A 106,402-nucleotide genomic window follows, 5' to 3' on the forward strand; every position below is an offset into this window, starting at 1 on the left:
CCCAAGAGGAGCGTAGGAGCCCGGGGCTGGGCAGTTGGTCTCAACATTTAAGATGAGAGTGACCAGCCTCACTCATCCCTGAGTGGCATTACATTAGCAGTGGCATTACATGAGCAGTCAGCCCCAATCACCCCTTGGATATAAACTTTCACTAGCTCAATCCGACTCGAGCGCAATAATTACCCACTAAACCACCAGGTGCCAAAATTTGGTTATATGGTCACCATCCAGCGTATTTCCACATTAGCTAAAAAACAGTGGTTCTTATGGAACAAGTTTCTCCACTTTCATATGCATGATACATTTTATGTGATGGCTGCACAAACAGAGGGTCTGCTGTAACGAACTGAGATTTATTAAGTAAAATTACCATTGATCGTTGGATTTCATTTATTTTCAGATTTAAGGTTGTAGCATTCCTCCCAATTTGTTCATTGTATAGAGGTTTACTGTATTTAGGTATAGCAAAACTGGTTTACTTAAATATCTTAATTTGTGAAAGGAGGTTTGAAGCTATTCCTAAGCTAAGAAGTTCCAATATTCAGGACAACCGCAAACCTGCACCATTACTAATTGTAATGGTATAGTATTGCCCATACATATTCAGTACTGCAGATTTTTACTTCTGGTGATCTTGTGTGTATTAATAATGACTATAAATTTTCTGATTTGCTTTCTTTATACCAATTTAATATGGATATGATAATATATGCCACTTGTGTTAATCATATTTCCTCATTAATACTTGTGGCTTTCATGTAAGATTCATAATTATTATTGCAAAAGTTTTGAAGGTCTTGGTAACAACTATTGGAAATGAAGTTTTTGGCATATGTTGAAAACATAAACAAATAAATATATTTAATTTATAAAGAATGTACCTGAACTACACTATGTTTCAACTTTATGCCTCTTCTAAGAATGTGTAATTGGTACAATATGAACATTTTCTGAACTCAGTGTCCTCTGACATAATGTGCAGCACATGTTTATTGATTTTATGCAAGTGCAATGCACCTGCTGAATCTTTAACATGTTGCTTAGCCTCTAAATGTATTATACATATGGCAATAGTTTACCATTTATTGTCTTCATGTTTATAATGGCCAAGCATTATGGTCTGAGCTGAAAAAAATATTTGACTCAGTGCTTTTACAGCAAAGTTTACCTCGTGATGTTCCTGGCTCAGTGGATGAACTGTTTTACTTCCCCCCCCCCCCTATACTGGATAATTTGTGTTCTTCTGAAATGATTTATTTTCTCTGTTTTCAATTGTATATGTACCATTACATTACTTTGGTTTCTATACATTTAGATTAGATCCTTTATTTACTACTGTTCAGATTACAGTACTTTCTTCTCTGTATTAACAGATATTTGTATACTCTGGTCTCATGAACTAATGCAGTGTAACTGGAACTTTTAATCATGTTGTACTGTGATTAGCGTAGTTTACTTTGTGGTAATGGATTCATTATTTTGCTTGGATTTCATATCATCTTTACATTGTAAATGTCATAATGTTCATTTGAAAGTTTTCTTGGGAAACTTTTCTAAATATTGATACTCATGTTTTTATACTACCATTTTTCCAGTATCTTTTTGTTGATTAAGATTAAGATAAATAAAGCTAATTCATATATATACTTATAGTAAATGTTATTTTCCTTTTATGTAAGCTGAATCATACATTGATCATAATACATTTCCTGGAATTTGGAAGGTATTTTAGTTTCATTTACCTCATCAGCTGAACTGTTTATTGCTATTTGTTTTGATTGGGCTTTTGTGTATGAATTATCATTTCATAAAATTTGTAGCTTAATATTAAAAGTGAAAAGTGCTGTACTGTACTGTAATAGCCTAGTCAAATGGAAGACAACAGCCAGAGAGGGAAATCCATTTCCTACTCTTATACAGTCTTGATAAAGATATACAGTATTGTCTAGCCATGGTCAGATGGATTGGAAGTGAACCAATTCCTTAGAGGCATACAAATGTGTTAACCATCACGCAGTTCCAGGGGTAAGCACAGTAACCGGATGGCTTGTGGTTTTCCTAGAATTGCATTTTGCCGCATCCCCATACTATGCCGTACTGGTGTACTGAGTACCACTGAGGAGTACTGTAGCACCAACCATATGCAAAGAAAAGATATATTTGTTTCTACATAATATTTTGTAATGGTAATTGCAGAATTTCCACGAATTTAATGTGTATGAAAATCACCTACAGGAGACGTACTTCTATCTATCTACAGTATCTGTTGCCAGATGCCTTTATCCTGTAAAGAGTGGCCACAAACAAGTCATCTCTGTGTCACCCTGTCCCCTGCCATTTCACTGCCCTGCTCCCAGCTCACACCCTCTTTTCTCATATACCTTTCCACTCCATCTCCCCATCTCATCCTTGGCCTCCCCCCTCCCTCTCCCTCCATCTACCTCACTCACATGCACTCTTCTCGTCAGTCTGTCACTCTCCATCCTCTCCACATGGCCAAACCATTGTAATGTGTTTCTTCTAATGCTTCCCATTACATCCACATCCACACCACAACGCTCCTTCACTTCCTCATTTGTCAGTCTGTCTCTTCATGTGCCTCCACATGCTCCTTTCAAATAACTTATTTTCATTGCCTTTGCTCTTGACTTGTGTCCCTCCAACAAGGTCCAAGCTTCACTTCCATACGTTGGTATCACAATACTGTCATGCAGTAACTTTTCACTTCCATGCTCACTTCCCTGTTTCTTATCACTGCTTTCCAAGAACCAGCAACCTTTCTTCCTTTTTGTACCCTTTCAAGCAAACTTTAAACTTCCATCCTGACTCATCACACTACCCAAGTACTTAAATGCACTCACATTTTCCATTTCCTCCTCATCCAACCTCACTGTACATTCAGTTTTCTCGAACACCATAACTTTACACTTCCCTACATTCACCTTTAGTTTCCGTTTCTTACTACCAAACTCATTCACCAAGCTTTGCAGCTCCCCTTTGTCTTCACTTAACAACACGGTATCATCTGCAAACAACAGTGCAAGGAGTTTCCACACACTGCCCTCTCTCACTGGGGCCACTCCAACATCCACTGCCCTACCTAGTATCTTTTTTATAACACCATTCATATACAGATTGAACAACCATGGGGACTTGACACACCCCTGTTTCAATCCAACCTTCTAATAGAAAAGTTCACTCAGTTCACTGTCCACACACACTGCAGTCTTAGCACCTCATACAGTCTTCATGGCATTCAACAACTCCCCATTTACTCCATGTATTCTTAATACTTTCCACAATCCTTGTCTATCCACCCTGTCATATGCTTTCTCCAAATCCATGAAGGCCGCATACAACTTCTTTCCCTTCTCTAGAAACTTTTCCACTAAAGACCTAAGAATGAATATCTGATCTACACCCATGAACACTTTTGAGTGATGGGAGCACTAATCATCCAGATGAGCACTATCTACAGGTCACTACAGCCACATGGTTTCTTGAAACCTAGGAAACCATTGATTGCCCTAAGCGGTAACCCTATAAGTAATCCTTGGAGCAGGTGAGAAAAAGACATTGCCCCATATATTCCCTGCTGGCCTGAAGGCAAATAAAAGAGGGAGTGGCAGGGAATAACATTCTTCTAGTCTCTACTTTTTTCTTTGTATGAAAATGGGGACGTCAGTGAATGTTTTCCTATGGAAAACGTTCAGTGTATGTCTAGCCTAACCTTCCAAAAGTTATTCATAAGAATTAGATATACTGTATACTTAATAAGTAGTGAAAATTTAAACAAGCTGGCTACTAGCGGGGGCCCATTTCTTCCTTGTCCCCCTCCCCCAGAATATCCGTCTATGGCGCCCCTTTCTTGCTTGCCCCCTAGCCCTAGAATAGCCGTCTATGGCGGGGGGGGGGGGGAGGAACCAGACAACATTAAAATATTATTTTGAGATCGAGTTAAAACAAAAGTCTGAGCTTCATCCAAACTGGTAACATTTACTGGTAAAGAGCTATCTGTAGCAGAGGCAGGGAAGAATTCATATGCAAATGAGCGTTTGATTTTCCTACAGGTTAACTATAGGGACTGTTCTCGCTCGGCTCTGCAGGACCGTTTCTTCCTTGAATGTTATCAAATTGTTTTAGCTTTTTTTATATAATGTTTTCGTATTATCTGTCTGTCAAGTGTAGATCTGTGACCATTTCAGTTTTTCCGTCCACGAAATGCAGCATGCAGATAAGAGGAACAAGAACAACAACAATGAAGAAGAAGAAGATTCAGAAGGTGCAAGGTGGGTTATTTTACCTCCGTGTGCAGCTAAGAGGACCTCTTCTGTGACCAGGGAGCTCTGTTTCTCTGGTATTCCGTGGGTTTGGCAAAGAGTTGCTTGCAAAGATGGGGTATCCCGGTGTTGGGGGCTCGTCGGACAATGTTGCGAGCTATCTCCAGCTGACGTTTGAGTCAGTTGTGACCCCTGTCAGCTCAGTGTGCCTTTGGCACAACATATAAGAGACGAGCTCCATTTCTTGTGAATTTGTGATGCAGTTGGGTATGATTGTTGCGGTTTTCTGGTTGTAGCCTCTGTCCTCTTGATGTAGCACAGTCGTCCTTTTCTTAGGTGGTCGTCCTTTTCTTCCGGTAGGTGGGTATTTACTTCTTTGTAGAGAGTATAGTTTCAACTCCTACAGCCGCTCCCAATAATTCATGTGTTCGAGACCCCAGATTCTGCTCGTGAATGTCCTCTGTAAGGATTCCAATTTAATGATATGATTGATATCCCTTGTCTTGTACGGAGTCCAGAGTTGGCAGCAGTACTCAAGTTTAGAGAGGACCAAGGTCTTCCAGAGGTTCAACATACAAGCCCTCTTGTTTGAAAGGTCCTGAAGATGCACCCGGTCAGTTTTGTGTGTGTGTGTGTGTGTGTGTGTGTGTGTGTGTGTGTGTTTGTGTGTCTGATTCTGGGCATAGGTTTCACAGCCTGCTCCCAAGGCCCAGTAGTCCTCCTACATACCATACACCTCTACTTGTCACCACTTCGGCGCTAACACCCACCGTCCATATTGAATACATGCTAGGGCTGCCACATACAGGACTGGTGTATTGGTATTAGCAGGGGTATTTTTACAACATGTTGGCAGGTCATCTGGCAGATCAGTAAAGTCTGATTTTACAAAATTCAAATCCTTAAACTGTTCCCTGTCCCAGCGGGGATTTGAACGTGGGTCTGGTAGGACTACAGGGCAACTCTCTACTGATTGAGACACTGCCTCCCCCAGTTTGCTGGCTTTATTACTGATGTAGTTTCTATGTAGGGTGAAAGTTTTGTTTACCACTGCGTCTGTTCTGTTTGGTGACTGCATGATGGGATGATTGACAGGCAACTCTTACATGTATTTCCGTGGTAGTCTGGTAGGTGGGGGCACCCATAATCCACCCACTTAGTGCAGTGGTACTCTGTTTTCAGGGTAGCTCTACATTGAGTGGCAAGCCAAATGATTTCCTGTAAACCGGGAGAGCATTCACAGTGCTGGGTGGTAACCTTATAACCAACCAACACGTGTTCCCTACATGACAACAAGTGGGTTGGCAGAGGGTTAGGGCCCCTCCCTGGAAAACAACTACTGTAACTACAAGTATAAACAAGAACCCTTTAACCAGGACTGACCAAAAGATGACGACTAAGGACTGAACAAAGGACACGGTACGGATAACCACATGGAATGTAAGGGGTGCAAATGATGAGGTGGAAGAAAGAGAGATTGTCCAAGTGCTTGAGTACCCGGTTTCATATGCACGGAGTGACTTTATGCTGGAAGTTACCGTTCCCTTCTCTCTTAAACCTAAATTAACCTAACCATATCGTAGATCAACCTAACCTAAATAAACCTAAATTAAACTAATTTTAATTCACGAAATGACTAATTTCACAATCTGCCTGTAACATACATATATACAGTAATCCCTCTAATATCCGAATGCCCAATATCTGAACATCCCCACTAACCGGACATAATCGTCCCGGGATCCAATATTCCAAAAAAAAAAATTTCCCGCCCGTAATTTGAACTTGCCGAGCGCAGTGCGGGAGAGCATTGTTGTGGCGCGTCATTCCTCCGACGTCCAATAGAGTGCCGCTGCATCCTCCCCACTTTCCGCCTGTCTCTCGCCGCGAGTGCATGCTCGTCATTATGGCTGCCCACGTGATCGCTTTTGTGGTGGTGCCTTACCTGCTGCAGGCACTCCTGCTGCTCTCGGGCCTCCTCTTAGTGTGTGTGATGATGGCCCTGCCACCTGAGAAAAGGAAGAGAGTGGTGTTGACTCTGGAGAAGAAACGGGAGATACTGGAGAAAGTAGATGCGGGGTGGTCTTCTTCCTGCATCCTCTGCGAGTTCAACCTGGCCCGATCTACTTTGTTCGATATTAAGAGATCCCGAGACAAACTCATGGAGTACACGGCTGATTTCTCGTCGAGAAGCAAATGCAACGTGGAGAGGAAGGTGATGTTTACCCCCAAGTTTGCAGAAATCGACCGCTCCACGTTGATTTGGTATCGACAGCAACGTGCTGCTGGTGTGATGGTACGTGGAACGGAGCTGAAGGCTGCTGCTGAGAAGTTCGCCAGGCTTCACGACACCCTAGACTTCAAGGCATCCGAGGATTGGCTCTTTGCGTTCAAGTTACGGCATGGCCTTACCAACCATAAAGCTCATGGCAAAGCTTTGGACGCTAACGAGGATGGAGTTGACGAGTTTTGGCACAAGGTGAAGGGCTTGATCGACAGGAAAGGCCTCACTCTCGGTCAAGTCTACAACGCAGACGAAACTGGTCTATTCTATTGCTCGCTGCCAACGAACACTCTAGCCGAGGAGACGGAGAAGCGTGTACCTGGCCGCAAGCTCTCCAAGGAACGGATATCTGCTTTGTGTTGTGCCAATGCTAATGGCATGCACCGGCTTAAGCCCGTTGTTGTTGGCCGCGCAAAGCAGCCTCGGTTCCTTCGTGGGGTGATGGATGTCCTTCCTGTCATCTGGTACCATTCTTTGAAGGCATGGTTTACAGCCCAGATCTTCAAAGACTGGTTCCACCGCCACTTCGTCAAGGAGGTCATCAATTACCAGACGAAGACACTGGGAATCCCGCGCGACCAGGTAAAGGCCCTCCTTCTCCTCGACAATGCACCTGCCCACCCGTGCGACAAGGACTTGGTTGCTGAGAATGGCCGGATTAGGTACATGTTTCTGCCACCTAATACGACTGCTCTCATCCAACCAATGGACCAAGGAGTGATCGTGGCAACAAAGCGCCTATACCGAAGGAAGTTCCTGGACGAGGTGATGGTTATTCTTGAGGACGAGGACGAGCGCAGGGAGGGACGGGACTTTGGAAAACCTTCTCCGCAACATCAAGTCTGCAATCTACAACTGGGCCAGTGTGTGGTAGGAAGTCCCTGTCAAGACTCTAGAAAATGATTGGTCTCGTCTGCTTCTCGGAACGGATGTGGAGTACAATTTTCTAGGTTTTGACGTGGATGACTTCCATGCACGGCTACGTACGCATGGCGACAATGTTGATGTGGACGATGTGCGTGAGTGGTTGGATGACGACAAGGGCGATCCTGGGTATCAGACCTTGTCTGATATTGAGATCGCATCTTCAGTTGCAGGTGTCAGTACCCAGCTTGAAGATTCCGACGAGGACAGCGACTATGATGCGGACTCCTCTCAGCATGACACAACTCCAGCCATCCCCAAGCTGAGCGCACTCCGGGAACACCTAGAGTTCGTTCTTGACTACCTGGAACACCCAGACTGCGACAGGGAGATGGAGCCCTTGGGACTTGTGGAGGAAGTGCGTGCTTTCAGGCAGCGCATCATCAGTGGTCAGAATCGTCATTCATTGCGTCAATCAACGATTGACAGTTTTTTCAGGCCCGTGACCCCCACTGTGCCCAGCCCTGGCTCCACTCCGTTGCCTCCCCAAGACAGGCCCTCATGCTCCGAGCCACAGCCCAGCACATCAGCCACGGTGGAGTCACCGCTCGACGTGAATTGCGTCTGTCATCAGAGTCATCTGCAGTGGGTACGCCATCACCACGACCCAGCGACGCACCCCTAGATCACCTGCCAGTGATACTCTGGGACTCTGATAGTGAATAGAGGCCAAGAACTCCTCCACTAGACCACACGGGAATTTACAGTGTTGTGCAGTGAAAAAAACAGTGCATTGTGTTAAGGATTTACAGTTGTGAGTGAAAAGACAATTTTTGAACTAAATTTAATGTAAATAGACTTGTTTGTTCTTGCTTTAGAATATGGTTATAAGAGTGGAAAAAGTTAAAGTGCAGAGTGCAACACTTATTAAGTTACAATGGAGCATAAGTTAGACAAGAGTGCGCACTGTGAAGAGAACGGACTTCTGAGTGCGAATGACTAAGTTCAATGCAAGACTTCATGAACAGTGTACTGCAAGTGCTTCAGGAAATCCTTCTTACTGTCAGAGTCCGAGAGGAGGCGGTTAGTCATTGAGATGGCCATGGACTTGCTGTAAGTAGGCAGAATGTTTCATACTGTACTCTACTGTATTTCCCATACTATACATACCTCAGACACCTCATTTCACTATTTTATGTCCCTTAATGGTGTGAATATGCTGTGTCTTAGGTGCTATGCATGTGCAGTAGGAAGGTGTTTTTCTGAGTTAGGCAAGGTTAGGGTCCATAACTACCAGTCCGGAGCCAGGGACTTGTAAGTACCCAGAATGTTGAATATTGTATGAACCTACCTCAAAAACCTCATTTTATGCTTCTTTTGCATTGATTTCAGTCTTTTATATGCCTTATTGGTGTGATTTGGGTCTTAAATAGGTGCTACGCATGTCCCGAGGGAGTTGTATAGGTGTTTTTCTGAGTTAGGGTCCATAAGTACAAGTCCATAAGCTGGGGCCCAATATCCAGACAGGACCACTATCCGGACCTGCCTATGGCTCTGTTGCGTCGGATATTGAAGGGATTACTTATCTTTATTTATATATATCCGTATATCGACCTATAGTCACCTACAGGTCAATAAGACATCCAACTATCTTCCTGGCACATGTATTTCATACAGTGTTGTTGGTAAATGGCATAAAATTTGAGATAACATATGGATACTTTCAAAACAGAAACTAAATGGCCACTCGGCGCATGCGCAGTGAGCTGAACGGTGACTTTCAGCATAAGTCACTCCGAGCATACAACACCGGTATGCAAAAATGGATGTATGTGGGTTAACTGAAACTAAATGGCGAGGTGAGAATGTGAGAGAATGAGAGTATGGATGAGGTATATGCATGGGAATAGGTGAAAATGAGAGGGCAAAAGAAGCAGTGTGTATTGTTGTGAGTAGCAGATGGAAAGAGAATATAAGAGAGTATGGATCAGTTGGCTCAAGGAATGTGTGAGTAAGATTGAAAGTTGGACTACAAATGTGGGCAATTGTGTGCATGTATGCGCCAACACACGATCGTGCAAGCAGAGTGAGAGAAGAGTTCTGGACAGGTGTGGAAGCATGCATGAAAAAGTCTGAAAGGAATGAAAGAGTGTTTTTGATTGGAGATATGAATGGAAAAATAGTGAATGTGAAGGTGGATGGAGTAGTTGTTGAGTGGGGTGTGCCTGCAGAGATGGATGAGAATGGCAGTGCTTTAGTGGATATATGTGCCAGGAGGGGGTTAGCAATAGCCAATACCCTCTTCAGGCACAAAATGATCCATAGGTATAAGTGGAGAGTGATGAGAAGGGTGGGTGATGAATTGAATGAACGGAAGGCAATGATTGATTATGTGTGTGTGGATGACAGGATGAGAAGGTGTGTAATGGATGCAATAGTATTTAGAGTCTGGAGGAGTGGACTTTCTGACCACATGGTGGTGGTCAGAATCAAGGTCCAAATGAAATGGAGAAATAGAAGAAGGGAAGGACAGGAGGAAGTATTTCATACAAGGAGGGTGGAAAGGTAACAAGAGGATGGAAAAAAGGCAGAATGTAAGAGGGAAGTGGAGGAGTGATTGGGTAAATATGGATTGGAGCAGATGGGGGACATGGATGGTGTGTGCAAGATATTCCCAGAAGAAATCCGTGCAGCTTGTGAGGTGGTGTGTGGGGTGAAGAGAAGATGAAAGGGGGTGCAGGGAACAGCATGGTGGGGTGAAGAGGTGAGACAGGCTGTGGCACAAAAGAAGAAAGCATATACGGTAGTGAGTGGATGAGAAATGGGCGTGGAAGAAGTTGAGAGACGGAAGAGAGAGTTATATGTAGAGAGGAAGAGAGAGGTGAAAAGATGAGTAAGAAGAGAGTGGATAAGGAATTTGGAAGGAATTTGAGTGTAAAGTGGATGGAATGTAAGAAAATGTTCTGGAAAGAGGTAAAGATAATTAGACAGGGTGCCAAAGAAGTTAGTTGGTGAGTGAAAGATAAAAATGGTAGATTACTAGTGGAGAAGGGAGAAAAAGTGAGCAGATGGAGAGAACACTTTAAGGAATTGTTGAACATAGAGGATGGAAGTAATGCGAGTATAAGTAGCTGGGGAATGGCTGGGAGAAGGAGAGATGTGAGAAGAGAAGAAGAAAACAGTAGGATGGAAGTTGTGGAAGCAATGAAGAAAATTAAAGTGGGGAAAGTCCCAGGAACTGATGGAGCGTGTGGTGAATGCTGAAGCATTGGGGAGAGATAGTAGTAGAATGGATGTGGAAGATGTGCAGATTGGCCTGGGAGGAAGGTAGAGTCCCAGAGGATTGGAAGTCAGGTATAATTTTTCCCCTGTACAAAGGATAAGGGGAAAAAGAAGTATGTGGTAATCATAGGGGCATTTGTCTTCTTAGTGTAATAGGAAAAATATATGGTAGGATACTTACTGACAGAGTTAGGGAAATAACGGAGGAATTAGTTGGAGAAGAACAGGGAGGTTTTAGGAAGGGAAGAGGTTGTGTAGATCAGATATTCATTCTTACGTCTTTAGTGGAAAAGTTTCTAGGGAACGGAAAGAAGTTGTATGCAGCCTTCATAGATTTGGAGAAAATATATGACAGGGCAGATAGACAAATATTGTGGAAAGTATTAAGAATATATGGAGTAGAAGGGTAGTTGTAGTAGTAGTAGTAGTTGTTTCCTAGGCAGTCTGGCCGAACAGCCCCGAGTCCCTTAGGAAGGCCATGGCCGAGACCGGGCTTTCCCACAGAGCTCTCAAAGAGTGTATGTTGTGTTGTTGGCGTAGGTGATTGTGTGCAATGCAGTCTTCCATAATGTGCTTCATAGTATGGGGTGCTGTGTTGCATCCTGGACAGGCATCAGCGACAGAGTTATCCAGCCTTTTCTGGTAGCTTAAGAGGTCTGGATGGTGCCCACATCTTAGCCTGGCCAGGTGGACCCTGTCCTCACGAGGAAGATAGGATTCAGAAGGGTGGATGTCAGGAGGCTGTGCATGCAGCTGTGTGTTGTCTTTAAGTGACTGAATGGAGCGGCGAGTGATCTGAGTGTGGATATGCTTCTGGAAGCTGGTCTGAGGTGGGGGAGGGGGGAGAGATGACAGTATTTGTATTTACCTATTTGTAGTATACAGGAATTGAGCAATGCTCATGTTGTCCTGTCTCCATATCCACATTTATCAAGTCTACCTTTACACACATGAATGTTTTTCTCATGCACCACCTCTTTGTCTAAGTCGTTCCAAATATTTAAGTATTTACCTAATATACCTAATTGTGATATACACGGAATGTACTATGCTCATGGGTTTCCATCGCTGTTTCTCAATAAGTCAAAATTGGCTTTAAATTCGTTTAAGTTTTTAGACTGGAAAGTCTCTTTGTCCAGGCTATTCCATAAGTCTATACTTCTGTAAGGAAAGCTATATTTCTTGATATCCTTCAAGCAGCTTGACTTTTCCAATTTCATTCCGTGTCCTCTTGTTGCTCTCTTATCCCATACAAACAGATCTTCTTTGTCAATTTTATCTACTCCCACCATGGTCCTGAACACTGCAATCATGTCTCCCCTCTTTCTCCTTTCCTCTAAGGAAGGCAAATCCAGTTTTTCCAGCCTCTCTCTGTATGACAGGTCTGTCAGACTGGGGACCATCTTGGTTGCTGTTCTTTGTATTCTCTCAATCTTGTTTATATCTTTCTTTTTGTGTGGGGACCACACTACCGCTGCATATTCTAACCTGGAGCGGATCATTGCCACTATCAATTTTTTCATCATCTCCTCATCCATATAATGAAATGCTACTCTTATGTTAGTCAAGAGTTTATAAGTCTCTCCAACTATCTTGTTAATGTGCTTTTCTGGTGACAAACTATCTTGGACCAGCACTCCCAAATCTTTCTCTTCTCTCCTTTTTGTGATTAATTCATTACCCAACAAATAATTCAGTGTTGGCCTCCTGGTACTTTTGCCCATTTCCAATATTTTACATTTCTTTACATTAAATTTCATTTCCCATGTCCGGCTCCAATTGTGTATCCTATCCAAATCCTCCTGCAGTATTTTACAGTCCTCCTCAACCTCTACCTTCCTCAAGATCTTTACATCATCAGCAAACAGACTTGCATAACTGTTCACTCCATCTACCATATCATTTACGTAAATCAGGAACATTACTGGCGCCAACACCGAGCCTTGAGGGACTCCACTTGTTACTTCCCTCCATCCAGACATCCTATCCTTTATTACTGTCCTCATTTGTCTGTCTCTCAAAAAGTCTCTCATCCATTCCAGAAGTTTCCCCTTCAGTCCTCCTATATATTCTAGTTTCCACATTAGTCTTTTATGAGGTACCTTGTCAAAGGCCTTCTCTAAGTCTAAGTACACCCAATCCACCCAACCATCTCTCTCCTGTACCACATCAATCGCTCTTGAGTAAAAGCTCAACAAGTTAGAAACACATGACCTTCCACTTCTGAATCCAAACTGACATTCAGCCAAAATATTCATCTCTTCCAGATATTTTATCCATCTGTCTTTCAGGATTCTCTCACACAATTTTGCGACCATGCTGGTTAGAGACACTGGTCTGTAATTCAGGGGTTCTTCCCTGTTTCCTCCCTTGTAAATTGGTACCACATTTGCCCTCTTCCATTCTTGTGGCACTTTTCCCTCTTCCAGTGAGCATACGATTAAACTGTGAATTTTATCCGCCAGTTGTTCTCTGCATTCCTTCAGTACCCAATTAGAAATTCCATCAGGTCCTGGGGCTTTCCTTACATCTTGAGTTTCCAGTAATTTATACACTTCCTGTACATCTAGTTTTATATCTTTTATCACCGGAACATTTCTAATCACTCCCTCCCCTTCCACAAGCTCCTTTTCTTTAGTGAAAACTGACTGGAAACGTTTGTTCATTATTTCTGCTTGCATTGCCGCATCCTTAAAGACCTCTCCTTCTACTTTCAGTTTGGTGATTCCTTCCTTTTGTTTCAGTTTGCCATTAACAAATCTATAAAACAGTTTGGGTTCATCCTTGCATTTGTCTATTATACCTTTTTCAAAATTCCTTTCTTCTTCTCTATGTATTCTTGTGTATTCATTTCTTGTTCTTTTATATTCTTCCTTTGTTCTGTTCTTACCTCTCTTTCTCCAGTTGTTCCACGCCTTATCTCTCTCATTTTTTCCTATCATACACCTTCTATTAAACCACTCCTTTTTCCTGTTTACTTTCCCTCTTACTCTTGGTACAAATTTTTCCACTTCCAAATTATAGAGGTCTAGAAAGATATCCCCCTTCTTTTGTATCTCTCTTGTTTCTCTGAATTTTCTCCAATCCGCATTTTCAAAAAAGTTTCTCAATCCTGTAAAATTTGCTTTCCCAAAGTTGTATCTTCCCTGTCTATGAAGCTTGTCTCTTGTCTCAACGTTCCCTATTAATATCTGGAACTCAATGACCACATGATCACTTTTTCCTAAAGGACAGAGATATTTCAATGATTCTATTACATCGGGTTCTTTGGTGAACAGTAAATCTAACCTTGCTGGTGTGTCCTCACCTCGAAACCGTGTCTCTTCTTTGACCCATTGCGTCACCACATTATTCATTATTATATTTAATAACATAGTGCCCCATGAATCCTCGCCGCCTCCCAAGTACCATTCCTCCCAGTTCACCTCTTTACAGTTAAAGTCACCCACTAAAATTATATTATTGCTTTTCTCAATTATTTTTTGCAAGTAGCTAGCCATATCTGACAACATCTTATGGTATTCGTCATCCTTCCATGCTCTCGTGTTTGGGGGAACGTACACTACCGCCATATCTCTCTTAACATTCTCTCCAGTTTCTAATTTCATATATATCTCTCAGCCCTGCCTTCTCCCATTTCCACAGTATCTACATTTATGTTGTTCTTCACTGCTATCATCACTCCTCCTCCCTTTTTTTCTTTCCTGTCTTTTCTCCACAGTTTGTATTTACCATCTCCCAAATGAACATCAATATCTTCTCTTAATTTGGTCTCTACAAAGCACATGACATCAGGTTCATGTTCTCTCAAGAAATCGGTAATTTCGATCCTTGTCAATATGAAACCATCAACATTAGTATATATCACCTTCAAATTATTTTTGACGTTTTTAATACTCTCTTCTCTCCTACTCTCTATCCGTACCACATCCTCAACTTTTGATCTTTCACAGCCATCCCCCTTAGTTTCCTTCACTTCTATTTCCTTAAATACCACTTCCTTACTTTCATATCCAATACTCTCCAAAAAAAAGTATTACATTCTTCCTCTGTCCTCTTATCATTTTTTCCCTTTACTTCTTCCTTTAATGATTTTAAAACTTCTCTTTCTTCTTCATTCAGATCTTTTCTTATTATAATATTTTCCATCCCCGCCTCTTTGCTTAATTTCCAAGTCACTTTAAGTATCTCATTTATTACACTTTCTGATGTAAACTTGACTCTCACTGGTCTTGTTTCCCCTTTCTTATAAGGCCCTATCCTCCTTACTTCCTCAATTTCTTTTACCCACTTGTCTCCTTCGGGGTCAATCTTGCCTAATATTCCTCTCACCAGGTTCATGTCTCTCTCGAGTCTTACGAACCTAACCTTTTCTTCCTCTTCCCTGTTTCCAAATATTACTACACATCTGTTCCTTTCTGCAGTTTCTCTCACTTTTTCTCTTTTTTCTTCAGTATTTTCACTACATTTTCTTCCATTTTTTTCTTGTTCATTTCCCTTTCTTCTTGGATGATCTCTCTTAAGCTGACCACTTCTTTCTGTTCTTCTTCTACGTGTGCCCACTTTGCCTTATGCTCCTCTAATACATTACTCACCTTCTCCGTTTTATTAGTACTCTCTTCTAGTTTCCTCCTCAATTCAACATTTTCCCGCTTCAAATTTCTAATCTCTTCATTCACTGTTTCACTGGATTGGATCAGACTCTGTATGGTAGTATCCGTATTTTCAGACACATCCTTTATCACTAGATTCTCTACTTTTCAAGTTCACTAATCCTCATAATTAATGTTTTAACCAGGTCCATGACATTGGTATTTGTATCAAATCGTGTGCTGGGTGTTGTTTTGATGTTCCTTGGTGTGGGTGGATGTACTGCCGTGTACTGTAGTGGATGTTGTGGGTTTGTGGAGGCTGCAGCAAGAAACTGGGTGCCTCTCATGTCTAGGTGATCCTTGACCTTGAGGACTTTGGTTTCTTGATGTAGGTGGTCTGTGGGTGTAGTAGCTGTGCAGCCTGTGATTATTTTTAGGGCCTTGTTCTGTATGGTCTGTAGAGTGTTGTAGTGTGTTTTGCTCAGGTTAGAAGCCCAGGCAGGGCTTGCATAATTCATCACTGAACGTATGTATTGTTTGTGTACTGTGGTGGTGTTTTTTTTGTTGTGGCCGAATGTTGTATGGGCAAGTGACCTCAAAGCATTGAGTCTTGGTGTTATTTTATTTTCAATGTTTGTGATGTGTTGTTTGAATGACATTGATGTATTGCATGTTACACCAAGGATTTTGGGTGTGTGTGTGTGGTAGTGGAGTGTTGTTTATGGTGAGGTGTGGGATGTGACTGTGTTCTGCTGTCCAGTTTGTGAGAAGAGTAACTGTAGATTTGGCTGGGGCTATTTTGAGCCTGTTTGTGGTGAACCATTCGTGTAGTGTGTTGAGGTAAGGTTGAATGATGTGTGCAGCTGTGTACCTGGGAGAAGGGTAGTTGTTGAATGCCATGATGAGTATGTACTAGGGTGCTAAAGCTGCAGTGCTTTTGGATAGTGAACTGAGTGAATTTTTCTGTTTGAAGGTTGGATTGAAACAGGGATGTGTCATGTCTGCATGGTTGTTCAAGCTGTATATGGATGGGGTTATAAAGGAGATACTAGGTAGAGGAGTGGGTGTTGGAGCAGCCCTAGTGAGAGAGGGTAGTGTTTGGAAACTCCCTGTAGTGTTGTTTGCAGATGATACTGTTTTGGTAAGTCAAGAGAAAGGGGAGCTGCAAGGCTTGGTGGATGAGTTTGGGAGAGTGTGTAAGAAACGGAATCTAAACGTGACTGTAGGGAAGAGTGAAGTTATGGTCTTTGAGAAAAATGAAGTCAGTGAATGTACTGTGAGGTTGAATGAGAAGGAAATGGAGAATGTGAGTGTGTGAAAGTACTTGGGTAGTGTGATGAGTAAGGATGGAAGTTTGGAGGATGAAGTGATTGAATTGGTACAACAAGGGAGAAAGGTTGTTGGTTCCTTGAAAACAGTGATAAGAAACAGGGAGGTGAGCATTAAGTGAAAAAGTTACTACATGACACTATAGTGATACTAACTCTAACATATGGAAGTAAAACTTGGACCTTGTTGGAGGGACATAAGTCAAGAGTGAGAGCAGTGGAAATGAGTTATTTGAGAGGAGCATGTGGAGTCACATGGGGAGACAGACTGACAAATGAGAAAGTGAAGGAGCATTGTGGTGTGAATGTCGATATGATAGGAAGCATTAGGAGAAACACATTGAGGTGGTTTGGCCATGTGGAGAGGATGGAGAGAGAGAGACTGGGGAGGAGCGTGTATGTGGGTGAGGTGGAGGGGGGGAGAGGGAGGGGGAGGCCAAGGATGAGATGGTAGGATGAGGTGGAGAGATATGTGAGAGAGGTGGGTGTGGGCTGGAGGGAGGGCAGTGAAATGGTGGGGGACTGGGCGACATGGAGGCAATTTGTTTGTGGTCACCCTTTACGAGATTAAGGCATCTGGCAATAGGTAGATAGACAGAAATTCTCTGTATGTCATATAGAAAAGAAAAAAATGAAAGTTAGGTCTGTGGTTCAGGGTACAGTAATTGGTTCTGAAACCCAGCCATTCAGTTTGGCATTTAAAATCCATAGCCATACCAGTTTAGCCAGTCTGTAATATTGTTACAGGTTTGTATTTAAGACATGTAAAGGGACAGCAGGATGTGATGGTTAGGACTGCTGGATGCCAGTATGGATCACAGAAAATGCGGTTTTATTCCATACACTAGTATGTTTTTCTATCTATATATTGCGAGATGCCTCAATCCCGTTTGGGGTGGCCACAAACAAATCGCCTCCAAGTCGCCGTGTCCCCCGCCATTTCACTGCCCTGCTCCCAACTCACACCCCCCTTTCTCATATACCTCTCCACCCCATCCCTCCATCTCATCCTCGGCCTCCCCCTCCCTCTTCCCCCCTCCACCTCACTCACATACACTCTCTTCGTCAGTCTTTCACCCTCCATCCTCTCCACATGGCCAAATCACCTCAGTGTGTTCCTCATAACACTTCCTATCACATCCACATCCACACCACAACGCTCCTTTATATCCTCATTCGTCAGCCTGTCTCTCCATGTGACTCCACAGGCTCCTCTTAAATAACTCATTTCCACTGCTCTCACTCTTGACTTGTGTCCTTCCAACAATGTCCAAGCTTCACTTCCATACGTTAGAGTTGGTATCACAATACTGTCATGTAGTAACTTTTTCACTTCCATGCTCACTTCCCTGTTTCTTATCACTGCTTTCAAAGAACCAGCAACCTTTCTTCCCTGCTGTACCCTTTCAAGCACTTCACCCTCCAAACCTCCATCCTTACTCATCGCACTACCCAAGTACTTAAACGTACTCACATTTTCCAATTCCTCACCATCCAACCTCGCTGTACATTCACTGACATCACCTCTCTCAAAGACAATCACTTTACTCTTCCCTACATTCACCTTTAGATTCCGTTTCTTACACACTCTCCCAAACTCATCCACCAAGCCTTGCAGCTCCCTTTTGTCTTCACTCAACAACACAGTATCATCTGCAAACAACAGTACAGGGAGTTTCCAAACACTATCCTCTCTCACCAGGGCCACTCCAACATCCACTACCCTACCTTGTACCTCTTTTATTACCCCATCCATGTACAGATTGAACGACCATGGAGACATGACACATCCCTATTTCAACCCAACTTTCAAAGAGAAAAATTCACTTAGTTCAAGATCCACACACACTGCAGCCTTCGCACCATCGTACATACTTTTCACAGCATTCAACAACTTCCCATCTACTCCATGTATTCTTAATACTTTCCACAATCCTTGTCTATTCACCCTGTCATATGCTTTCTCCAAATCCATGAAAGCCACATACAACTTCTTTCCCTTCTCTAGAAACTTTTCCACTAAAGATCTAAGAATGAATATCTGATCTACACAACCTTTTCCCTTCCTAAAGCCTCCCTGTTCTTCTCCAACTAATTTCTCTGTTCTTTCTCTAACTCTGTCAATAAGTATCCTACCATACACATTTCCTATTATACTAAGAAGACAAATGCCCCTATGATTACCACACACTTTCTTTTTCCCCTTTTCCTTTGTCTCTATCTATCTATTGCCAGACGCCTCAATCCCGTTTGGGGTGGCCACAAACAAATCGCCTCCAAGTCGCCCTGTCCCCCGCCATTTCACTACCCTGCTCCCAACTCACACCCCCCTCTCTCATATACCTCTCCACCCCATCCCTCCATCTCATCCTCGGTCTCCCCCTCCCTCTTCCACCCTCCACCTCACTCACATACACTCTCTTCGTCAGTCTTTCACCCTCCATCCTCTCCACATGGCCAAACCACCTCCTTTGTACAGGGGAATAATTATACCTGACTTCCAATCCTCCAGGACTCTACCTTCCTCCAAGGCCAATCTGCACATCTTCCACATGCATTCTACTACTATCTCTCCCCCATTCTTCAGCATTTCACCACACACTCCATCAATTCCTGGGGCTTTCCTCGATGTAACTTTCTTCATTGCGTCCACAACTTCTATCCTACTGATTTCTTCCTGTCTTCTCACCTCCCTCCTTCTCCCAGCCATTCCCCAGCCACTTATACTTGCATTACTTCCATCCTGTATGTTCAACAATTCCTTAAAGTGTTCACTCCATCTGCTCACTTTTTCTCCCTTCTCCACTAGTAATCTATCATTTTTATCTTTCACTCCCCTGCTAACTTCACTTCCACCCTGTCTTACTCCTTTCACCTCTTTCCAGAACATTTTCTTACAGTCCCTCCACTTTACACTCAAATTCTTTCCAAATTCTTCATCCACTCTCTTCTTACTCTCTCTTACTAATCTTTTCACCTCTCTCTTTCTTTCTACATATAACTCTCTCTTCCACCTCTCAACTTCTTCCACGCCCCTATTTCTCATCCATTCATTGTATGCTTTCTTCTTTTGTGCCACATCCTGTTTCACCTCTTCAGTCCACGACGCTGTTCCTTGCACCCCTCTCCGTCTTCTCTTCCTTCCACACACCATATCACATGCTACACATATTTCTTCTGTAAATATCGTACACACACCTTCCACGTCTCCCATCTGCTCCAATTCATATTTGCCCAATCGTTCCTCCACTTCTCTCTTATACTCTGCGTTCTTCTCATCCTCTTGTAACCTTTCCACTCTCCTTGCAACTACTCCTTCCTCTCGTCTTTCCCTTCTTCTATTCCTCCGTCTTACTTGAATTCTGATTCTGGCCACCACCAAGTAGTGGTCCGAAAGTCCACTCCCCCGACCTCTATAAGCTCTTGCATCCATTACACATCTTCACATCCTTTCATCCACACACACATAATCAATCATTGCCTTCCTTTCATTCTGTTCATCACTCACCATATATACCTGTGGATCATTTTATTCCTGAAGAGGGTATTGGCTATCACCAACCCCCACCCAGCACAAATGTCCACTAACGCACTCCCATTCTCATCTGTCTCAGCAGGCACATCCCACTCACCAACTATTCCATCCACCGTCACATTCCCAATTTTACCATTCATATCACCGATCAAAAACACTCTCTCATTCCTTCCAGACATTTCCATGCACAGTTCTACATTTGTCCAGAACTCTTCTCTCACTCTTCTAGCACGATCTTACGTTGGCACATACACACAATCGCCCACATTTGTATTCCAACCTTCAACTTTACTCACACAATCCTTGACCCAACTGATCCACACTGTCTTGTGCTCCTCTTCCATCTTTTACTCACAACTATACATACTCTTTCCTTTGCCCTCTCATTCTCACCTACTCCTGCCCATATACCCTATCCATACTCCCATTCTCTCACACTTTCTCCTCTCCATTTTGTTTCAGTTATTCCACATACATCCGCTTTCGCACCCTCAAGCACATAGACAATCTCTCTCTCTTTCAGCTCATCATAGTATGTTTTTATTTTTATTTATTTATTTACAAAGATCAAATTAGGGAAAAACAGAAAGGACCCCATAGACGATCAGTCATGACTACATAGCCACAGCCATCGTATATGGGTGGCTGAAGGTTTGTGCAAATGACTGGAGTGTATCCAACATGGTTTGATATTTTCTCGTCAATCATGACGCATATACAATCATGTCTAACAGTGTATGGGAATAATTGCACATTCATGGTATTGTAAAAGGGTTTCATGTGTGAATTTTGACCTTTTCTTATTCTAGTTCTTCATCCACACTCGTCTTTTCTTTCTTCTTGATCTCTATGGTCTCTAGAGCATGAACATTCAAAAAATGGGGTGACCAAGGGGTAGCCAAGTCTAGGTATGAGGTGACCTAAGAAAAACTCCTTTAGGGAAGTTGGGGATATTCCCTAGGAAATTTGGGGTTACCACTCATATTCCATAAGTGGGCTCAGCTATCCCTCTGAGTAAACCACTGCTCTGGAGCCAGTATTATTGCAGTACATATGGCTGCAGTACACATTTTTATAAGGTTTGCCACACATGATAACTGAAAACTGAAGTCTTATTATTAGTGTATGAGCAAAACTAATGATTGCACAGTCACCATGAGTATGCAGTTATGATTGACCTGTAGGGGGCCCTTCAGAGAGCTCCTCTGCACGTACAGGCAGACCCCTAGTTATGATACCTAAGCATAGCGATGGGGGTAAAAATACCAGTCTACCCTGCCGAACATTGGCCAAACCCTGGTATAACGGTGGGTTTGGTTATAATTTAAACCAATTTTGATGATATTTTGGACTTACATTTTGTGTTTAGCCTAGGTTGATTTATAAACTGTTTTTAGACGTAGATTAATGTATTTTAGTCATTGGTGGGGTGAACATTGTCATTTTGGAGTACAGTTTACTAAGTTGAATTTTTTCCAAACTTATTTTTGATGATTTTCAGATTTATTTTTGGGTTTATGTGAGTTATAAACTGCTTTTAGGCTTTGTTTTGCATGTTTTAAAGCTCTTTGAGGGTTTAGGTTAGCTAGAATTTTGTTTTTAGACTCATTTGGGTGGGTTTAGGACTTGGTTGGGGGGGAAACCCAAGGCACAAAAACGCTTCCCTATATGTAACGTGTTAAATCTACCCCGAGATTCAATACCCTGCCTAGCGATGGGTTTTTACTTAACCAATTGCATCGTTAAACTGGGGTATGCCTGTAATCTCCAACTACAGTGTTCAGTATTTTTTTTTTTTTTAATTATATGCTGATTATTATGGTGAGAGATTTTTAAAGTTGCAGGCATGTGTAATTTTTAAGGTGTTATACAACCTCATTAGTTTTACAGCAAACCACGTTAAATGGCTGTCTGCTGTATTTGGCTTTCAGTTTGATTCAGCTCCAAGGTCAATCCATCACCAACTGTTTTGTCCCTACTAAAGTAACCTAACATAGCAGTTTACCTTACCTAACTTAATTCAACCTATCTACCCATCATGACTTTGGGACAAATGGGTTCCAGATCCAAATAAACCTATTGCCCTCAGGAAAGCACCAGTGCTGGTTTCAATAAGAAAAACCTTGGTAATATTCAAGGAGACATAGGACCACCTTATTTTGTGGTTTTCCTTTGTTTTTCGTTACCAAAACCTTTGACAGAATTCTTTGAATATATTCTGAGTACATTTTCAAATTTCAGGATATATTTTTTTACTTTTAAAAGTGATTAAAAGCACTCAAAAAGCAGTGTTTGTTTAGAGTCCCCACTGGCATTGATGACACACAGATGTCATCTTCTGGCGCACTGGACAGATGGTCACCGTCTTAGAATGCCATTTTTGGCACGAAATTACTCTTATTAGTGCTGGCTTATCTAAGGCTAACCTAAATTTTTGTAACCTAATTTATCCTAACTTAACCAAGCCTATCCCTAGTATCGTTATATTTTCCTTGTTTATTGATGCATTTCTGTACAATTGTACAAAGTGTATCTATCTGTCTATCTATAGCCCGACGCCCTAATCCCGCAAAGGGTGGCCGCAGACAAAACGCCTCCAAGTCGCTCTGTCACCCACCATTTGACTACCCTCCCCCCAACGCACCCCCCCCTCCCTCATATACCTCTCAACTCCATCCCTCCACCTCATCCTCGGTCTACCTCTCCCTCTCCCTCCCCCCACCTCACCCACATACACCCTCTTAGTCAGTCTTTCATTCTCCATTCTCTCCACATGTCCAAACCACCTCAGTGTATTTCTCCTAATCTTCTCAACCACATACACATCCACCCCACAGCGTTCCTTCACTTCTTCATTTGTCAACCTGTCCCTCCACGTCACTCCACATGCTCCTCTCAAGTAACTCATTTCCACTGCTTTCACTCTTGACTTGTTCCCCTCTTGTAAGGTCCATGCCTCGCTTCCATACGTCAGGGTAGGGATCACAGTACTATCATGCAGTGACTTCTTAACTTCCATACTCACCTCCCTATTTCTCATCACTGCTCTCAGTGTACCAACAACCTTCCTTCCCTGCTGTACCCTTTCACCCACTTCATCCCCCAAAGTTCCATCCTTACTCATCACACTACCCAAGTACTTGAATGCACTCACATTCTCCATATCCTCACCATCCAACCTCACTGCACACTCTGTGACTTCATTCCTCTCAAACACCATAACTTTACTTTTGTTTACATTAACTTTCAGATTCCTCCTCCTACACACTGTCCCAAATTCATTCACCAAACCTTGCAACTCCCATTCATCTTCACTCAACAACACTGTGTCATCAGCAAACAGCAACACCGGAAGCTTCCAAATCTCACCCTCATTCATTAGAGCCACCCCCACATCTACTGCCCTGCCCTGCACCTCCTTTACAACCCCATCCATGTATATATTAAACAGCCATGGAGACATCACACAACCCTGTTTCAGTCCCACATTGAGATCAAAGAACTCACTCAGCTCACCATCCATTTGCACCGTAGCCCTAGCTCCCTCGTACATACTCTTCACAGCACTCAACAATTTCCCCTCCACTCCATATATTCTTAGTACCTTCCACATACCTTGCCTATCTATTCTGTCATAAGCTTTCTCCAAGTCCATGAAAGCAGCATACACTTTCCTTCCCTTCTCAAGATACTTCTCCACTAAACATCTTAGAACAGATATCTGATCTACACACCCTTTTCCCTTCCTAAATCCCCCTTGTTCTTCTCCAACTAGCTCCTCTGTCATATGCCTAACCCTATCAATGAGTATTCTACCATATATTTTACCAGTCACACTAAGTAGGCAAATACCCCTATGGTTACCACATACTTCTCTCTCTCCTTTTCCTTTGTATAAAGGAACAATTATACCTGATTTCCAGTCCTCTGGAACCCTTCCCTCTTCCCAAGCCAATCTACACAACTTCCATATCCACTCCACAGCAATCTCACCCCCATACCTAAGCATTTCACCACACACTCTATCAATTCCTGGGGCCTTTCCCAACTTAATATTCTTCATTGCTTCCACTACTTCCGCCCTACTGATCTCTTCCTCCCTCCTCTCATCTCTTCTTCTCCCAGCCATTCCCCAACCACTTATACTCGCGCTGTTCTCACTCTCCACATTCAACAAATCCTCAAAGTGCTCCTTCCATCTCCTCAGTTTCTCTCTCTTCTCCACCAACAATCTATTATTCCTATCTTTCACTCCCCTACTATTTCCCCTTTCACACTGCCTTACTTTCTATACCTCCTTCCAAAACAATTTCTTACTCTCCCTCCATTTCACACTCAGATTCCTCCCAAACTCTTCATCCACTTTCTTTTTACTCTCCTTCACCAGTCTCTTAACCTCCCTTCTCCTGCTCACATATACCTCTCTCTTCTCTCTCTCTTCTCCCTTACCTCTATTCGCTAACCATTCACTATATGCCTTCTTCTTTTGTTCCACAGCTCGTTTCACCTCATCATTCCACTATGCTGTCCCTTGCACACCCTTGCATCTCCTCCTCACTCCACAAACCGCCTCACACGTTGCGCCTATCTCTTCCGTGAATATCTTACATACGTCTTCCACCTCTTCCATCTGCTCTAGCTCATACCTTCCCAGTCTTTCTTCCACTATGCTCTTATACTCTGTCATTTTCTCACTATCTTGCAATTTCTCCACTCTTCTCACAGGAGCTGCTTCCCCCTGTCTTCCCCTTCGTCTCCTCAACCACTTTCTTTGCAGCTCTACCTTGGCCATCACTAAGTGATGGTCCGAGACTCCATTCTCCCACCCTCTCCACACTCTTGCATCCAACACTTGTCTTCTCATTCGCTCATCCACACACACGTAGTCTATCATTGCCTTTCGTTCAACAAGTTCACCATCCATCCTCCTCATTACTCTCCATGTATACCGGTGGATCATCTTATACCGAAAGTAGGTGTTGGCTATTGCCAACCCCTTACAAGCACAGATGTCCACCAAAGCACTTCCATTCCCATCTATATCAACTGGCACACCCCACTGACCAACCACTCCATCCACTCGTACATTCCCAACTTTGCCATTCATGTCTCCAATCAACAGCACTCTCTCGCTTCTCTCAAACTTGTCCATACACGCTTCTACACTCACCCAAAACTCATCTTTCACTCTTGCCACTCGATCCTCTGTCGGGGCATACACACATACAATCGCCCACGCTTGTATACCTACTTTCATCCTCACCCATACAATCCTTGCACCCACTGTTCCATACTCTCTTATAGTCTCCTTCCACTTCTTGCTTATCATCAGACATACTCCCTCTCTTGCCCTCTCATTTTCATTGACTCCCGCACATATACCTAAACCATATTCCCACTCTCTCACCCTTTCACCTTTTTCCATTTAGTTTCAGTCAATCCACATATATCCACTTTTGCATCCTCAAGCACCTGAACAATCTCTCCCTCTTTCACTTCATCATTCACTCCTCTCACATTCCACGTTCCCACCCTAAGAATGTCCTTCGTCCGTTCCTTAGTCGTCAACGTATGGTCCGTCCGGGTCTGAGGCGCTTTGTTCGCTTTTTTAGTTAGTTCTTTTTACGGGGTGGGGCACTAACCCACCACCAACCCTTTTAGTCGCCTCGTACGACAAGCAGGGATACTGGGGGAGTATTCTTGAAACCCGCCTACCCCCAGGGGGGGTCAAATCTAAGGTAGGTAAAAATTTTTGTTAATGTTAAAATGTGGTCTTATGTCACCATGAAGATTATGCATTTCCCTTATTATCATGTATGTTATTTCTGCATAATAAAGGTGCCATCAGTTATTTATATAATTATGAAAGCTAATCACTGTCATAAAATTTTTGTAATTAGTTAATGGGAGCTCTCATACAGCTTGTCCTGAACTGGCAAATTCATTTTTTATGAGTTTTCTGTCATAAATCCAGTTACTAGTAAATAAGGAATGGGAGGGTTCTCCAGCTTCTTGATCTGTTTTCATATCTCTGTTAAAATAGCCTAACCTGGTCTAACCTTACCTGGCCAATCAGAACCTAATTTAACCTGTCCTAACCTAACCTAACCTAACCAAACTTCTGAGGTCTGTTCAGAAAGTAGCTATTTGACCATAGGCTTTAAAAAAATAAACAGCTAACCTGTTGAGGTAGGACACTATTCCCCCATAATGTTGACCCCTTCTGACTTGACACATGTAGCCCAGCATTCTTTCCACTGCCAGAAACATTTTTCAAAGTCATCTATCTTTATCACCTGCAGGTGCTTCGTTGCATTCATAATAATCTGTTCTTTTGTCTCAAATTGGGAACCCTTCAGTGGCGTTTTGAGCTTGGGGGAATAACCAAAAGTCGCACGGGGCCATGTCTGGTGAGTAGGGAGCCTGCTTTCTCTGCGAGATGTTGTGCTTGACCAAAAATTCATGAATCAGTAGAGAAGAATGGGCAGGGGCATTGTCATGATGCAGCTATCAACTTGCTGCTTTCCAAAGGTCTGGTCTCTTCCACTGAACTGTGTCACGAAGACGACGGATAACGTCGAGGTAGTAATGTTTATCGGCAGTCTGACCATCTGGTGCGTATTCATGATGCACAACGCTTTGGTAGTTAAAAAAAAAAAAAAAAAAAAATATCACCATAAGAGTGCATTTCACCTTGCTGTGGACCTGGCATGCTTTTTTTGGCTGAGGCGACCTTGCATGCTTCCACTGGGACGACTGTGCTTTGGTTTCTGGGTTGTACCCACACGCCTTAGTCTCATCTCCAGCGATAACAGTCTTCAGAAAGTCTGGATCATGATTAGCACACTCCAACATGTCTTGAGCAACGTTCATCCGAGAGAAGAGATCATGACGAATGCAACAAAGCACCTGCAGAAGATACTGAAAACCGACTTTAAAAAATGTTTCAGGCAGTGGAAAGAACACTGGGCTGCATGTGTCAGGTTAGAAGGGGCCTACTTCGAGGGAGATTAGTGTCCTAGCTCAGTGGGTTATCTATTTATTTGTTTTAGAGTCTAAGGCCGGATACTTTCTAAATAGACCTCACACTTTTTAACCTAATTTTAGTTAAGGTATGACAGTGAACAGAGCTCTGAACTTGAGAGACCAATCCTTATTTTATCAGGAACAAAACAAAGCACCTGGATTGGAAAAATCACAGAGAAGACCTCCCTGAGCACAGTTAAACGTGTCAAAAAGCATTTTACATGATTATGAGCCATAACCTGACATTACATGATCACAAAGGGCATGGTCAGAATTGTCTTTAAAAACACAGATGTGCTTCAAACACATTAGGCTGTTTACCAGATAGTTTGTGTGTGTGCATGCATGCTGAGCTGATTGTGTTCATAGCTACAGTACAGGTAGTTTCAAAATAAAAATAGCACTGTACAAACAGTGTTTGCTGTACAACATAAAGTGTTTTACTATTTTGTTTTCAGAGTTTGTGTACACAGTTGTGTTTGCAGAAATGGCAGAGACAAGGATACTTACCAGGCACAGTTTGGAATGGGTCCAGAAGAAGGGCCTTTGTTCATCAAAGACAGTATTAGCTTTGAAAGGTTTAAGAATTGAGCATCTGACCACCATCCAACTATTAGCATTGCCCAAGCTTTTATCAAAGTCTGATTGTTTTCTCCATGGACGGACTGGATCTGGGAAAACATTAGCCTTTTTGATACCAGTTGTTGAAAGGCTGAATGCTATGCAATTCAAAGAATCACATGGTAAGTGAAGTTTATTGTTTTGCTGTTGAATAACTGAAAGAAAATGGAGAGGAGGAAGTGTGAGAGAATGGGAGTATGGATGGGGTATATGTGCAGGAGTAGGTGAGAATGAGAGGGCAAAGGAAAGAGTATGTATAGTTGTGAGTAAAAGATGGAAGAAGAGCATAAGACAGTATTGATCAGTTGGGTCAAGGATTGTGTGGGTAAAGTTGAAAGTTGGAATACAAATGTGGGCGATTGTGTGTGTGTGTGTATGCCCCAGTGCAAGATCGTTCTAGCAGAGTGAGAGAAGAGTTCTGGACAAATGTGGAAGTGTGCATGGAAAAGTTTGGAAGGAATGAGAGAGTGTTTTTGATCGGTGATATGAATGGTAAAGTAGGGAATGTGAAGGTGGATGGAATAGTTGGTGAGTGGGGTGTGCCTGCTGACACAGATGAGAATGGCAGTGTGTTAGTGGACATTTGTGCTGGGAGGGGGTTGGTGATAGCCAATACCCTCTTCAGGCATAAAATGATCCACAGGTATACATGGCGAGTGATGAGAAGGGTGGGTGGTGAGCTGAATGAAAGGAAGGCAATGATTGATTATGTGTGTGTGGATGAAAGGATGCGAAGATGTGTAATGGATGCAAGAGCTTATAGAGGTTGGGGGAGTGGACTTTCTGACCACTACTTGGTGGTGGCCAGAATTAGGATCCAAGTAAGATGGAGGAATAGAAGAAGAGAAAGACGAGAGGAAGGAGTAGTTGCAAGGAGAATGGAAAGGTTACAAGAGGATGAGAAAAAGGCAGAGTATAAGAGAGAAGTGGAGGAATGATTGGGCAAATATGAACTGGAGCGGATGGGGGATGTGGAAGGAGTGTGCAGGATATTTACAAAAGAAATATGTGCAGCATGTGATGTGGTGTGTGGGAGGAAGAGAAGACGGAGGGGGGTGCAAGGAGCAGCGTGGTGGACTGAAGAGGTGAGACAGGCTGTGGCACAAAAGAAGAAAGCATACAATGAATGGATGAGAAATAGGGGCGTGGAAGAAGTTGAGAGGCGGAAGAGAGAGTTATATGCAGAAAGAAAGAGAGAGGTGAAAAGATTAGTAAGAGAGAGTAAGAAGAGAGTGGATGAAGAATTTGGAAGGAATTTGAGTGTAAAGTGGAGGGACTGTAAGAAAATGTTCTGGAAAGAGGCGAAGAGAGTAAGACAGGGTGGAAGTGAGGTTAGCAGGGGAGTGAAAGATAAAAATGGTAGATTACTAGTGGAGAAGGGATTGTTGAACATACAGGATGGAAGTAATGTGAGTATAAGTGGCTGGAGAATGCCTGGGAGAAGGAGGGAGGTGAGAAGACAGGAAGAAATCAGTAGGATAGACATTGTGGAAGCAATGATGAAAGTTAAATTGGAGAAAGCCCCAGGAGTTGATGGAGTGTGTGGTGAAATGCTGAAGCATGGGGGAGAGATAGTAGTAGAATGGATGTGGAAGATGTGCAGATTGGCCTGGGAGGAAGGTAGAGTCCCGGAGGATTGGAAGTCAGGTGTAATTATTCCCTTGTACAAAGGAAAAGGGGAAAAAGAAGTGTGTGGTAATCATAGGGGCATTTGTCTTCTTAGTATAATAGGAAAAGTGTATGATAGGATACTTATTGACAGAGTTAGAGAAAGAACAGAGAAATTAGTTGGAGAAGAACAGGGAGGCTTTAGGAAGGGAAGAGGTTGTGTAGATCAGATATTCATTCTTAGATCTTTAGTGGAAAAGTTTCTAGTGAAGGGAAAGAAGTTGTATGCGGCTTTCATGGATTTGGAGAAAGCATATGACAGGGTGGATAGACAAGGATTGTGGAAAGTATTAAGAATACATGGAGTAGATGGGAAGTTGTTGAATGCTGTGAAGAGTATGTACGATGGTGCGAAGGCTGCAGTGCGTGTGGATGGTGAACTAAGTGAATTTTTCTCTTTGAAAGTTGGGTTGAAATAGGGATGTGTCATGTCTCCATGGTCGTTCAATCTGTACATGGATGGGGTAATAAAAGAGGTACAAGGTAGGGTAGTGGATGTTGGAGTGGCCCTGGTGAGAGAGGATAGTGTTTGGAAACTCCCTGTACTGTTGTTTGCAGATGATACTGTGTTGTTGAGTGAAGACGAAAGGGAGCTGCAAGGCTTGGTGGATGAGTTTGGGAGAGTGTGTAAGAAACGGAATCTAAAGGTGAATGTAGGGAAGAGTAAAGTGATTGTCTTTGAGAGAGGTGATGTCAGTGAATGTACAGCGAGGTTGGATGGTGAGGAATTGAAAAATGTGAGTATGTTTAAGTACTTGGGTAGTGTGATGAGTAAGGATGGAGGTTTGGAGGGTGAAGTGCTTGAAAGGGTACAGCAGGGAAGAAAGGTTGCTGGTTCTTTGAAAGCAGTGATAAGAAACGGGGAAGTGAGCATGGAAGTGAAAAAGTTACTACATGACAGTATTGTGATACCAACTCTAACGTATGGAAGTGAAGCTTGGATGTTGTTGGAAGGACACAAGTCAAGAGTGAGAGCAGTGGAAATGAGTTATTTAAGAGGAGCCTGTGGAGTCACATGGAGAGACAGGCTGATGAATGAGGATATAAAGGAGCGTTGTGGTGTGGATGTGGATGTGATAGGAAGCATTAGGAGGAATACACTGAGGTGGTTTGGCCATGTGGAGAGGATGGAGGGTGAGAGACTGACGAAGAGAGTGTATGTGAGTGAGGTGGAGGGGGGAAGAGGGAGGGGGAGGTCGAGGATGAGATGGAGGGATGGGGTGAAGAGGTATATGAGAGAGGGGAGTGTGAGTTGGAAGCAGGGCAGTGAAATGATTGGGGACAGGGTGACGTGGAGGCGATTTGTTTGTGGCCACCCCAAACGGGATTGAGGCGTCTGACAATAGATAGATAGATAGATGTGCTCTGATTAATAAACTGAATTACTTCTTACCTCCTATCAAAGATAATTCCAGATTTGAAGTGAATGAATTTGGGACAGTGTGTAGGAGGAGTAATCTGAGAGTTAATGTAAAGAAAAGTAAAGTTATGGTGTTTGAGAGGAATGAAGTCACAGAGTGTGCAGTGAGGTTGGATGGTGAGGATATGGAGAATGTGAGTGCATTCAAGTACTTGGGTAGTGTGATGAGTAAGGATGGAACTTTGGGGGATGAAGTGGGTGAAAGGGTACAGCAGGGAAGGAAGGTCATTGGTACACTGAAAGCAGTGATGAGAAATAGGGAGGTGAGTATGGAAGTTAAGAAGTCACTGCATGATAGTATTGTGATCCCTACCCTGACGTATGGAAGCAAGGCATGGACCTTGCAAGAGGGGAACAAGTCAAGAGTGAGAGCAGTGGAAATGAGTTACTTGAGAGGAGCATGTGGAGTGACGTGGAGGGACAGGTTGACAAATGAAGAAGTGAAGGGACGCTGTGGGGTGGATGTGGATGTGGTTGAAAAGATTAGGAGAAATACACTGAGGTGGTTTGGACATGTGAAGAGAATGGAGAATGAAAGACTGACTAAGAGGGTGTATGTAGGTGAGGTGGGGGGAGGGAGAGGGAGAGGTAGACCAAGGATGAGGTGGAGGGATGGAGTTGAGAGGTATATGAGGGAGGGGGGGGTGAGTTGGGGGGAGGGTAGTCAAATGGTGGGTGACAGAGCGACTTGGAGGCGTTTTGTCTGCGGCCACCCTTTGTGGGATTAGGGCGTTGGGCTATAGATAGATAGATAGAAGTATTTTTATACATTTTTATACTTTGATACTCACAGGTAGATAATCTGTAGACTTTCATTTATCTCATGTTAAGTAGAAAACCTGGGCTTTTCAGTGAAAATAGATTAATTATCTGCAAACCACTGTTTTGTCCCAAAGATATACTGTACATGTTTTATGCAGATAAGAATTTATCACACATCCATTGTCTGTGACACTGTGGGTCAGAGATATCATTCAATATTGTACTGGTAATATAATAGTATATGTGGCACAGTATTGTATTTCACTCTTGTTGTTGTGATTTAGAAGTATAAGGCCTGATATCAGACCAGAAAACCCAAAGGTTTTGTATAAAGCTGTAGTGTCTTACATTATTTCATAAAAGGGGGAAGGAAACAGTGATGTTAATGTGGAGTTATAGTAAAAGAGGTGATTGAGAATTAGGAAAAGGATGTCAGTTATATCCATGGCACTTTGGAAGTTTTTCCTATTTTCATAATAATATTACTTATAAAATGCAAAAGATATGTGAAACTAGTGTGGTAATGGGAGGGGAAGTTTGTTTGATATTTGTTCCATTTACTTAGAGCTGGTGTCACACAGAATGCCCGAATCCTTAAGTAAATGAAACAAGATTTTGCTTGCCAGTGTTGCAAACATACCGTACCAAAATATCCAAGACTGTAAAAAGCTCAGTAGATAATAGAGGTATAGGGTAAAATGTATGTTGATTAAAGGGTAGCAGTGTATGGGTAGATGGTGCAGTAATTAGGCAGCCTTTTTATTGCTACCATAGCAGGAACAAGAACACACTGATATCTATGACCTGCTGTACAGTACTTCTGGCTCTGGCAGTTGAGCTAATATCTGTACATTTGCCTGTCTTAATCATATTTCTGAGGTAGCTAAACTCATCAACACAGAAGCTACATTACCTGCATGATGCCTCTTCAGGATTGGCTAAGTACACAATCTCCATTGCATAACCTTGTAATCTGTCTTTCGTATACTGTAACTGCATCTTTTATGTACCCCACTTTTCACAAACATCACACAAGATGGAGTTACTGCCAGCCCCTTTCCTGCCTACAGCAGAAGGCCACTGCCCACTTTCCACCTGTAAGTCTCCATCCATCCCTACTAACTATGACATTTGTCTTACTCACATCCACCCTGAAACCCGGAGCTGCATATTGTCCCATCTTTCGTTTTCCTAATTTCTTCACAGCATCCATCATGTGTTCAGCCACAGATACAGTAGTCATCATAACTGTCATGTCTAAATATATTGTGTGTATAAATCCTAAGGTTTCCTTACAGCAGGGGGATCCAGGCTCTTTCAGTAGGTAACCATGTGTGTTGAAATCCTTACATGTGTAGGCAACTTAAAATCTGTTTATGATGGTGGTAAAGTAAATCTTATTGGCTCTTCAGGGATGCTGATTTTCTAGCAATTACACAAAAGCAATGATAGTGGCAGGCAGGTGGTTAGGCCATGCTAAATTACTTGTGCTATCTTATAAGTAATTGACTTTTATATCTACTGCATTTTATTTAAAATCTCGGGTGGGCTGCAGCTCAAGGTCATGTAGGCCAGATTTGACCTGCAGGCCGCGTGTTGGAACCCAAGGGCATGCAAGGTCAGCATTATTTGTTGACAGTTTTTTCTTTGCTGCTCATGCCTTTTCATCCATCCATCCATCATCCATTCCTACATTGCCCCATGAGGAGCGTAGGAGCTTGGGGCTAGCCATTTGGTCCTGAAATTTAAGAAGAGAGTGACCAGCCTCACTCATCCCTGAGTGGCATTACATGAGCAGTCAACCCCAACCACCCCTTGGATATAATCTTTCACCGGCTCAGTCCGATTGGAGTGCAATAATTACCCACTAAACCACCAGGCGCCAAAATTTGGTTATATGGTTACCACCCAGCATAGTAAGTGGTTTCCTGGTGTACAGGAAACCATTTGGCTTGTCACTCAGTATAGAGTCACCCACAGGCAGAAGGAAGAGGAAAGAATGAAGGAAAGAAAGACAGAAGAGGGAATGTAAAGTCACCCATAGGCAGAAGGATGACGAAAGAATGAAGGAAAGAAAGACAGAAAAGCATGGAAGGAAAGAAGGATGGAGGAGAGGAAAGGGCAGATACCCTACAGCAGCACTACATCGAGTGAGTGGATGGTGAGCACCCCCACGTACCACAAATGCTCATGCCTTTTACCTATGCATAATATTGTTTTTAGCTTGCTTAAAATAGAATCAGAAAGATGGGTGAGTGGGGGGTTGGAGGGGATATGAGAGTGAAGGTCATGAGGGTTCTGGCTGCAGATTAATTTTCCACTTAAGAAATTAGATGTGGCACAACTTTCACTTTTGCATAATTTTTCCTGATTTCAGAGGTTTTGTAAGAGAAGGCAAAGTGTAGTTGTAGATTGTTATAGTGTTGGTATGTGGACCTTTTAAAAAATGTATTAGTATCTGCATCAGCACAGGTATGTGACTCTAGTATGACCAGAGTATGAAAATTCATGATTATGTGCAGTGAGAATAGAACTCTTATGAAGTGTTTGTGGTTGACATGGCCTAGATATGATAAGAAACATAATGATTGTAAAGATGTGCGGTAAGGAAGTTGTAGTAGGGTATAAGAGTCTGCTTAAGTGGTGTGGTCACATGGAAAGAATGATGTAAATAAGGTGGTGAAATGGTAATGTGTGAGTGATTTGATGCTGGGAAGAAGTGTGGTAAGCCAAGAAGATGGTGGTGGATTTAGTAAATTAGTGTATGAGAAAGCTAGTTATGAAAACTAATGAAACTAAAGAATGGACAAGGGATCAGATTAGGTGGATGAAGTGTGTACTGTTGAGGCCAGGTATTCTTTTCCACCTTGCTGTCCATAACTCTTAAACCACGATTCTCCCACCCTCTCTGGTCCCAGAACCACATTTAGGGTCTGATTTTTCAACCTTCACCAAGGTAAATTTTGGTCTTATTGATTTTATGCACCAGAAAATGTATATTTTACTCTCATGTGACTAATGGTTACCGCACTTTCAATTGTCAAAGAACTTCATATATGAAAATTGTAACCCCTCGTTTATAGAGAGGGGGAGAAGGAGGGGGATGCCAAGGATGAGATGGAGGGATGGAGTGGATAGGTATATGAGAGAGGGGGATGTGAGGTGGGAGCAGGCAGTGAAATGGCAGGGGACAGGGTGACATGAAGGCAATTTGTTTGTGGCCACCCCATACAGGATTCAGGCATCTGGCAATAGATAGATAGTGTAGAGAGAGAGAAAAAAAAAAATTAAACCAATGTAAATTTTGGTCTTATGGATTTGAAGACCTTGATTTTACACACCAGAAAATGTATATTTCACTCTCATATGTCTAATGATTACTGCAAAATCAACCATCAAAAATAAAAAAGTCACTCCTGGCTATTAGCGAGACTGGGACGTCACTGAAGTGGAGGGAGTGTGGGGGGGGGCATTGGGGGGGGGGGAAGGGAGGGACTATGCCTGCCACACACAGCCAATCTGGTCTAGAGGGAATATGGGGAATGATCTGGGTGGGAGGACACATTGAGGACAGGGCCCAATGGAGCAGAGGGAGGTGGAGAAATGGCGGGGGGGAGGGGGAGTACCTTCCCCCACCGCATCTAGGGGGACCACTCAGGCCAGACACCACCAGATATCGTACTTTCCATTGGCTAGGCTCCATATACCTCATGAAAGAGGCAGAGATACCTCACGCCAGTTTTTGATAGCTTTTGTAAAGTCAGTGTCATTAGGATTCTATGTACCAAGGCCCGAACACATCGATAGATGATCATGGAACTTCAGTGGTTTACCTGTAAATGTGGCAAAGTTGCAAATGTTCCTTGAATGTATCCCACAATGGCTGCTAACAATGCCATGCGGTCATATTATGTTGGTTTAATTCAAGACTGTGTGTGAGGGTGCCATATTTACAGATCAGAGATATCAGTGGGAAGGAATTCCTGGCTGCATTCGTACTGCACAAAGAAGTACGTGATCAGTTTTGATTTTCTTTTTCTTTTCTGATAGTCAGTAGAATCACTGTGATCTGCTAGTTGTATGTAAAGTGCATCCATGATTTAAGAAAGAAAAAATGCAGATGGTTTATGCTTGTCAAGTGCAGCCAAGATTCTGAAGGCATGAATGATCCATGAATGGTTGTCTGACTCCTTTTCACTGGGCAAACTGCTGATTGTTCTTTCCTTAGTTCTTATTTCTGGATCCTGCCTCACTGCATCTGTTGGTGGGAATAGGGATCATGATGGTGTTGATGATGATGATCATGATCATGATAATGATGGCACTGTACCAGGTATTTCCTGTTTCAGGAGTTGGAGCACTGATAATAACACCAACAAGAGAACTGGCTCAGCAGATATCTGAGGTCCTCAGACCACTTGCAGATGCTCATGGATTCTCTCAGTCAACTCTTACTGGAGGAACAAAGTTTAAAAATTCTGATGTTAAGAATGGTAATTAAACTTGGTCTGGTGAAAGCTTTAGTAACAGTGCAACCAAATACTGCTTTCTTGGTATAACATTGTGATTTTGCCACACAGTATTTTCATGTGCACATTGATCTTCCTCCCCCCCACCTTTTTTTTTTTTTTTTTTTTTTTTTTTCAGTAGCTTAAACAGGTATGTGTGAATACTTCATGGGAAGGAGTATGAGATCATGGATGATAAATTTTGGTATATGATTACTACTAGGGTCAGAGGTTGATACTCCTCTAGTAATGGAGATGCCATTCAGTGATTTTAAGCAATATCCATTGTATTCATTAATCTTGTGAGTAACACTGTAAAGAATTGTGTGAAATCACTCACACAGATTTATATTATGACAGTAATTAAACAAAGAAAATATGAATAATAAGTTTATTATTTTACAGAAGCTGTGAAAGCTTGCCCTTCAACTTCTGTAGTAGTCTGTACTATCCAACAGTTGGTTATCTCCCCATTTTGTATTGTCAGTCTTGCTGTTTCACTTAATGCATACTGAACCATTATTTTGGTGGACACCGACCTGCTTAGGAGTTTTACAAATAATGTAACTCTCATTATAAACAGTGACAATGGTTCCCTACACTTTTTTTGTGGTTTCCATGATGAATGGCATGAGAATAACCCTGCCACATTTAACCTCTGATATGGTTCGTAGCAGCAGTGGGGTTTCATGAACCAGGTTCTTGAACAACAAACTTGGCCTCGTGATTTGATTACTGCATGCATTATATGCCATAGTGACTCATAGGCTATGGACTGCATCCAGAGCCCATGTGGCCTTCATTACTACTTAACCCAAATAACAGAAATGATAACATATGGTTGATGTTGTGCTGCCTACTTCTTCCTTAGCGTTTATCATTCTTTTTATGTGCCTGCCCTCCTCTCTTCCTGTTTCTCCCATCTTTCCTGTCACTTCTTATTGCTTTTTTTTCCTTTACTGGTGGCTTTACATTGAGTGACAAGCCTAATGGTTTCCTGTAAGCCAAGAAACCATTTACAACACTGGGTGGTAACCATATAACCAACCCATACGTGCTCCCTACGTGTCAACAAGTGGGATGGTAGAGGGTTAGTGCCCCTCCTCTTAAAACAAATAACTCAAAGTCTAATGGCCACCCCTTATGGGATTATGGCTTCTGGCAATAGATAGATAGATAACATATGGCTCCCTGTGTTGTTAGGTGGTAATACTGTACAGCGTGGTGGACTGAAGAGGTGAAACAGGCTGTGGCACAAAAGAAGAAAGCATACAATGAATGGATGAGAAATAGGGGCGTGGAAGAAGTTGAGAGGCAGAAGAGAGAGTTATATGTGGAAAGGAAGAGAGAGGTGAAAAGTTTAGTAAGAGAGAGTAAGAAGAGAGTGGATGAGGAATTTGGAAGGAATTTGAGTGTAAAGTGGAGGGACTGTAAGAAAATGTTCTGGAGAGAAGTGAAAAGAGTAAGACAGGGTGGAAGTGAAGTTAGCAGGGGAGTGAAAGATAAACATGGTAGATTACTAGTGGAGAAGGGAGAAAAAGTGAGCAGATGGAGAGAACACTTTAAGGAATTGTTGAACGTAGAGGATGGAAGTAATGCGAGTATAAGTGGCTGGGGAATGGCTGGGAGAAGGAGGGAGGTGAGAAGACAGGTAGAAATCAGTAGGATAGAGGTTGTGGAAGCAATGAAGAAAGTTAAATCGGGAAAGCCCCAGGAATTGATGGAGTGTGTGGTGAGATGCTGAAGCATGGGGGAGAGATAGTAGTAGAATGGATGTGGAAGATGTGCAGATTGGCCTGGGAGGAAGGTAGAGTCCCGGAGGATTGGAAGTCAGGTATAATTATTCCCTTGTACAAAGGAAAAGGGGAAAAAGAAGTGTGTGGTAATCATAGGGGCATTTGTCTTCTTAGTATAATAGGAAAAGTGTATGGTAGGATACTTATAGACAGAGTTAGAGAAAGAACAGAGAAATTAGTTGGAGAAGAACAGGGAGGCTTTAGGAAGGGAAGAGGTTGTGTAGATCAGATATTCATTCTTAGATCTTTAGTGGAAAAGTTTCTAGAGAAGGGAAAGAAGTTGTATGCGGCTTTCATGGATTTGGAGAAAGCATATGACAGGGTGGATAGACAAGGATTGTGGAAAGTGTTAAGAATATATGGAGTAGATGGGAAGTTGTTGAATGCTGTGAAGAGTATGTATGATGGTGCTAAGGCTGCAGTGCGTGTGGATGGTGAACTAAGTGAATTTTTCTCTTTGAAAGTTGGTTTGAAACAGGGATGTGTCATGTCTCCATGGTTGTTCAATCTGTACATGGATGAGGTAATAAAAGAGGTACAAGGTAGGGTAGTGGATGTTGGAGTGGCCCTGGTGAGAGAGGATAGTGTTTGGAAACTCCCTGTACTGTTGTTTGCAGATGATACTGTGTTGTTGAGTGAAGATGAAGGGGAGCTGCAAGGCTTGGTGGATGAGTTTGAGAGAGTGTGTAAGAAACGGAACCTAAAGGTGAATGTAGGGAAGAGTAAAGTGATGGTCTTTGAGAGAGGTGAAGTCAGTGAATGTATAGCGAGGTTGGATGGTGAGGAATTGGAAAATGTGAGTACGTTTAAGTATTTGGGTAGTGTGATGAGTAAGGATGGAGGTTTGGAGGGTGAAGTGCTTGAAAGGGTACAGCAGGGAAGAAAGGTTGCTGGTTCCTTGAAAGCAGTGATAAGAAACAGGGAAGTGAGCATGGAAGTAAAAAAGTTACTACATGACAGTATTGTGATACCAACTCTAACGTACGGAAGTGAAGCTTGGACGTTGTTGGAAGGACACAAGTCAAGAGTGAGAGCAGTGGAAATGAGTTATTTAAGAGGAGCTTGTGGAGTCACGTGGAGAGACAGGCTGACGAATGAGGATATAAAGGAGCGTTGTGGTGTTGATGTGGATGTGATAGGAAGCGTTGTGAGGAACACACTGAGGTGGTTTGGCCATGTGGAGAGGATGGAGGGTGAAAGACTGACGAAGAGAGTGTATGTGAGTGAGGTGGAGGGTGGAAGAGGGAGGGGGAGACCGAGGATGAGATGGAGGGATGGGGTGGAGAGGTATATGAGAGAGGGGGGTGTGAGTTGGGAGCAGGGTAGTGAAATGGCTGGGGACAGGGCGACTTGGAGGCGATTTGTTTGTGGCCACCCCAAACGGGATTGAGGCGTCTGGCAATAGATAGATAGAGATATAACAAATAACTAATCCCCATATGGTGGGTGGGACCACGCATATCCTAACCTTCCTGAGATTATCACTCATCATTTCAGAGAACAATGACCCCCTCCTGCACTGACTTATTTGAGGTACGGTACTGTATACACTAGCAGTGTTATGAAGATAGTAATCATTAGGTCATCCTCCCACTTTAATAACTCAAGTAATTTGAATACTTGAGTGGATTATGGCGTCTGGCAATAGATAGATAGATAGAGTATCAAGTGCTTGACTGTGTGGCCCATTTCACTGACCATTGCTGATAGTTTTCCTCCCTTCATATTTCTCTTTCCAATTTCTGAATGCTTCCCTTTTTTCATGAAACAGGATGATGATAATGATCTGTATATTTATGTATAACTTTTTATTGTTATTTTTTAAAATTTATTTATTTATTTATTTTTTCAGGTTCAGTGCTCGTGGTTGGAACCCCAGGGAAAGTAGCAAAGGCTGTGATGAAGAATGGGGGTGATTCGCTACCTGTGAATAATTTAAAAGTTCTAATCTTAGATGAAGCTGATCATTTGCTGGATAATGGCTCACATACTGAACAGCTGAGGGAAATATTATCTTGTATCCCTAAAGGTAATCTATCATATTTCTTAAGCTTTTCACTTATGACCCAGCTTTTCTTATTGGATAGTAGATGGCTGGCTACAATTGACCTTGGGAGGTAATAACATAAGAGTGAAGTTTGGCAATAAGTTTGGTAACCAGCCTTAAAATTACCACTCTTAGACGGAAAGCTCAACCACAAGTAGAGTCAGAATCCATGTAGACTCCAAATTTTTTACTAATCTTGGAGAACTTATCAGATTTTTGTCTTCCAATAGTTTCCAGCATTAGCTGGTTCTGGCACATGGTTTATAGTCCATAGAGAACATCAGTTGTACCATGGCCAACCATAATATTTGATATTACTTAGGAGGAAGCATTATTTCATTTGATTTTATTTCATATATCACTATCATTATGTTCCAGTTTCGCCTAACATAGCTTAAACAGAATTCAGAATAAAGTAAAACTGTAACTGGAGTGGCTAGCATAATAGGCCATGCATCAGCTCACCTTTCGGTCCTGTATAATACTGTACTTGACTGAACCCTTCATAATCCTCGACTGAACCTAATAAATTCCATAGAGAAATTGATATCTGTGGTTAGGATAGACTTGGTAAATGTGTTTTTGGAATGTGCAGAGGAATTTTATTATCTCCTCTCTGTGCTTAGGGGAGAGCAGATTCTTACTCATTTGCTAGTGTTTAATATGTGCATGGAAGAAATTTAGGGAACTTTTTTGTCTGCTGGTATTATAGGGTCTTGCAGTTCATAGTGAGGAAAAATTCTGTGCCACTTGCATGAGAAGTATGGCTTTTCATTATAGTGAAACTTGGACATTAAGGAAGGACATCTGTTGGTTTGAGCATACAGAGATGAGGTTATCTAAATGGATGTGTAGTGCATCCCTTAATGATAGAACTGCAAGTGACAGAAGTCGTCAGTGAGCAGCTGAGATGTCTGGTGGGAATTGATTGCATTAAAAAAGTGATGTCAGGGGAGACTAAAGTGGTTTTAACATAAGGAGGGAATGGAAGGTGAAATCGAGCAAAAAGATCCAGAAGTGTTTATGAATATGGAGAGTAGAGTGCCAAGAGAATGACCCTAGAAGATTTGTGATGAGATCCTGTAAAATTACTGTCTATCTGTCCCAGTGCATGTCACTTCAAGTCACAGGCAGTGTGATGATAGCCCCAAAAGGTGGATGGATGTGGTAAATAGTGTGTGAGAAAGTGAGGTATACAGATTGATGAGGTTTGGAAACAGACAGTAGATCAAGCTGGTTGAAAGAATTTTGTACAAAGTGCGTCTTTTTACTCACTGACTTGATAGTCATCAGATTGATGTTATAAAGTGCATAAGTGTAAATGTTTATGCCTACAAGAAGCATCAGGATTCTGAGAACTTGAATGCTAAGTGAGTGAATGTGTGGCCCATGTAATTGAGAAGACTATTGATAGCTCTTCTTTTATCAGATTTTTTCTTGCGCTCGTCTCAACCTCATCTCATCCTTAGGTCGGAAAAGAGGTAGAGGTGATGATGATGATCATCATCATCATCATCATTTTCGTCATCTTCATTGCCGCTACCACCCCCATTCTCTCATTGTACACAATTTATATTGAGAATATTGATCTATCTATCTATCTATCTATTGCCAGATGCCATAATCCCGTAAGGAGTGGCTATTTGACTTTCAGTTATTTGTTTTACGTGGAAGGGCATTAACCCTCCACCAACCCACATGCTGACACGTAGGGAGCACGTATGGTTTGGTTATATGGTTACCACCTAGCATTGTAAATGGTTTCTTGGCTTACAAGAAACCATATGGCTTGTCACTCAATGTAGAGCCACCTACAAAGGAAAGAAAAGCAATAAGAAATGACAGGAAAGATGGGGGAAATAGGAACAGAGGAGGGCAGGGACAGAAAAAGAATGATACAAGCTAAGGAAGAAGTAGGCAGCACTACATCAAGTGAGTGGATGATGGTTGCCACCACCTACCACTAGAATATTGATGTTAAAATATATTTGTGAATCAAAATTAGAATAAGAAAATGACTAGATGAAAAAGATATCTTTATTGTTTTGTGCAATGTAGCATTATTGTTGGGTATGGAAGAGTATGGTAATCCATCCATCTGTCTATTGCCAAATGCCTCAATCCCATAGGGAGTGGCCACAAACAAATCACCTCCTTGTTGCCCTGTCCCCCACCGTTTCACTGCCCTTCCCCCATCTCACACATCCCTCTCTTATCTACCACTGAATTCCATCCCTCCATCTCATCTTTGGCCTTCCCCTCCCTCTTCCCCCATCCACCTCACTCACATACACCCTCCTTGTCAATCTCGTGCTCTCCATCCTCTCCACATGGCCAAACCACCTGAGTGTGTTTCTCCTAACGCTTCCTATCACATCCACATCCACACCATAGTGCTCCTTCACTTCCTCATTTGTCAGTCTCTCACTCCATGTGACTCCACATGCTCCTTTCAAATAACTCATTTCCACTGCTCTCACTCTTGGCTTATGTCCCTCCAACAAGGTTCAAGCTTCACTTCCATGCGTTAGAGTTGGTATCGCAATACTTCATGCATTAACTTTTTCACTTCCATGTTCACTTCTCTGTTTCTTATCACTGCTTTCAAAGAACCAGCAACTTTTCTTCCTTGTTGTACTCTTCCAAGTGATAACCAAATAACCAAATTATGGCACCTGGTGGTTTAGTGGGCAGTTAAGGCACTCCAATCGGATTGAGCCGGTGCAGGTTTACATCCAAGTGATGGTTGGGGTTTATTGCTCATGTAATACCACTCAGGGATGGGTGAGACTGGTCATTCTCATCATAATGTCATGACCAACTTGCCTAGCCCCGGGCTCCTTTGCACCTCATGGGGCAACACACGATTAGATGATGGATGGATGTACCCTTTCAAGTACTTCACCCTCTGAACTTCCATCCTTACTCATCACACTACCCAAGAACTTAAACGCACTCACATTTTCCATATCCTCCCCATCCAACCCCATTGTACATTCAGTGACTTCATTTCTCTCGAAGACCATAACTTTACTCTTTCCTACATTCACCTTGAGATTCTGTTTCTTACACTCTCCCAAATTCATTCACCAAGCCTTGCAGCTCCCCTTCGTCTTCACTTAACACATTATCATCTGGAAACAACAGTACAGAGAGTTTCCACACACTGCCCTCCCTCATTTGGGCTGCTCCAACATCTGCTGCCCTACCTTGTTTCTCTTTTATAATGCCATCCATATGCAGATTGAACGGCCATGGAGACATGACACATCCCTGTTTCAATCCAACCTTCAGATAGAAAAATTCACTCAGTTCACTGTCCACTTGCACTGCAGCCTTAGCACCTTCACACATACTTGTCACGGCATCCAACAACTTCCCATTTACTTCATATATTCTTAATACTTTCCACAATCCTGGTCTATCCTCCCTGTCATCTTTCTCCAAATCCATGAAGGCCACATACAACTTCTTTCCCCTGTCTAGAAACTTTTCCACTAAAGTAGTAAGAATGAATATCTGATCTACACAACCTCTTCCCTTCCTAAAATCTCCCTGGTCTTCTCCAACTAATTCCTCTATTATTTCCCTGACTCTGTCAATAAGTATTCTACCATATAGTTTTCATGTTTCACTAAGAAGACAATTGCCACTATAATAATAAGAAGGTATTATACTCTTTAACTGAAAATACTAAGTACTGTAAATAGACAAACTCTTGGAACTGTGCTGAGTTTTGCTAAGGTGAAAAAGAATAAGTTAATAGTCGCTAGTAATCAAATGATGCACCACATATAGGCAACCTGGATAAAAAATTTTGATTTAAATAATATTGTACAGAATTTATGTAAAACGTACATTGAATGTTATGTTGTTATCATTTTATGCTAATAGTTTTGGTGTGGAGTTAAACTTTATCTTTTTCCTTTCAGAAAATGTGCAGAAAATTCTTGTGAGTGCTACTGTTATAGAAAAGAGCTTAAAGCTTGCAAAGGGTCTCTGTAATACTGAGTTTATTTATGTAAGCTCAGAAAAAAGCAGCACTCCAACCACTGCACAAATAAAGCAAAGTAAGTAGGCTAGTGAATAAGAGTAGTCATCACCTTGGTACCAGTATTACTGTAGCTGCATTTTGTTTAATATGCCAAATATTTTTGTTCATTTCCTGAAGAACGGCTGGCGTACTTTAAACATTTATACAGTCCTGTGATGCCTGATGGTCTGGTGGGTTAAGGCTCTTCAGCTGGATGTTGCCTGTAGGGATTTATATTCAAGGGTTGGTTGGTTGGTGTTTATTCCTTAAGTAATGGCACTCGTTTTGTCACATTCCTTAAATGTCAAGACTCACTAGCCTAATGCTAGGCTGTTATGCTCCTAAAGATAAATGCCTGTAGACAGACAGATACAGCACAGTGCTGTGCTGGATTTTGACAGTTTTATTTCACATGAGGATAACATTCTGTCAATAAAATGTTAAAATATTTCTCAATAAACTCTTGAAGAATGATTAAGATTCTTTAGGATTTCATTTGGCAACCGGCAAACACAATTTAGCTGTTGGCACTGCATTTCTTGTCACCCGTTAAGCATGGCTAGTGCACATCATTTTATTCTGGGTACCTACACATTATATTATTCAGTTGAGGGAAGTTTCATGCCCTTGATGAGCTAAGAGTAGAATAATTTTAGATTAGCTTCATCTGTTTACCTAATATATTTAGCACATTCACATTTACATTTTTTAAGCTCTGGCCATGGAAACCTTTTCTCACCTGCTGATGTCAACCAACATTGATAGTTAGTCCATTGTGGCTGTAGTACCATGGGTATACCATCAAGTTTCCTGGGCAAGTTTGTTAACGGCCATATACCCTTGTATAATTCCGTAGAACTTCATATCATACCTTGTTGGAAGGACATAAGTCAAGAGTGAGAGCAGTGGAAATGAGTTATTTGAGAGGAGTATGTGGAGTTACATGTAGAGACAGACTGACAAATAAGGAAGTGAAGCTGCATTGTGATGTGGATGTGGATGTGATAAAAAGCATTAGGAGAAATACACTGAGGTGGTTTGGCCATGTGGAGAGGATTGAGAGTGAGAAACTAATGAGGAGAGTGTATGTGAGTGAAGTGGAGGGGGTGGAGAGGGAGGAGGAGGCAGAAAATGAGATGGAAGGATGGAGTGGAGAGATATATGAGAGAGGGGGATGTGGGCTGGGGGAGGGCAGTAAAATGGTGGGGGACAGGGCGACATGGAGGCAATTTGTTTGTGGCCCTCCCTCACAGGATTAATCCGCCGCATCCCGGCAGGTATTTCACCACTGACCCCCCCCCCCCTGCAATTGTGGCAGATTTTGGAAAAATCTTTTTGGGGGACTCAAACCCCCACTTTTTGTGAGAAACAATGACAAATCACAGAGAAGGTGCTCACCTGAGCTTAGAAATGGGCTATTCAGGTGACCCTTTAAACACCTGGTACAGTAATCCCTCCACTATCCGATGTAATAGAGCCAAAGGCATGTCTGGAAAGTGGTCCCGTCTGGAAAGTGGGCCCCTGCCTGCTGGACTGGTACTTATGGACCTTAACCCAGCCTAACTTTGAAAGCCACCTAAATAACTCCCTGCCGGACATGCATAGCACTTATTTAAACCTATTTAAGGCCCTGTTCACACCAATAATGGACATAAAGCATGAAATAAATGAAAAAGAACCAGAGAATGAGGAATTTGAAGTATGGAAAATACTTACCAGTGTACAGGCTACTTACAGCATGTCTGTGGCCACCTCCTCAAGGCTCTGGTAGTTGTGAAAATGCTCTTGAAACACATACAGTAATACAGCGTTGTGCTACACTTAATTCATTGCACTGTGAGTTATAATTGTTTAACACTGCACATTCTGTTCTTAATTGTGCCACGCCAGATTCAACCACCAGTTTCAACTGCCACTTTGCACTCCACACATAATCCTTTGCATTCTAGATTCTAATTTCTTAACACTGCACAACACTGTAAATTCCCATGTGGTCTAGCGGCAAGGTATCGCAGTTTTTTCACTGTTTATTCACAAAAACGAGCACTTGCGGCATCCATTGCTATGAAAATCTACCCTTCAACGATGGTTAGGCAGTAACTGGGGACAGGGTTGCCAGATCTGAGCTCGGCCACATTACCAGACTCCTCAGTTTTCATTACCAAATTTAACTTTTCATTACCAAATTCTTAAAGGAAGCATTTATTCTTCACTAATTATATATACAAATGGAAATAATCACTCTTCTTATAAGCAGCAGCATGTTTATTTTTGCGCTATGTATGCTAGCAGATTAATCAAAGAGAGCAGACAGTCCACCATCTCCATTCTCTATACCTTCATACATGTGAAGAATCTGTTTGGTAATGGATATGTTGATTCACTACCAAACAAACTTTTAATTACCAAATTGGCCCACATTTGGTAATGAAAAATACTAAATGGCAACCCTGACAGGGGAAGGGGGAGGGGGGAGGAAGGAAGGGGTGAAGGGGCCGTGATGTAAACAGCTGTTCAGCGCCGCGCGGCAATTTCCAATTACGAGTGGGAAAAAATTAGGAGTTGGGGGGGATTTTTTTCTTTTTTTGGTCATTTTTGGGTTCTGAAGGTCCAGGCCCACAATATCTGGTAAGTGGGGAGTCCAGAAAATGGGTGTCTGGATAGTACAGGGATTACTGTCCTGTGTTCTCCTGAGCCACGCTGAGGCTGTCGCATTTTCTGTGATAGCGATAACTAATGCAAACCACTCAGGATAGGTAGATATTTGTTCATTTGGTATGAATTTATGTTTTACAAGAATATATTGGTTTTCACACAAAAATGTAGGCAATATAAGCATTGTTTCACTCACTGAACACATCAGCATACCATGCTTTCCTTGGCGACCTTACCTCTTCATCACTTCCGCTCATTTCTGCCTCTGGCACCACGTAATCTTTGTCCTCCATATCATCATTCATTTGGGAATCACTCTCGTCTTGAATTTTGTACCGTGGCGCGACGTGTTTACTGGCCAGGTCACTGCTAACAGGTGAGTTGCTGAGACAATGGCGTGCTGGGGGAGGGGGGGGTCACATGGGGTATGGCAGTGTCCCCGCCTGGCAGTGGGTAGAGGAAGGTGTTCCGTGTATACGTATCGAAAATCATGCGCAATATTTGAAAAATTTGCAAATGACGGACCTTGCAATTGCAAAACGTGTGGGTACATTGACGGGACTGAGCGTGACAAAACGTTTTAACGTACCCATACATTAGCAGGATGTGGAGGGTTAATGCATCTGGCAATCGATAGAGACAGATAGATTCATATCTATATTTTTTTCTTCTTCTTGACATACAGTAAAAAATTATCTTTCACACTTTAGGGTCAGGTATGAAGGTAAATTTGTGCATGAAATTTTTATTTCGGCCATTAGTATACTTAATAGTCAGTCATGTGCTGAAGCATTTTATTTCACCAATAGTCAGAAGGGTTATGGTGTGTCAGAGTTGTCCAAAAAGCAGTGTCAGGAACCCAAACTTTTCAGAAAACAAAAATTATTTATTTATGTGTGGTGGTTGGGGGCGCCCATCATCCACTCGCCAAATGTAGAGATGCCATATGATCTCCACACTGAGTGACAAGCCAAATGGTTTCCTGTACCCAGGAAATCATTTACTACACTGGTTGGTAAACATATAACCAGGGTTTCTGGGAGGATTAAGTGTCCCCCAGATTCCCCTATCCAAAATCACTTAATCATGGCAGTCATTTCAGAGAGCCTCAGAGGGCCCAGTACCTGCCCAAGACCCCAACCAAATGGGCAGATTCGCATGGCCATGTGGAATGTGAGAGGTGTTAATGAGGAGAGCAAGAGGGTGGAAGTGGTCAATATGTTCAAGAGTGCGAGATATACTGTGATGGCATTGTGTGAAACGAAGATGAAAGGGTGTGAAGTGGAGGAGTGGAAGGGTGTGAGATGTGTAAGATTGGGAATGAATGGATGAAGAAGATGCAAGGAAGGAGTTGCTTTGTTGATGAATGAGGTGTGGCAGAGTGGAGTGAGAGACTACAAATGTGTTAGCTCGAGGTGCATGTATGTCAGGTTCTAGTTTGAGAAGGTGAAGTGGCAGTGATTGTAGCATATGCACTGTGTGAGGACAGGAGTGAGAGAGAGAAAGACAGGTTTTGGGATGAGCTGGGTGAAGTAGTGGGAGAAATGCCTAGGAGCTATAAAGTGATCATAATGGGGGATTTGAATGGAAGAGTAGGCTCTGGTGCTGAGGATGACATAATGGGTTGTTATGGAGTACCAGGAGAAAATGATAATGGGAAACGACTAGAGGATATATGTCAGGAGAGGAGGTTATGCATTTATAACTCGTATTTCAAACACAAACATGCATATAAATATACATGGTATAGAGGGAATGGGGATCATGTCAAAAGAAGCCTGATTGATTACGTGCTCATAGGGAGGTTGATGATGGGAATGGTTGCTGATACAAGGGCGGTGAGAGGACGATGTGGAGGTCTGTCAGATCATATGATTGTGGTATGCAAGATCAGACTGAGAGGAGTGAGGTGGATCAGGAGAGAGAGGAGCAGTCAGGGAGAAAGACTGAAAGTTGAAAGCTGAGGATCAGAGAAATCACCGATGATTACAGCACCAAAGTAGAGGTGGAGTTAGAATCAGTGAATTGGAATGAAATGGATCTGGACAGCCTGTGTAATACATATAGGGATTGTATAGTTAGGAATGCTAAAGCGGTGTGTGGTGTGGCAAGGGTAACAACAAAGAAGAAAGGTACGGCATGGTGGGATGAGGAGGTTAAGAGAGCAGTGGAGGAAAAGAGCAAGTGGCCAAAGTGGTTACTGGACAGGGGTTCAGTTGAAATAAGAACTGAGTATATTGAGAGCAAGAAGCATGTAAAGAGAATAGTGAAGAGGAAAAAGAAGGAGGTAAATGGTGATCTAGGAAGAAAAATGAATGTGAACTACTCTGAAAATAGGAAGTTATTCTGGAAAGAGGTATGGAAATATAGAAGTGAAAACGGAAAGAAATGTGATGGTGTGAAGGATGTAGGTGGTAGATTATTAACCCATGGGAATGAAGTATGGACCAGATGGAAAGAATATTTTGAATGCCTGATGATTGGGAATAGAGAGAACAGAGTGGCTGTGAACATGATTGGTTTTGGGGGTGTGCAGAAAAGGAATGCAGTCTCAAGAGACGTGACACTGGCTTAGGTGGAGAGTGCTGTGAAGCGGCTGAAAAATGGGAAAGCAGCTGGGGTTGATGAGGTTTATGCAGAGATGCTTAAGTTTAGTGGAGAGAGTAGAATGAAGTGCTTGTTAGAGATATGTAAGGGTATGGATAAGTGACACTGCCTGCAGAGTGGAAAAAGGCTGTGATTGTACCCCTGTACAAAAATAAAGGTGAGCAAAGTGAGTGGTGCAAATATCTTGGCATAAGTTTATTGAGTGTGGTAGGGAAGGTATATGGAAGAATTATTGTAGAGAAAATAAGAGGCATATGAGAAGTCCTAGTGAGTGATGAACAGGGTAGTTTAGGAGTGGCAGAGGATGTGTGAATCAAATATTTGCAGTGAGACAGATAGCAGAGAAGGCTTGTGAGAAGGACCATAAGGTGTTTATGGCATTCATGGATCTGGAAAAAGCATATGACAAAGTGGACAGAGAAGGATTGTGGAAAGTTTTGCGCATGTAAGGTGTAGATGATAAACTGCTAGGTGCCGTCAAGAGTTTTTATGATGGCAGTGAAGCATATGTAAGGGTTAATGGCCATCTAAGAGAATGGTTCACTATCGGTGTGGGCGTGCGACAAGGTTGTGTGATGCCCCCATGGTTGTTCAGTATACTGTATATATGGATGGGATGATGAGAGAAGTAAAAACATGAGTAATGGAGAGAGGGATGGCATTGGTAATGAATGGTGATGGATGGAATATATCAAATTTGTTGTATGCTGATGATGCAGTACTGCTTGCAAGTACCAGACAAGAATTTGATAGGCTAGTGCAGAGTTTTGCTTATGTCTGTGAGCATCATGCCGTGAGAATAAATGTAGAAAAGAGATAAGTGATGGTTATTGAGGGGGAATGTGGCTCCCAGTGTGATGTTACAGTGAATGGAGAGAGACTGGAATTGATGAGAGAGTTCAATACCTGGGTACAGTGACAGAAAAGAGAGGAAAATGTGCAAAAAAAGTGGAAAGCAAAGTGACACAAGGAAGAAAAATAGCTGGTGCAATGAAGGCCTTGATAAGAAACAGAGGCTTGAGTGTTGCAGCTGCACGAAGCTTACATGAAGGAGTGTTAGTGCCAACTTTAACATATGGATGTGAGACTATGGTGTGGTGTGAAAATGAAAAGTTAAGAGTAAGAGCAGTGGAGATGGGAATGCTGAAGAATGTATGTGGAGTACAGAGGGTGGATAGGATGTGAAATAATGTGATTTGTTAAAGATGTGGAGTGAGGAAGTCAGTGGACACCAGAATCGAAGAGAGTGTATTGAGATGGTATGGTCATGTGGAGAGAATGGATAACAATTGAGTGGTGAAAAAGGTATATCTGAGCGAATTTGAAGGAGGGAGGAGGCGAGGTCGGCCAAGGAGAAGGTAGAGAAATAAGGTGGAGGAGTGTTTGAGGAAGAGAGGTTTGGAAGTCAGTGAGGCTAGGGAACTGACAAGAGATCGAGCTGGCTGGATGAATGTTGTGAGGAGAAGTGCATGATCAGGGATTTGGCACCCCTTTTTAACATGGCAGTGTCCTGATTGACTCAGTCGGATACGTTTATGTGAAGCTAGAGATTGTGGTGAATGTTTTTGGCGTATCCGAAAGAGCCAGGATTCCGGGGGCTTGAATGATGAGTGAATGGAAGCGTGACCCATGGATTGGGCAAATTTGGGCTCTCTGGGCATTGCAGCTACTTACCCTGCCCTCGAGTGGGAAAGGAGGTCCGAATGATGATGATGATGTATTGATTTACTGTATTTATTTGGTTATTTGCCTGGGTAGCCAGATCACAAGGCTTGATACAAGTCAAACGTGTAACAGCAGTGATTAATATATTTCCAGGAGAAGACATCCCACTGTTTGTAATTGGTGCCTGTGACATCAAAACTTTGTTGCCAGGTGACAAAGGTTTTCAGATGCATATTATTAAGTAGAACTGTATTTGTTCATTGTACATGCTGAGGGGAAAAAAAGTTGATTTAGTTAAAAAAAGGTAGATTTTCTTTTGGCATTATGACAGTAATTGGGTGACTGTCTGTACAAAAGTTGAATTTTCATTTTTTTAACACCTTAACCGCGGGGCGTCACTTTCGTGACACTTGGGAGCAAGGGATCATACCGCGGGGCATCACTTTTGTGATTGTGTTATTTTGAATTCGCCTGGGCTTTCAAGTGGTGGCTTGTATCATCTATCTGTACTACCAATGTCCAACACTAGTCAGCACTCCTAATCTCATCTGTACTCCCATCCATTGTTGACAATTTATCCATTTCTCCCCGTTCTTGACTCCCCTCCATTACCCTCTCCTCTCGCCTGCTCGGACGTGCTGCGCTAAGTAAATCTTTCCTGGAATTTTCCACTGATTTCATCCATTGAAATAAGCCCTATGCCCTATTCTTATATCAATTAATATATACAAAAAAGAAATAAGGTAAGTGATAGTGCCATACACCTGGAATTGGCTAATTATCACCTGACAACACCTCATGTGCACTCGTTCGCTAATTTTCGCCGTTTATTTCCCCATGAAATATACTGTATAATCTATTCTTATAATAAAAATGTATATAAGAAAGGAAGGGAGAAGCCTAAGTCATTTTTACATTCACCTGGAACTACCTAATTTATTATGTACCGGTATTGTCTAGATTTCCTGCCAATCATTTCATAGCATATACAGTATATTAGCAGCTGTCACCACGCTGACATTGGCAGCATTGCACTCCCCCTAGGCCACCACACTGTATTCAGTTTACTGTCGTCTTTCAAGGTGAGACCATGTCGGATTTGCGCCTGTCCAATTCCGCCGCTTTTTAGCCCCGTCCAAAGAGCCCTGTGACCTCTTCCCCCTATTAAACCTCATGTGGAAAGGGGTAAAGGGCTAAATGACTGCTGTGGAATGTGAACTGGCTAATTTATCAATGAAAATGATGGACAGTGACTACGATCTTTCTGGTGAGTTAATCAGTGCAAGTGGAAATGTAAATAATATGTAAATAATGTGTAAACAGCAAGTGAAACCAGTGAATGTAAATATAAGTAAACAGTGGAAAATAGTTTTATAAGTTACTGCAAGTGACAGTGCATACACATTGTAAATAAAATAGAAATGTAAATAATGTCAATAAAATAGAGAATGTAAATAGAAATGTAAATGAGTAGTAATATAAGAATACGAGTATATATACTAGGAGTAATGAAAGTGAAAGTTTCACTCTAGCATGTATGAATACTATGAGTTATGAAAGTGGAAGTGAAAGTGACAGATTCGCTCTCAATGCTAGTATACAGGACGAGATAGTGAATGCTACGTATTTTACTGAAAGAGAAATTGAATGCCTACAGTGACAATAAGCTACTAGTACTGAAGGAAACTTATGGATAAAGACTGGAGATATATATAAGTGTTCTGTAGTAATAGAAATATAAAGTGTGAGTGTTTTTATGAATAATAAATGACAGAACACCAGCAGCGAACGAGCACAAGTGGGAAAGTCATACTTGCTCATAATTTTCATTGCTTTCACAGTTTTTTTTTTTTTTTCCAAACTATTTGAAAATCATAGAATAGTGTTTCTAGTGATAATAGGCTGTGGTAATCATATTATGGATTGTCGGGAAGTGTAAAGTGGAGACTTAGTTAACCAACTTCAGAGGTCTCCATAAGTCCCACGGTACTCGACGAAGGCTCAGCAAACAACCCAGGAGAAAGCTGAAGGTATGTGCCATATGCATATGTAATTTTAATATTCTAGGACGAATAACTGATTTTTGGCAAATATTTTTAGAGAGTCCGTCGGAGCGCGTATGTTCCCTCGAGACACGCAAGCCAAGCCAAAACAACCCCGCGGTTTAGGGGTTAATCGACCTTCAAATGATACTGCCATTGATGGTAAGGATAGTATATTTACTTCACTACATGCAGCTCGTGAGGTTTTATGCAGTGTTCACAGTCATATATTAGTTGTGTGCTTGAACTTGCAAGTATTTAAAAAAAAAAAAAAGACTACAGTGCCTAGATTTGTATTTCTGTAATATCGTAATTTGAAGCTAGTTATTCATATTGTTGAATATGAACTTTTGTTCTTCCTAAAACTCATGCAATTCATACTTCAGCAAATTAGTTCCTCAAGTATGTACCCTCCTCGTGTAAACAAATGATATCGTTATCTTAACATCATTTTCCTGACCCTTATTTTTACCTAAAGAGAGGCTGAGGCTGGATCTAGAAACAGGAGAGAGGAAGCATAAAGATGGGAGTGCTGTCAACATTACATCCAGTGAAATGGGCCTCACAGTTGTTCATTCACCATTCAGGCCTTGGGAATCATGGCCCCACCTCAGAAGAATAATTCCCTGCACATTTTCATTTTCTGGATTTATGTTCTAAAGTGTTTCACGTACACCTGTCAGACAGTCAATCTGCCAACTGTCAAGTTCAAAACGGGGGCTGAACCCATCATATCTCATTCAGCCATTTTGATCCTTTGTCACTTCCATGGCATCATCAATCTCAGTAGTTCATTTTATTAGTTACAATATCTAGATTAATTTTTAACTAACATTTGGTATATAGTCTGCTTTATTTTGATAACGGTTAACGGTAATCCCCTGTAAGTCTTATATTTTTCTTTCCAGGTTATCTTCACGTAGCTGCTTGTGACCGACTCTCAATGTTAATCATGGTTCTTAAGACATTAACAAAGAAGAAAGTTATTGTGTTCTTCAATTCCTGCCATTCTGTCAAGTTTCACAGCAAAGTTTTGGCCTCTTTCCAACTCCCAGTGTATCATTGTATGGTAAGTTGGTAATTACTTTGACACAGATATTCACTGTACAGGCATGTTATTTTTAGTCTCCATACTGATATCATTAGCATAATTAAAGAAGACTCTGAAAAAGGTAACAACAGGTTTACAGCAAGTTTTAATGAAAAATATGCAGATGTTAAATTTAGTTGGGAATGGACAGTGACTTGTTTATGGAGCCTAGAAGCTTTCACCTCCTTCATATCTGAGATGCATTTGCCTAAGGTGAACAAAGTTGTTTAAAAACCATCATTAGGATGAAATGTTTTTTTTTATTTCTTCATCCTGCGGACATCCTGTTCAGGATGAGTAGTAGTATCTGGTGTTAGTGAGTATAAGATAAATGCCTCCGGGTTAAAGAGGGTAAAGCCCCTGTCACACATACGCTACTCAAGGGCCGACTGCGGCGCGACTCAAGGTCATAACGCATTTTTTCATTGATCCCTTGAATCGCCAACAAAGCCCAGACTCTTTAGGGCGCCTGTGAGCTGCTGGGACGGCTTGTTGCGCCTCACGATTTTTTAACATGCACGTTAAAAAATTGTGGACGCCTCACGACTTGCCAAAAGTCGTGTCACAGTTGCATCGCAGTCGGGAGTGTCGTACATCGGTCGTGAAGCAGTCTTAGCTCAATCGGATGCATCGTGATGCAATCATTGCGTGTCATGATGCTGTTGCCGATAAAAAAAACATCCACCTGCCAGCCCCCACCTGCCACCACCCACCTGCCTCCACACACCTGTCTCCACCCACCTCCCACCACCCACCACCTACCTGCCTCCATTCACCTGCCACCACCCACCTACCACCACCCACCTGCCATCTGCCACCACCCACCTGCCACCACTGACCAGTCACCTGCCACCACCCACCTGCCACCTGCCTCCACCAACTTGCCACCTGCCTCCACCCACCACCCACTTACCCACCTACCACTCACCACCCACCTACCACCCAACCACCCACCTACCACCCACCCACCAGAGCCTTCCTGATCATTGACAACTCTGCTGATGAAGCCAGCTCAATATAAAACGTACTTTTGTTTGATAAAATATGGAAATCTGTTACCATATATCAATTACTTCTGTCTTTATACCTGTTAACTATTTGATGTGGGGTTGGTGTGGATATTGTGGGGTTGGGATGCTTATATAAGGTGGGGTTGGTTGTCACTGGTGGTCCAGATGTGATGCCCCGCCCCATGCTGGGTGTCACTGATGGTCCAGGTGTGATGCCCCGCCCCACGCTGGGTGTCATTGATGGTCCAGGTGTGATGCCCTGCCCTACGCTGGGTGTCATTGGTGGTCCAGGTGTGATGCCCTGCCCCATGGGTCGGTCGTGGGGGGGTCGTAGGGGGGTGTCAGGGTGCATTCCCCAAATGCGTCACGCAGTCATGTTGCGGTCGTGTCATGGTCGTGGCTGACAAAAATCCATTAAATTTCAAATTTGAAGACTCGTAGCTCCGTCACCTCGTGGTCGCCTTGCAATCTTGTCGCATTCTTGAGGACGTCACGACCAGTCATGAGGTAGTCATGACGCGGTCATGAGGCAGTCGTGAGCAGAGCAGATATGGGGCCAGTTGGGAGGTGTGGGAGCCAACTAGGACGCATCCTTGAGTCGCATTGCAGTCGGCCCCTGAGTCATGTATGTGTGACAGGGGCTTAAGGATTAAAATTATAGTTTATATTAGCTGGCTTTTTTTTTTTTTTTTTTTACCCCTAAAGTCCTAATTGCATCAGTTGATGTGATTCGAGTTTTATGCCAAAATGCCTAACCGCATCAACTGAGCGGCACCTATAAAAAACTGCAGAGTGCTTCCTCCACCCTGATTATGATGTACATGGCTTCAGGCCGATGAGAACTCACCGCTAGGTGGCGTGAGGGGGGATCGGACCAACCCAGGCGCTGGGGGGGGGCACCCCCCCTCTGGGTCGCCTCCATGCCACCCTCTACCACACTCCCTCACTCCCTCCCTGTCCCCCATCACCCTCCCACTCCTCCACACACCTGCAATAGCACACATACACCTGCATCTCTCCTCTCACCACCACCTGTGTCCCTTCCCACTCACTCTCGCCCCTCCTCCCACCCTGCTAGCCTTGTGTCCCCCTGAACCCCACCCCATCCCTCCCTCCTTGTCCCTCACTACCCTCCCACCCCCTACAGACCCCAGAGAGATAGCAGACCGCCAAGATGTTACAGAACACACTGAATGCTTTCTTTTCATGTGGAAGTTGGTTATTTTTCCAACCCCTGTACCTATAGGCCCACTCCCCACAGCTTGCTTTATTTCCCCACAGCCTAGTAATCTCCCCACACCTACATACACCTGTTTTCATGGTTGGTGTGACAGAATACTTTGAAATGACCTGTTTCAATAAGAAAAATTGATAGTTATAAAAATTTTCATGTTTTAGATTGTTTTCGAGGAGTAACTATTATAAACTCTTTTTTCAATTTGATCCGCAATTGTGTGGTAACCATTTGGCCTACGGGGGTGCGGATTGCATTGTCAGGTGTGTAAATTCTTCCTCTTTAACCAGAACACAATCAATTTGCCCTTGGTGAAAGTCCCCCAAACACCCCTGATTTGCAGTTGTGGGAGGTACCCTGCCTAAAATAATTGTGGTCTTTAGGGGTTAAGGCAGGCTTCAATAGACAGGCTGGTGGTAGATGGTGGCAACCATCGTCCACTTGCTTTTTGTACTGCTGCCTACTTCTTCCTTCACCTTTAACATCTTATCATCCCATTTCTGTACAGTATCTGTCCTCCTCACTTCCTATTTCTCCCTTTCCTTTCTGTCACATTTTATTCTTCTTCTTTCGACTTCAGGTTGTGGTAGGTGGGGGCACTCACCATCCACTCACTCTATGTAGTGCTGCTCTCGAGTGTCTGCCCTTTCCTCTCCTGCATCCTTCTTTCCTTCCATCCTCTTCTGTGTTTCTTTCCTTCATTCTTTTCTCGTCCTTCTACCTATGGGTGACTTTACACTCCCTTTTCTGTTTTTCTTTCCTTCATTCTTTCCTCTTCCTTCTGCCTGTGGGTGACTCTACACTGAATGACAAGCCAAATGGTTTTCTGTACACCAGGAAACCATTTACTATGCTGGGTGGTAACCATATAATCAAATTTTGGCGCCTGGTGGTTTAGTGGGTAATTACGGAGTTCCAGTCGGATTGAGCCGGTGAAGGTTTATATCCAAGGGGTGGTTGGGGTTTATTGCTCATGTAATGCCACTCAGGGATGAGTGAGGCTGGTCACTCTCATCTTAAATGACAGGACCAACATGCCTAGCCTCAGGCTTCTACGCTCCTTATGGGGCAACGTAGGATTGGATGATGAATGAATGAATGAATGAATCCACTTCAGGTGGCTGTGCACCAAGTAACACATTTAATGGTTACCTGTAACCCAGGAAACCATTTACAGTGCTGGGTGGTAACCATATAACTTGATCACTGGGTGAAGTGGAGCCTGCTATGGTGCTCCTTGTAACAGAGTGGAGACACAAATGAGGCATCCACTCAGGAACTAAACCTCCGCATTTGCTGCACTGTCATTTGCAAAGGAACATTGGTTCACTACAAAGGATGGTCCTGCCGGGGCGATTACTTACCTGTCTAGAAAGAGCAAAATAATGCCTCACTTTAGTTACTTTCAATGAAAGAAATTACTTCCCCTTATGAAGAATTCCTTGCTAATGTCCCAAGGTATCCTTGCTTGTATCCTCTGATGCCCTGCATCCCCATCTTACAACCACGGGAACATTTATATCACACTTTTCAGATAGTCAGTCCAGTACTAAGGGACTTGACACTGAGAGGTTAGACGGTCCAAGAGGAAACTCCTGGAGAGAAAATGGAAAGAAAGGTGTGTGGCACTCACAGGGGAATTCATCTTTGTAGCATAGTGGGAAAGCTATATTTTAAGATGGTTGTTGACAGAGTGATGGAGAAGGCCAAGGAAAATATGGGGGAGGAACAAGTGGGTTTCAGAATGAGGAGGGCATGTGTACTGTAGACCAGATGATCTCTGAGATGTACTCTAGAGAATGGAAAGACTTAGTATAGTGATTTCATGGATTTAGAAAAAGTATATGGCAGAAAAGAGAGACAATGAATGTGGAAGATATTGAGAAAACAAGCAAAAGCTCGGAAACCATTAAATGCCATAGTTATAGAGGGTCACTGTTCTAAAGCTATCAGTAGTGGTGCGCCTTAGGGTTCTGCCCTTTCATTTACTCTCTTCTTCCTATGCATTATTGACCTGAGGTGTACATCTTACCCTAATGACTCATTTGCTGATGATTCCTCAATTCACATTCCATTCATGTCTCACAGCATCCATCACAACATTAATGGGATGAAGCTATGGCACACTTAACTTCTAATCTGTCTCATATTTTTCCTTGGGGCATAAGGATCCATCCAGCTTTTAAACTCAGTTCTTCTATCTCTCAACTTGGAACAGTTTTCCATGTGGCTGTCCCCTTACCATCAAAACCACACAGTCTTGTAAAGATCAAAATACTCTTTACTACATATGCAAAATTGGTGCTGGGTTGTGGAACAGAAAGAATAACATTGAATGTGGAGGAGAAAATGAGAGGGATTTTCATATTTAATACATTTTTTTTCTGTGCTGAACATTCTTCTGATGATATAAATATTCTACAGGGACAAGAGAAACAGGGTAGAAGAAATAATATCTATGCAAAATTTGTTGGTTTGGAACGAGGCATCCTACTGACAACAGGCATGGCAGAACGAGGCTGGGATATTCCGGGAGTTCAGTGGATCATACAATATGATCCTCCTCACAAGCCACAGGTCAGTCCTAACCCCCCCTCCCTCTTTTTTTTTTTTTTTTTTTTTTTTTTTTTTTGTGCTATAGTTATATGAAGATAACTTTAATGTCATGGGCTTGGGCAGGAAAAAATGTGTGAAAATCTGTCTATCTATCTATTGCCAGACACCTCAATCCCGTTTGGGGTGGCCGCAAACAAATCGCCTCCAAGTCGCCCTGTTCCCCGCCATTTCACTGCCCTGCTCCCAACTCACACCCCCCTCTCTCATATACCTCTCCACCCCATCCCTCCATCTCATCCTCGGCCTCCCCCTCCATCTTCCCCCCCTCCACCTCACTCACATACACTCTCTTCGTCAGTCTTTCACCCTCCATCCTCTCCACATGGCCAAACCACCTCAGTGTGTTCCTCATAACGCTTCCTATCACATCCACATCCACACCACAACGCTCCTTTATATCCTCATTCGTCAGCCTGTCTCTCCATGTGACTCCTCAGGCTCCTCTTAAATAACTCATTTCCACTGTTCTCACTCTTGACTTGTGTCCTTCCAATAATGTCCAAGCTTCACTTCCATACGTTAGAGTTGGTATCACAATACTGTCATGTAGTAACTTTTTCACTTCCATGCTCACTTCCTTGCTTCTTATCACTACTTTTAAGGAACCAGCAACCTTTCTTCCCTGCTGTACCCTTTCAAGCACTTCACCCTTCAAACCTCCATCCTTACTGATCACACTACCCAAGTACTTAAACGTACTCACATTTTCCAATTCCTCACCATGCAACCTCGCTGTACATTCACTGACTTCACCTCTCTCAAAGACCATCACTTTACTCTTCCCTACAGTCACCTTTAGATTCCATTTTTTACACACTCTTCCAAACTCATCCACCAAACCTTGCAGCTCTCCTTCATCTTCACTCAACAACACAGTATCATCTGCACACAACAGTACAGGGAGTTTCCAAACACTATCCTCTCTCACCAGGACCACTCCAACATCCACTGCCCTACCTTGTACCTCTTTTATTACCCCATCCATGTACAGATTGAACAACCATGGAGACATGACACATCCCTGTTTCAACCCGACCTTCAAAGAGAAAAATTCACTCAGTTCTCCATCCACACGCACTTCAGCCGAAGCACCATCATACATACTCTTCACAGCATTCAGCAACTTCCCTTCTACTCCATATATTCTTAATACTTTCCACAATCCTTGTCTATCCACCCTGTCATATGCTTTCTCCAAATCCATGAAAGCCACATACAACTTCTTTCCCTTCTCTAGAAACTTTTCCACTAAAGATCTAAGAATGAATATCTGATCTACACAACCTCTTCCCTTCCTAAAGCCGAACAACAACTAATTTCTCTGTTCTTTCTCTAACTCTGTCAGTAAGTATCCTACCATACACCTTTCCTATTATACTAAGAAGACAAATGCCTCTATGACTACCACACACTCTTTTTCCCTTTTTCCTTTGTACAAGGGAATAATTATACCTGACTTCCAATCCTCCGGGACTCTACCTTCCTCCCAGGCCAATCTGCACATTTTCCACATCCATTCTACTACTATCTCGCCCCCATACTTCAGCATTTCACCACACACTCCATCAATTCCTGGGGCTTTCCCCAATTTAACTTTCTTCATTGCTTCCACAACTTATGTCCTACTGATTTCTTCCTGTCTTCTCACCTCCTTTCTTCTCCCAGCCATTCCCCAGCCACTTATACTCGCATTACTTCCATCCTCTATGTTTAACAATTCCTTAAAGTGTTCTCTCCATCTGCTCACTTTTTCTCCTTTCTCCACTAGTAATCTACCATTTTTATCTTTCACTCCCCTGCTAACTTCACTTCCACCCTGTCTTACTCTTTACACCTCTTTCCAGAACATTTTCTTACAGTCCCTCCACTTTACACTCAAGTTCCTTCCAAATTCCTCATCCGCTCTCTTCTTACTCTCTCTTACTAATCTTTTCGCCTCTCTCTTTCTTTCTACATATAACTCTCTCTTCCGCCTCTCAACTTCTTCCACTTCCCTATTTCTCATCCATTCATAGTATGCTTTCGTCTTTTGTGCCACACACCTCTTCATTCCACCACACTGTTCCTTGCACACCCCTCCATCTTCTCTTCATCCCACACACCACATCACATGCTGCACATATTTCTTCTGATAATATCCTGCACACACCTTCCACATCCCCCATCTGCTCCAATTCATATTTGCCTAATCTTTCCTCCACTTCTCTCTTATACTCTGCCTTTTTCTCATCCTCGTGTAACCTTTCCACTCTCCTTACAAATACTCCTTCCCTTCTTCTATTTCTCCATCCTAATTGGACCTTGATTCTGGCCACCACCAAGTAGTGGTCAGAAAGTCCATTCCCCCAACCTCTATAAGCTCTTGCATCCATTACACATCTTCGCATCCTTTCATCCACACACACATAATCAGTCATTGCCTTCCTTTCATTCAGTTCACCACCCACCCTTCTCATCACTTGCCATGTATCCCTGTGGATCATTTTGTGCCTGAAGAGGGTATTGGCTATCACCAACCCCCTCCCAGCACAAATGTCCACTAACGCACTGCCATTCTCATCTATGTCAGCAGGCACACCCCACTCACCAACTATTCCATCCACCTTCACATTCCCTACTTTACCATTCATATCACCGATCAAAAACACTCTCTCATTCCTTCCAAACTTTTCCATGCACACTTCCACATTTGTCCAGAACTCTTCTCTCACTCTGGTTGCATGATCTTGCGTTGGCGCATACGCACAATTGCCCACATTTGTATTCCAATTTTCAATCTTACCCACACAGTCCTTGACCCAACTGATCCATACTCTCTTATGCTTTTCTTCCATCTTTTACTCACAGCTATACATACTCCTTCTTTTGCCCTTTCATTCTCACCCACTCCTGCACATATACCCTATCCATACTCCCATTCTCTCACACTCTCACCTCTCCATTTCATTTCAGTTATTCTGCATACATCAACTTTTGCACCCTCAAGCACCTGGACAATCTCTCTCTCTTTCACCTCATCATTCGCTCCCCTTACATTCCACGTTCCGATTACCATGTCCTTTGTCCGGTCCTTGGTCGTCATCTTTTGGTCAGTCCTTGTCCGAGGTTTATTGTTTTTTTTTTTAGTTAGTTGTTTTCCGGGGAGGGGCACTAACCCTCCGCCAACCCTTTTAGTCGCCTTTTACGACAAGCAGGGATACTGGGGGAGTATTCTTGAAAGTAAAAACCCTTCCCCCAGGTGGGACCATCATCATCTCTGTAATTGTCTTTGTTGCTGGCATTGTCAGCATCATCATCTTTATTGTTATTATTTCAGTTGGTCATCATCATCATCATTATTTTTGTTATTATTATTATTTTTATTATTATTATTATTATTATTATTATTATTATTATTATTATTATTATTATTATTATCCCCATTGTTATATAAATAGAGGTACAGGATACAGCAAAGGGAGTAGGCTAACATGAAATTGGAAGAACTACATACATAGTACCAAGTGAAATGGGCTACACAGTTAGTGAGTCATCACAAAAGCTGTTGATTCTTGGTTCACCTCATAGGCAAAACCATCCTCATACAGTATTAGTTTTTCTTTGGATGTGCCATATTAACTCCAGTGAGATATACTGTATTGTAGTTATTAAGTCAGCTGCCATGTATAAAAGGGTGTACAGCCCAGGTCATATGCATCTCTAAACTTACTTCATTCATTCACTTATGAACTTCATAAGTTTTTTTTTTTTTACCTTCCTCAGCTTCCATTCCTCATTTTTTCACACATTCAATTAATACAGTACCAGTATATCCTGCTGTATTCTTATTTGGCTGTCCATGTCTTCTCTCACCCTCAAACTTACTTATATTAACCCTTTTCACTGTTTGTCCATTCTTACAGTATGATAATTCCACTTACATAAATTTTCTTGTACCCTTTGGTTATACTTCCTTTCTCTGCATCCTTTACATTTTTATCATACCAATGCACAACACTCATATCTTCCTTAACAGTCCTATTGCCACCAATTTTATTCTTACACTTTGCTGACTGATGCCATACCACCTTCCAAAACACCTTCATATAATCCTTGTACAGCACAGCCCATTTACACAGTCCACTGTCACATATCAGGACTTTCATGATATTAGCCACTGTTCTTACTTGGATCACTCCTGTTTCTGCGTTGCCCATCCTGTGGCAGATGCATCAGTGCAGTGACAAATATTGCCATTCAGTATTTGGCCATGTTTGGACGATGTCCTTTGTTGGTGGTGGATGAAATTGCATTGTCATAATTTAGGATCTAACCAAGTCCCTACTAACTTGTAGGCAGTTAGTATTATGGCAGAGTGCATTAAAGATGAGTTTATTGTATTGTGAACACAGTAATGTTAAACTACATATGTAGTATATAAGATTAAGGACTTCATAGGACACTTACAATTGCAGGACTATATTCATCGCATTGGACGAACTGGAAGGGGTGATGGTCAGACTGGTCAGGCTCTCCTTTTTTTACAACCAGAAGAACAAGAGTTTGTACAAGTTCTTGCAAATATGGATGTCAGAATAGATGAAATAGAGTTCAGTGGAGACTTACAACCAATCCAGCAGCAGGTAAGGGAATTAAACATTTAATTTTTCTGTAACTTCTGGAGCATAAAGATCTCTTTGGTTATTCTAGTTTGAGTATTGGCACATTACTCTTTTAAACGTAGGAGGCCCTTTTCTCTTTAGAGATATTAAAATTGTAGAGCCGTGTCTTGACCATGTTATGGAAAGTATTCATTATAGAATAATTCTGAGGGTTAAAATAAGTAAAATATCTGATGAAGTATAATCATGGTAAAACTACAAGTATGTGTTTAGCCGCAGAAATGTCCATAAAGCCTCTCTGACATTTTAGGTACATCAGGATATACCTGGTATATGAGAGTAGCATGTCCATAATTTGTTGTTAATTGGATATTAAGTCCATTAATTGCAGCTTTAAAAACTGCTTGAAGAGCTTTATGGAACTTTGTATTGTCATCTTCCTAAATCTGATTCCCTCCTAAGGGACAGGGTGAGGCGGTGTTCAGAAAATTGAAAGAAATTACAGAGGTAGAAGTATTAGACAGTATACCCAGTGAAATGAACCATACAGCCATTCACACATCATTAACACTTTTTTTTTTTTTTTTTTTTTTTTTTTTTTTTTTTTCAAAACCCAAAATTATGTGCCCATATTTTTTATAATTTTTCTTTTTAGACATGATTCACATAAACTTTTGTGCAGAGTACTGTGATTCCATCACAGTGGGGTCCAGCCCTTGTCATGTGCATTTCATATATATTATATCAATCCATTTCATTGTCTCAGAAGATTCCTAGCTTTCTGTGCCTACTTATGTTATTTTCTCACATACTGATTTACCATATTCATCCATCATTGTGGGCAGTCACTTCTTCACACCTACTCACACCCTCCAGAACTGCAGGGTCACAGTGCACTGACTTTCCACTTGTGATAAAAAAATTGCACTACCAAGAACGTCTGTCGCATGAAAAATTATGCTACATACTGCAGCTGTCCTGGCAGGGTGCCCCGAGGCCACTACCACAGCCACTGGTAAGCTGGAGGGCTAGGGGTCCCAGATCCATTGCCTGGACCTGGGACTGTGCAGTGACTGGGGCCTGTGGTATGTCTACCCCCTTTATTATTACCGACTATGACTAAATACAAGAATAAGCCTCAAAGCAAGCCTGAGGACATTAAATTGCTCAGGGAGATGAGAGTGGATTCATGGAATGTGGGAAGTTTGAGGGGAAGAGCAAGGGAAGTTGTTGAGGCATTCAGTAGGAGGTGGGTGGATGTGGCATGTTTGTAGGAGATCTGGTACAGTGGTGGATCAGCCAGAAAGGTTGTTGGAAAGGATTGCTACTATAAGTTGTTTTGGCAGGGTGTGACAGACGGATATGGGGGTGTGAGTGTGTCGGTTTCGGAGAAATGGGTGGAATATGTTATGAATGTTATGGGAGTAAGCGATAGGATATTAGTCGTGAAAATTTTGTTCGGTGGAATGATGACTGCAATTATATCGGCATATTCTCCATAGGCAGGCTTAGATGAGGTAGAGAAGGATAGATTTTGGGATGACTTAATATGTGTAGTAGATGGTATGGGGGATGATGAGATAGTGGTTTTGGGATGGGACTTAAATGGTCATGTAGGTGCAGCAGCTCAAGGTTATGAAGGAGTACATGGGTAATGTGCATATGGTATAAGAAATGCAGAAGGGGAAAGGATAGTCGAGTTTGGAGAGGCAATGAACATGATTGTGTGCAACGCACATTTTAGGAAAAGAGAGAGTAGATTAATTATGTACGAGTCTGGGGGAAATAGCAATCAGATAGATTATTTTCTGGTCAGGAGGGCTGATAGGAGGTAAGTGAGGGATGTTAAAGTTATAGGAAGCGAGGAGTGTGTGCAGCAGCACAAACTATTAATTTGTGATGTGGTGCTTAAAGAACGAGTGATGAAAAAGAGGACTTATGTACCTAGGAGGATAATATGGAAGCTGGAAAACCAGGCAGTAAGAGATGCCTTCTATAGCAAGATGAGAAGAGTGGTGGCTGAACAGGGAGCCGTAGACTTGGGCATTAATGAACAGTACAGAGCCCTCAAAAACAGCCTCTTGAGAGTTACTGATGTAATATGCGGTTGGACAAGAGGCCCACCAAGACATAAAGTTGCTTGGTGGTGGGATGAGGGTGTAGAAGCTTCAGTTAAGGAGAAAAGAAGGCTTTTCCAGGAATAGAAGAAGGTGGTAACAAAGAGGAATACTTGGCTGCCAAGCATAGGGCTAGAAGAGAGGTATACAGGGCGAAGTTGGAGTCACAGAGACTTTTACTTGATAACCTGTATCATGGGGAAAGGAAAAATATGATATTAAAGGTGGCAAATCGGATGAAGAGGGATAATCGGGATATTATAGGTGAGCAGTGTGTGAAGAATGATGAAGGAAGGGTAGTGGTGAGCAGTGGGGATATTAACGATGCATGGAGAGAGCATTATAGCTGATTGTTGAATGAGGAGTTTGACTGGGACAGGGAAGGTTTGGAGCCAGCAGATCCAGTGTTTGGCCCTTGGCCTTTGATTGACGCTGCTACTGCGAGTGAGGCAATAGGCAGGATGCAGGTGGGGAAGGCAGGAGGTGTGTATGGGTTGACTGCCGAAATGTTGAAGGCCTCAGGAGATATAGGAGTGAGGTTAGTCACTGACCTGATAAATATTATTATCCCTGTCAGGTTTCTGGGCTGGGCAGATTATGTCTGTGCCAGAGTCAGCCACTCACACTGACCGACATCTTCGCGGCCCGATATTTTACATTGATCGCTCTGTGTAAACACACTTTTCATTACAGAATGTTGGTTTTGGTGCCATTTTAAAGCTGAATAGTTGTACTTTATCATAGTATGTTCAAAAAAGGAGAACAAAGAAAATAAAATGTCAAAATGATGAGTTGAAGTTGGTGAAAAGCAAAATTTTATACCTTGCCGTAGAAAAATATTCAGCAAAAAATAATGAGTAAAGATATGTAATTCTGACTTAAACCATGCAAAAATACAATAAAATACCTTTACAATGATTTATAGGTTATGGTAATTTTTGCATTTCATTGTGCAGTAAAATGAAAGGAAAGAGATGCTCCATTTTTATTTTAGTTCGGCCGCATATTCGCTTCGCAATGTTTTTCTTTGATTGGTCAATGTAAATACATTTTATATGATAGGATGCTGGTTGTGGTGTTATTTTGAAGCTGAATAGTTGCACTTTATTGTAGTATGTTCAGAAAAGGAAAACAAAGAAAATAAAAAGTCAAAGTGACGAGTTGAAGTTAGGCAAAAACCTAAAATTTCATACCTTGCTGTAGAAAAATATTCACCAAGACTAAAGTTATAAAGAAACAAAGCCATAAGTTAGACCAGCTGAGCAGTACCGCCACACATAGAGCAATCATTCCATGACATCATGCTCAGGCCTCTTTGTTATGATGCGTAAATGCGATTTATGGTGAATATTTTACAAAAGTTTCTTAAAATGACAATTAAAAGCATCATCCGAATCTCTGAGGTTGGATTTGAAATGACGATCAAAATAGTCATTTGAATCTCAAAGGGTTATATATGAGTGTGTTGTCCCAGATGATTGGTTGAAGAGTGTAATTGTAAATGTGTACAAAGAAAAGGTTGATGCCCTGGAAAGAGAAAATTATAGAGGTATAAAGCTTTTAGATTAGATAATAAAGGTAATGGAGAGAGTTCTAGAAGGTATGATTAGAGAAAGAGTGAATCTTGATGAGATGCAGTTTGGGTTTATGCCAGGCAGGGGGGCCAATGATATATTTATTGTTCGACAGTTTCAGGATTAATATATTTGGAAGAAAGGGATCTGTATTTTGTTTTTGTTGATTTGGAAAAGGCCTTTTTGTGGTAGGTGGGGGCACTCACCATCCACTCACTTGACGTAGAGCTGCTCTCGGGTGTCTGCCCTTTCCTCTCCTCCATCCTTCTTTCCTTCCATCCTCTTCTGTGTTTCTTTCCTTCAATCTTTTCTCGTCCTTCTGCCTACGGGTGACTTTATACTCCCTCTTGTCTTTCGTTCCTTCATTCTTTCCTCTTCCTTCTGCATGTGGGTGACTCTACACTGAGTGACAAGCCAAATGATTTCCTGTACATCAGGAAACCATTTACTATGCTGGGTGGTAACCATATAACCAGATTGTGGCACCTGGTGGTTTAGTGGGTAATTATTACACTACCATCGGATTGAGCCAGTGAAGGTTTATATCCAAGGAGTGGTTGGGGTTTATTGCTCAAGTAATGCCACTCAGGGATGAGTGAGGCTTGTCTCTCTCATCTTAAATGTCAGGACCAACTGCCTAACCCCGGGCTCCTACGCTTCTCATGGAACAAGGTAGGATTAGATGATGGATGGATGGATATGGATGGAAAAGGCCTTTGACAGAGTCCCTAGAGAGGTGGTGTAGTGCACAATGAGAAAGCTTGGGTTGGAGGAGTGGCTAGTTAGGGTGGTTATGGCCATGTATGTGGGTGCTTGCAGTCAGGCAAGAGTGAATGGATATTTGAGTGATGAGTTTTCCGTGAATGTTGGTGTGCATCGGGTCAGTTTTGAGTCCCATGTTGTTTATCATGGTACTCTTACGTGACTTCTGAAACAGATTCCCGTGGGAGATGTTGTATGCTGATGATTTGGTGTTGATTTCAGAGAATGAAAGGGAAGCGGAGGAAAGATTTAGGAAGTGAAGAGATGGTATGGGGCACAAGAGCTTAAGGGTAAATGCAGATAAAACAAAAGTGATGATACCTAGGGTTGGTGGCAGTACAATCAAAGTAGAGGGAGAGTGGCCACGTGCAGTTTGCCACAAGGGCGTGGGAAGTAATTCCATCATGTGCAGCGTTTGTGGTAAATGGGTGCACATGAGATGTAGTGGTATTAGAGGTAGACTGCGAGATAATGCTGATTTTGTGTTTGTGGCGTGTCGGGGAGAGCAGGGGCAAATTGTCAGGCGTGGAAGTATTAACATGTTACCCGCGTTTCGGCAATATGAGTTCTCTCCCAGGCCGCGTTTCACTTCAGAACTCTCTCCCACCAGTCTGCAAGGTGCTATCACAGCGAGAGGATTTATGTCGTTTTACTGAGTACCAATGAGGGATATGCCTTCGTAAAAGTAGTGTGTCACTGGTGGCCCAACACATGGTATCCTGACATTTTCTTCTCATGTTGGATGATGCACCACCGGTGGATCACGGAGGTAGTGTACTAATTTGGCCCAGGTAGCGCAGTTTCCACTCACTCTTACCTGGCACTTCGTTTTCTTTGGTTTGTTACCATCTCATTCTCTGTCGTGAAGTTCCAGGTGGCACTTAGCTATTTAGGTAATTGAAGGAAGTCCAAGCAAAGGTCCAATACTACCTTTTTTATTATTATCTTGTTTCTTGTTCATTTTTCCTCCTTCTAATCTCTTCACCAGCCTTCTAAAGTTTTTTTTTTCATCACTGAAGACAGTGTTTCTGGCAGCCAAGCATAATGATAGCTGGGTACGTTGAATGCCGTAATAGTAATCATCAGTATCCAGCCAGGGATAATTACAAGTATTGGTTATAATTAATCATTTATAATTATTAAAAAAAGTTTAATAACCAGAAACATCCAGCACTTATCTTTTTTTGTTGTTTCTTAACAAAGTAAATGTAGAACTGTTAGAAACAAGAGTGGTTACTCCATTTTTTCTTCCAGTAAAAAATCACAAATATTTATCATTAGTAAATTTACTCTTTGTTTGTTTTTTCAAGAAAAGTGTATTTGCATCTCATGGCCCTAGTTCTGCAACACGGAGTTGTTTTTCAATGTTTTTGTGTAATTAATAGTATTGTTTGACATCTAAATGAAATGTAATAGTCACTACTCGAAGTCTGATATATTTTCTCCAGCTAAATAGGCATTTCTCTTCTATTGTTGGAGCAGCAACAGAAAATCTGCCCGGCCAGTATTCGTGAAGGTGAAATACATGAAAAAGTGAAAACAAATTATTACTCATTATTGCACCATCAGTGTATCAACATGCTAGGAAAGAAGACATCAAATGGTACACCAGTGGCTCAGTATGTGAGTAACGTGTTAAACTCGCTGGTGAGTCTTTTGAGTGTGTGGAAGAGTTTTGTTATTTGGGAGACATGTTATGTGCTGGAGGTGTGTGGCTAGGGTGAGGAGTTGTTGGAAGAAGTTTAGGGAGTTGTTGCCTCTCTTGCCATTGAGAGGACTCTCCCTACGTGCTAAGGGGTCTTTGTATGCAGCATGTGTTAGGAGTGTGATGCTGTATGGTAACGAGACCTGGGCAGTAAAGGAAGAGGATATTCGCAGGCTCAGGCAGACAGAAGTGACAATGATTAGGTGGATGTGCAGTGCGTCCCTGTGTGCAAGGCCTGAGGGGGCTGGGTTTATGATGGAAGAGTTGAGAGGTAAGATGGGACTGGAGTGTATTGGTGTTGTGATGAGGAGAGGTAGATTGAGATGGTTTGGGCATGTGGAGAGGATGGGGGATGATAATTGGGTCCAGAAGGTGAGAAGTGTTAATATTGGAGGTGGGGTTGCGAGGGGTAGACCGAGAAAGACGTGGGACAAAGTCATTAAGTGTGACCTCAGGGTTAAGGGACTGAACAGGGAGGCTGCCATAGATCGTGCAACATTGACAGCCGCCATTAAGTGACCAAGGCCGATGCATGCAAGCATGTTGGAGCCTTCAAAAATGAAAATGAAACTCAGTAATGCTCAGGAGATGGATCTTTGGTAGTTGAAACTGTCCATGTGGTCCCTCTTTTTTTTATTCCTTTAAACTTTTTAATCCCCTAACCCGTGGGCTGTCACTTTTGTGACACTCATTACATAAGTACCATACCGCAGGGCGTCATTTTTGTGATTTAGGGATTTTTAAAATCACCCTGGGCTTTCAAGTGCAGTCTTGTATCATCTATTAGTACTGCCAGTGTGTAGCTATAGGCAGCGCTGCTAATACCACTAGTAGTCACATCCAGTGTTTCCAATTTAGCCATTTTTCTGTGTTTGCCTCGCCTCCCCACTTCCCCTCCCTTCCCCCTTCCCCCGCATAGCTACAGCCAGGCCGCACAACGAAACTCCCGGCCGGTTTTTTCCATTCGCTTTTTCCATTGAAATATGCCCTATCCCCTATTCTCATACTAAAAAATATATATAGAAAAGGGAAAAAGGTTAATTGATACTGCCATTGGCCATGAAGTAGCAAATTTATCACCTAGCAACACCCCACGTGCACTTGGTCGCTAATTTTCCCTGTTCATTACCCATTGAATTATCCCTTATGACCTATTCTCATATGAAAAAATATATATATAAAAAAGGAAAAGGATAAGTGATACCGGTACTTCCATTGACCTGGAAGTAGCTAATTTATTGTGTATTTAGAGTGGTGCTATCCTCGCAGGAGGGGCACGACGTGATCCAGCCATCTCTGCGGTTAAGAGGTTAATGCCACTGTTTTATGTGTGCTTTACCCCTGTGCACTAGAATATGCTCTTAGGGAGCATATCTGTAATATAGTTGGGGTCATAAGCATTCTTAGTAGGTAAGTTAGGGTCATTCATCATGATTTGGGGTCATAAGTGTTCTTAGTAGGTAAGTTAGGGTCTTTCATCATGATCTTTCTTCATTTTTGGTTATTCATATAAACATTTTTTAATATATCCATCTTACATCTGCTTTACCTCTGTACAGTAGTCTGTGCCCTTCGGAAGCGTACTTGTAGTCAAGTTGATGCCATAGAGGGTCTTTAATAGGGAGGTAGGGATATGGATATTTGCGCTTGTGGGCTGCACATGCAAGGTACCCTCAGTAACACTTTACCCATGCATCTGAAGGGTCTGCTGTATAACTATATACGTACAGTATTTATATAACCATACGAAACTAAACGATTTAAGTACACTGTCTTTTACACTTTTATCTGTAGATGTTTATGACACCATACTATCTAAGCATACTCTCTTCAAAACTTTTATGAGTAGATTGGTGCTGGAAAGATATCCCATCGCATAATGGTATTCATTAATTGGGTGGCTCCACTGTCTGATTATACTGTACATGCTTCTCACAGTCCCCACCTTGCCCACAAAAGGAGGTTGGTGGACTGCAGGAGGGCAGCTGCAGCCTGCAGTCCATTAGATTCTCTTTCCGAAAAACAACAACGACAGCAACAACAGCAATAATAATAATAATGATAATAATAATAATAATAATAATAATAATGACTAATAATAATGATCCATCCATCCATCTATCATCCAATCCTACATTGCCCCATGAGGAGCATAGGAGCCTGGGGCTAGGCAGTTGGTCCTGACATTTAAGATCAGAGTGACCAGCCTCACTCATCCCTGAGTGGCATTACATGAGCAATAACCCCAACCATTCCTTGGATATAAACCTTCACCAGCTCAGTCCGATTGTAGTGCTGCAATTACCCACTAAACCAGCAGGTGCCATAATTTGATTATATGGTTACCACCCAGTGTAGTAAATGGTTTCCTGGTGTACAGGAAACCATTTGGCTTGTCACTCAGTGTAGAGTCACCCATAGGCAGAAGGAACAGGAAAGAATGAAGGAAAAAAAGTAAAAAGAGGGAGCTTAAAGTCATCCATAGCCAGAAGGACAAAGAAAGAATGAAGTAAAGAAAGACAGAAGAGGAAGGAAGGAAAGGAGGGAGGAGAGTAAAGGGCAGACACCTGAGAGCAGCACTACATTGAGTGAGTGGATGGTGAGCATAATAATAATAATAATAATAATAATAATAATAATAATATGGTCTTTCGATTCAGAAAAACACCAGTTCTTCCAAAAGGAATTCACTAGCACCTGCAACATGTTTGTCCCCTTACAGTTATTGTACAGAATCGTGACATAATTCATATACAATACAAACTTCACTGATAGAGTGGAAAAAACGAAATCTGTCATCATCTATCGCAATGCCTTTCTGAAGGTCATAGCTTCTTGAAAAGAGAAAGGCTGTGAGGTGTCATAAAAGATTCAGTAGAACTCAGCTGTCTCATAGATTCGGGAGAATTCAGCTGTTTCATATGCAACAGCAATCTGTTATATAACCTAAGGGCTGTATAAGAAAATGACCAATTAGAAAAAGATAACTGATAAACAGTTTTTGGCTTTTCAGGGTAGGAAGGATCATTTTCACTTGCCAGCGGAAAATTTAACAGTTCAGCAAGATTCTGCAGTTTTGCAAGACAGGAATCTTGAAAGTCATAAGATCAGTTTTAAATATTGTTCTAGCTTTTAATGGCATCTAGTACAACTCAGTAAAATGAGATGGTGGGGGTTCTTGGAGTGAGACCAATGATAAGCTTTGCTGCTCTATGTAACAGTCAGAACCATCTTTCCAATGCTCCTCATGGGGCAACACTGGATTAGATGATGAATGAATGAGAATCATCTTAAATAGATTATTTGGAAGACCAGCCATAAAGCATTACAGTATCAACATGAGACAAGACTATTATGTGCACCAGTGTTATGAGGCAATGTCTTTTCAGAAACTGCCTCACAGAGTACAGGTTTCTGACGTGCAGATTACAGCTTTTGTCAGCCTGATTAATGTGTTCTTTGTTGTTTAGTCTGAGTTTATATATACACCCAAGTTTCGAACAGAACTGACTGAATGAAGTTGTGATCAAGAGTAGGGTATTTTCAGCATCATCGCCCTTTCTGTTTCCTCGAATAATGATGAGATCATTTTGCCATCATTCAGCATAAGTCTCCTCTTAGTCACCCAGATCTTAATATCAGATATTAGGTATTCCATTTTATTCTTTGTATCGTAAGTACAGGCATGTGTCATCTTCATATAAAGTTGAATGTCAGCAGCATAGAAGTGACAGGCCACATCATGTGCGTCAAGCTGAGACGACAGGTTACCATTGCACAATGTGAATAGAATTATAATACAGCAACAATAGAAGATTTAACCCTCTTGCGCACGATAAGTTTCAGTAAGTTTTCCGGCGCACGACTTTATCTGCGAAGCCGCCCGGCCCGGCTACCCGCGCGCAGCAAATAACACGTATTCTTTCCTTATTTTCGCCACCCAAACATCAATATACTGCCATGAAACCTAGATCATCTTATTCGTCGATGTTTGTTCTAGCTGATAAGCACCACAGAAAAACAGGAAAACCTGAATAAAACAACATTAGGCGGCCGTGAATAAACATTTCGCTACGTCACGTTCACTTCCCAACATCACCATTTGAATGTTTTCCATCATACAGGAAAATGTTATTAGAAGTTTTTATAGAGAATTTCACCAGCTTTCTAAAGAGACAAATCTGGTTGTGATATGGTTTGTAGTTTTCGAGAAAATAGCCAAAAATTGAAAGCCATTTTTTGAGAAAAATCAAGGAGCTCGAACACTGAAATTTTCTCGCACGTGTTATATTTTTATTCCATAATATTATGCAGAATATCACCAGCTTTCTAATGAGCACCTTTTGGTTTTGATACACCTCATAGTTTTCGAGTAAATCGCCAAAAACGACTGGGAACTCACATCCTTACATCACTTTAGTCATGTGCACATAGCATACGCAATACTCCCGCCTACGTAACAACGATTTCTTATCATAGATATTACATTATTTTGTCTTGTACATACGTAGAATTTACTGCTCTTTATCATGGTTCATACAGGAAATCGATACGTCCAATAGTTTTCAAGTAATTGGCCGACAAAGTGAGATTACTCCGAGCGCTTCCGAGTTTACCGCTAGCGAGGAAAAAAAACCAAGGCTGTTCCCCCAACTTTTCCAACAGAAAATGCTCCCAAAGGCTTATATTCTGCAAATGAACATGTGTAGATTTTACTGCTCTTTATCATGGTTCTTACAGGAAGTCGAAACGCCCAATAGTTTTCGAGTAATTGGCCGACAAAGTGAGATTACTCCTCCGAGTGCTTCAGAGTTTAGCGCTAGGGAGGGAAAAAAAAAAATGTTTTCTCTCCCTTTGCCCAAAGACTATGCTCCCATTTTTTTTTTTTTTTTTAATGTACAGACTGTAAAATCTTCCAAGGTTGTTTTTTTATGGTTGTAACCTACTACACATGAACACTACTTTTTCCATGTTACTGCTAATGAAGCTTTACTTTCTGTCATATGTGTAATATGTAGGAGAAGATGGTTATTTGCCTGAAAATCATTGGGGTAATGATAATAGGTCAATATACATATCAACAAAATTTGGGGATCTCACTTCCTCCAGGGGTGTTGCTTGAGTTGTAGGACCTTGTAGGATTGGAAGATAAGGAAGTATGTAGTGTGTGTATGTGTGTGTGTGTGTGTGTGTGTGTGTGTGTGAGTGTGTGTGTGAGTGTCTGTGTTAGTGTGTGTGTAAGTGTGTTAGTGTATGTGTGAGTGTGTGTGTGTGTCTGTGTTAGTGTGTGTGTAAGTGTGGTAGTGTGTGTGTGAGTGTGTGTGTGTGTGTCTGTGTTAGTGTGTGTGTAAGTGTGGTAGTGTGTGTGTGAGTGTGTGTGTGAGTGTCTGTGTTAGTGTGTGTGTGTGTGTACACTGCACTAGGGAATACTTCCCTCGGCATGGAACCGTTCGAAGCAATCACTCACGCAGAGTGCCACATCACAAACAGGACACATGTGATTTGTGTCCCTCCTCATCTTTGCCAGGGAACACAGGGTGCACCGCAGCCTCCTCCGGTTGGGGATCCTCTCCCGTCGGTGGCCCAGTGTCGTATCCAGCCGCACTCTGTCATCGATGAAACGACGACGCTTGGCTGGCTGTCCTCCTGGCGTTCCCCGGTCCTGTTGTCCTGGAGGTGCAGCTGCAGGCCCGGGCATGGCAGCGGCAGCAGGTTCTCCCGACGGACCATGAACCGGTGAAGGTTCTCTCAGCACCTGTGCTGGTCTTGCAGGCGATGGTGGTGCTGACTCCTGTCCTGGCCCTCCTCCTGGAGATGATGGTGTTGGTGCAGGAGCCGGTGGTGATGGCACCTGTGCTGGCGCTGCAGCAGGTGCCACAGGTGCTGGATGTCCTGCTGGCCGTCAGGTTGGAAGGTCAGGGGCATGGTGGATGACGTGCCCTGATGCGGGCCACTCTGCTTCATCAAAGTAGAGGAGCTTGTCCACTATCTCCTCCACGAATTCAAGCAGACTGACTGACCCGCTTGAGCACTTCTTGTGCAGGGCGAACACGTTGAAAATGGCCATGTGAATGAAGTAGAAGGTGATCTTCTTGGTCCATTTCACGGTCCGCTGCTGGATGGGGTAGTATTGGACCATCTGGTCGAAGTGGTCCACCCCACCTATGTGTCGATTATAGTCATCCACCACGACAGGCTTGTCCACAGTCATCTGGACATAGGTTGTCCTCCCGTCAGGAGCCCTGGTCTTCCTTTGAACCTGCTTCTGGATGATGCCTGTGCTGTGGAAGGTGCAGACCATGTTGACAATGCACTTGTCCCTCCACAGCAACACCATCACGTTGTCCTTGTGCATCACTGTCATGCCCCCCACTGGCAGGTTCGTGGTCCTGGCGATGTCCTGCAGCTGCTTTGGTGCCCCTCTTGCCAGGCGTAGGGTCCCACACACATAGGTTCCTGTACTGAAGAGGCGTTTGCACAGGGATACAGAGTTATAATAGTTGTCCATGTAGAGTTATAATAGTTGTCCATGTAAACTCTGTATCCCTGATCCTTCAGCGGTTCTACGAGGCTCCACACGGTGGTCTCCAGTGCCATCTTCTGCCCCATATACACCTCAAAATTCCTGATGTAACCCGAGGAAGCCTCAGCCAGGATATACAGCTTGATGGAATACTTTGAGGGCTTCATCGGGTTGTACACATGGAAGCTTAGGCGCCCCTTCCATGGCAGTGAGCCTTCATCCAGGCTGAGGTGCTCCTTGGGTAAGTAGGTGTTCTGGAACCGCTGAAGGAGGTACTGCATCACCGTGCCAACCCTGATGAGCCGGTCTTCATTGTCCTGGGGTATCGCAAGCGAATTGAATGCATGGAAGTGTCTCAGGATTGCCCTGAAATGCCTTCCACTCATCACTTGCATAAAGAGGGGGTAGTTGTGGAGGCGGGATCTCATCCAGTAGTGCCGGATGCTCGGGAGATTCATAACCCCCGTGAAAAAGTAAAGCCCCAGGAACTTGGCCATCTCCTCTTCTTTGCAGATGAACCATGCGTCCAACGCAGTCCCCAGGAATGACGCGTAGCTGTTGGTCTCGTGGATGAAATACGTCAACAACTCCCTCGTGAAGAACAGCTGGAAGAACTGGAGAGGAGTTGTTGGCGGATCCACCTTCGTTCCTGGAGATCCTGTGAAGGGCCCATTAGCTGGTGTGAAAGGGTCACTGCTCCATCCTTCATCCATTGCAGCAACACCTCGCACAGTGGTTGCAGTGGGTCGACATACCGACACCCTTGTTCCTCTTCGGACACCCCTTGGTCGCCCCCCATAGCCGGGCCGTGGAGCACACCGGCCTTGTCGAGGTGGTGAGGGTTCCGACGATGAGGAGGACGAGACTGTCTCCTGCTGCTGGAAAACGTCGAGGGGGATTATCGCTGTTGGAGACCTCGCCCTTGTCGACCGGGCAGGGGATGACGACACAGTCGCCTCCTGCACCAGTTGTGCCGCAGACAGTGCGCGCCGTGCAGGTGCCAGTGTCGTGTAACTTGGCCCAGCTTCCGGTGACATAGGCTCGGCCAAGGAGGAACTAGAGGCTTGAGGTGGAGAGACCATGATGGCTGTAGGAGCGAGAGGTCCAAGCAAAGGCGATGTCTGTCGTCCAAGTGAAGACAATGATTGGGCCGATGGTCCTGACACTGGTGGTGGTGGTGTCTGCTCCCGTCTTTCTTGTAGCACGGGCAATGCCACCCAAGGGGAATCCTCCTGGACCTCGTCCCATTCCTCCTCACTTGGGACATCGCTCAGCTCGTCCTCTACTTCGCTCTCGGTCTCCTCCTCAAATAGAACCTTTTGCCACTGGTCAGAAGATAGACCTTTCTTCTCCATCCTGGCAATCACTGATACAGAAAGTCAAGTCTGAGCTTTTTAGGTTCTCTACGGAAAAGGAAGAGATATTATTCACTGTCACGCAACACCTTCCATTGAGAGTAGCTCTACACACGTCATGTTATATCTTTCTGTACAGGAAATCGCTGCACGTTTTACGAACAGTTCACATAAAGGATAGCTTTTCAGTGTTTTTCACGGTCTCATAGCTGTTCACTGGCATCCGTGGGTGTGTGCCATATACAGTAATCACTCTAATATCTGGACGCCCAATATCCGAACATCCCCACTAACCGGACATAATTGTCCCAGGATCCAATATTCCCAAAATGGTCCGGACCCCCCCCCAAAAAAAAAAAAAAAAAAAAAAAGAAAAAAAAAAAAAAAGAATTTTTCCCGCCCGTAATTTGAACTTACCGCGCTTGGCGCGGGAGAGCATTGTTGTGGCGCGTCATTCCTCCGACGTCCAATAGAGCGCCGCTGCATCCGCCCCACTTTCCGCCTGTCTCTCGCCGCGAGTGCACGCTCGTCGTTATGGCTGCCCACGTGATTGCTTTTGTGGTGGTGCCTTACCTGCTGCAGGCACTCCTGCTGCTCTCGGGCCTCCTCTTAGTGTGTGTGATGATGGCCCCGCCACCTGAGAAAAGGAAGAGAGTGGTGTTGACTCTGGAAAAGAAACGGGAGATATTGGAGAAAGTAGATGCGGGGTGGTCTTCTTCCCGCATTCTCCTCGAGTTTAACCTGGCCCGGTCTGCTTTGTTCGATATTAAGAGATCCCGAGACAAATTCATGGAGTACACGGCTGACTTCTCATCGAGAAGCAAACGCAACGTGGAGAGGAAGGTGATGTTTACCCCCAAGTTTGCAGAAATCGACCGATCCACAATGATTTGGTATCGACAACAACGTGCTGCTTGTGTGATGGTACGTGGAACGGAGCTGAAGGCTGCTGCTGAGAAGTTTGCGAGGCTTCACGACGCCCTAGACTTCAAGGCATCCGAGCGTTGGCTCTTTGCATTCAAGTTACGACATGGCCTTACCAACCGTAAAGCTCATGGCGAAGCATTGGACGCTAACTAGGATGGAGTTGACGAGTTTCGGCACAAGGTGAAGGGCTTGATCGACAGGGAGGGCCTCACTCTCGGTCAAGTCTACAACGCAGACGAAACTGGTCTATTCTATCGCTCGCTGCCAACGAACACTCTAGCAGAGGAGACGGAGAAGCGTGTACCTGGCCGCAAGCTCTCCAAGGAACGGATATCTGCTTTGTGTTGTGCCAATGCTAATGACATGCACCGGCTTAAGCCCGTTGTTGTTGGCCGCACAAAGCGGCCTCGGTGCCTTCGTGGGGTGATGGATGTCCTTCCTGTCGTCTGGTACCATTCTTTGAAGGCATGGTTCACAGCTGTGATCTTCAAAGACTGGTTCCACCGCCACTTCGTCAAAGAGGTCATCCATTACCAGACGATGACACTGGGAATCCCGCGCGACCAGGTAAAGGCCCTCCTTCTCCTCGACAATGCACCTGCCTACCCGTGTGACAAGGACATGGTTGCTGAAAATGACCGGATTAGGTGCATGTTTCTGCCACCTAATACGACTGCTCTCATCCAACCAATGGACCGAGGAGTGATCGTGGCAACAAAGCGCCTATACCGTTGGAAGTTCCTGGACGAGGTGATGGTTGTTCTCGAGGACGAGGACAAGCGCAGGGAGGGACGGGACACACGAGGCCAGCGGACTTTGGAAAACCTTCGCCGCTACAACATCAAGTCTGCGCTGTACAACTGGGCTAGTGCATGGAAGGAAGTCCCTGTGAAGACTGGAAAATGGTTGGTCTCGTCTGCTTCTCGTAATGTATGTGGAGTACGATTTTCTAGGGTTTGACGTGGATGACTTCCATGCACGGCTATGTATGCACGGCGACGATGTTGATGTGGACGATGTTCGTGAGTGGTTGGATGACGACGAGGGCGATCCTGGGTATCAGACCTTGTCTGATATCGAGATCGCGTCTTCAGTTGCAGGTGTCAGTACCGAGCTTGAAGATTCCGACGAGGAAGGCGACGATGATGCGGACTCTTCTCAGCAGGACACTACTTCAGCCATCCCCAAGCTGAGCGCACTCCAGGAACATCTAGAGTTCGTCCAAGACTACCTGGAACACCCGGACTGTGACAGGGAGATGGGGCCCTTGGGACTCGTGGAGGAAGTGCGTGCTTTCAGGCAGCGCATTATCAATCATCAGAATCGTCGGTCATTGCGTCAATCAACCATTGACAGTTTTTTCAGGCCTGTGACCCCCGCTGTGCCTAGCCCTGGCTCCACTCTGTTGCCTCCCCAAGACAGGCCCTCATGCTCCGAGCCACAGCCCAGCACATCAGCCACGGTGGAGTCACCGCTCGATGTGAGTTTGCGGCTGTCTTCAGAGTCATCTGCAGTGGGTACGCCATTACCACGACCCAGCGATGCACCCTTAGGTCACCTGGCAGTGATACTCTCGGACTCTGACAGTGAATAAACAGCAAGAACTTCTCCACTAGACCACACGGGAAATTAAAGTGTTGTGCAGTGAAAAAAACAGTGTGTTGTATTAAGGATTTACAGTTGTGTGAGAAAAGACTCAATTGAAACAAAATTTAACGTAAATAGACTTGTTTGTTTTGGCTTTGTAAAATTATTAGAAGAATGGGAAAAGTTAAAGTGCAGCACTTAGTAAGTTACAATGGAGCATTAGTTAGACAAGAGTGTGCACTGTGAAGAGAACGGACTTCTGTGTGCAATTGACTAAGTTCAGTGCAAGACTTCATGAACAGTGTACTGCAAGTGCTTCAGGAACTCCTTCTTACTGTCAGAGTCCGAGAGGAGGCGGTTATTCATCGAGGTGGCCATGGACTTGCTGTAAGTAGGCAGATTGTTTCATACTGTACTTTTTTCCATACTATACTTACCTCATTTCACTCTTTAATATTCTTTTATTGGTGTGAATAGGGTGTTAGGAACTATGCATGTGCAGTAGGAAGGTGTTTTTCTGAGTTAGGCTAGGTTAGGGTCCATAAGTACCAGTCCAGGAGCCAGTCACCAGAATGTTTATTATTGTATGAACCTACTTCTAAACCCTCATTTTATGTTTCTTTTGCATTTATTTCAGTCATTTATGTGCCTTATTGGTGTGATTTGGGTCTTAAATAGGTGCTATGCATGTCCAGAGGGAGTTGTATAGATGTTTCTCTGAGTTAGGGTCCATAAGTACAAGTCCATAAGCTGGGGCCCAATATCCGGACAGGACCACTATCCGGACCTGCCTATGGCTCTGTTACATCGGATATTGGAGTGATTACTGTATATATATATATATATATATATCTGTGTGTGTGTGTGTGTGTGTAATTTTTTTATTTTTTATTTTTCAGCCCTCCTTCCCCAAAGTTTCAAAACACATATACTCCCTCACAATATCTGAAGGTTCCCCCCACACATTATATATATATATATATATATATATATATATATAAGCCACTCCAACACTACAATTACACTAAAAAGCACTTCTCAACCTACATACAATCTCTACTAGACAGCCTAAGCCACTTTGTAGAGATACATTGGCTGTATCGTCCCGACTTCGGTCGAGATAGGCCGGTCCTGCAGTGGATACTCAAACAGCTGATGATGATGATGATATATATATATATATATATATATATATATATATATATATATATATATATATATATATATATATATATATATATATATATATATATATATGTATATATATATATATATATATATATATATATATATATATATATATATATATATATATATATATATATATATATATATATATGTATATATATATATATGTATGTATATATATATATATATATATATATATATATATATATATATATATATATATATATATATATACTGTATATATATATATATATACAGACACATTTTACCCTCCTTCCCCAGACGTTCCCCCAACACATGGTAAAACATTTCCCACGAACACTTGTGGCACATATCACAAACATTTTAGATAAGAATCATAAATTTCAACAATTGTTTAGGATGGTTTTTCAAGAATACTCCCCAGTATCCCTGCTTGTCATAAAAGGCGACTAAAAGGGTTGGTGGAGAGTTAGTGCCCCTCCCCGGAAAACAACTAACTAAAAAAACAAACAATAAGCCTCGGACAAGGACTGACCAAACGATGACGACCAAGGACCAGACAAAGGACATGTTTATTGGAACGTGGAATGTAAGGGGAGCGAATGATGAGGTGAAAGAGAGAGAGATTGTCCAGGTGCTTGAGGGTGCGAAAGTGGATGTATGTGGAATAACTGAAACAAAATGGGGAGGAGGAAGTGTGAGAGAATAGGAGTATGGATGGGGTATATGTGCAGGAGTAGGTGAGAATGAGAGGGCAAAAGAAGGAGTATGTATAGTTTTGAGTAAAAGATGGAAGAGGAGCATAAGACAGTATGGATCAGTTGGGTCAAGGATTGTGTGGGTAAAGTTGAAAGTTGGAATACAAATGTGGGCGATTGTGTGTGTGTATGCGCCAACGAAAGATCGTGCTAGAAGAGTGAGAGAAGAGTTCTGGACAAATGTAGAAGTGTGCATGGAAAAGTTTGGAAGGAATGAGAGAGTGTTTTTGATTGGTGATATGAATGGTAAAGTTGGGAATGTGAAGGTGGATGGAATAGTTGGTGAGTGGGGTGTGCCTGCTCAGATAGATGAGAATGGGAGTGCATTAGTGGACATTTGCACTGGGAGGGGGTTGGTGATAGCCAATACCCTCTTCAGGCATAAAATGATCCACAGGTATACATGGCGAGTGATGAGAAGGGGGGGTGGTGAACTGAATGAAAGGAAGGCAATGATTGATTATGTGTGTGTGGATGAAAGGATGTGAAGATGTGTAATGGATGCAAGAGCTTATAGAGGTTGGGGGAGTGGACTTTCTGACCACTACTTGGTGGTGGCCAGAATTAGGATTCAAGTAAGATGGAGGAATAGAAGAAGGGAAAGACGAGAGGAAGGAGCAGTTGCAAGGAGAGTGGAAAGGTTACAAGAGGATGAGAAAAAGGCAGAGTATAAGAGAGAAGTGGAGGAACGATTGGGCAAATATGAATTGGAGCAGATGGGAGACGTGGAAGGTGTGTGTAGGATATTTACAGAAGAAATATTTGCAGCATGTGATGTGGTGTGTGGAGGAGAAGACGGAAGAGGGTGCAAGGAACAGCATGGTGGACTGAAGAGGTGAGACAGGCTGTGGCACAAAAGAAGAAAGCATAGAATGAATGGATGAGAAATAGGGGCGTGGAAGAAGTTGAGAAGCGGAAGAGAGAGTTATATGTAGAAAGGAAGAGAGAGGTGAAATGATTAGTAAGAGAGAGTAAGAAGAGAGTGGATGAGGAATTTGGAAGGAATTTGAGTGTAAAGTGGAGGGACTGTAAGAAAATGTTCTAGAAAGAGGTGAAAAGAGTAAGACAGGGTGGAAGTGAAGTTAGCAGGGAAGTGAAAGATAAAAATGGTAGATTACTAGTGGAGAAGAGAGAAAAAGTGAACAGATGGAGAGAACACTTTAAGGAATTGTTGAACATAGAGGATGGAAGTAATGCGAGCATAAGTGGCTGGGGAATGGCTGGGAGAAGGAGGGAGGTGAGAAGACAGGAAGAAATCAGTAGGACATAAGTTGTGGAAGCAATGAAGCAAGTTAAATCGGGGAAAGCCCCTGGAATTGATGGAGTGTGTGGTGAAATACTGAAGATGGGGGAGAGATAGTAGTAGAATGGATGTGGAAGATGTGCAGATTGGCCTGGGAGGAAGGTAGAGTCCCGGAGGATTGGAAGTCAGGTATAATTATTCCCTTGTACAAAGGAAAAGGGGAAAAAGAAGTGTGTGGTAATCATAGGGGCATTTGTCTTCTTAGTATAATAGGAAAAGTGTATGGTAGGATACTTATTGACAGAGTTAGAGAAAGAACAGAGAAATTAGTTGGAGAAGAACAGGGAGGCTTTAGGAAGGGAAGAGGTTGTGTAGATCAGATATTCATTCTTAGATCTTTAGTGGAAAAGTTTCTAGAGAAGGGAAAGAAGTTGTATGCAGCTTTTATGGATTTGGAGAAAGCATATGACGGTGGATAGACAAGGATTGTGGAAAGTGTTAAGAATATATAGAGTAGATGGGAAGTTATTGAATGCTGTGAAGAGTATGTACGATGGTGCGAAGGCTGCAGTGCGTGTGGATGGTGAACTAAGTGAATTTTTCTCTTTGAAAGTTGGGTTGAAACAGGGATGTGTCATGTCTCCATGGTTGTTCAATCTGTACATGGATGGGGTAATAAAAGAGGTACAAGGTAGGGTAGTGGTTGTTGGAGTGGCCCTGGTGAGAGAGGATAGTGTTTGGAAACTCCCTGTACTGTTGTTTGCAGATGATACTGTGTTGTTGTGTGAAGATGAAGGGGAGCTGCAAGGCTTGGTGGATGAGTTTGGGAGAGTGTGTAAGAAACAGAATCTAAAGGTGAATGTAGGGAAGAGTAAAGTGATGGTCTTTGAGAGAGGTTAAGTCAGTGAATGTACAGCGAGGTTGGATGGTGAGGAATTGGAAAATGTGAGTATGTTTAAGTACTTGGGTAGTGTGATGAGTAAGGATGGAGGTTTGGAGGGTGAAGTGCTTGAAAGGGTACAGCAGGGAAGAAAGGTTGCTGGTTCTTTGAAAGCAGTGATAAGAAACAGGGAAGTGAGCATGGAAGTGAAAAAGCTACTACATGACAGTATTGTGATACCAACTCTAACGTATGGAAGTGAAGCTTGGACGTTGTTGGAAGGACACAAGTCAAGAGTGAGAGCAGTGGAAATGAGTTATTTAAGAGGAGCCTGTGGAGTCACATGGAGAGACAGGCTGACGAATGAGGATATAAAGGAGCGTTGTGGTGTGGATGTGGATGTGATAGGAAGCGTTATGAGGAACACAATGAGGTGGTTTGGCCATGTGGAGAGGATGGAGGGTGAAAGACTGACGAAGAGAGTGTATGTGAGTGAGGTGGAGGGGGGAAGAGGGAGGGGGAGGCCGAGGATGAGATGGAGGGATGGGGTGGAGAGGTATATGAGAGAGGGGGGTGTGAGTTGGAAGCAGGGCAGTGAAATGGCGAGGAACAGGGCGACTTGGAGGCGATTTGTTTGTGGCCACCCCAAACGGGATTGAGGCGTCTGGCAATAGATAGATAGATAGATAGTTTTTGAAAGGTACACTACCTGTCCACTGACGTCCATGGTTGCCCGGCGTTGCAAGGTACAGTACCTGTTCAATGACGTCCCTCGTTCCTTGGCATCACTACCTTTCACAGCATACCTGCCGCTAAAGTACCGCTTACCTACGCCATGCACCTAAACGAACACTCGTGGCACAGTTCACGTATATTTTACATAAAGTATATTTTATCACAAAATGTCTGACCAAGGTAGAGTACCTGTTCAATGACGTCCCTCGTTCCTTGGCATCGTTACCCTTCACAGCACACCTGCCGCTAAAGTATCGCTCACCTTCGCCAAGCACCTAAACTAACACTCGCGGCACAGTTCACGTATATTTTACATAAAGTATAATGTATAACTAAATGTCAGACCAAGGTACAGTACCAGTTCAGTGACGTCTCTCATTCCTTGGCATCGTTACTTTTCACAGCACACCTGCCGCTAAAGTATCACTCACCTACGCCACGGACCTAAACAAACACTCGCGGCACAGCTCATGTATATTTTACAGAAAGTATAATTTACCACGTAGACACGTAGGGATGCCAACAGCATCTGGTGTTCCCAGGCGGTCACCCATCCAAGTACTAACCAGACCCAACGTTGCTTAACTTCGCTGATCGGACGGGAAGCGGTGTACTCAACGTGGTATGGCCGTTGGCCGTTGGTCAAGTGGGGTTGGTGGAGGATTGGTGCCCCTCCCTGTAAAACAATTAACTCTAAGCCCTTGACCACCCCGTTTGGGATACGTGGCGTCTGGCAATGAATGAAAATGAATGAATAATTTACCACTAAATGTCTGACCAAGGTACAGTACCTGTTCAATGACGTCCCTCGTTCCTTGCCATCATTACCTTTCACAGCACACCTGCCGCTAAGGTACGGCTCACCTACGCAACGCACCATAATTTATGCCGTCATGAAGATACGTGGCACATTTCACTTACACTTGACACAATATCATACACAAATACATGACTACCACAATGAATCCACCCGAACCTCCGCAATTACTCCCCTCCTTACTACGGTTCAACGTGACTGTGATGCAGCATCCTTCGCCGGGAGAGTACGAAGCAACTCTATTGTATTGGCACACACCACACTCATTCACGAACACCCGCAGCATGTTAGACGTATATTTCACACAATTCCATACGCATTTCCACTATCAGAATCGCAATAATTCCATCCCTAAACACCTCTAATTGTCCCTTCCCAACTATAAAAACTGTACGTGATGCCTGCCCCATTCCACATTATGGTTCATGGCGTCCACAATGCTAACTAGTTCCATAATTTCACCAAGCCAGCCACAATATCTTTCACACAAAAAACAATTTAGGCATTGGCTTCATTATATACGTATTTGTATTCATGCCATAGGGCCTTGAGGAGGGTGAGAGGCGAAACCCCGCCACAGTGAACACGCATATCGGCAGTAAGCCTAACACTTGAAAATGGACACAATTCTTTTTCGTGACATATATCTATGTTCCATCGACAACATCACATACAAATATGCTCATAAATATTGCATTATCACACTGAGTCCATTGGGGCTTCGGCTCGGGCAGGAGGAGGAGAATTAGTAGGAGTTTAAAGGGACAGTACACGCGACGCAACCTCACCGCCTGGCTGCTTGGAAGAGACTGAGGTTTCTCGGTACGTGCTGGGCCCCGCTAGGCAGTGCTACAATTGCTACGACGCACCAAAATTTGACGCAAATCCACCAGAAACTTAATTTTTGGCTAATTTTTTGGTGCTTATAAACGCGATTCGCATGACCGAACAAACTGAGAAAATCCACATGACTCGCGAATCGTGTGACTGACACTGAGAGGGTTAAATACAAAACATATTTCAGGTATCCCATGTTTCTTATCGTATCCAGTCTTTGTGATCCTCACCTGTTCCTTAACAGTCCCAGTTCCACTGCATTCCATCTTGATGTATCACTTTCAAAGCATACCAGAGCTTCATACTCATACAGTAATGTGGGAACAAACATACCCTAATGCAGTCTCCTAGCAGCCTTCATGCTCAATCCTGTCCCTTGTATCAAGTTCCTCTTAGCATTGGCTCCCATTCTACTTTGAGCTACTTTACCTTCCACTTCATTTACACATGTACCACTCTTTCATCTGTTGTTACACAGAGGTATTGAAACTTGCCCACCAATTTAAGTCACTCTCCATTTTCATCACATCACACTGAGTCACTATCTTTGTCAGCAATCAACACTTTATTCCCTACTACATTTACTTTGAAAACACACTTGTCACAGACATTCACAGAACTGTGAACCACACCACAAAGATCCTGTTCATGATTAGCAAGCAACACTGCATCATGTGTATACATCATATATGAGAAACTCCACCGTTCACCATTAATTACCATCCCTGACTCTCCTTCCACAACTCTATTTTAATCTTTTTCTTAATTCCATCCATACCACTGTATACAGTATATTTCAAATAGCCACTGAGACATCACACATCCTTGTCTCACTGTGATACAGTAAACCACTCTTCTAGACATCGACCTACCTCTACACATGCTTCACTACCATCATATAAATGCTTTACAATATTAACCCTCTCAGGAACGATGATGCAAATTGTGTCATATCAGAGTTGGCGTGAACAGTACAGTACTTGATGCGATCAGTGTCATTATCAGTTTTGGGCTGAAGAAATACCGATTAGGCAGTTTTGGACAAAAATATTTACCAAAAATTAAGTTTTAGCATGAAATGTGACAGACCTTGGTGCATCATAAGGGAGGGCGTCTGTTTTAAGGCCAGCACTCGCAAATTTTCGGTGCCTCTTTGGCTTTTGATGGGGTGAGGTGGGGGTTGCACGCAATTTTTATCACTTTCCTTGAAAACTATTGGTTGTATCGATAATCTGAAAACACCGTGTGAAAGCTTGTGAAATTCAGCATTTTGACTTATGCTTTGCTCTTGCTCGGTGCCAGCAAAATTTTGAGCTAGGATGTTGGGGTGTTATTTGTAGCTATTTTTACTCGAGCAAGTTTATTCTCACTGAATTTCTGTACATTTACTCATCAGTTTTGTGTGTTTCTGTCAACTTGTAGTATAAACATCAACGAAGATGATGGTATCCAGTTTATACCAATACAGGTCCCCCCTTACTTATGAATGGGTTATGTTCCAAGAAACTGCTTGTAGGTTGATTTTTTCATAAGTTGAAAAATGCATTTAATACATCTGACCAACCGAACATCATAGCCTAGCCAAGCCAAGCAAGCCTTTTAAATGTGTTTTAGAACACTTACATAAGCCTACATTTGGGCAAAATCATTAACACAAAGCCTGTTTTATAATAAGGTGTTGAATATCTCATGTAATCCCATGTAATTTATTAAATATTTTACTGAAAGTACAAATATGTAAGTGCGAAAATTTGTAAGTCAGCCACTTGTAAGGGGAGGACCTGTATAACCAATTTCCAGGGGCAAATAAAATCCATGGGAATATTTTTCTTTGTGTTCGTGTAGGGGCTGCCTTGCCTCCATTCTTTCTGATCACGTCCTAGGAACTCACTGAACACTTACGGTTCCTGAGCTGGTTAAGCAGTTTTCCATATACACCATACATTTGTGAAATCTTAAATAATCATTCCTTATTGATTTTGCTGTATGTTTTTTCCAGATTATAGCTATCAGTACCTCACATTCCTTCTCACTTGCATTTTCCACAATCTGTCCTCTTTCGATTAGGCTCTGTGATCCGCACATCCCATAAAGCTCTACCACTCCAAAAACCACTGTGTTCATCACTGACAGAAAAAAAATTACTGAAAGGGTTCATGCAGGTTTTAGCCCCTATACCACAAGGGGTGTTTCTTAAGCTGAAGTTTATCATGTAACAGTAGCAAGAATAAAATACAAATGAGATTATAATACTGAAATGATTAATTGTAATGTGTGTGTCTGTATGTTATCAGCTGAATTGTTAAGCTCTTCAGTGTTATGCTGTATTTTTTAATTCTAATCCCATCAATAGCATATGAGATTATTCAGCTTGAGGGAGATCATCAGTGGTAATAAGGTGAATGTTGGCTATATATATAAAATGCACTTTTTTTTTTTTTTTTTTTTTTTTTTTTTTTTTTTTTTTTTAAGGTTGATAGCATACGAGTTTATTCAGCTTGAAGGATATCTCCAGTAGTGATAGGGTTAGTGAAGGCTTCAGATCCTCCAGTTTTAAAAGTCTTTCATAAACTGAATAAAGTCATCTGTAGGAAGGAAGAATAAACTTAGAACTACATCACTAGTTTCAAAAGATTAATGGTAGCTCAGTTTTTAAAGAGTTAATGTTTCAAATGAGTCCTTTATATACATGTATTACAGTATTTGTACATGGTTGTGAGATTAGTGATCAACAGGGTGGCTGGTTACATCATCATAGGATAGCAGAGGTATTGAGTTAATCATATGGTTTGCCATGTTGTTCTGTCAGTTATACGGGGTGGTTTCAAATTAAGATACAGTAATCCCTCAATCATTCAACATAATAGAGCCAAAGGCATGTCCAGATAATGGCTCCGTCTGAATAATGGACTTCTTCCCTGGTCCCCCTTTGTACACTCGGTCACAAAAGTATTGGTGCACAACATGCGTGAAACATTTGGGACCACAGAACGAAGGTCACTGAAATATTAGTATCCGACCTACCACACGTTGGTAGCCCTGATGTCGGGAGGTGTTATATATTGCCAACTAGCAATATCCACTTGCAAACTTATAGCAAATGTAATGTTTATATAGACAGACACTGATGATACACAATGAGACGTTGGTAATGTCAGCAGTTGTTCAAACCTTTTCGGTAGGCATCGCACCCCCTGTGCACCGATACTTTTTTGATCGAGTGTACATAACTTTGAAAGCCAGAGTAAAAGGCCACTATAGTACATCATACAACACTTGTTCTTGTAGTTTAACACCACTCTATCTGGTCAAGCAGGCCTATAAACTACAGCCAAGCAGTTGTTGTGGTAAAGAAGACCCATCAACCACAGTCAAGCACTCACCACTGCAGGGACATACACTGCAGTGACATGAAAACATGAAAAAAAATGGCTACACAAGAAAAATGCAGTGGGCATACAAAAGTAATGGTAAACTGGAATAAAATCATGGACTATCCGTCTATCTGTTGCCAGATGCCTTAATCCCGGAAGGGGTGACCACAAACAAATCGCCTCCACGTCATCCTGTCCCCTGCCATTTCACTGCCCTGCTCCCAGCTCACAGCCCCCTCTTTCATATACCTCTCCACTCTATCCCTCCATCTCATCTATGACCTCCCCCTCCCTTTTCCCCCCTCCACCTCAATCACATACACTCTCCTTGTCAGTCTTTCACTCTCCATCCTCTCCACATGGCAAAACCACCTCGGTGTGTCTCTCCTAACGCTTCCTATCACATCCACATCCACACCACAACACTCCTTCACATCCTCATTCGTCAGTCTGTTTCTTCATGTGACTCCACATTAGGGTGGGTTGTAAAGGAACCAACTTAGGGGTGCCAGGTTGAAACATAGTCAGAATGGTGCTCCCTTACAATGACAGTAACACTACGAAAAAAATGTTTCGATATGTACGTGCCCATTGCAGCAATTTGGATCTAATAACAGAGCTATTTCTCAAAAAACTTAACACATGCTATTTTTTTGGATGAATTAAAATGCAATTTTTGTGTTAAATCTAATTTTAAAAATAAAAGTAACAGTTGAAATAAATGTATTCAAATCATATGAAAGGTGTTATTTCATGAAAAATAAAAAGAATATTAGAAATGGCATGATCAGTTGAGCACATCAAAAGTTTTATTTATTTTCACGCTTTGGAAACAAGCTGCTAGATCACTTACATTGGACGAGCATACCATGACATGATTCATGCCCAAATACTTTACATGTGGTGGATGTGACGTCCTTGACGCAGCATTCCACTTCTTGGGAATGGCAAGGTTACACGTCCAGTATGATAGATAGATAGATAATCTTTTTTATTTGGTCCATAGAAATACAGTTACAGAAAATTCCTAGTATACAAGATATGACCTAGCTCTTTGATGAAAAATTTCATCTTATAAGAGCCAGTGAATATTTTATATATATATAAATGTTTTCCATCATTGGATTATTCTGGGACACTGAGAGGCAATAGGCAATACATACATACATATACATATACATATACACACGCACACACACACGCACACATGCATATATACATATATAAACATATATAGTTTCAAGTTTTATTATGTTGATTGTCAGCTATATTAATTTTATTTACTGGCTTTTGATAACTAATTATTGTTGAGAATGTTGTACGGGACTATGAGCTACATATGATTTTATGAGGTACTTTTTTAGACTGCTTTTAAAGTTATCTACAGTAGTTTTTTTTACTATGTCGTCTGGCAGGGAATTGAATATTTTTGCACCATGATACCTAATATTACTCTGAGATTGTAAAGACGGCATGAAAGGTACAACTAAAGGTTCTGTATTTCTATAATGGTATCTTGTAGGTGGAGTGTGTACAAAGAATGAGTTATTGTCAACAAGACCATTAATGCATTTATACACATATACTGCACATACCAGTTCATTGATTTCTTTCATCTTAAGTATGTTATTATTATAAAATATATCATTCGTATGCTCGTTGCGGCCTACTCGTTCGATTGCCCTCATGATTTGCTTCTGAGCTGTTTCTAAAGGTTTCAGAGCTGTTTTACTTGCCGCTCCCCACACTGCATGACAATATACTAAATGAGTATACACTAATGAATAATATATCAAAATCATTGACTGTTTGTTTAATTTATTCCTTGTTTGATATATAATGCCACAGTACCTTAATACTTTATTTCTAATTTGGATGATATGCTTATTCCACAGTAATTTATTGTCTAATACTATACCCAAAAATTTGGTTTCTGTTACTTTTTTAATGCTGTTATTATTGATAACTACTTGAACACTGTGATTTATTTTCTTATGTCTGTGGAATACAGTAAAGTAAGTCTTATTTATATTTAATGTTAGCTTATTGGCTGAAATCCACTGTACCACCTTAGATATTTCTTCAGTTAAGGTATTTGTAAGAGTGTTTATATTACTGTGGCTTAAGTAGAAAGTACTGTCATCAGCAAATAGTACATGTTTTAGCCTTTTTGTTGTGTTTGTGATATCATTGAGGTAGATTAAAAATAATACAGGCCCTAAGATCGAGCCTTGTGGCACCCCTACATTTATTTCAGTAGTGGAAGATGTTTGATTATTAAAATAAACAAATTGTTTATGTTTAGCCAGATAACTCTGGAACCAGTCAAGTGCTTTCCCTGTAATACCATAGTGTGTCAATTTCTCAAGTTATATTTTATGGTCCACTGTATCGAAAGCCTTGGTTAAATCCAGAAACAGACTTATAGTGAACTCGTTTTTATCAAAGGCTGACAAAATGTGATCCGTGAAAGACAAAAGAGCATCTTGTGTGGATCTCCGTCTACGGAACCCATACTGATCATCGGAGAGCATACCTCTTTCTTCTAGAAAATCAATTAATCTGTCACAGACTGGCCTCTCAATAATTTTACTTAGAGAAGGCAGGACCGAAACAGGCCTAGAATTTTCAGGTGTATCACGAGGGCCTGACTTGTGTATTGGTATTACTCTCGCTAACTTCAACTGATCAGGAAAGATTCTAGTAGCAAAAGACAAATTACATAAATGAGTTAAAATAGGACACAAAATTGTTATAGACCTCTTCAGCACCTTCACAGGAATATTGTCATGCCCAGCGGCTGAATCACGCATATTCATAACAACTTTATTGATTTCATCAGTAGTGACTTCCCTGAAAGTTAGCTCATTTATCTGAAGTTCAGGAAGATATGCCTGGAACTTAGTTTGAGTCTGGGTAATATTCTTTGCTAATTCTTTACCTATATTGGTAAAATAGTCATTGATTGAATTAGCAGTAATATTTCCTGCATGATTAAGCTCAGTGTGCCCTCTCCTCATTAATACTGAATTTACTATGTTCCAAGTCTTTTTAGAGTCCCCTGCCGAGGTTGCTAGTTTACTTTTATAATAATTTCCTTTAGCAGTCTTAATTGATTGGGTTACTTTATTTCTTACTTTACGGTATATGTCACCATATGTAATCGGTTTCTTTAGATATTTACGTTGTAAGCGGTTGCGTTCTTTAATCATAGCTTTAATTTCATGAGTTATGTATGGTTTATCATTATATTTTTGCTTTATGTGAATTGTCTTTTCTGGGAAACATTTTTCGAAAATGGTTATATAATTCTGATAAAAGAAATCGAAGCAGGTTGCGAAATTGCTGGTCTTATAAATGCAAGACCAATCTACTTTTATTAGTTCTTGTTTAAAAATTTCTATATTGTCATCCGTGAAATCCCTATATCTTTTTATTATTTTCTTGTCTGGAGGCTTTATATTCAGTGAAAACGCGGAAAATATGGGAAAATGCTCTGAGATATCACAAACATATATACCATTAGTTATATTTCTACTAATGTTATTAGTCCAGATTTGATCGATTAATGTAGCTGACTGGCAGGTTACTCTAGTAGGATGAATTACTGCTGTATAGTAGAATTTACTATTCATTATTGATATCAAATCTGAGGCTAGTTTGTAATTTGCATGTTTTATTAAGCCAATGTTAAAATCTCCCATTAAATAACAGGTTTTCTGTTCCCCTTCTATTACATCAAGAAGGTGGTTCAGCGAGTCTAAAAACTGTTCAGCATTGCTTTGAGGTCTTCTATAAAGAGCTCCTATTATGATGCTCTTAGTGTGAGATTTAATTTCGACAAATAATGTTTCAATATAATGTTCTTTTCTTTTCAAATCATGCCGCTCAATCGGTCGATGAGATGACAATACATACAGCGCCAGTCCCCCACTATTTCGGGACACATTGTTAGTAAACATAGTATAATTCGGAATGGAGTACAGGTGTTCGATGCTCGACGTTAGTTTCGTTTCACAAAATGCAATTGCATTAAATTCCTTTCGTCTATTTGGTCCAGTCTGTTCTGCAGCAATGGAGGAACTGTGGCAGAAGAAAGCTTTCGAAGTTTATCTTTGGTGCCGATTTTTCAAATATTCTAACTGAGGCTTGGTCATCATTCTCATTCATCTGCTTGTTTCATCAGCTTGATCGCATCAAGTGTACGCCAACATCTTCATCAGCAACAGCCGACAACCGGATGTTCTCTGGGTGGCAGAAGTAGCTGTTATTGGCAAGCACAGGGCGAATGATTGCCTGATCCTCCAGTGGCAGCTTTTGAAGAAGCTCCACCTTGAAGAAGAAATTTTTGGCTCCATCCTGACACGAGCTGTTGGCTTTCACCTTGAACCACACAGTAGCATAGTAGTTCACAATGAATGAAACGAGACGTTTTAGGGTTGGTGATGGTTGCTCTTTTGACATGTAAACCCGCACTATGTGATTAGCTCTCGTAAGCCACCTGGCATGATTTAGCGGTCCTGATTGTGCAGATCGTCCCACACCTTCATTAGTATCTCCACTTGGAAATTGTACTGCCAAACATGAATGATACAGGTAGCCCTGAGCTTTGCTGAGATCACTTACAACTCCTTCTGGTAAAATGCAAATTTTTCCAGCAACATGTTCATAACCAACAACTGGAAGATCTTTTGGGTCATATTCAAATGATTGACCTACTTCTTCTCTGCAGCCTTGTGGACCTGTTGTCGAACCATCAACTGCCTCGAAATACATTTGGAAAATGATGTCAGCAAGATGCAAGAAACAAACAAGCCACTGTAGTGGTCTGCCAAGCTGTGTTTCAAGCTCACGGATCACTCCATTTCTCTTTCCAGTATTGACCTTTGTCCCATCTCAGACGATAGCGTGCAACGAGTCTGTTGAATCTGTTTCTTGAATGACAGACATGACTTCCTTGGGAATCTCTGCTGCTCTTCCACTTTCGGGAGAAACGTGATCAATGTAAACGGCATCAGGAAAAGCAACTACTGAGTTTGTCTTCCCTCCAGATTCTTTGACCATCTGGGGTTTTCTTGAGAGTCTGATTGATTTTTCCATCGAAACCAATGCAAACGATCTCCTTCAAGTCATTTTCATGCTACTGCAGTGTGACGTCTCTCCAGTATTTTCTCTGATGGCAGAGTTTACTGGGATCAACTTTTATTTTCTTCACAAAGAATATTCATATCTTTCAGTGCTGCATTCACAGTGGAGCAGATGTTTCTGTTGCTTACTTGACATCGATCAGCTGCACGACTACTCAGGATAGACTAATCTGTTCTGACACTGTTCTGACTGTTGGCTTCCATCTACTTCTGCAGGATCATCATCAACATATTGATCATATTGTTCATGACAGGCATCACTTTTGACCATACAAGCTGTCATTATATCTTCATTATTTTGCTTAGTATCTCTAGTGGACTCTTCATAGAGCTTCCTTCTCCTCACTCTATTTGCTGCACACATATTTTGTTGTGTCTTCTTCCGGTCTATTCCACCAATATACATTTTTCTGCAACTATTTTGGTCAACCCAGAAAGGCCACTCCTCAGGCAATATCTTGTCTGCTACAGCGCATTGACACTCTGGCCTCTCATGTGCATTGAAGTTTTTGAAACATTTGCAGTGACTAATGTCAAATAAGATGTCAAACCTAGCGAGTTTCTCTATGTAGGTGTTGGAAGTCCTTTGCTCACTGGTTGTTTCCTAACCTCCTGTGTCTTTGCTATCAGGCATTTCACACGAATAACAACACTGGTGTAATCAATAGCTAAGATGGAAGCTTTCTCATAAATTCCTGCTACTTCAAGTGCAACAGTTTCCGCATAGACTTGTGTGCTCAGTGACGGATTTGTGGATTTATGTTCCTAATATGCCCTTATGACATCACAGCCAGTGTGCAACTGATTTACCGGAAGACTGCGTGATGAGCTGAAAAGAGTCTTTCATGCTTTCTGATGTGCTGCAACTGGCTGTGATTCCAGTAAAATGCACAAACTCATACAAAATTCAAAACTGTAAACTAGTACCAGTTTGTGTAGTTGGTAACAGAAATTCAAAACAATGGGTTATCATTTATAGAGTTGCCAATTACTGATAATCACTGAATGCTTGGAGTGTTAGTGTTGCAAAAACTAAATTGATAGTTGCTGGAGTACCACTCACTCATTTTTTAAAATATAATTAGTTCATATGAAAACATACTGTAGGTCATCAAAATAACCATGTTTTGTTGAATTTTAAATTTTTGACCCACCCTACACCACATGCTTCTCTCAAATATCTCATTTCCACTGCTCTTACTCTTGACTTCTGTCCCACCAACAAGGTCCAAGCTTCATTTCCATAAGTAACTTTTTCACTTCCATGCTCACTTCCCCGTTTCTTATCACTGCTTTCAGGGAACCAGCAACCTTTCTTCCTTGTTGTACCCTTTCAAGCACTTCACCCTCCAAACTTCCATCCTTACTCATCACACTATCCAAATACTTAAATGCACTTACATGGTAAAATAAAATAAAATCATGGTACAGTACAGTAAGCTAGAATAAAATCATCAATACTCACGATTCGACTATCCCACATCAGTCTTACTCAGGATCTCCTGCTTCTCCAGAGTCAACACTACCCTCTTCCTTTTCCCTGGTGAAGGGGCCATCATCACACACCCTAGGAAAAGGCATGCAAGGAATAGCAAGGCCTGAAACAGGTAGGAAACAACCACAAAAACTACCACGTATGCCACCATGACAGCTGTTTGAGAGGATCAGTTTACTAAACAATCGCTGTGTGGGAACTGAGCCGGGTGAGTGGGTTCTCTAGCGGACGTTGGGTAAACTAACCAGCCAGACACGGCAGCACCAGTGGGCTATTCCAGCCCGTCTGGGTGGAAATTTTTCTCTCGACCATAATTTCCGTCCAGACACAAGCATTTTCTCTGGATATCATGAAAAAATGTACAAATAATGGTTTCAAACAGCCAGATCACAGCGTCTGGTTAATGGATTGTCCGGGTAATGGCCATCTGGATAATTGAGAGATTACTACTGTATTACTGATGACAACACTGGATTACACAATACCTGGTAAAACCAGGTATTATGTAATCCGGTGTTGTCATCAGTACCAATTATTAGAATAACGCCATATTAATGTATAAGTCTGTACACATTATAAATGATAGTTTGACTCCAGTTTATTTATTTACATTTTTTTTTTTTTTTCAGGTCTACAGTTTTGTCAAAAATGATTTGGAAATACAACAGCTGGGAAAGTTAGCATTCAAGAAATTTGTGAGAGCCTACCAGTGTCATAAACTGAAGAAGATTTTTAGCATAAGTACATTAAATCTTAATGAAGTGTGTAAGGCATTTGGGTTCCAGATTCCTCCTTTAACACTGGGTAAGTTAACTTAGCAACTAACCTCATGACTTTGATAAAAAGTGGTTAGATGCAATGCCAGTAAATGAAGGCTGATTCAGTTATACTTGCATCAGTAAGGCTGCATGCAGGTTGTCTCCATGATTATTATAAATCTCAAATCCCTTCAGTTTGATGGAGGAAGTATGGGACTGACCTAGCAAGTTCATAATTGAGCAGTATGTGCACAACAGAATACTGGATAGTGCTATATAACAGCTATGTACAGTATGTATACATACCAATATCTGCATACTGTAAATTACCATCATATCCTTAATTTTTGCCTAATTAGGGAAGACCCAGTCTTATAAAAACAAAAGTTTGATATGAGTAATCTTTCACTTTTTATGGGTTTTTCTGGTGTTCTGCAACATACTGGGATTAAAACATTTCACAACCACAGGAGATGAAATTATTGTATAATAAAATATGTGTACTACAGGTACCAGGTTTTGCAATCCTTGATACAGTAATTGCATTAATCAAAGCTAAGCATTCATTGTCTGAAAAGCTCCACTTGCCAAAATATTTTTTCAAGTGACGAGGTTTGCATGTCACGTCTCCTTACATAATCAGTCCTTATTTTAAGACACTTTTATGTTGGATGTATAAGAGCAAATGATGAATTACTAATACAGTAAACCCTCAATATAATGGACTAATTGGGGCCTTAGCCATTCCGAAAAAAGCGACATTCCAATAAAAGCGACATCCAGACTTCCCCTGCTAACCCAGGCTTTTTCCAATATATCAGACATTAGTCAAGATTGCACCAATGGTTTTTAAATTGTTTTCACCACTACTGCAATACTGTACTGTATTATTGATTCACTACAATAATCAAATGGTATAATATACTGTATATAACAATACTGTACTGTACATTGATAAACATGTCTTTTATTTACCTTATTGTGGTGAACATAGCATAAGTGGTCAGGCATTCTGGACTGCTTTTGGCTTTATCAGACTTTTTCCAGTAGATAAGAATTTAGTCTGGTAGCTGCTTGATTCCGATGGAAGTGAGTTTTGATCTATTGAAGTCCGTTATATCGAGGTTTTACTTTACAAGTTAACTACTACTGAATGGTCAGTGTTGCTAACTGCAGAACTGCTGACCCATTAGCATGAGGGTTCAAATCCTGGTGTGATCAGCTGGCGTTACTCGACTCGGGTGTCCATTCGTCCCTTGTGGGTAGGTAGATAAAATGAGTAGCCTTCCTAGGGTAAAACTTATGGGAGATAACTGTGGTAACATGGATGAAAATGTGGCCTTGTATCCCAGAATATTGGGTGAAAACCTCACCACAGGTTCAAAGGCCTATAGTTGTGGAGATGAATGCTGTGGCTAAGTGCCTCATGGCATCTGCCACCACCTTTACCTTTGCTCAGTATTAGGGATGCTTACCATCCACTCATTCGATGCAGTGCTGCTCTCAGGTGACCGCCCTTTCTTCTCTTCCTTTCGTCTTTCCTTCCTTCCTCTTCTGTCTTTCTTTCCTTCGTTCTTTCTGCTTCCCTCTACCTGTGGGTGACTCTACACTGAGTGACAAACCAATTGATTTCCTGTACACCAGGGAACCATTTACTATGCTGGGTGGTAACCATATAACCATGGTTTTTGGCCGGGTTAAGTGTCCCCCAGATTCCCCTATCTAAAACCGCTTGATCATGGCAAATGTTTCGGAGAGCCTCGGAGGGCCCAGTAGCCCAATACCTGACCAGGTCCCCAACCAAATGGGCAGATTCACATGGCCATGTGGAATGTGAGAGATGTGAATTAGGAGAGTAAGAGGGTGGAAGTGGAGAATGTGTTCAAGAGTGCAAGATATGCTGTGATGGCATTGTGTGAAGCAAAGATGAAAGATTGTGAAGTGGAGGAGTGGGAGGGTGTGATAAGTGTAAGATTGGGTATGAATTGGTGAGGAGGATGCTAGGAAGGAGTTGCATTGTTGATGAATGTGGTTTGGCAGAGTGGAATGAGAGATTACAAATGTGTCAGCTCATTATGAATGTATGTCAAGTCCAAGTTTAAGTAGGTGAAATTGGCATTCATTGTAGTGTATGCACTGTGTGATGAAAGGGGTGAGAGAGAGAAAAACAGGTTTTGGGATGAGCTGGATGAAGCAGTGGGAGAAAGGCCCAGGAGCTATAAAGTGATTGTAATGGGCGATATGAATGGGGCGCATTGCCCGCTCGCTCCCGCTCCAAGCAGACTCGGCTCCCGCCAATTCGCTCCAAGCTATCGCGCTGCCAAATCTCAATACTGGGAGAGACTCAAATCACATACTCACTTATCATTCATCACACATTTCATCACTCAGGCCTCGCCATAGAGTCCCTACCGTATCCTGAACCGAACCCTGACGCTATATGCTTGAAGGGGCCTCTTAGAAGAGGTGGGGAAGGAGAAGGAAAGGGTGGCAAACAGTTGGATAGGGGTAGGATAGGCTGCCCGTGAGGGAAGACTCAGGGTCACCTGGGGGACCTCTTCTCGACGCTCATTAGTGAGTGGGAGAGGAAACCTCCAGGCAGGAGCACCCTAGAGTTAGGTAGGTGGCCAATCTCCTTCATTCATTCATTCACACTCATCTAGAATGTCATGAATCACAATGGCTAGGCTAAAACTCAAACATGGATTCCCTAACAATAGGGAAACGAAGCTGAAAGTTCTCGAAATCACGGCTCCCACAAAAGCTAAGATCACGGCTCTACACCCTTGCAAGGACGGCACAATAGTCGTCACGTCAGATGAAAAAGACCTTGATCTCCTCCTCTGCCAGACAACAGCCGCTCAACTGAAACAGGCGGGTTTTGCACCAATCATCCCAACTGAACTAAGGTGTAAAAGAACAGTCATTTGCCATCGACTTGACAACATCATATTTGATAATGAGGAAGAAGACATCAAAACCGAACTTCAAAGAACCCAAGACTGGGCTAAAATAGCAAACCTGATCAAATTCCCTAATAATCCTAACAAGAGAACGAACACGCTAAAAATAGAATTTGAAGATGTAAAAATGGCAGAGAAAGCAGAAGAGGGCCTTCTCCTCTTCTCCATGTCCATTGGAAAAAATCAGATCTCAAGGGAATCCTACACACCTCTGATGACCTGCTTCAAGTGCTATCAAGTAGAAGATCACATCACTCAAGACTGTCCCAAACCTGCAGATTACAAGGCCTGCTCGGAATGTGGTGCTCTCGACCACACCTGGAAAGACTGCACTACAAAAAACAAATCGTGTCTCAACTGTGGTGAAAATCACCGAACCTTAGCAATGAAGTGCAAGGTCAGGAAGGCAGCGATAAAAGGGAAAGAAGAAGAAATAAGAAAACAAGCCAGTGAGAAACAAGGCAAACTGTATGCTGACATCGCCAAAACGGCAGTAACACAGGCTACCAACAACATTGTCTGCCCATCATTTGAAAACAACCAAACACTAGCAAAATACATGATGTGCCTTTTCAACGCACATCTACACAATGCAGTATCTCCTGGCACTTTCAACCAAAAACTGAACCTTTACTTATCATCCAACAACCTACCTGCACTAACCTTCCCAGACGAACAACCATCAGCGGCCATTATCAGAAAAATGATGCCCGTCAATGAAATCTTGAAGGAAGCTATTACACAGCAGAAGCCAAACAACGAAGACCTGAATGCCTCCACTGCATCTGAAGACACAGACAATGCATCCAACGACGACGAAACCTCAGATACGGAACTGGCCACAGGAGAGACTACAGACGACGAAAAGGACCAGGAACACGACCCTATAACGACATCTACTAAACCTAAAGGCAGACTAACCAGGAGCACAAACCCAACCCATCATCATACAGCCTCATCTGAGTCCAACTTGCACCAGACAGACCACAGCAAGCAGAACATGGCCTCAGAACTGTCCAATGCCATCAAGACAAAAGCAAGAGAAGTGCTTGACAACCCCACAGGATCAAACCCAACCAACAAAAGCACCTACGCCTCACAAACAAAGACAAAACGACACAAACACTAAAAGTACTTCAACATAATGTCCTTCACTGGAGGGGGCGAAAACACTCACTAAGTAATACATACAGACACATAGACCCCCACATAATACTAATCAACAGCCACGGTGTCATGTCTGATGAACAACTTAAATTACCAGGATACAAAGTACATAAATCAAACATACACAACAGAGTCATGGACGGGACTGCAATTGCAGTAAAACATAACATACAACACAAAATACTAGATGATTTTTTAACAAACACACTAGCAATCGAACTACAAACCCAAACAGGAAACATCATAATTGCCACAGACTACATTCCTCCAAGCAGACATTTCATTCCAACCCCAGACTACATAACACTCTTCAGAAGAAACACACCAGTCTACCTGATTGGAGACCTCAACGCACACCACAGAACTCTAGGCTACAGAGACACAAACACTGTAGGAACACAGCTACACCAACTTATCCTAGACAGAACACTACAACACATAGGACCACATTTCCCCACATTCCTGTCACATAATGCCACCACTACTCCAGACATAATATTAACAAACTACAACACACATCACAACATACATGTATCTCAAGGACCGTTAACAACTAGCGATCACATTCCCATTCTCGTAGAAATATCAGCCCATCCCCTCTATACACCATGCAGACCTAGACCAAACTTTCAAGCAGCAGACTGGGAAAACTTCCAAACACATATCCACACACACCTCCCAGACTCATTTGACCTCCAACACGCAACACCCTCTCAAATTGACGACATGATCACCTCGTGGTACTCCACTATCACACAAGCCATAACACAACACATACCAACAACACACAATAAACCACTGGCAGGATACACACCAAGCCAAGAGACACAAAACATAATAGCACAGTACAATGCACTCAGAAGACATGCACAGATTAATGGCTGGACCAGACAACACTTCACTACATACAAAGCCCTACAACATCACCTACACAGAACTCTACACACTGAATTTACAGAGACATGGGGGAATATAATGCAAAATCTTACACACACATATAGCGATCCAGAAACGTTTTGGAGGAAAGTCCGATCACTCTCAGGAATCAACAACAAAGAACCCCCATACATGCTCAACTCGGTAAATGAAAAAATTCACAATGAAGCAGGCAAAGAGCTTCTGCTCAAAGATATATGGAGAGCAGTATTTACCGAAGAACAGAACAGGGGACCTCCATCTCCCACGGAACAGAGAGTATCGGACTACCTCACAGAACACGTGCACAGGACCACACCTCACAACACAGCAGACTTAACACGCCTAGACCAAACATCACTACTAACAAGGCCAATTGAAAACACTGACATTATTAACATTATCAACAAAATGAGGAAAACATGCCCCGGGGAAAGTGGGATAAATAAAACAATCCTTCAAAAACTCCCAAACTCAGCCATCAACACACTTACACACATACTAAATGCCTCTCTTTCGGCGGGATACTTCCCGGCCAAATTCAAGCAATCAACTCTAAAATTTATCCCAAAGGCAGACAAAGACCCACGCTACCCACAAAATCATAGGCCTATATCCCTCCTAGAAGTACCAGGCAAAATTCTAGAAAGAGTGATGAACAACAGACTCCGCCTATACACCGAGTCAAATAACATCAACAATCCTCTCCAGTACGGATTCCGCATTGGGAGGAGCACAACACAAGCTCTTGCACTCATGACAGAACAAATTGCCATTAACAAAGCCAATGGGGGACAGTGCCATGTTGTCCTGAGGGACATAACTAAAGCATTTGACAAGGTCTGGCACCCAGGCATAAAGTACAAGATCCTGCACTTGGGACTTCCTGTCATTCTGGAGAAGTTGCTCTGCAACTTCCTTGATGGCAGGGGTGCAAGGGTAAGAGTTGGTTCCTTCCTGGGTGACAGATTCGGTCTTAGCTGTGGGGTCCCCCAGGGCAGTGTCCTGTCCCCAACACTATTCACACTATACACAAGAGACACTCCCCCTCCTAACAAAGGCCTAAACATAAGTTACGCAGATGATATCACGCAAATAATCCCCTACAGGGGAAAATCCAAAAATATGATAAACAGACAAACAAAAAGAGAAATTGAAATAATTAATGATTATGAAAGCAAATGGAAAATTAAAACCAACACTAACAAATTTACCATCATTGCACTGGGCTCAAGGTTTAATCCCCCACTCGTCATCAACAATGAGCCAACTGAATTCAGTAATGTTGGGAAAATATTAGGTCTCAAAATAACAAAAAATGGATACACTGCACAGATCAAAGAAAGAATAGGGAAAGCCAGCCATGCACTAACAAAACTATTCAGATTTAAAGAATTAACCATAAGACTAAAAATACACCTAATAAAGGCCCTAGTTCTCCCGGTTCTAGATTACCCACCAATTCCTACACACACACTCAGTAAAACACAGCTGCTGCAGTTACAAAGAATACAAAACAAAGCAATAAGATTCGCAACAAACACAAGATACCCCTACACACACAACACCCAGGAGCTACACGCAATGACAAAAATAGACCCAGTTAATATACGACTGCATAAACAGGCAAAGAAAATTTGGAGAAAAATAGAGAACCGGGACAATGAGGCCTTTAACAGAATACAGCAACAACTTAACAACACCAGAAATATAAACAGAAACTTTCCCAGCAGTCTAAATCTAATCAACGTCGAACCACAACCACTATACACTTAGCTAGCTAGCTTACAACATAACAAAATACCACATATACCCACAGACCGACCGTAAGAGGGTTAATAACCCGGAAAAAAAATAATAATAATAATAATAATAATAATAAATAAATAAAATAATACAAAATAAATAAATAAAATAAAACAATAAATAAATAAATAAAATAAATAAATAAAATAACACCAATGTCAACGAAAGTCAGAGAGACTACATAAAGAATTAAAATTAAAGAACCAAAAAACACAAATATTCCAACGAACCTATAAATACCAACAGTATAATTATCAAACACTATCATTTTAAAAGAAGAAAAAACAAATAAAACTCATTACCCAGATAAACTTTACCAAAAAAAAAAAAAAAAAAAAAAAAAAAAAATAGCTAGGTGGTCAGCCCACCAACTGTTACTCTCCAACTTTCCTTCTGTTTTTCCCCAACTGTTCTCTTCCTCTCTTCTACTTTCTCCCTTCCTAAAAAAAAAAAAAAAAAAAAAAAAAAAAAAAAAAAAAAGATATGAATGGCAGAGTAGACACTGGTCCTGAGGATGACATAATGGGTTGTAATGGAGTACCAGGAGAAAATGATAATGGAAAGCGACTGAAGGACTTGTGTCAGGAAAGGATGTTGTGCATTTGTAACTCATATGTCAAACACAAAGATGCACGTAAATATACATGGTATAGAGGGAACAGGGTTCACGTTGAAAGGCCTGAATGATTATGTGCTCGTAGAGAGGTCAATGCTGGGAATGGTTGATGATACGAGTGCCGTGAGAGGACGATGTGGAGGTCTGTCAGATCATATGATTGTGGTATTGAAGATCAAGCCGAGAGGAGTGAGGTGGACCAGGAGAGAGAGGAACAGTCAGGGAGAAAGATTGAAAATCAAGAAGCTGAAGATCAAAGAAATGGCAGATCAATACAGGACCAAAGTAGGGGAGGAGTTAGAGTCAATGAATTGGAATGAAATGGATCTGAACAGTCTTTTGTTCTGTCTAGCGAATTGTCATTTATTGATGTGCCAGAAATAGATTTATGGGTATAGTGCCAAGTAAGATTAGTACAGGCGGGCCTCATTTCACAGACTTCAATGATTTCTTAAATATTATATTTGTAATTAAATTTTTTCCACAAATCTGACTTCAGTCTTTGATGTAGTAAATATCGCTCATTGAGATGATAAAACATCCTTCTCCCAGTATCATCTAAGGACAGTGTCTGTATGGCAGTTAAGCAAAGATAGTATGGAAGTGAGGCAGTGGGCTCTTTGTGTACCTTATTTTTTTTAGTACTGCATATTTTATCATTTGTAACCAAGATAACTCAGAACTATAAAAAGTTAAGACTTGTGTACTATCTTGTCTATCATCCAGTCCAATCCTTTATTGTCCAGTCTGTAGTTCAGGGGACTGGTACTATACTATTCAGTCAAAATACTTAAGATGAAAGTGGCTGGTAGAATGCCCCTGAGAATCATTATTTGAACAAAAATCCAGCCATCCCATGGATTAAGCCTTTATGGGCCAAATCCAGTTGGGGTGTCTTAGCTCATTAGACAACCAGGCATCCATTTGTTGTTCATGTTGTTACCACCTACCATAGTAAATGGTTTCATGGGTTAGTATATGGTTTCCTGGATTGCAGGATACTATTTGATTTAATACTTAGAATTGCCCAAAGATAGTACTTCAGTGAGTAAACAGTCAGTCCCCCACCTAACATTTAATGTACTGTACAGTATTTATCTTAATATATCTATGGATACTAGAGATGATGAGTGTAGTTTGATGGTTTGGTCCTGAGGGGGAGGGGGTGTATGCAAATAGAGTAGTGAAAAGGGTGTACAGTATCTGAGTGAGCTTGAAGGTGGGAGGAAGCATGGTAGATCAAGAAGGTGGACAGATATGGTAAAAGAATGTCCGTGAAATCCAGATAAGGAGGATGGTGAGTCTATGGGGACTGACCAGGAATCAAGCCAGTTAGGAAAATTTTGTACAGAGGAGTGCGTAACAACGATATGGCACCCCTATTTTTACCCGGTGACATGACAGTTTGTTTCTGTTTCTTTAGATTCCGATTCTTAGAAATAGAATCTAGAGGTACATGTAGGGAAGAATAAAGTTATGGTCTTCGAGAGAAATGATGTCACTGAATGTACAGTGAGGTTGGATGAGGAGGAAATGGAAAATGTGAGTGTGTTTAAGTACTTGGGTAATGTGATAAATAAGGATGGAAGTTTAGTGGGTGAAGTG

General features: G+C 42.2%; 1 protein-coding gene and 1 non-coding gene across 5 annotated transcripts; one reads left to right on the forward strand and one right to left on the reverse strand.

The window, feature by feature from the left end:
* The first annotated feature begins 4,253 nt into the window (after positions 1-4,253).
* Positions 4,254-98,296, forward strand: LOC145399065 (putative ATP-dependent RNA helicase pitchoune). 4 transcript variants are annotated; one of them, XR_013897222.1, is made up of 10 exons: positions 4,254-4,289; positions 27,650-27,934; positions 36,012-36,155; positions 39,819-39,995; positions 43,946-44,083; positions 53,924-54,084; positions 58,774-58,926; positions 63,420-63,587; positions 96,592-96,684; positions 97,202-97,311. XR_013897222.1 is itself a non-coding variant. In XM_080271812.1 (9 exons), the coding sequence occupies exons 1-9, from the start codon at positions 4,259-4,261 to the stop codon at positions 97,388-97,390; spliced, it is 1,446 nt and encodes a 481-aa protein (XP_080127938.1). In that variant the 5' UTR covers positions 4,254-4,258; the 3' UTR covers positions 97,391-98,296. The 4 variants fall into 4 exon arrangements, 3 of the variants coding, with proteins under 3 accessions (XP_080127938.1, XP_080127939.1, XP_080127940.1); XM_080271812.1 differs by lacking the exon at positions 96,592-96,684 and having other exon boundaries at positions 97,202-98,296; XM_080271813.1 differs by lacking the exons at positions 58,774-58,926; positions 96,592-96,684 and having other exon boundaries at positions 97,202-98,296.
* Positions 85,420-85,538, reverse strand: LOC145399150 (5S ribosomal RNA). The gene has a single exon (XR_013897226.1). It is a non-coding gene; the product is annotated as a 5S ribosomal RNA (ribosomal RNA).
* Positions 98,297-106,402: the final 8,106 nt, after the last annotated feature.

The sequence above is a fragment of the Coenobita brevimanus genome, chromosome 47, assembly GCF_032717465.1.
Source record: "Coenobita brevimanus isolate Jiangsu-jjx chromosome 47, ASM3271746v2, whole genome shotgun sequence".
In the NCBI taxonomy this organism is placed as follows: domain Eukaryota; kingdom Metazoa; phylum Arthropoda; class Malacostraca; order Decapoda; family Coenobitidae; genus Coenobita; species Coenobita brevimanus.

Bases quoted from the DNA above. Each gene is read 5' to 3' on its own strand.
- LOC145399065 (XM_080271812.1), top strand. From the start codon at position 4,259: ATGAAGAAGAAGAAGATTCAGAAGGTGCAAG. The intron at 36,156-39,818 runs GTAATTAAACTT...TTATTTTTTCAG, and splicing joins AAATTCTGATGTTAAGAATG to GTTCAGTGCTCGTGGTTGGA. The intron at 54,085-58,773 runs GTAAGTTGGTAA...AATATTCTACAG, and splicing joins TCCCAGTGTATCATTGTATG to GGACAAGAGAAACAGGGTAG.